A 121896-nucleotide genomic window follows, 5' to 3' on the forward strand; every position below is an offset into this window, starting at 1 on the left:
AAGAAATCTTTCCTGTGGGGGGACGGTATAGCACGGTAAAAATTTTAGTTTGATTTTTTAAGCAGAGCACTTCAAAGTCGCCTGTGACACGTGTAGTTCATATGACTTATTTCGCGCGATATGCATAGCCACTTCTCCGCCGCCCATGCATCTACGGTTTATGTGATACTGGTTGTAGCCAACAAGCAACAACTTATCGCTGTCAGTAGCGTACCATGTTTCGGAGAACATGGTCACGTCAAACTGAATGCAAAATTGACCAAAGAGGATAATAAGTTGATTCTGTTTGATTCATGGAGAGTGAACCCCAAACCTACTGGTTGTCTTCATGGAGAGAACTTCTCAAACCACGATCAAATAAGTGAAGGCACACGGCAGTTGAACTACTGCAGTGTTCAAGACGACCACCGTGGGAGCGTAGTCTTAACGGTGACAACATGCGGATATCCATTTCTTTTTAACACCATGTTATTGCACCGTTGAACGCCAAACAATTTGTAGGTGCGCCGATCGCAGAAGCAGTGCAGTCTCACATAGAGTCTCAAAGTGCTAGCTGTCGCGAAATAATTCAAGAAACTGGCCATGACGCGCGCACCAGATGTTTCAAGCAACAACTTTGACAGGAGAGAAGCTTGCGTGCGAGCCCTGTCTAATGGTCAGAGTGTTGCGCTGCACTACCGGCAGACAGAGGTTCGAACCTGCCGCCGTTGGTGCTGGTAGTGATGTTGGTCAAAACAGGTGGCTTTAGCCCCGTAGTTAAGGCAAGTAGTTGCTCCACCTGTAGCGCTTCTTTAAGGGTTCATAATTTGTCACCACGCGTCTTACAGTCCCCTATTCCAAAAGAACCACTGAAAGCACATTTTTTCGTAGCATTACATAGGTCGACTTCACCGACTCTGGAGGAACCTAAGAGAAAACTCCAGGTGTGCTGAGCGAACAGTATGCACGAAATAGCAAGAGCGATACAAGGTTTAGACACGTCAGTTTGTTCTTTGAAAGTGTGCAAGACCTCTGTGTGCAGGGATTGTGTCAAGATGTCGCAATCTGAGTATGCTACGCATGTACATGCAACTTATATATGCGTAGCATATATAAGTTGTGGCCTCGTTTTTTTTTTTTATGTCGTCAATTTTACAGTTTGCTACGGATCTTGCGAAGCCGCCACAGAAAGCCAGTGCTCTCGCATCCTCGCAATTTTCAGCGCTCGGGGTGACTCGTCTAAGCGTTGTTGTGGTTGAATCAGTTCCGATCTTGGGGCCCTGTAACGTAAAACTATTCCAATATGTTTTTATTCCAATCTCCTGACGTCAAAATTGCGCAACCACCGACGCAAGCATCGGGCGGTCACCCGCAGGGTTGTCTGAACAGACCAATCAAACGCTGTCCTCATTCATAGGAGGTCACTTTTGTTTGCTTGAAAAACGAATAATATTGCCTACACTGAGCAGCTTTTCTTATCTAATTGGCTGACAAGAGGCGACGAACCCCCTCAAGTGGAGAGGGATTCGATGGGATCGAACCACTGCACTGAAAATCGATAAGCGGTTGAAGAGCGTGGTGCCGGCGTCTCCTATTGGTCCACCTTCCCTTACTTGGCTTGAGGTGGCTGGTCGAAAATCGCGGCGGCAAGCAACGGAAGTTTAAGATTGCAGCTAAGACGGATCCTCATAAAAGAAGAGTTGGCAGAGCGAGGTCGCAAACGTGCAGAAAAGGCTCAAAAACGTTACGCGGCCACGCAAAAGGTTTTATTGTACGCAAATAGTCCCATGTTCTCCGGCAGGTGCGAGTAGCCAGTACCTGAGCGATCGGTGGCAGCCATCTTTTATTCCTTTCGGAACGGGGCAGCCTGCGGCTATTCAGAAGAAAATTCAGTTTTGTTCGGCATATTAATATATCTTTAACGCATACACGTCACTTTGACGCGGTGAGTTCTTGCGGTTTTGTGACGGTGCGTGACAGGCAGGTGAAGTGGGTGCAGCCCGAAACCTTTGTACCAATAGCCGAGGGCTAATGGCGAAAAGGCGTCGAATCAGAAATAACTATTTTTCTTTTGTTCGGTCAAATCATGCATGATAGGTGTGTATGCGTCATATCAGATGGGGAGCTATCGCGGTTTTCGTGACGTCGCGTAACAGACAGGAGAAGGGGTGCGGTCCAAAAAAGTTTTTGACCAATCGCGGAGGGCTCATTTCAGAATTGGAATAGGACAATTTGGAATAGTTTTACGTTATAGCGCCCTTGATCACGGTTAGTACACAACAAAAAACTATGGTTCGAATCCCTACTAGCCAGAGCTATAAGACATCAATTCAGTCCTGAATCGACGGCATGGTAAAGCCCTGAATTACAAAAACTGTCCCCAGCTCCGCTGAGCGAGAGCACTAGGCTATATTTTGTTCATGTCCACATAACCATGATGACTAAACTCGAAATCTTCTTGGCTCTTCTGGTTGCTGTGCTTTTGTTTACTCTTGTTCATCGCTGCTGTTGTTCTGCAAAGGATCGGTTGCACCCAGTCATGCAGCCTTCACAGAGCACACCGCAGTGGCCTAGGGTGTCGCTTCTCGTCAATGACGAAGTCTTCACACAGGTCGTTAACGTCCGAACAACCTAGAAGGAAAGGAAATGTTGTGGTACCAATGTGGTCAGTATGCTTGCGCAGTATAAACCGCACTTGTCGTGAACCTTATAGGTGTTTCTATAGCATCTGCTGGTAAATATTTACCATACCTTGATAATAGACAGATATTTGTTTACCACATACCACACGTACTTGTGTGGTACTTGCATCGCAGAATCTAAGTGTAGTCATATTGCAGAATATAGCAAATATGGTCTCCGGAATTCCGCACAGTGGAGGAAGCTTCATGAAAGAAAAAGAAAGTTCACCGACAATTACGATACTCTCTAACGCGAAATTTGGGCGCAGCTCTATAGATGCTTTAATTTCGCGATATATTGGCTGGCGCGAACAATCTGTCTCGTGCGGCACGTTCCAAGCGCAGTAAAGTGTGTCGCATCTGCCTCGCTAATCGGGAGATCGCGAGATGCAGTGGGGGTGACGCATGGGTGCGATTTACAGTAGCCGCCGCAAACAGACCTCTGCTAAGGCAGCGCTTTGTTTTCATACAGACGACGTGCGCCACTATGGCGCCATATCGTAGCCATTGTCACCACGCAGCCCGTCTTGTGCGGCACTACATTTCTCGCACTTTAGTTCCACCAACGACGAGAGCGGCCCTGCGTCGCGGGGTAGTCAGGCCACCAGTTCCAGCAGCGATAACACCCGAAGGGGTGTCACTTCGGGGCTTCACCCTCCTCCTGCTCTTTCCTTCTGCTCTCTTCGCTATGGCCTTTCTTTCATCTACCGCTGCGCTCCGCGTTCGCTTTCATTGTTCGCGGCGCTTTGGTTACGCCGACGTCGCTGACGCTCGCAGCAGGAACGATCTATTAAGAGCTGTTCTCTAAAATACCACTCACTTGAAAGTACCTCGAAGCTACACAGAAAAACCTTTAGGATTTTCCTAGACGGCTGCTCCAATATACGAAAGTTTCGAATAATGAATCGAATAGTGCGATTCAATTTTTGCATCGAATAGTCACTCATCCTACATCAAATTTGAACATCTTTAAAGTACTTTTTGGATATATCAATGTGTAAACTGCGGGCAATGAAACATTTTCTAACTCAGGCATATCCTAAGAACAAAACAAACGGATTAACGTAGTGGGACAGGCTACATCGTTCGGGTAACCAAGTTTTGCCTGTTACAGAGTGATTATTCGCACTTTCCGAATAGTGCTGTGTTTCCTAACAAACTGTTTATTTGTTTCTATTGCTCAATTTCTGCTTTTAATAAACGCGTCATGACGTGCATTGTCTGGACAAAAACTTCCTAACGTTACCATCATTAGAATGTGAACATAGTTTAACATTCTTTCTGAAAACGGCGCTTCATTATTCGGAAACTATTCGAAAAGTAACTTACATATGACTTGATTTGATTCATTTCAGGGAGCATTCGATTCGTATTGGTTTCGCTCATGGTCCGGGGATTGTTAGTGGGGCACATCCAACACCTTTCCGTGGTAGTAGGACTGCCATTTGCGTTAAACGAGAAGCTAAGGGATTATTCGCACCAGTGACTCGTGGTGTGAGCCTAGACATTGACCACCTAGACATTGAAGGCTTCTCTACGCTTTCGTGACGTCGCCGCACTACGAGGGACCTGGAGATTCAGTTCCTAGTGCGTTTCACTTTCCCACACACTCCCGTGCGCTTGTTATGGCTCTTGAAAACAAAAGCAAAATACGTTCTTAGTCATGTTTTGCTTGCGAAGCATCCACGCTTAACCGGATTTCTCTGTTTTCTAGCATTTTTGTTTTTGTTTTTTTATTTTGTATCACTCCGCTTTCGACAGACTAGTAATGATTTTATGTCAGTGCACAGATCTAAGAAGCCAAGGTCGTATTATTTTCTGTTTACATCGCGGTATGCAAGGAACTTCCACAGATGATCAAGTTTAGCTTACACTTTGCAGCTCAAATTTCGCTCTCAAGTAAACTTTTATGTTTAGAAGAGAAACAAGGGCCAGAAAAAGAGCAACAGAGATGTTACACGACTAAGTAATGGAATCGCAGAACTAGCCTGCAGTTTTTGTTCAGCGAACCGGGACGAACCGCATCATTCCCGAGACATTTCGCTGGGGCGACCGGCGGGTCACGCCTGTCGGCGCATCAATCGCCGTGAGTCGTTACTTCGTCGACAATTGCGGTTGGCTGAGCGACCTCTGTCAATCGCGGGTGTGCATACGCTCTATGAGATTGTAGAAAGAGGCGAAAGTAACCGACTAATCGTACGGCACGGACGCAGCCTGCAGCAAACACGGATTTGCTTTTTTGAAAAGCTGCAAAATAAACCAAGTTTCATGAAAGGAGCAGCTCTCAGTCACCGGAAATAAGCCCCGAACACACATCCTCCGCATGCGGCGCTCTGTCAATTCAGCTTACTGAACTGTACCACAAAGTAGAGATCATCGATTCAGCTACACCAGTGATTGTTTCGCCCCGTAGACTAACCTGAATTCCTATTCATGCAGTAGGACGTGCAGAGCCTAGCTACAGTAGTGGTAGTGTTAGCGACCGCCGCTCACAGGCATAACGGTAGACTTATGTGGATACATGGGCCCATCTGTGTGTTGTTATTCGCCATCATTTATATGCATCATGCTTTCTCTCTCTCTCTCTCTCTCTCTCTCTCTCTCTCTCTCTCTCTCTGTCGGAGCGTGTTTCATGGAGGCTCGTGCACGGATAGACTTATAAACGCTAGTTCTGCAGAACATTACAGGGAGCTGACGAGAGGAAGTGTGCGTAGTTGACGAAATGGTCCGCCACACTTACGCTGTTTCATGCGCGTGACACGCTTCTGAAGCTACGCGAGAAGTTCGGAGTTCAAAATATTGTTACACACGAGGTGTTTAATGCAGAACCAGATGAATCTGGTTGATAGGCGCGTTTTGAGAGCGGTCACGAGGCAGCTTGACTAACGTCGTCCTCTTATTTTCTTCCACCTGGTTGTCTGCGCGGCAGCCGTGTGTTATGACAGAGCCCGTGACAATATATATACCTCCGTTCGTATCTTGGTCAAGTTTCGTGGTTGCGCATGTCCGCGCGAATCCATCGCGAGCCTGCACGTAAGGCTGCCGCGACGAACTGCAAACGGACACATGAACTGGAAAATTGCGAAAAGCAAAGTGATTTAGAACAACGTATTAACAACTGCAAGACGATGTTTGTTCATTTTAAGGGCTAAAACCTTTTCATTCATTACTGCGCCCATATACGGTACAATTTTACATAACGACTGGTAAAAAAACGAAATATTTCTCGGTTCGAACGCAGCCACTGCTAGAAGTCTCGCTAGCCTCCACAGCATGGCAGGATATACGTATGAAACGGAGTATGAAGAGGCGGTAAGGCAAAACACCAACCGAGCAGTCGCATGGTGTGCTCCAGTTCATTCCTCAGTATTCGCAGGACCCTCTGGACTCCTTGTTCGCCCTGCAAGTCGAAGAGCTACTGTCAACATACACTCCAAGATTGTGTCGTGTTGCGCACTATGAAAAGGCGGCCGGCCGCGATGGCTTAGCAGCTATGGTGTTGTGCTGCTAGCACGAGGTCGTGGAATCGAATCCCGGCCGCGGCGGCAGCATTTCGACGGGGGCGAAATGCAAGAACACCCGTGTCCCGTACATTGGGGACACGTTAAACATTGGGGACATGTTAAACATAAAATTAGGCCTAAGTCCCGCACTACGGCATGCCTCATAATCAAATCGTGGTTTTGGCAGGTACAACCCCAGAATTCGACTTCACTGTACAAATAGCGACTAACCTGTCATGGCGAGTAGCTTCGAGTGTCGTCCACCAGAGATCAAGTAAGTGCGCATTGTGTTATACCGTCCAGTCATGAAACGGACATTTTTATGCTCTTTTGCGGAAATTAATGGTCGTCCCAAAGCTTTCGTCACAATAGAGTTCCGCACAAGAATCACTGCTCGTTGGATAGTTATTGTTGAAAAACATGGGCTCTGAGGTCCCAAAACGGCATGGGGAGAGGAGGGGGGAGGGGCTTAGAGGCACGCCGTATGGTAGAGGACTATGGATAATTTTTACTACCTGTGGGTTCTTTAGACTGAAGGTATACGAGAGTGTTAAGTTTGCTTGCGCCGAAAGCCAAGTGAACGTACTTCACGGGGAGCGCTTTGCAAACGCGATTGAATTGTGCAAATCCCAGTGAACGTCTATTGTGCAATCCTGCGCTACTCGGGCGTACCTCGCTATACAGAGGCTTCGTAACTTCTCTGCGGGTGACTCGTCTATACTAGATACTCTAATTGGCTTCGGATACGCCCGATCGTGTGCATAGCATGTTGTGCGAGCCTTGCGAGGCAGACGTCGTATGGATGAATCTTTGGCCTGCATTGGCAACCAGCCACTTTCTGAAAACCTTCTTTTACGTCGATTGCCAAAGTAATCAACGGTCGAGGTCATGAAGGCCATCGGGCTCTTTGACAAATAGTGAAGCGAATCTACGACTCTGTAATAAGGCTCCCCGGATAATTTTTTTCTACCGTTTTCATTCATGCCTTTTGTCTTCGTTATCATCATTCACACTTTCACGATCTCTTACACCAATGCCGAGGAGCAGGTTAGAACACAATAAATAAAACTGAGCTGTCCATTTTTTCCTCGTAATGAATATCTCTTTTATGTCTTGTCTGTGTCATTTATGCTGTCCTCATATTAATTTGGCAACGCTTGCCAGGCCCGGGGCCAGACAAATTTCTCCAGTTTTCATTAAGACACTTTTCGCTTGCACCTTCACTCCATTTATCTTTCAGTTTCTCTCTCACTCTCCCTCTCTCTCTCTCTCTCTCCCTTGGTATAAATGTAGCCCAAAACCTGAAACCACGGCTCTTGCGTGGTATACTTCTAGCTATGCAGTGACTTGATTAACATACCAGCTGTAAGACATGGATAAAAACAAAGAAGTGCACCCGCAGCATGACGACAGACCCCAGCCACCTACTTTCTAATTGTTTGAATAAAGTACTTTACAAATATTTTTTTTTAAACTGGCATAATGCGTGCAGTCAGAAGCGCTACAAGATGTACGCGACATATTTTAAATATCATTACTTTGATCAGTCATATTCCTACAGTGCACTATATATATCTTGGCATGCGCAAGTGTTAAAAAAAAACTCTGGAGGGCTTTACATACCAAAAGTACGAAATGAATATGAGGCACATCGTCGTAGAGGGCTGCGTAATAATTGTCACCATATTTTGTTTAAATATCCATCTAACTTTACCAAGTACTCGAGCGTTTCTTTGCATTTCGCGCAGACTGAGATGCAGCCACAGCGCCAAGGATCGCACCCGCTACCTCGAACGTAGCAGCTCGACGTCATAGACACTACGCTACCGCGGCGGGTCGCGCACAATTTCGCACAAACGATAGTCTGTGCTCTTTTCGGCCATGGCAATGCATGACACGCGTACGTCGTATGCGAGTCCCCAAAGCACTGGTCGTCCCACGAAGACCGCGCGAGCTCCCAGCGCGAGCGCCTTGACCACGTCGGCGCCTGTGCGCACTCCACTGTCCAGGTACACTTCCAGCTTGTCACCCACAGCAGCCACGATCTCAGCGAGGACGTCAATCTGCAGTGATGGGAAGAGCGATTTCAAATTAACCTGTCTCAGTTCGCGAACTGCCTGATTTATAATGAGCTCCTGCTAACAATTAGAACTCAAAAAAGGCTTTAGTATTGTAGTGGACACTATTCATAGGGCCCCGCGGTGGAAGAATACACTGTACTATCGCCATGAGGCATATAGGCTCGGCGATGGTAGCTGCGAAATCAACACAGTCACCTGATAAATAAATGCCAGGTCTGTATGGGCCTTCTGTTCCTACAAGTTGGTGACCTCGGATGTAGTACCACATCACAACTTTATACGTCTACCAAGTTTTTTCTCGACTCCATGGAACCGGCCGCCGAACAACGACGTCTCGAAGAAAATGGAACGTCATCACCGCTACACTCAAATTTCCCGATTTCTGGATCTCGGGCTGTTAATTCTAGTTCGTCCACATCGAGGCGCAGTTTCGCCGTCACCGAGTGGCATCTCGGGCGGCCAAGTACGACAACGTCGAGAGTCAGCTTGACCCGACCACTGCAGCTTTGGTCCGCGACATTTTGCTAGCACCTTCGCCTGATGATCAGTACGACACCCTTAAGCGGGAGTTACTACGGCGCACCACCGACTCTGAGTCGCGGCCCATACAACAGCTCCTCTCATCGGAGGAACTTGGTGGCAGAAAACCGGCTGAGCTGCTTCGCCGCATGATACAACTCCTGCGAACCAGTGCATAATCAGCAGACTCGAAAATCCCTCGGGAGCTCTTCCAGCGTATACTGAACTACGTACGCATGATTGTGTGTGCGTCACCTACTACGACATCTGTCGAGGCCTTAGCAACGATGGTAGACCAGATTATGAATTCTTTCCATCCTGTAATATCCGCTGTTCACTGCTGTAATGCAACCGTGGAGACACAACCCCAGTTACAGCAGCACTTTGACGAACCCGACAGTTCAAGCACGCACCTTGCTGCGCAAGTAGAGAAACTAACTAACCAGTTGGCTGCCTTTCACTTTCGTACGTATAAGCATCAGCAGCAGCATCCCTCGAAATGACCAAAACTTGTCACGCCCTCCTTCTCCCATTATTTGTTGGTATCACTCCAGATATTACCTTCGCGCACGTCCGTGCCGTTCGCCTTGCAACTGTCCGGGAAACGGTCGGGCCAGTCAGTGATGGCGGCTAGTACTACTGGCCCTACATCAAACCGTCTCTTCTACATCCCCGGCCGTGTTACGAAAGTTCGCTATCTTGTAGACACTGGTTCTGAAATTTGTGTCATTCCCCCTACTTTTCAAAACCGCAGGAGACATCGCCATGACATGTCTTTGCTCACTGCCGTCAATGGTTCTAACATTAAAACGTATGGCCAGAAATCGGTCACTCTTCACCTTGGTCTGCGACTCCCTTTTCGATGGCTATTCACTGTATCTGATGTCCGAGGGCCGATCCTCGGCGCTGAGTTTTTGTGGAAGTTTAACCTTCTCGTCGACCTTTGCCCTTGCCGCCTTCTTCACTCCTGAACAAGCCTGTCCGTACAAGGTATCGCCCCGTGTGCACCAGCTTTACACATGGTGCCCAAGAAGACGGGTGATTGGCTTCAGTCTGGTGATTACCGCACCTTAAACAAAGGGACGATTCCCGATAGGTACCCTATACTCTACATCCACGATTTCGCCGCATCGCTTCATGGTTGCTGCATATTTAACAAGGTGTATCTAGTAAAATCCTACCCCCAGGTTCCTGCAGAGCCTTCCGACATTCCTAAAACCGCAATCATTACCCCTGTTGGCATGTTTCAATACGTGCGCATGCCATTCGGCCTCCGTAATGCCGCTCAAACATTTCAGCGGTTCGTCGATCAAGTCTTCCGTGGCCTGACTTGTTGCTTCGTCTATTTAGACGACATTCTTGTATTTAGTCACTTTGCTGTGGAACACGGAGCTGATCTACGTAAGGTGTTTGAACGCCTCCGTCAGTATGGCCTGGTTGTAAACATCCCCAAGAGTGAGTTTGGCATTGCTGATCTCGATTTCCTGCGCCATCGAGTAGACGAGCATGCCATCGAACCCGTCCCACCCCGTGTCCAAACCATTAAAGTTTTTCCACATCCATCTTCCACCGAGCAATTACCGGCTTTTCTGGGCCTCATCGGTTACTATCGTCGTTTCATTCCTCGTTGTGCTTCAATTTTGCAGCCTCTGCACAATTTACTGCCTGGCACAACACGAGCTAGCGCACCCATATCGTGGACTAATGCTGCTGAATATGCTTTTATCTTCGCCAAGAACGCCCTTGCTACCCCTACTCTACTGGCAAACCCGCAGCTAGATGCTCCAATGTCCGTTATGGTAGACGCGTCTGACATAGCTGTTGGCACCGTGTTTCAACAGCTAGTTGGCAAGACATGGCAGATTCTATCTTTCCCTTCAAGGAAGTTCAGACCGCAAGAAACACCGTACAGCACTTTCGGTCACGAATTGCTAGGACTCTACCTCACAGTCCGCCACTTCCGTCACGACTTCGAAGGGCGTCAGTTGTTTATTCTCACCCACCGCAAACCACTCATTTATTACCTCCAACAGTTCCTCGACGCTTTTCGCAAAATTCGCCAGCTTGCATATATTTACGAATTCACTACTGATATGCGGTACATCAGTGGTGCCGATAATCCCGTTGCTGATGTTCTGTCACGGATCGACATAAATGCAAGCCACGTAAATCGTTCCGGCATTGACTTCGTATGCTTCGCTACCGCTCAACGCAGAGACCGTGAACTTCACACTCCTGGCTGCAAACGATCCTCTACGCTTCGAAGGCATCTTACTGCCTGGTTGCAACGTTACTGTGACATGCGGCATGCCTACGGGTCTTCCTCGACCGTACGTTCCACAGCCATTTCACCAGGAGGTTTCTGACGCACTACGCTCCTTATCGCGCCCTGAAGTATGCGCCACACAACGTCTCGTCCCTTCCCGCGATCTCTGGCCGCGTATGAATGCTGACGTCCGTTGCTGGGCTCGGGCATGCATACAGTGCCAGCACGCCAAGGCCAGTCGACACACTATGAGCATTTTCCACCACCAGACGTTCGTTTCGACCACGTTCACACCGATATAGTTGGTCCGTCCTCGAACCAACGATAGATACGCACTTGTATCGACCGCTTCACACAGTGGCCTGAAGCAATGCCACTCTCTCATATTACTGCAGTGTCTTTAACCCCGACAATCATAAATACCTGGATTTCTCTTTACGGTGTACCACGAACTATAACGGCAGACAGAGGAAGACAGTTTGACTCGTGTCTCTTTCAAGCTCTCTCCCGTCTTCTGGCTGTAACGCACCATACAAATGACAGCTCATCACCCATGTTACAATGGCATGGTGAAACGCTTACACCGTCAACTGAAAGCAACACTTCGTGCCCATGACTCCACAATTCTATGGGCAGAGCGCCTGCCTTTGACTCTACTATGTATTTGCACAGTTCTGAAAGCAGATGCACAGTGTTCTTTAGCAGAGCTCGTTTTCGGCACGAAACTTCGCGTATCCGGTGAATTCTTCGCCTCGGAACAGTCCTCTGCTGGCCTACAAACATGCTTTAATTTAGCTGTGCACGCACAAGATGCTATTTTGTCATTCAACCCGTTGATGTATCAGATTATTTGCTCGCAAGAAATTTAGAAGCATCAGCAAACAGTGCTCATCCCAGCCTTGGAGCGTTCGAACTGCGCCCAGCCGCGCTAGTTTCCTTTCCGACCCTGTGACCACACCTGTATTCAATTAGAACTTGTCCAGTTGGTTTCCAACTCACGCATATAGACTAATACAAGTGACTTTGCCTAAAAATGAGCTCCGCTAAATTTTGAAAAACTGTTGCAAGAAACTTGAGATGGTCCGATTGGTTGTTATTGACATCTGGTGGTTCACTAGGGTTTGGGAACTTCTACGGGCGGCGGGTGTCTGCTGCCTTCGTGAGCCCGAGCCCTACCTCGAACACTGCGTACTTCAAGCATGAACAAGCACCAGTCATCGGAGCCACATGACCTCATCCCACGTATCAGTTAAATATAAAAAGAAAGGTGTGGCCCTGACACACACGGAACTATCACTTGGTTTCATCCCAAGACACGCTGACTAGGTAACATTACAGTTTTTAGTTTCTGTGCACAATATCTGTATTTAGCTTCTCAAAGCAAGACAGGCGCTATTGCCTATACATTGTGAGAGGCTATATATGATATACTGCAACACGAATCGCAGTGTAGAGTTGCCTATGAAGGACGATAAATATCGAGTATAATACTCGTACCAGTGAAGCAACGCCATGAGCGAGTACTTGCACCTCTTTTTTTTTTTTTTTTTTAGCGTCTCTTTTTTAAACCTCCCACTCGATTGAAAGGTTCCTTGTCTGTAAAAAAAATGTGTGATGCTGCTCGCTGGGCAGGTCGGACGTTGGCACGGACAGCGTACGATTTGCCACGGTTTCGCCGCTTAAATCTTTTAAACAGTTCAAGGTAGTCTCACGAGCCTTCACAAGTACTCTTGGGGGTTTAATAAACCGCGGAGGAGCTGGCTCCTGGAAAACGCGTATTGCGGGGTTGGCTCGAGAACAGGGAAGACAAGCGCGGTCTTTTTTGTTCTTTTGGGCTCGAACCACTCTTGCCCTCGACCCACTAGCTACATGTGGCAATAGGGTAATCGGCAGAAAGGACCCTCTCGGTTTCGACGAAACATCTCCTTCCGATGCCAGGAACGACAAACCAGTGAGCACAGCACCAAGCGAAGGTGCCGCCCTGAACCTTGATGTCGTAGCAATCTTTGTTTATTTGGACAGTGCTGCCAACGCAAGTAACGGATTGCAGATTGATCAATAGCTTTTAATTATAGTTTATCAATCAACAAACATTACCGCCTCCTCCCTCTAAAACAATATATAGATGAATAAAGTTGATTCCAGGGCTCCCACTCATTAATAATCACAACACAAGCTGCTCACAAGCTCCAATAGTCGCTGTTGCATAGAAATCGTTACGAGAAAAAATTGTGCACTCGAATATGACGGACGTCGTAGCTAGTGGCGGGCTATTAGACATCTGGAGTTCCTTAACCCTCACCGAAAATATATCTGTGTAAAGTATTACACGAGAACATTATGGGACTGGCCCCCACCTAAATGCGGCGGCCGGGAGTCGAACTCGTGACCTCATGCTTACAAGCAGAACGCCATAGCCACTGTGCCGCCGTAGCGGGTATCGAAACTCAGGTCTTCCTGAGCGCGACATATTGGCTTTCTCCCGGTCATCCTCTCTCCCAGAACATTGCAAATTAGGCTAGTTGGCAGGTATTTTCGAGGGTACACAAACGAATACAAGGCCTTTTTTTTTTGTGTTGGTTATATTGTGGACGGGTCATCGCGCATTGGCTGACATAAGCTGTTCTAGTAGAGATGAATTTTCTGCTGTGTAACTGAATTGCGTGTAATGCACAAAGCGAGCAGCTGAAAGTAGGCAATTAAATAATTCGCGAGGAAACCGTCTTGACAATCACGACCAGCACGGAAAATTAAAATAAGTTTCTTTCCAATTTGTTTTCATGTGAGCTTCCCACGTGCACATGTGCCTTACTCGTTTTTTGTGCATCATATTGAACTATAGTAGTTCCGCTTCAGTGAGTTGTGTTTTTCAAGGTCTTATACAGCGAATATTTAATGTCAATTTACAGGCCGACATATGGAAACACACTATGAGACAGATTGTGTAAACAGGGATGAAGTACATTAGACAGGCTGGCCAACGTTTTGTAGGGTGGGCCTATCTGTGTCAAAGGTCCACCTATCGAAGCGTTGGTTATCATGCCACAGGCACTTTTTTATCCCTGTTTATACAACATCTATCCCACAATATTTATTGGAGACGGAAACTGAAAAAAAAAGGATAGATACGTTAGGCTTGCATTTCACTTGCTTGCATATATAATTTTGCAATTCTGACTAGCCTCCGGCTTCGAGTTTAATTTACCTTGCCTATTGCGTGCTTTGTATCGTAAATAGCACAGTAAGAACTTATGTTTAAAAATAAATTTTCTCATATGTGCGAAATTTCCGTTTCCCATGGTGTCATGGTAACGCAGTGCGCATGCTCGCGCGTCCAAGGGAAATCGCAAGAAGACGGACAAAAGTGGACATGAATGCACCACACGCATAGTTTTGTGGTCTGTACCTGTTCTTGTTTGCGATACTAAAAAAAACCACGCGACGTCATGCCAACGCGCCTACAAGCCTGCAAGAGGCGAAAGGAAGCCCACGCACTGTTGCCGGTGTTCCGTCCAGTTGGCGTCCACCGTGGTTGGACACGAGCACAGCAGCTGCACCATGCCGGTGTGCTTCGAGGGCGTCTTCGGCTGCGGCAAGAAGACAGGAATTCAATGAAAAAATATGGCACAACAAATCTCAAGGTAAGCGCAGACGTTAATGCGATTTGCATTGAACCAATTTAGCGACCCACCGTATTGCCGTCGCAGAGATCTGTTATGCTTGAAGCAAGGTTTCCCTCTCGGGCTTCGTTGATGGCGATGATGGTGTTTATTGGTATCACCTCTGAAACGGGGCGCCGACAAATAGTCTCCTAGGCTGCTTGATTTAATCAAGCTTTGATAGATCCATTCTAGCATTCTGCCTATCAGATCTCTATCTTTACTGTTGTCCTTAAAACCTTTATCTCTATGTTGTACCGCCGCTACGCTTGCAACGACTACGATTGTATCAATCTGCCCTGCATTTTCAAACCAATATTCTAAACGATTCTAGCTTATCTCGACTGCTTACCAGTTAATATTTCCATCCTTTTTTATATCCCAATGCTTCTGGAAGGTGGACGTTCCTTGTTTGCCTCGTTGATTCAATATATTGGTATTCAAGTGCGATGTGCCGAGTTGTTGCCGAGCTTTTGTTGCAGCGCATGCATGCGTCATCCTGTGGTGCATATTTTCTCCGGCATGTATTTATGCTCAGGCAGCCATTTCGGGAATCACATAGCAAGGAACTAACTACCCTTTGTGCTATCGCGTACGCATTTTCCCTTCGATTTCCTTCTTGTCTTTCTTGTAAATATCCACGGACTCTTTTGTTTCCAGCCTTTAAATTCTATTTACTGCATCTGTTTACTTATTTTCTTTTTGATGTCTCCAGATCGTGTACATGGAGTACACTTTCAATTACCCTGTACTTGGTTTCCAACTTCATTGACCTCTTTCTCCATTCCGTGTAGACGCTTTTGACGCACAGGTATTTGTGCACTTTGGCACGCGTTTTCTTTTCACCCATGATCGTTCAATTTTCTTCAAAACTAATTTAGCTCTGCGCTTCTGTGAGTTCGAAGGAAGACTAATCTAAGTCATGTTGCACAGCCCCATTGGTGGTCGTCCCACCCAACATTCAACACGAACGAGATTCCCAATTTATATTAAAGAATTGCATGTGCGAACGTTATTGTTGGCGCCTTTACATATTTGTCAATTGCTCGCACAACTTAGTTTATCGGTGGTCGGCCTTTTTCGAGTGCGTCCGTGAACAAAATTGATCATCATCAGCAATGACTCGTATCCCTCTGAGTAAGCATAAATGCAATGGTTCATCGCCCTCGTAAAGCAGAGGCTACAAGCACTCAGCAAAGTGAAGCGAACAGTGCACACAACCTTTGGAATTACGCATACAACTTACAGAACAGCGTGCATTTCAATAAAGAAGAAGCTCAAAACAAGCATCTATCATCATCAGCAATGGTTCATACCCCCGTAAGCAGCCAACAGTACAATGGCTCATACCTATTTGTGCCCAATCCTTTTTTCGCCAACTTGGGTCGCTGTGTAGGTTGTCTATCATCTAATTAGTAGCCTAACGGACTCCTGTGCTGACGGAACACAGTTCGAAATCAAACATCGGATCAACCCGGGTCACTGGGTATGTGGCATTCAGTAGTTACCGCTCTTCAATCAACCTCTTTGATGCCAACTAGGCGCACTAATTATGTGGCACTTCGTCTGTGCCACTCTTCAATGAATATTTTTGACGCTAACTTGACGCTAACTTGACGCACTGCCACATATCAGGGACCACATTTGACCCGACAATTAACCAGTGATCCAAGTTGACCAGATAACCTGGTTCCCTCATCACAGCAGCCCCGTGCTTTAAGCATTAGCAGCAGAAGCTTGATGTGGGCGAGTTGGCTTTGCATACTTGAACAAAAGAGCGCTACGAAGACGCGGACTAAAAGAGGAACATGTACGACGGACAAAGCGCCTTGTCCGTCGTACATGTTCCCGTTTAAGTCCGCGTCTTCGTAGCGCTCTTTTCTTCAAGCATTTAAGCATTAGATCATGCACAGTTCTGTGACGCAAATTGGTGGAAAGACCGTTAAAGACAGACAGACTCCGGAAAGCGCGTGAAGTACTCTGAGAACGCCTAGTGCATTACTAGGACATCACGCTCACCCGCAAGGACACCCTTGACGACCACAGGTAGCTCTGAAAGAGTGCGCAGCCATTCGATCTCCTTGAAGGTGGCGCAATGCATGGCGCTTACTTCGCGGGAGTGCTCGCTCACGGCAGTGCAATCGGGCCTGTGGTAGGAAAACGATGCATCCAAGTTGGCGGTACTGCAGAAAAAAGAGGTACGAAAAGAGAATGAGAAAACATGCCGCATTAATGACGTGGCCGAACACACACACACATAAATCCGCCCGTCCGTTAGTTTGCCCATCCCTCAACATTTACCCATCCGCACATTCATCCCTGCGGCCAGGCACGTACCCAGGATTTTTTTTCGGTGGGGGCCCACCAGCTCCATCATCATCGTCATCATCATCATCATCATCATTCATCATCCTGTTTTATGCCCACTGCAGGACGACGGCGTCTCCCTGCGATCTGTAATTACCCCTGTCCTGCGACAACCGATTCCAACTAGCACCCGCGAATTTCCTAATTTCATCGCGCTACCTAGTGTTTTGTCGTCCTCGATTGCGTTTTCCTTCTCTTGCTACCCATTCTGCAACCCTAATGGTCCAACGGTTATCTAACTGGCTCATTACATGACCTGCCCAGCTACATATTTTCCTCTTGATTTCAATTTGAATATCGTCTATACCCGTTCGCTCTCTGATCCAAACCGTTATCTTTCTCTCTCTTAACGTTGTGCCTAGCAATCTTCGTTCGATCGCTCTTTGCGCGGTCCTTAACTTGCTCTCAAGTCTCTGCTCCATATGTCAGCGCTGGCAAAATGCACTGATTGCACACCTTACTTTTCAATAATAATGGTAAGCTTCCAGTCAGGAGCTGGCAATGTCTGCCGTATGCGATCCAACCTATTTTTATTCTTCTGTGAATTTCCTTCTCATGATCAGGGATCCCTGTGATTAATTGACCTAGGTAACCGTACTCCTTCACAGTCTCTAGTGGCCGACTGGCGATCCTGATCTCTTATTCCTTTGCCCGACTATTTGTCATTATCTTCATCTTCTGCATATTAATATTCAACCCCACTCTTACACTCTCTCTTTTAAGGTCTCCAATCATTTGTTGTAAGTCGTCTGCATTGTTGTTGAATAGAACAATGTCATCGACAAACCGAAGGTTGCTGAGCTATTTGCCGTTGATCGCTACTCCTAAGCCTTTCCAGTTTAATAGCTTGAATTATTCTAAGCACTGAGTGAATAGCTTTGGAGAAATTGTGTCTCCCTGTCTGACCCCTTTCTCTGTAGGTATCTCCCTGCTTTTCTTGTGTAGAATTAAAATAGCTGTAGAACCTCTGTAGATATTCTTACGCGAAGGACGAGTCAGTAAGACGAGAAACTATTTACAGATTATATTTACAACAACGTTTGCAGCGCTGACCGCTTAGTATCACAGCGCGAGCCCAGTTCGTTCTTCCTCCTCTTTTCTGGAGTGATGGCACCCACGCGCCTCGTTCAAACAAACAAATACCACACGCATGTAGCAATAGTTTCCAAGCTTTTTACGTAAGCGTTCTGTACTCCTGGATTACGTAGTGCCTCTATGACTGCTGGTATCTCTACTGAATCAAATGCCTTTTCGTAATCTAGCTATGCCACATAGAGAGGCTTATTGTACTCTGCGGATTTCGCGATAACCTGATTGATGACATGGATGTGATCCATTGTAAAGTATCTCTTCCTGAAGCCAGCTTGTTCCCTTAGTTGACAAAATGCAGTGTTGCCCTTATTCTATTGGAGATTATTTTGCTAAATATTTTATATAATACTGGGAGCAAGCTAATGGTCCTATAATTTTTCAATTCTTTAACGTCTCCTTTTTTGTGGATTAGTATAATGTCTGCATTCTTCCAGTTTTCTGAGACCCTTGCAGTCGATAGACACTTCGTATAAAGAGCCGCCAGTTTTCCAAGCATTATGTCGCCTCCATCTTTGATTAAATCGACTTTTATTCCACCTTCTCCTCCCGCTCTTCATCGTTTCATGTCTTGCAGGGCCCCTCTGACCTCATCGCTAGTTATAGGAGAGTTTCTGTATCCTGTTCATTACTATTTCTAAGTGAGGTATCGTGACTCCTCTGGGTACTGTATACAGGTCAGCTTAGAATTTTTCCGCTGCTTTTACTATATCTTCGAGATTATGATGATATTATCCTTCTTATCTTTTAGTGCATGCATACATCAAGGTTTGTCCTATGCCAGGTTTCTTTTTTACTGATTTCAGGCTGCGTTCATTTTTTACGGCTTCTTCAGTCTTTCTCATATTATAGCTTCGAATATCAGTTAATTTCGCCTTGTTGATCAGTTTTGACAGTTCCGCGAATTGCGTAACGCTGCGCGGCCGCCAGTCCCATACAACCGCGTAGAGGGCAGGACACTGCGATTCTAGACGTACTGCGCCCACCACAAAAGGTTAGAAAAACACCCACATAAGCACAGCAGAGAAGTGGCCACGTGAGGCGGTTCGACCGATAACTGTAGAAGCGTCATTCAAAACAAGTAATTGTTCTCCACTTCCGGTGGCGTTTTCTCTACTTCCTTTTTAAACACAAAGATGTTGATCCATAAATATTCTCATAAACAACTGTTAACTTTTTTATTGTTCGCTTTTCCTTGCAATTTGGTTGTTGCCTTGGCTCTCTCCCTTAGTAGATCGCTTAATTTCTCAACTCCTTGCGATTTTTGTTTCCAGTTGCCAATTTTGCATGAAAAGTGCTATACAATTAGGGAAAAACAGACGAGGTAACGGGCGACAGTCATCTTGCTTATGGGTTTAAGGGTTATTGCAGGGTTTCATGATGGACGCTCTTTCACATTATCTTATTTCCGACCTTATCTAACCCATATCACGTGTATATGGTTCCGGGCATCTGCCAGCGTCGCGGCGAGCCGTAACTCAAGAAAATAATGAAGCAAAGAAACAAGTTAAACGCAATGGGCGTTTTCTCCGGCCGCAACTCGTTCCATGAGAGTACAGACCAGCTAAGTAACAGCCGCATCCCTCTCCTGGTCCCAGGATCAGCCTAAACAAAGAAGGTTGAACTAACAAAAGCAACAGCTATGCGCGTGATGGTTGAATAGATGGTGACAACTGAACGCATCTCGAGTTAATCGCGCGGGTGCGGAATCTATGAGAAAACATTACAAGAGATGCCGATAACTACCGCCATCTAAAAGGAGTGAAAAAGGCAGCATAATGCTGACTGATGATTAGCTACCAAGTCTCAACATTGATCTGGCGGCGCTTTAGGAATGTGTGAGAAGTGGTGGCGTGGGTGGGGAGGGGGGGGGGGGGGTATGCCACTTGATTTCGGGGGGGGGCCCGGGCCCCCCCGGGCCCCCCCCTGGGTACGTGCCTGCCTGCGGCCATCCTTCTTTCCGCACCGTTCCGCCCGCTCACTCACTCACCCACCCTCCCTGCCAGTAAGCTAGCCATACACCAACGCATCCATCCACCCACACACGCACCCATTCATCAATCGGTCGAGTGCCTCCGTCCATCCATTCATCCGTCCTTCCATTCATCCGTACATCATGTTCATTCATCTATCCGTCCATCCACACCCATCTATCCGTCCAGCCAATAATCCATTCATTCATCCATACACAACCATCCGTCCATACATAACTATCCGTTTGCCCGTCCATACATCTATCCACCACTCCCGTCCATACACGCACCCATTGATCAATCGATCCATCGATCCATCCATCCATTAATCCATCCATCCATCCATCCATCCAAATCATAAAATGCCGGTTTACTGCTTAATATAATTTGTGAAAGACTGTAGGTGTTCTGAAACGCTTGCGGACCTGAGTCCGTGGGGAAGGCTATGCGGGTACTCGTGGCGGCTGATCTTGTCTCCGTCGACGGGAGCGTCCGCGGTCACCACGATGGCCGTGCAGCCCTGCTCTGCGGCCCTCTTAACCAACGATTCGGTGAGGCACCTCTCGCTGAATAGGTACACCTGCTGCCAGAGCACGCAGTCGGGCGCGTTGGCCCTGACATCCTCCAGCGGCACGGTGCTCAAGCAGCTCAGGATCATAACAGTTCCGACCTCCTGCGCAGCTATGCCGTACAGAAATAGAAACAGAGATCTTCCGGAGCGCCCTTACCGAAATGCTTACTCAAACGCGTGAACAACTATCGGCACCTGCATTTACAATAACGTAGAAAGATAGAGGAGTTGAAAATCATGCATACTTATTAATGAGCGCGAAAACGACGAAAGACAGCGTTAGTCGGCGTTCGTCCTGTGTCCGTCTAACTCTGTGTCTCCCGTTGTTTTCGCGCTGACGAATAAGTATGCTGCGTTGACAGGGTGCAAGAGTTAAGTGGAGCAGTCGACTGAGAAGTTTTTGACACGTTAGCATTCTTAGGGCACTTCACGCACTTTCCGGGCACCAACTATCTCTCTACCTATGTTTGTTTTTATCTATATACGCATATATCTAATCGTTTTCTCGCCTATCCGGGTAACTGGGTAGTCCGCGGTAGAATGGGTCGCGCATCGGACTGCTGAGCTGGGGGAGCACCTAGGGTTAGAAACCAACCGTCGTACCAACTTGGGCCATTGTGTATGTGACGATGTGGACATATGTGGCGGTCTTCAACGAACCTCTTTCACGCCGAAATGGGTAACTGTCGATGCGCGAATGAGTAGATACCGCTGTTCAAAGAAACTCTTCGACGCCAACTTGGAGCGCTGGCTAGTCGGTCTGTGCTCAACTTCAATGAACCTCTTTGATGCCGGCTTGGGTCACTGGGTATGTTCCAGTAGGCGTGTGCCGCTCTTCAATGGGCGTCTTTGACACCAACTTCGGCAACTAGGTAATCGCCACTAGGAATGTGGCCCTCTATAATTACAAAAGAAATATCGATTAAATTTCTGCAATGCTCAGCGAAATCTAACCGGCACCGAGCGCGGTCTTTAAGGCAGTTCAGAGCAACCCGGCAGCGTTCCGACCCGCTCATCTCGCGATTGGCGATTTTGACCAGCCAAATGTAACATTATGTTACCTTTGAAATTTCTCCCTAGGCGGGTAGAACGGAAGCCAGTTTACACGGGTTGCTCAAGCAGAGCAAGCAGGCACTTTAGGGTTTAGCAAGCTGCGTCACAAGTCTAGTGGGTACATGCCACTGTTCAAGGGACGTCTTTCACGCCATGGCTTTACCGAGCTGCGCTATAAATGCACTGGGTATGTGCAGCCTATTCAGTTAACCTCTCACCAACCTGGGTCACTGTGTATGTGCCAGTGGGGTGTGCGGTCAGAGAGGGAACAACTATCACCGTTCGCTCGCACTGGCGTGCCACATGTCTCCGAGGCCACGCGGGAACTCCTCGGCAGCGCCACCAGATGCCGCGGCATGTCCAGAAAGAAGCGCGAGAGGGAAGGCCGCTGCCGCATGAGGCGTTTCTCAATGCGTGCACCGGAGCGCCATGCATTTAGGATGCCACGCACAGGTTTCGCTGTGGTGACGTTAGATGAGGAATTGGTAATTGAAATATCCAGTGTGTCGAAATATCCAGAAAAGGAAGGAAACCGTTATTATGTGCCTGTTTAGACGTTACCGCAGCGTATGACCACGCGCATCGGAACATTTATTGGGATATTCGTGTAAAGAGAAGTATTATGCAACGGTTGTATACAACTTTTGAGGAATATTTACCCATAAAGTATCGTTTGTATTGAATGCGAAGGGGTGAGGAGCAAGTACAAAATTGATATATTCTAAGTACTGAGACAAGGGTGCCTGTTATTCCCGCCGTTGTCGATGGTGTGTATAAGGATGGAAAATGCATTAGCAGGAATCAATAGCGGGTTTATTCTCATATAAACAGATGGGAAGGATTGTAAAAAAGGAGCTGCCAGGCTTATTTTATGCGGCCGACATCGTGTTGCGTGCTAACAGACAAAGCGATATGCAACGTCTGGCTAATATCTCTGCGAAGGAACGTCAGAATTCAGCCCTGAAATGTAGCGTTGTAATATCACGGCGCATGGTATTTATTGAAAACAGCGAACATACAATGTGAGTACAGTGTCAGGAAATACTTCTGGCAAACGAATACACATACCTTGGAGTAAGGATACACGGAGACGATAGATACATGAAAACACAGGAAATAAAGCAATAATGGTAGAGCGGAAGAGAAATGCGGCCGTAATTGTACGCAGAGTGCTGTGGGTAGGACATTGGGTAGGACAGTTGCAGAGATGAGAAAGATACAAAAGGCAAAGATAGGTAGGGCATTAGGCAAAAAAAGAAAAAAGCTTGATGGCACAACTCACCGCCGCATTCCAAAGGGGGCGCTCGTCCCATCCATTCATACGTCCAGCCGTAGCCTCATACATCAGTCACTTCGCCACTGGCAAAATGTTGTGTCGATATATCTTTCAATTATAAGTGCGTTATCGTCGATAATCATCGTGACATGGGTTTTGCTTATTTGTTTAAATTTTTTCTTCACAGGCGTACGAATAAAACCGACACAAGTTTTATAGGATGCACATATAATTCCTATAATTTGCATATTAAGGGTCATCGCGTGCCGTGGTCTTCAACAAAAGTTACTGCCCTGACGTACGGTGACACTGCTGCACAAGTACTGTTGAACGACCGCAACATTCTCATGTTGCGGTCGGCATTACACAGTCGGTATGCTGACTGCATGCCGACTGTGTACTGCTGTGGAGGCAATCGATTGTGCCCTCTTTGACTGCCAAGGTGCCGCGTTTCGCTGAGGCTTTTCTCTGTGTGCCACTCAAAAGTCTTTAGTCTTTCTTGTACATTTTGTCGACGTCACTCCAAGCTTCGTCAATGACGTTTCTTGGGTTGTGCCGGTGGTCAGAAGAATTGGCAGGCATTTATATTGGCACTCACTGATCGCTTCGTTGATACATGCGTATCTTTATGTTATGAGTATACACTCGAATTATCGAAGAGCAGTCACCAGAAGCGTATTGTAGATATACGACATACGAGAAAGGTTAAGCTACTTCAGAAAACTCGTTCGTAGCCTCATATTTATGCGAGTCTGTGAAATATCACAACTACACTTCAAGGCGGCGCTCATGTACGCTTATATGGAGGTGTGCTTGCGTCGGAATTTAACGCTACATTTCGTAATCTATTGTTTCCCTTTTTTTTTTGTTTCAGAACAAAAAAGAGCTGCTGGTGTATAGAGCACCATTCGACTATGAGGGCCGACGCAGCAGTTAATATAGGGCTGCATAAAGTGGTCGAAAACGTTCAATACGTCCCCCGACTTCCAATATGCGACACGTGAACCCTGAAAGTTGTCACAAATCTTGTTAAATGCATGAAAAAAGATAAGGCTGTGCTTGCTGGAAGCCAAATTATGACTGCAATATCGAAGTGAGCATTGTATGGCACGCGCAGTCGATAGGAATAAAGAATAAGGTACAGCCGCATCCTCGCTAAATAAATGCAAACGCAAAAGTAATATACATTTCGCGTTGGATAAACACACTCAGAAAGGCAGAACGAAAAACTCTGGAAACAGAATCGCTTCGCTAGTCGCGAGGAGAGGTGAGACACGACGGTCTTAAAGGTACGGTCAATTACAGCGCGCACAGGGGCAAGGGCAGGAAACGTCGAGGAAGCGACTACATATACTGTCCTCGTCCAGGTGTGCACTCTAATTCACAGTACCATTGAACACCTTCTAGCCCTGTCTCAGGTATGGACAGAAACCGAACACTATCGGTTCCAAGTGCAGTAAACGTTATCTGTTGGGAGGGGGGGGGGCAGCAGGACTAACAATCCATAGGCCTTTTTTGTTGTTGAAATGAAAATAAAAGAAAGACATCCATTAACCTTTGAAGATGGTCTAGGCTATTGCATTTGACATAATAGTAATAAATACAAAATATTGTAATGAAAGAAAGAATGTCACACATTCGGTAAATCGAGAGCAGAGTAAGCGTAAGAGAGTAAGCGAGCGAAGGCCAAATGTAGTTCCGAGCTGTCTAGAACATGCAGAAGGCACTCATTCTGTGTGCAAAGAGAACTTTTAGCCTACAACGCGAGCTTTTACGGCCTGTCATGCTCCTGTCGTGCTTGTCGTACGGCCTGTCGTGCTTTACGGCCTGTTTCGCCTGAGTCCAGCGACAGAAGGACTCAGGCGAAAGTGGATGAACAAACAACTTGCCGCAGGTGGGGAACGAGCCCGTAACCTTCACATACGAATGTTGTGGGCTCGTTCCCCACCTGCGGCTAGTTGTTTGTTCATCCACTTTCATTTCTATTAATTTATCGTTTCTGTATTTCATTTATTAAGCACAAGTAATTTACCCTATGGTGTTTTTGGTGTCAGTGTTTGTTGGCTTCTTATGATATGACTAATATATTAGTCATATCATATATAATATAATCATATCATATCATATATATATATAATATATTAGACTAATATATTAGGGCCCCTCGGTTAAGCCCCTTTCTTCTCGTTTAAACAGTATGCAAGCCATTTTTCATGCGTTAGCATTCTTAGAGTACTTCACGAACCTTCCACGGGCCATTAAACTACGCATGTATGTTTCAATGTCTGTATATATCTATGTGTCTACATGTGTTTGCGTGTGAGTATATAACCGTTTTACCGCCTACCTGGGTAATTTGGTAGTAAGTAGTGGAATAAGTAGCACATCGGGCAGCTGTGCCGACGTAAGAAAGTTCGAAAGCAAGCGTCGGACCATCTTGGGTCACTGAGTATGTGGCAAAGTCTACATTCGTGCCGCTCTTTCACGCCGACATGGGTCACTGCAGACGCGGGACTAGGTGGGTCATCATCATCAGCAGCAGCAGCCTGGCTACGCCCACTGCAGGGCAAAGGCCTCTCCCATACTCCTCGAACTATCCCGGACATGTGCTAATTGTGGCCATGTTGTCCCTGCAAACTTCTTAATTTTATTCGTCCACCTAACTTTCTCCCGCCCCCTGCTGCGCTTCCCTTCTCTTGGAATCCAGTCCGTAACCTCCTAGGTGGGTACCGCTGCCCAAAGCAACTCTTTGACGACGACTTGGAGTGCTGTGTATGTGCCACTCGGTCTGTGCCAGTCTCCAACGAACCTGTTTGATGCCAACTCTGGTTATCGGGTATATGCCAGTAGATGTGTGCCGCTCATCAGTGAACGGCTTTGATGACAACTTGGGCAAATAGGTATACGCCATGGACAATGTGCCGCTCTTCAACGACGAATACCATTCCTAGTTCCTCCGCTCCTGAGCGGAATCGAACCAATCACGAGGGATTCTCAAGGACAGCGACTGGACGCATTAGCAGGCTGCGCCATGAATGCACGAGGTATGTGCCGCTCTTCAATGAATCTCTCACCAAGTTGTGTTACTGCGTATCCGCCTCTGAGTGTGCGGCAGGCGAGGGAACAATTCTTAGCGTTCACAAGCACCGGCGTGCGACGCTCCTAGATGGCGCAGCGGGTCATTAAACCAGCGCGAGGGAGGACCCCGGTTGCTACATGACGCGTTTCTCAGGCACCACGCATCTCGGAGGCCACGCGCAGGTATCGCGGTTGCGACGCTAGATGGCGACGAGTGCTTTTAGCGAGGCGCGAACGAGAAGTCCCGCTGCTGTACACATCTCGTGCATGCCTCGTTTTGACGGTGGCAATGCACTGTGTCGCCATGCGATGCTAACGCATTACCGTCGACAGTTATCACGAGATGGCTTCTGCTGCAATACTTTATGTAATTAATACGTGGTTTTGCGGAATGTGAATGAGTGACACCAGATCTGCAACATATAAAAGTCCGAGAACCCACATAAAAACAAGCGGGTAATAAAAGATGCGCAGATCAACAGTTAGCGGGCATGTCAAGTGGCAAATAAAGTTAACACCCGCCTCCCTTTTCTCTTTCTTTCCTTATCTATCGCTCTAATGTTGGGGACCGCTTCGTAATCACGTGTAACAATTTTTTTTTTTTGCGTAAAACAACCAAAACGGGCGAAAGATGCCGTGCAGTAGCATACCGCGGGAAGACCTACCTTGCGCCGTGCCAACCTCTCCCACAGGGTTCGCGATCTTCTGAGCCGCGGACGGCGACAAACCAACGGGGAAAGGTATTGTGTGGCCGAGCACGCTGGTCGACGTCCTGATCGTTTCCACGCCAGTGAGCACCCGGGGCCTGAAGCGGAGCCTATGTCAACGCCCCGGGTTAGGATAATCAGTAATCCGAGCGAACCAGGAGACGAATCCGAAGCGGCATAAGCAAGCAAACACCCTTCGATTTGTTGATAAAGTCGTTATTTACGTAAGAGGTATATGTTTTATATTTCTCAGGAATACACCGCAATGTAAACTGTGGTGGTTGTCAGACATAACCAGCATTTGTTCGATAAATTCGAAGTGCGTATTTACTTAGACAGGGCTAAGGTCAGAGTGAGGTCACACGCAATGACGCGACGACGTTTTAATTACCTTTTATCTTCGCAAGACCTGGACCGATTCTGGAGGTAGTGCAGTCTAAAAATGTGGATACATAGTGCCAATTAAGGCGGCCCGATTAGCCATTGTGGAAACAAACACTGCATGTAATGCGAACTTAGGAATGACCCGCGGCGGCAGTTGAGGCACATGACTGCAGACGTGAGCTACAACACAGAGTATGTTGTTGCGCTAGTCGATTCACCGATTCAGCAATATTTTAAACTGCGTGAGGAAAACAAGGCAGGAACACAAGCGTAGACGCACCCACAAAACGCAGGCTTCAAATTAGCTTTATTTCATCGAGGTAGGGAATCTATAAACTTCTTCCAACTAGAACAACACGGAAAAATCGCGAAATTGTGCACAAGTCAGCGGTGAAAAATGGCAAGGCCACGTGTGCATTAAGAATCCGGGACAGTCGAAATGTCCCCACTTCTTTCCTCGATAGCGTGATAAAGAAGGCGAGTTAATGCATTTGTCACCCCTTTTAGCGATGTATGCCCCGATGAATTCTTTCTGTTTTTGATTTTGCCTTCGAAAGCAATTTAGTCTGCTTCAGATAAAAAAGCTGTTTGCATTGTCTCTGTTCCATGAAATACCGCTGTTCCCTGAAACAGCGCACTGTCAACAAACTTATACCTACATGATCCTTAAGGCTGCGAAATGGCCTATATGCCTCACGACCTTACACCCATAAGTGTGTAAGAGTAAGAGTTATAGACCAATTTTACAACCTTAGCTATAGACTGATTTATAGACAAATGTTAGGGGGAGTTTGAAACCAATCTTTGCAGCATTACACTCGTCAGGGTGTAAAGGTGTTATAGAGTTATGCAGGGTTACAGTGTTACAGAACTGTAGAGAGAAAACACGGGTTGAGGGTGAAAAAAATCGGTGTACAGTGGAAGGTAAATTATGTGCTTTAACGTAACGAAACTGGCGCAGAGCTTTATGAGGCACGCCTTATAGTGGGAAGGCTCTGTATACATTTTGACCACCTGGCGTCCTTTAACGTGCACCGAAAACACAGTACCCGAGCGTTCCGGCCCACCACTCCCATGGGAATGCGGTCGCTGGGGCCCGGGGATGAACCCACGACCTCTTTTTCAGCAGTGCTGTGCCTTAGCCATGCGTCACCACGGTGCGTAGCTTTCGCTCCCATCCCCGACGTCTATAGCCTTCTCTCTCTCCACGTTCGACGTAATGAATTGGGCGGTATTATTTACCGTCTTTGCGATTAACGTAATGTAGTTGACGTGGCAGTAGTTGACAATGTGATCCTTGCCTGCAAGTTGTTACGCTACCTTTAGCCTTCTGACTAATTTAACAAACATATCATTTCTTACAGTAGGCGACTAGTGGTAGAGGGAAAAAGGGTGAAACGTAGACATATGTTGACCCACCGGCGAAGCTATCATACTAAGCGAGAGGGCATGTCAGCTGTGCTATATACATACCTCTGGAACGCGCGCGTGTTCTCCGAGGCGGTCTGCTCTTGTCCCGCTCCAATGGCGATGTAGGTTCTCGCGCTTTCTTCGAGCTTGGCCTCGGCTAGGCGCTGAATGTCCGCCACCGTAACCGCCATCGGGGCTGTTGCCTTGCGCACCTCCAGTGGCCCTGCTACAGCAACTGGGAAAAGTGCGCCGCTTCATCCTTGCCTATATACGCATGAGGCTTTTGTTTTGCGTTATCGGCACGACTACAATGAACTAAATATGGGCAAAACGGCTCACTTCAGCGAGCGGTTCAGAACGGCTCCGCTCACTGAAATGAGCTGGCTCATTTGAACGGCTCACCGGCTCACCTAAATCTGTAACGGTGATTGAGTCGCTCAGCGAGCCGGGTCTTTTTAGCCACTCCTTTAAAGAACGAGTGAGCCATGGTTCATTCCTTTCCACTACGACCGCCCTAACTTCTTTGTTTGTAAAGCTTACACAAACGCAAGCAAGTGCAAGTCAGTATTGTCTAGTTTAGCTAGAGGCTACGTGCAGCGGCTTTAACACGTGGGTCGATAAGTAAGGTCTTGTAGTGTGTGTTCTCTGTGTGAGAACTACCTATTTATTTTAGTTAGTTAGTTCGGCCGTCTGTGTGACTGCTTCTGTAACTCAGTTTGCCTTTGTACATTTATGTAAATATATTTCCTCTCTTCATCATCTGCATTCCTCAATCGTCCCCATCTTCAAACACTGTCTGGAGAGGCCCTGTTCCCCTCTTAAGAAAAGGAAAAGAACATGCCTAAATTTACTACACGGTTATTTTACTTATGCATAAATCGTTTTTCTTTTCATGAAAGCCAAATAACTAGACTTCATAATAAAGGTTACATTGTAACCTCGGCTATGGAGTCTAGTTATTTGGCTTAAAAAAACGATATGTGCATTAGCACAATAACCGTGTTATAGGTATTTGTACTAATACCTTCGAAATATTGCACCAGGTCATGATGCACGATCGGTGGGAGTCGTGAGACATCGCTCGAACAACAGCTGTCAACGAACGGCGCCATACTTTGCCAATGATTTGCCAGAAGACACGTTCTGGGCGAAACAGCGCTCGCAGACAACGGACGACAACAAGGAAGACGCAACACCGCAGGACAACACAAAGCGAGCACAACACATACAGCGCTCTGCGAGCGCTCTTTTGCTCGGAATGTATCTCAACCAACTCGCCCAGCAATGCGCACTTTGCCAGAAGACCCGGCTCTGACTGAACGGGTCAGTACGACTCATTGAACGAGAGAGAAGCGGCTCTCCAAAAGAGCCGGCTCTTCGAACGGCTCACTGAACGAGAGAGAAGCGGCTCTCCAAAAGAGCCGGCTCACTGAACCGGCTCAGAGCCGGTTCAGTGAGCCGTGCTGGCCCGTTCACTCAACCAGCTTTCTCCCACTGCTAATAGATAGCGCGCAAGTCGCACCCGGCTCTGACGGAACGGTTCGGCACGGCTCACTGAACGAGAGAGAACCGGCTCTCAACCAGCATACTCGCACTGCTAGTAGATGGCGCGCAAATCGCAACCGACAGAACACCCGGCTCTGATGGAACGGTGCGGCACGGCTCATTACGGCTCACTGAACCGGCTCTCCAAAAGAACCGCTGCTCACTTTTACTGAGCCACCGCTCACTCGCTCTTTTAGAAAAGCGGCTCGAAAGATCCGGCTAGCTCCTGAGCGACCCATCTCTACAATGAACCACGAAGCATGAACTCTTATAGAGAGCCCATTAAGCAATGAGCTGCTGTGCCATGTCCTACGTTGGCGATAAACTACAACAAAAAAGGAAATAAGGCCGCAGCTGGGTCATAGCACGCCAAGCGTCCCAGACGTGTAGCATAACAGTCTCAGATTTCGCTTTAAAAATCGGGACTATTAAGTGCCTTGCGCAGGTATTTTCCAATACATTTTTGCTGAAAAAAATCCCCTGTCCCGTGAGATGCTCTCAAAATTTATTCAAGTACGGGAAGCCTGGTCCTGAAAAAAAATACTATAGAAGGTATTTTCGTCACCTCACAACTTTGCCATCTCAACTACAATGATTCATTTTTAATATGTAAAGGTGCTTATTGACTACTTCGTCAGACTAAATTCCTAGGCAGTCCCAAATACAGACCAATATCAACCAAATTGACCATTTCTCCGGGCAGAAATGCTGTCGATTTGTTTGTTGCAATATTTTACTAGATCGTCCCAGACTTGTAAAACAAACTAAAATTATTTAAGCATCAATACACCTAAGAAATTTTCAAAAATTACATGCCATACATACAAACATATTGTTTTTGGTCCACTTTCATTCACGATTTTGGCAATGAGGTACTCGTCCTAAAAACATGAAACAATGTTCACTAGATAAGCCTGCCTACTGGCGTTTAATTTCCGTCATTATTTCGTTTTGAATCGCAGTGGCTGTCTTGCATCAAACAGTCGGCGTGCGCAGTTTCCTATTGTATTGCAACCTTCCTCAGCACGTGAGGACTCCACTATGCTGTCCACTTCCAATGCCTATAATAAATTTTCTTTTTGTTGCGTTTTCGTCGTAACTCCCAGATAGTGCAAGGAGCCGAGAAGTCGGGCCGAGAGGTATTTTTTTCACCATAATTAAGTTGGTCCTTTTGTCGTCGACTGCCCCACTTTGCAAGGATATTCCAGGCAGAGCTATTCGCTATCGCTCTAGCTCTAGGAAAAGTTTCCATATGTATTTCTTCAGCCGTTATCATGGCCGATGCCTTGTCTGTTTGGGCTGCTATATCTGTGTCAGATTCATGTACCGTTTTGTAAGTATTTTATTCATCTAAGCCACATCACTAACGCTTCGTACATTTGATAAGGGTACCAGCGCACAGGGGACTAACTTTAAACGAGTCAGCAGACGCGCTGGCGGCGACATCTTTTAAAGGCCCAGTACTAAGGAATCTACGCACTTCGGCATACATCACAGCTTCAAGATTTAAATAAAGATCCCTTCAAGAGGCATATGTCAAATCATGTGTATTGAATAAAGCCAATTTTAAGCATCTCAGATTTCCTTGGCACAGCAGATTATGCTTCACCCGATAATTTGAACTTTCGTTTACGAGGATGCATTGCCGATTACCAATGTTTAATTTTTATTCCTACACATCTGGTTAGGCTCCTTCACCCTCAAAATTATTGATGCAATGAGCCAGAAACTATAAATGATTTCTTTAAGAATGTCATAGGTACAACATACAAAGAAAACGACTTCTGGAAGGTCAACTTTGCCAACATGGACCGTGCATTACACTTTCTGTTACACTATTTGTTGGGGGATTGGATCTAGGAAGGAAGGAAGGAAAAAGTGGAGAAGGAAAGGCAGGGAGGTTAACCAGTTTACCGTAACCGGTTTGCTACCCTACACATGGGAGAAGGATGGGGGCGATGAAAGATGGGGAAGGGGCAGAGAGAGAGAGCACATAGCACAGCACACACACATCGTCCGTTAGAGTCCATCATTCTGGCATGGTACGTGATATCACTGTCACAGCCGCTTGTCCAGTCCCGTCTCTTTCAAAAACCGAGGTAGTCCCTTCGTCGCCTTCACCTGCGATGTCTTCTGTCGGCGGCATGTGAAAATCGTGTCGAGGGACAATGGTCTAGTGTCAAGGTGCGCGAGAACGGATGCCAGGGACTGTCGCTGAACATTATATTCAGGACAGTCACACAGAACGTGTTCCAGCGTCTCCTCGCAAAGATAGGCATTGCAGAGAGCGTTGTCGGCCATTCCAATGCGGAATGAGTAAGATTTAGTGAAAGCCACCCCTAGAGTGCTGCAATAACGTACGTGGTGCCATATTAATGCGTCAGTAGTCCTAAGGTACTTCACACACTCTTTGGGGGTTATCTATCCATATATGTGTGTTTTCATCTATCTATCTACGTATGTTTGTATCTAACCGTTTTCCTGCCTACCTGGTTCACAAGGTAGTCTATGGTCGAATGGCTTAGCGCATCGGGCTATTGTGATAAGGGAACAGGGTTCGAAACAAACCACTGGACAATATTCGGTCACTTAGTATGTGACAATGTGCATATATGTGCCGCTCTTCAGCAAAACTCTTTCGCGCCGACATGGACCACTGTAGATGCGGGACTGGTTAGGCACCTACCCAGTAGGGCGCATGTTTCTTTCTGAACTGGTGAGATCCCTCATTTATCAATGCAACATTATACATCGCAGCACCAACGCCGATCACCCCCAGATCAGACGGAACGGTTCAACTGTACTCTCGGCGAAGTTGGATGGATGGATGGATGGATGGATGGATGGATGGATGGATGGATGGATGGATGGATGGATGGATGGATGGATGGATGGATGGATGGATGGATGGATGGATGGATGCAAAACTTTCATGAAAGTCCTGAGGTACACTACTCAGCGTGCTGCGGGCCGCTCCCACGTTGGGACAGTCAGGCCATGCCCGACCGCCGCATCGTGGGCCTTCTGGACAGCCTATAGTTCCGCCCCGGCATCGGGGCTCTTGATAGCGGAGAGCCACTTGTCCTCATTGATTTGTTCCGTGCCTCGCAAGGAGGGGTAACGCCAGAGCCTATGCTCTAGGCTAGCGAAGTCATTGCAGTGCCTGCAAGAACTACTGGCATAAGTGTCGGGATAAAGCTTGTGGAATAAAGCCGGGCTGGAATACGAGCCTGTTCGCAATATCCGAAGGTCAATGCCTGCACTCTAACTTCTTGTGAGGAAGGGGAAAGCCTCTCCTGCCGATGTAAAAGTGCTGCGTGATTTCGTTGTATGCGGTCGGCTGATCTCTGTTCTCCACCACTGCGGGCCGGCGGGGAGTTCTCCATGGTCACGGAAAGCGAGACCTCGCGCCTTGGATTGGGCTAGCTCGTTGAGGTTTGTGGGGCCTCCCATGATGGATACCACGTGAATGGGGAACCACGTGAGAGTTTGGGTGGCGATGCTTTTGCCGTCGAGGATGCGACAGGCTTCCTTACACACGGCGCCAACGCTGAAGGCGCGGATGCCTGCCCTGGAGTGGCGGAAGATAATGGCATGTTTGTCGTCACGGAGGGCCAAGGCAATGACCACTTGCTCGGCCGAGGTGCTGTCCATGTATATCGTCTCAAATCATTCCAACTGGGTTCTTTTTTTTTTCCTTTGTAACTTAGGCGTCCAACAACGCCATTCAAGCCACAGCTGGATTCTCTCCATTTTTCATTCTCCACGGTCGTCAGCATTCCTGTACCATCGATATAATCCTTCAATATCATCCAGATGCTTCACAGTACACTCCGATTTCTACCGCCTCTAAGCGTGCCCGAGACTGTCCGCAGCTCGCCCGCTCGCCCACTACCCCAGAACAATCCCAACAAAAGCTTCGACGTGACGACGGCCGACCTGCTCCTACCTTTCCGACTGAATACCTTGTATGGCTCTGCGTCTCACTTAGAGTCCTAGCCTCTCTTCCAAACTACTACGAAAATTTTATGGTCCTTATCGCGTAAGTGCCCCAACTTGATTCGCCCGTCAACTACATCGTCGAGCCACTAGAGAGGTTTACCTTGTACGGTATTCCGGTAAAAGGCAGGCGGACGGGGCGTTGGGGCGGAGGCGTAAACGTGAGCGGTCTGCATGGTGCTGCCACCTGGTGGCGCAGTGCTCAAACAGACAGAAACGGCTAATATTGCAGTAACCAAGTGTATTTTACTTTGTTGCGGGTGTAAGTTTTTGGCAGCAACACGGTTACGCCAGTGCCGAATACTGATACCAGCAGCGAAGAAGAATACGGAACACGGTCCGCCTGCGTTTTACCGGAATACAGGACAAGCTAAACCTCTCTGACGCTCCCGAATCACCATCGTCGCCGGGGACGTGAAATTGTTCATGTCGACAGGCTCATGCCTTATTACGAGCCCATAGTTTCGTCGTCGCCGTAGGTAACTAGGATGACTCCTTTCAGCAGGGGGGCGTGATTCTAAGGAAGAGGAATGGCGCTGGAAAGTCGCGTCACCATGGAGTCTCTCGAAGCCAGAAGAAGATCAGCACACTTGAAAGCGCAGCCGCCATCGCGTGTCGCGCCGCCAGTTCGCCGATCTAGCTGGTCGCTCGTTTCTGCCGTTGCGTTTCTGGCTGACGTCGTCCACTAAAACTACTTACAATAGAAACTCTTTGACGCCGACTTTGAGCAACTTGGTAGGTGTCACTCGGTGTGTGCTCTTATTTCAGGAATCCTTTTGATTCATAGTTGAGTCGCTGGGTATGCGCCCGTACATGTGCGCCGTCCTTCAGTGAATGCGTGGGCTACTAAGCACAATTAGAAGCTTCATAACTTTATTTCAGCGGCTGCGAGAGACCAAACTGCGGATCCACCCGCCGTGCGTTCCTCTTCCTTCTATCCTATCTTCACGCACGCTCACATGGCTGACTATGGCCTCGCCAGAACAAGAAATACGCGCCATAAACCCCTTTCATGCCAGCTAGTGTAACCAGGTACACGTCACTGGGAATGTTCCGCTGTACAATAACGCAAAGGGTCCTTTAAATTTCCACGATGCTAGGTGGAATCGAGCCCGCGTCACGATTCCTCAAGGACAGCAACACGACACTTTAGCAGGCTGCGCCGCAAGTCCACTGGGTGTTGCCGCTTTCAATGAGCGTCTTTCACGTCAGCGCTTAGCGAGCTGCACCACGAATGCGCTTGGTATGCGCCGCTCTTCAGTGAACAGCTTGCCAACTTAGGCCACTGAGCTGGTGTCACTGGGAGTGCGGCAGGCGAGGAAATAATTGTAAGCGTTTCCAGGCCCCGGTGCGCCCCGCTTCTTGTCTCGGAGGTCCCGTGTAGACTTCTCGACAGCGCCATCAGATGCCGCAGTGTGTCCACAAAGAAGCGCGTGAGAGGAGCCCGGTTTCCGCATTACACATTGGTCAGTATCGCACCGTGCACATCTCCCGTGAAGCGCTGAATGTTCGAGAGAGGTTAGCGATCAGGAACTTTAATGTTGTTTAGCGCCCGGTAATCGCTTCATGGGTGTCAGTCTCCAGTCTTCTTAGGTACCATGTAAAGTGGTGATGCCCAACTATTGAAGGAAACGACTGCCGCCGGATGGCGCTAATGCACAAAGCTTTCATGGTCAGTGTTCTATGCAACAATCAACTGGTACTGCAGCGAATATCGTTGACCAGCAAAAAAGAGGAATTCGATGCAGAACGAAACAACTGTTTACGGATGAGCCTTGTCCTTCCAAAGGATCGTGCTGTTTCTGCATTATGATAGAAGCAAAACGTCCACCTATTGACATCTTAAGCACGCAGGAAATATTAAGTATTCGTCTTCTACACATTACCCAAATTAGGAAGCATTTTCTTGGGCGCATAGCTCAAACCTGTGCGAACTGAAGCTTTGGGAAGGCCGTTCAAATTATATCTGGCTCCATTACAGCACAGGTGCAACAGCTCAGGCCTCTGATTGTATAGCCTTCGAAACCCTCTGCTATGAAAGTCGTGTTACATATTTCCGGTGTCATCACGAAGGAACACATGTCGCAAGCTGGGATTCTACAAATCGCTGTAGACGACACCACCAAAGAATACTCGGGTTCCGCTTGCAGCTTCACCGATGGGTCTTGCTCTCAACGGAATTCATCGTGCGCTTTGTGGGTATCGCCTACTGGCCAGTGCTCCTCTTACCGTCTTGAACGGTTAACATCAAGCGCACCAGCTGAATATTACGGCATAAAAGAAGCCGTTCTTCACATGATTCGGTGACCTCCTGGACGATGGGCAACGTTACACATTCAAAAGCGACGCTAAAGCTGATGCGCGATATCATCACGAATCACAACCAACGGCGAGTCATCTGAGAAATTAGTTACATTTATCATAAGGCTACTGTGGCTGGCCACACTATCGTATGCCTATGGATTCCCGGACACTGCGGCATATTAGGAAATTGGAAAGCGAGACATGCTGCCTGCAGAAGCCTCCATTTAAGTAATTTTAAGGCGAATATAATTAGCAGACTCCTATACAACAGCAATGGCAAAGAAATATGCCAACATGTAAAGGAATCCTCTGTCGAATCTATCGCTTCAGTGTTCCTGTCTTCATTCAATAGACCACGTCCTAGAATTTAGACTTCCACAACAACTTCCCGGTCATCCTGAGACCATGTAATCGTGTTCTGAACACTGCATTGACCAATAGTTACCTGCACCGCCTTAGACTGACCTCCTACCCGTATTGGGATAACTGTGGTAAATTGAAAATTGAAGAACACATTTTGCTGGAATTTACAATCTATACAGACCAGAAAACTTGTTGCATCGGCTGAACGGGCTCTGTTTCCCATGAACCACTAAATTTGAGAACGACATAATAGCTCATATGCGTTCTCCTAGAAAGCCGCAGCAAGGTTTGAAATTTCTTATATTCCTTCAAGACAGCTTAATTGACAAGCTCTAGCATGTTTACGTGAGCACCATCACATTTGCCTCACCTATTAGTCTGAAGGTGATATATTTTTCTTGTTTCTTTTTCCTTTTCCGCCCTCCTGCTCCTAGGGTATTTATTTCCCCCATCCCCTTCCCTATGCAAGCATGTAGGCGCCCACTTATAGGCCCGCAGAATCCTCAGTATTTCAACAAAGAGCTTTCTCTCTCACGTTCTCTCGCCAGGACTTCCAGAACGCGTCATTTACAGTGTTGTAACTTTTCTTATTCTTGTTAGCATTGCGCAAGAAAATGTAAATATAAATTTGAAGAGCACAAAAAAGAAAAGTAAGAGCGTCTGGAAACGCTAGAACATCTCACATTTGTACTTTTATTCTATTCAACACGTGCCCCACGTGATATTTTTTAATAAATGTGTGTTCCGTGCGGTGCTCTGCGTTTCATTTGTCTATACTTGCAGAGTAGAAAATTAGAACGCACCAGATCAGGGCGACGTCCGTGCCTTTCCTGTTAATAACATATCCATCGTTTTACGTTGCATGGTGTTAACGAGAAGCATGCATGCATGCTTGAGGAAACTAGCAATAAGAAATGCACCTTCTAGTATATAACTTTTCTTAGCAGCCAACGAGGCGTCTAAAAAGATTATACTGGCCTTAGGTAGAGCCATTAAAATATTTTCATTGCGGCATGGCAGGCATTAGAGCCACGTTTGCTTCAATGATTGGCCCTACGTTTTCACAGGTGGCCGACTTGAGACCGATGATAATCCCCACGCACACTAGGTAGTTTGCCGAGCTCAGCGCATCCTTTCGATGGTTGCCCACGACCCACTTGGCCACTGCTGAACCGGGATTCCCCATTGGGAACGGGGACGTTAATGGCCACAACTCAAACTACAGGAATGGGTTTATCGTTTTCCCTACTGTATATTTCTGGCTGTTTTTCTAAAATAATGGTATATCTGTTCGGGCTTCTCGTCTCTTCGAAGCATTCCGGTTACACAGCATGAAAATAAATAAATAAATAAATAATTGTAGCAAGCAAGCAGGTATCAAGGCACACGTTAAAACACAAGGCCACTGTGTAATAATGCCATACTTACAGCGGAAACTTGAATAGCAGCCACTGAAAGCTCCAGAAACGACAGACTCACGCGTGACTGTGCGGCGAAACGCCCACACACTGCTCTACTGTGCTGCTCTGCAGAGAAGGACGACTACGAATAATACATCAACAATGCACGGCGCCTACGGAGCATAAGATAAGCCATTCCCAGTTCAACGCTCTTTCTTGAACGGCACTGTGATGCAGCTCCGTACGCCTATGATTGAGATAACAGCGGCGGATAGCAGGCGAGTGTTACTCCCGTGTTACGCAGTGTACCGGAGGCGCTCTTTCCCGAATAAATATAAGCGCGGCTTCGCGGTTTGTATTCAGCTCAGCGGCGGCTAGCACTTCGCCGTTTCTTTCTATTTCGTGAAAATATATCCATTATAACAGAATTACTTAACGTACGCAGAGGTTTTTGTCCTTCAGCCTCCACCAAAAATTCCGCCGCCGCGTCGGGAAATCGAGCCCACAACTTCGTGCTCGTCAGCGTGACACCATAGCCACACGTCCGCTGCAGCGGACAGAAAGAGAAGTTAATGGGCAGTGTAACATGCTTAAAGAGCAATAACCAAACCAACCAACTTTTCCACGTAAAAAGATTATCTATACCTTCTAAATCACAAAAGCCGATTCATCTGAACTCGGTCCGAATGTTTTCCGAAATTCCGAGGCGTATTTGTCCACCGCCTCATCCAAAAACTAAATAAGTCGTAGGTTGTCCAGTGGCAGAAATTACAAACTAGGACATACTGTAATCCAGTAATGAGTGAGTGAGATAACTTTATTTGGAATCCGGCGATTGGGAGGCCCGGGCCTGGGGCCGCCTAGATGGACACTGGGAGCTGGTGCTCCCGTACGGCCTCCAAGGCTCGCTGGACAGGCCAAAGTTAGTCTTGGAGTTCTGAGCTAAGCAGCGTGGCCGACCAACGCGCCCGTAAATTTCCTGGACAGATTGCCATATTATGTTGATACATTTTACATGCCCAAAACATGTCTTGAAGGGTGGCTCTACCAGACATACATAGCTTGCGTATATGGCTCCCGTATATCCTTGGGCTTGAGTCTTTAGTTGCAGGGGACTCGTACAAGTTTATGTTTGTAATCGCATCTAACTAACGCACTCACCTGTGTTCAGTTTAATGGGAGGCGGTGGTTATATTCGCGTCCAATTTTTGATAGACTTTGGTAATGCCGCTAAATCTTGTCAATATGTCTTTTTCTCTCCATATCTCCTACGCGTTTTCATGACCGATGAAAGTCACTCCTTGCTCAGCTCGGCGAGTATTACCTCGAGCTTCACGGTGTGCTACCTCGTTGGGGTTGATTACGGGAATGCATAGAGTCGTATGCGCTGGAAACTAGAGCAACTGCCTGCCGTTCTTCTCTGCGTTGGAGAATTTTGTTTCGTTGACTCTGACGATGTCCTATGCCTTAGGGGAGATCCTACCATAAGCCTAATTTTTGATGACCACCTGAGAATCGATGATGATGTATCCAGCATTGAGCATTGTATTGAGACTAACATATGCAAAAAGAAAAAAGTTAGTTCTTCACGAGCGGCTTCATCTGTACCACGTGCACCATTTTGAGTAAGTGCTTGGGGCGACTGGAGCTACTGTCACTGTCAGGAACGACCTCGTAATTCACGTCGCCTGGGCGGCGGATCACAGTCTTAGCAGTTTTTTGGAATGTACACGACGGCGTATGGGTATTCAGACCCATACTTTGTCGCCAAGCCCATACTTTGTCGCCAGAAGTTTAGAAAACGGACCTGTGTCAAATATTGTATCATTCTGCGTCTTGGTCTTGCTGAAGGCAGGTACGTACGCGGGCAAGTTATCGGGCTTCTTCGGGGCCCTGAGTAAATTCCTCAACGTCGGTCGGTATGTCGTCTAATTCGTGAGGCAGTTGGCTTTCAACGTCGTCGTGGCTTCGCGACCATGGACTACGCTGAACGATGTCATTCGAGTAGTTTCTGGTCGAGCGGTATTGTAGTCGAAGGTTAAGTAAGGCAAGATCTGAACCCAGTGCTTATGTTCCACGTCACCGTACGTGCATAGCATGTCTGCGAGGGTCAACGCTTGGTTAGTCCGTTGGTGCGGGGAGGATATGCGGTTGTTTTTCTGGTGGCTTGTATGATTGAGTCTGAGAACTGAGTCGAGAAGTTCGGCAGTGAAGGCCGTTCCCGTTTCTGTGATGACTACAATTGTGGCGCCGTGCCTAAGGACGACATTGTCGATTTAAAAAATGAGCTACTTTGGCTGCTCTGTCCCGCTGTGTAGCTTTTGTATCGGCGTAGCGCGTCCGCTAATTGGCGGCAACAACGATCCATCTGTAGCCAGCTGTAGAGGTTGGAAATGGGCCCAGGAAATACAACCCAACTTGGGCAAATGGCTGGCCTGGTACCTCGAATGGATGTAAGAGACCGGCAGGCTTGTCGGGAAGTGGCTTGCATTATGGGCAGTCGGCACATGTTTGTATGTGATGTTTTGCAACAGCGGGCCTGTACATTTAGCCAGTAGTACTTGCGTTGGAGTCAGGAGAATGTACTCGCGTAGCCTAAATGACCTGCGGTGGTTTCTCGCGGCATGCTTTTAGTATTTATTTTCCACGTGATGCCGGTGCGACAAGCAGGTACGCGCTGCCGCTGGCAGAAAAGTTCTTACAAAGAACATTCCTCCGCAGACAAAACGATGGTAATAGGTAGTCGGTTCTTAGGCATCCCTAAAGCACACAGGCGTGTTAATAACCGCACCTATATTCAACGGTTTCTTTATAGAGATGTAACATACGTTGTTCCGACACAGTATATCTGCTGCACAATAATTCGGCAAACTCGCGAATCGTAACCAAAGAAGCCCTTACACGCAATGTGTGGAATGATGAAGGGCAGCAATTGCACGGTAGTAGAAGTTCGAAAGAGTCTGGGTCGTGGTAGCTCACTTTAGCGACTTGTCTTTTGATGATAGACATGGTGAATTATTGGTGATAAGCATGATGATAAGCACAGAAGGGGAATAGAGGCAAGGAAGCTGAATTATAATATTTTATATAAACGAGAAGAAAGCGGGTTAACCGAAGGGCCCGATTTTTTTTATTAGTCGTATCATAAGAAGCCAACAAACACTGACACCAAGGGCAACATAGGGGAAATTACCTGTGCTTAATAAATAAAAATAAAGAAACGACGAATTAATGGAAATGAAAGTGGCAGAAAAAACAACTTGCCGCAGGTGGGGAACGATCCCACAACCTTCGCACTTGTTTTTTCATTCACTTTCATCTCCATAATTCATCGTTTCTTTATTTTCATTTATTAAGCACAAATTTCCCCCATGTTGTCCTTGGTGTCAGTGTTTGTTGGCTCCTTATGATACGATTCAAATAAACGAGGTATCACAACGCTGTAGCAGCGTCTTCCAGGTTCACTGTATGCGCATGAGATTGTCTTGTTACTGTAGAGTCAGAGACACAGCTTCTTGCAGGCATGTGAAAAGGAGGGCGAAGCTCCGGGATCTAAATACTGCATGGGTAATTAGAGTCATTTTTGCACATTAGTGTAACTTTAGACATGCTTATTATGTCTTGTTTTGTACATATTGCTACGGCACAATATGCGCGATCACGAAAGGCCAGCAGTGTGAAGACGACGACGACGATTAGAAGCTAGCGCGGGCTGTTGCCTCTTGGCCAAGCGCAGCGTATTTTCCTTGTAAATATATTTGTACATAGCTTTTCGTCTGCGTCTTCCTACGTAACATATCTGGTGGAAGTGAACGTTCCCTGTACCTCGTCACGGAGCTTCGCAGTGGACGGTACGTCGAGCCTTCTTTCATGGCTCCCGGCGACGACAACCCGACTCCGCCGGCTCCGACACCTGCTGCCACTTCGACGACCTACATCACTCTCCCCGCTCCCCGTGATCCTGGCGTATTCTCGGGCCAAGATGGGGAAGACGTCGATGACTGGATCAGCCTGTATGAACATGTCAGCCGCAATAACCGGTGGGACCCTACTATTATGCTCGCCAACGTAGTCTTTTACCTCGGTGGCACACCTCGAGTTTGGTATCGCACGCACGAAGATGAGCTCACCAGTTGGGATTCACTTAAGACACAGCTTCGAGACTTGTTCGGCAACCCCTACGGTCAACAACTTGCCGCGCAGAAGGCGCTTTCCGGCCGTGTGCAGACGTCAACAGAGCCCTATGTCACGTACATTCAGGACGTCTTGGCTCTGTGCCGCAAAGTTGACACCCCCATGACTGAGTCAGACAAGGTTTCCCACATCCTCAAAGGCATTGCCGATGACGCCTTCAACTTGCTCGTTTGCAACAACGTAGCGACGGTGGATGCTGTTATAAGAGAGTGCCGCCGCCTGGAACTCGCCAAAAGCCGACGTATTGACCAGCAGTTTGCCCGTCTGCCCAACACCCCAGCGACATCTTCCTGTGCCGACGCTCCTCGTCCCAACAACACTGCCGATGTTACCAGGATCGTCCGGCGTGAGATCGAGGCCGCCTATCCGGCTGCCTTCGACTCCAGTCCCACCAACACATCTGCAGTCACGGTCTCACTGATCCAGGCAGTTGTCCGCCAGGCGTTTGAAAACATGGGTCTTCACACCATCTGCTCGGCCCATCGCCCTAATACCCGCCCGGCTTCTTCGATTTCGCCCCGTCCCGCATCTTCTTACCCACCACGTTTCCGCAACCCATCTGAATGGCGCACTGCTGACGACAAGCCTATTTGTTTCCACTGCCATCGAATCGGGCACATTTCTCGGCACTGTCGTAGTCGCTGGAGTTCCCCGAGCCGGCCTACTTATACTGCCTACTCTCGCCCCTCAGGTGGCCCTTCTCGTCCCTATGCCGCACGCTCCGATAATGCCGCCACTGATTCTTCTGCAACGAACCGCCCCTATTCTCGTTCGCCTTCGCCCCAACGACGACAATCTCGCTCTCCCCAGCCCCGTCGCTCCTATTCGCCGACTCCCTTCGGACGCCGCTCCCAGCCGGAAAACTAGACGATGCAGCGCCTCGAGGTGACGCTGCATTGCTCCCTACGCCGCCAAATCCTCTACTGACTTTGCCCACTCATCTGAACCTTCTTGACGTGCAAGTCGACGGTGTTTCTGTGTCTGCTCTCATAGACACTGGGGCGCATTTGTCCGTAATGAGCGCTGACCTTCGTAACCGGCTCAAGAAAATTATCACGCCCGCCACGACGCCTGTTGTCCGTGTCGCCGATGGCGGAACAGCCCCCGTAATTGGTATGTGTACCGCCCGCGTCTCCTTCGCCGATCGCTCAACAATCGTGCTATTCACAGTCATCGCCCACTGTCCCCACGACATCATCCTCGGCTTAGACTTCCTTTCCGCACATTCTGCTCTCATCGATTGTTCCGCCAGTACTCTCCGCCTTGACCTGCCTGTTCTGGATCCTGCTGAACCACACCCCAGTCGCCTCAGTTCCGCCGACTTCGTTCGCTTGCCACCTTCGGCACTGACCTACGTTGACCTAGTGTCATCCCCACCAGTCCCCGACGGTCACTACATCGCGGCTCCTATGCAAGACGTCCTCCTTACACATGGGATCACAGTACCCCATACAGTTTTATCTATTACGGCGAATTGCGTCTGCCTGCCAGTGGTCAACTTTGGCTTGACGACACAAGTGCTGCCACGTGGGATGTCTTTGGCCCAGCTTTGTTCATTCGAGGATCACTCAGTAGCATCCATTGCAGTAGACGACACTTCATCCGATACTCCTCTACCATCGCAGTCGGCAAATTGTACCATCGCTGACTTACGGAAAATGATTGCCCCCGACTTGCCCTCCGAGCACGCTCGTGAACTCTACCACGTTCTGTTTTCCTACCACGATATTTTTGACTTTAACGATCGTCCTTTAGCCCAAACTACAGCTGTCAAACATCGCATTAATACCGGCGATGCCCCTCCTATTCATCGCCGCCCGTATCGAGTGTCACCAGCTGAGCGTCAAGTTATTCACGCAGAAGTTCGCAAAATGCTTGCCAAGAACATTATTGAACCATCATATAGTCCATGGGCGTCACCTGTAGTACTGGTCAAAAAGAAGGATGGCTCATGGCGCTTTTGCGTGGATTATCGGCACCTTAACAGGGTTACCAAAAAGGACGTGTATCCCCTACCTCGGATTGATGACGCCCTTGACTGCCTCCACGGTGCTCGCTATTTCTCTTCTATTGACCTTCGCTCCGGCTACTGGCAGATTGCCGTGGACGATCTCGACCGCGAGAAGACTGCTTTTGTCACACCCGACGGTCTTTATCAATTCAAAGTGATGCCGTTCGGTCTATGTAACGCCCCTGCCACTTTTGAACGCATGATGGACTCCCTTCTTCACGGTTTCAAATGGTCCACGTGCCTGTGCTACTTGGACGACGTTATCGTATTCTCCCCAACGTTCGCTACGCACCTCGAGCGCCTCTCAGCAGTCCTGGACGTTTTTCGGCGAGCCGGTCTGCAACTCAACGCATCGAAGTGCCAATTCGGCCGCCGCCAGATTACCGTCCTTGGACATCTCGTTGACGCGAACGGAGTGCAACCGGACCCAGGCAAGATCCATGCTGTTACGCACTTCCCTGTTCCGAAGTGTGTCAAGGATGTGCGCAGCTTCATCGGCCTTTGTTCGTACTTCCGCCGTTTCGTGAGAAATTTCGCCGCCATAGCACGACCACTAACCGACCTTTTGAAAAAAGACGCTCCTTTCCAGTGGGGCGATAACGAGGCCTCTGCATTCTCTCATCTAATCGACATTCTCACAACGCCTCCCGTTTTGGCCCATTTCGATCCTTCTGCGCCTACCGAAGTCCGTACTGATGCCAGCGGTCACGGAATTGGAGCAGTACTGGCACAACGCCAGCGTGGCCACGACCGTGTTATCGCTTACGCCAGCAGGCTCCTCTCACCCGCGGAGCGCAACTATTCCATCACTGAGCGTGAGTGTCTGGCCCTAGTTTGGGCGGTTGCGAAATTCCGCCCATACTTATATGGCCGATCCTTTTCCGTTGTCACAGACCATCACGCGCTTTGCTGGTTATGCTCACTGAAAGATCCTACAGGAAGACTTGGTCGCTGGGCCTTACGCCTCCAAGAATATTCGTATACTGTCACCTATAAATCTGGCCGACCACACAAGGACGCTGACTGCCTGTCTCGCTACCCGGTCGACGAGCCTGACGACGCCGACAGTAGTAGCGCCAACGGCATTTTCTCTGTCTCTGCCTTCGGTAACATCGCCGATGAGCAGTACCGAGACCTATCGCTGCGAGCACTTATCGAGCGTCTGCGCTCTACACCTACCGACGCATCCGTTCGCCGATATGTCCTCCAGGGTGGCATTCTGTATCGAAGGAACTTCCTCCCTGACGGCTCTGACCTTCTTCTTGTCGTGCCAAAACAGCTACGACAGACTGTGCTCTTTGAGATGCATGAGGCACCCACTTCAGGACATCTTGGGGTAACCCGCACGTACGACCGCGTCCGCCGCCGCTTCTATTGGCCTGGTCTCGCTCGCTCCGTTCGACGCTATGTTGCTGCCTGTGATCCCTGCCAGCGTCGGAAGACACCTCAGGTGCTACCTGCTGGTCATCTCCAGCCGATCACCGTCCCTGTGGAACCGTTCTTTCGTGTTGGATTAGACCTGCTCGGTCCCTTTCCCACGTCATCTTCTGGGAACAAATGGGTAGCCGTCGCGACTGATTACGCCACCCGATACGCTATCACTCGGGCTCTCCCTACCAGCTGCGCCACTGACGTCGCGGACTTTCTCTTGCGTGACATTATCTTGCTTCATGGCGCCCCGCGACAGCTGCTTACTGACCGTGGTCGAAACTTCCTCTCGAAAGTTATCGCTGACATTGTGCGTTCCTGCTCCATTCAACACAAACTGACTACTTCATACCATCCTCAAACCAATGGCCTGACAGAGCGGTTAAACCGTACTCTTACCGATATGCTGGCCAAGTACGTTTCCAAGGACCACCACGACTGGGACATTGCCCTTCCTTACGTAACATTTGCGTACAATTCTTCCCGGCACGACACCGCCGGATTTTCTCCCTTTTATCTACTGTACGGTCGCGAACCTACCTTGCCCCTAGACACGGCACTTCCTCCTGCTGCGGTCTCAACAAGCGAGTATGCGCGCGACGCCATCGCCCTCGCTGACCATGCACGCCAGCTTGCCCGTGCTCGACTGACGGCCTCACAGACCACTCAGCAGTGTCAGTACAACGCCCGCCATCGTGACGTACAGTTTTCACCTGGTGCGCTCGTGCTCCTGTGGTCGCCCTCTCGTCACGTCGGACTTTCAGAGAAGCTCCTTTCGCGATACACAGGGCCCTACCGCGTGCTGCGCCAGGTGACGCCTGTGACTTACGAAATTGCTCCTGTGGCCTCAACCTCGTCCTCTCCTGTGGCATCTAGTGATGTCGTACACGTCAGTAGGCTCAAGGCCTACTACACTGCTTCCGAGTCCGATCTTTAGTCGCTCCGGGACGGCGCTTTTGCAGCCGGGGGTAGTGCTACGGCACAATATGCGCGATCACGAAAGGCCAGCAGTGTGAAGACGACGACGACGATTAGAAGCTAGCGCGGGCTGTTGCCTCTTGGCCAAGCGCAGCGTATTTTCCTTGTAAATATATTTGTACATAGCTTTTCGTCTGCGTCTTCCTACGTAACAATATTGTAATTAGATGATGGAATATATAAAGCGGAGCAATTATTAAGCTATGCCAGGCCGAGTGCCTTATTAACGGGTGTGATTATTATAATTTTTACCATTCCGCCTATCGACGCTCTCCCGAAACTGAAGGAGCTGCTAACAGATGTGAGAAGAGATGGTGTGTATAGCAATGTCGAATTCTCAGCTGCTAGTTTTACGCCACTAACGATGAACTGTCAAAACATATAATAGCCTAGGCTAAATTACGTCGGGAGTAATCGTACGTTAGTTACGCAAGCCCGTAACCTTAGGTACGCAGGGCCATATTTAATGGAATTTTGGAATAAATGAAATTGAGGAATAAAATTTGTAATGTATGCATCATACCCACTGATTTATTGCTATCAAATATCCCCCGCTCCTCGTAATTCATATCCGACATTTTTTTTTCATTTCATCTATTATAAGACCAGTCTTTATTTTTAACTATCGTCCTCCCTATCCTGCGCTTTCTTACTCTCTGCTTAGCTTTCTTTTTTTTTTCCGAAGCACTGGAAATGCATCAGTTATCTTTCTTTTTAGGCGTGTCGAGGATTTCTTTAATTTTTGCGCATGATCATAGCTTCTTCCCATTATGATGCACATCGATATAACACTAATTGTCATTGAACAGTGAACAAAATAATCCGGTTTGATGATTAGATCTTCAGCGATAATCGTCTACAAAATTTACCTTCTAAATTAAGCCGTTATAATATTTAATTACGTATTCAACTGAGCGAAAATGTTTTGTGGGACTCCAACGCGGGGTATTGAGGAAACATTTCAATAAACGAATTTATATATGTACGTGATTTCCACTACATATGCCATACATCATGAATATCCGGTTCGTCACTGGACAACATGTGGCCTATGAGCGAAGCAGAGCGGGAAGCTAGAAGCTTTAGAGAACTTACTACATTCTTAGTTAAGACATAGTAAAAGAAAAACGTAATCCGCGCAATTATCTTTGAGCAAGTATATATCAATACCTTCACAGATAACCAAACGGAAGTCGGAGTCCCTAAAAAAGTTAGGGTGGTCTCCATAGAAGCCCCCGATTGGCGCACAACTTCTGCTTTACAGCGATAGACAGCAATCAACATGGTAACTTGTCTGCCTCTTCAAGAAGACCAGCTTATGGACTAGAATTATGCTATCTCCCATAGGCAGCTTTTAAAATTTTTAAAGTGCTCGCCGAAACAACCTGTATACAACTAACTTGTCAGTATGATATTTGCAAAAGCTTTTCGATCATTGTGACAAATTCACATGTCGTAAATACATACATCAAGTTTGTCCAATATAGACGCTCTGTCGAACGCAGTTTACAGAAAATGCAAACTTTGTTTTTCGTCTTGAGTCACGGATTTGTAAATTTCATGCTTCTATTTCTTTTTTCAACTGTACTAATTTCCGGCAATTCTTGAAGGAATTTCACGGCGTAGCTATAAATTTTGTTCGTTGCAGTCACTGCTATTTAACTTTCCCTCCTAAATGAAGCACATTTCATTGAAATCGGTTAAGCCGTTTTCTAATAAAAGGAATCTTACGTTTTTAGATGTATTTGAGCAGCCGGCAATGATAGGCCCAAGTTTAAAACTTCCTCTTAATTCATCACGCCAATTCTATGAGAAACCCACGAAACATAAGTCTGGCTTTGCATAAGCCCGCGGCCACAGTGCTGTACAAATAAAGAAGAAGAGCCCTCAAGAAGAAAAAAACTTCAGCGGAAGCTTTGCGGGAGCAGTTATCTTGGCCAGACATCTAATCCGGAATGCTGAGTTGCCTGGTCGGGTGTCCAGCAAAACTGGCAGTTCATTGCCAGTCGAGCAAATAGCTAACCGTCTGCGAGATAAGGCTGATACATAAGCGCACTCGTTTGGAAGTGCTGAGGAGAAGCGAAACTCTCAGGGTGTACTTTTTAGTGTGTGCGTGTGTAAGTGCGTGCGTGCGTGCGTGCGTGTGTGTGTGTGTGTGCGTGTGTGTGTGTGTGTGTGTGTGTGTGTGTGTGTGTGTGTGTGTGTGTGTGTGTGTGTGTTTTGATGATGCGTCGTGGCATACATCACGGTCTCAATCTTGAATTTCTTGAGGTCGATACGCCACGTCGTGGCTAAAAGAAGGAAACTGAACTAAATGTCGCTGATTCCTGGAAGCTAGGAAGCTTCTGGAAGTGTTTCAAGGAAACGGGCGCTGATCCGTAGATCCCGAAATATTCCCGCGCCAGCGCGCGTACATGGCGGATGCCGTGGCCGGTCTATGATTGGTAGAAGCGCCAGAAAAAGAGTTTTCGCGTAACAAATATAATTCTGTTTTGTACATCAAACTTAGAATCCGACGCTATCATGTCTGTAGGCTGTGCGTAAATCGTACTTTACGATCTTTCTACGTATTTTACCTAGAGAAATTGAATTATTTCAGTAACTTCCTTGCGCCACATGGAGGCTCTGGGCATGGGTGGAATTATAAAATGTTTGCAGAAACGACGTCCAACGCTGGACGCCAGACGCCGAAGCGGGACGCAGACGCAGGGCGCCAGATTCTCTGCGACACGGGACCCTTAAGGCTATGGCGTAAAAAAAAGCACCTGCATGATCTGAATGGCGAGGCGCTTGCTCGCCGGCCTCGCGTCGCCGGGTCAACCATGTGGCCATGACTGATACGCGACCGGTGCTATCATTGGCTGTGGCCTCGCGACCTGCGCGGCAATCGTGCGGCCATATCCAGCAATTTGGTGGCATGCGCGGCGTACGATTCGACGCCTCAGGTGGCCGATTCTGTTGAGAACCTATTGAGTGCAGCTACTGATGCGAGTAGTCGCACGACGGATCGCACGCGAAATGACAGCATGCGTCTTGCGCTTAACGCATTTATCTGTTTGACCCACGCGGGCCCGGCCACACAACAGATACGTGCGAAAAATGTCATGTTGTGTGCAACCAACAAACTTGTTCTGTCTACTTTTTCACAACTGCCAATTGCGGGAACACATGGCCTCGGACGACTGCCAGGCGTCAATGGCACAGAGTGCACCAGTTTCACGAAGCGCATGACATTTTTTTTTTTTTTTAGTTGTGAGAAACACGGTGAATATGCGGAAGCACGGCGTATACTTTATTTTTCTCATGGCTGTCTGCCGAGCATCACGACGTTTACCACATTTTCCTCTCAAAAGGACTTCTGCTGCAGCAACCAAAACATTGGCAGGATAGCCTCCATTTACTAACCGTCTCGTTTGCGCTATCAAATAAACATGAATCAGGTGCTCAAGGCTGAGATGATCAGGTGAAAGTCAGCGCTACGTGTGTCGGTCTCTCTTTCTAATCCTCATTTTCCTTGTTCTTTTTTCCTGCACTACGTATGGGAACCTTTGTAAGCACATGAGATGCGGAAGAGCAATCCTCCGCTGATCAGTGTTTTTTGATCCGCTGCAGGTTTGTTATACTGTAACGAAGAACAGTAGCCTGCCTGCGCCACAGTACCATCTCTACCGGTATGAGCTCGTGGTTGCTGTCCTTGGCCGAACGCTTGCGACTGCTACCCATTCGCCTGCGCCCGTTGCTAATAAATCTCTTAGCAAGTGGTGGAGGTGCTGGTATTCGACCAACCTGGAACTTCGGAGTCACACTCTACCCCCCATCATGCCCGACGACGCATGCACTCCTCTAACTCCTCCAACGCACCGGCCACCTTGGTCTGTGTCGGTGCCTTGCGTCAGCGAGATCCCCCTGTCTTCTCCGGCACAGAGGGCAAAGACGTTGAAGATTGGATCTCCTCTTATGAGCGAGTGAGTGCCCATAACCAGTCGGACGATGTTACCAAGTTGAGAAACGTCGCATTCTATCTTACGGTCGTTGTGGAACTATGGTTTCTAAACCATGAAGCCGACCTCACTTCGTGGTTGGTCTTCAAGACCAGCTTTACCCAAGTTTTCGGTCGGCCAGCAGTACGAAAGCTTCGTGCAGAACAATGTTTGCGCACACGATCCCAAGAGGCCGGAGAAAACTTCACGAGCGACATTGAGGACATTGTCGACCTTTGCAAACGGGTGAACCCGTCGATGTCAGAGGAGTAGAAGATCAAACATATAATGAAGGGCATTGAGGACAACGCGTTTCAAATGTTATTATCGAAGAGTCCTCACACTGTCGCCGAAGTGATAGAATTGTGCCAGAGTTACGACGAGTTGCGCAGGCAACGGCTACCAATAAATTTTTTTCTTCGAGCACCGTATAGTAACGTTGGCTTGAATTAGAATATGCTGGAGTATTCCTCTCTCTTGAGTCATCGGCAGTATGTTTTACTCGCGCGGATATGTTTGACGCTGTCAGCGATTTTATTCACGCTATAAACACGTGCTTAGTCTTGCTTTCATTACTATTTCTACTGCAATTTTTCTAAAGTCCATGCACTCTACTTGTACGTTAAATCTGCAGTAGCCACCCTTGGACGGTGGCTGAGTATAAATCTTTTTATTTCTTTTAAATACAGTCGTATATTCATCTGGTCTCACATCTGAATTACACACTACCTATTCGTCTACAGCTTTGCTTTCTTCAGGTTCGCTTCCCTGAAGTAATTAATTATCTATGCGCCATCCACTCAGTTTTTGGTCCATCGCCAATTGGGGACACCGAACACATTTTGAAGGCATCGTCATCGTTGCTGTGGCTATGTTGGTTGTACATGGTGAGAAAGAAGAAGAAGATTGTCCACGCGAGCAACGAGCACCCCGGGCTGCGCTTCGCCCGACAAGACTTCGATTTTCGCGAAGATCCGATGTGCGGCTTCTTTATCTCGTGTTGCTCGACGAAGGGACTGCGACACCTCACCGCCGTCTCTGCCACTGTTGGAGCAGGTAGGTTTATCTATCGCTCTGCAATTAGACCTTTGGTCTACTGAACCCCGATGACCCAATATGAATGAATCTCTAGTGTAAACCAAAAATCACGCATAGTGAGCCACAATCTATTCTCATGACAGGCGTTAGAATTTCTGTCCAGAATTTCGCACGGCAGCCAATTAACCTCCTTTATATAGCGAAAAAGACAGGATTCGCAGGCGTCAAGCGTCGTGGCGTAAACCTGGCAGCAATAAAGAGAGGCGCGCAAGCTCCTCTTAGTCCGATGGCGTCATCGCAAACAATTACGTTAACGAGCGGGGCCCCGGTTTCTGCTAAATAAAGGCACGTTGCTGTTGTACCGCTAGTTGGTCGCGTGGTGTTAGCCAGTCAATACGAAGCGACCGTGATGAGAACAGAGACTCCAACGAAATAAAGTGCGGCGACCCTGTGGCTTAGCGGGCAAACTGCGATCGAAATTATCGCGTCCGCAAACGAAGAGTGAGCGTAAGTATAGCGCATTTTGACGTGTTTACGACAGCACCCACACGAGCTCATGTTATTCAGGGGTAGCCACCGCCTGCGAAAATAAAGTTAGACGCATACACCCTCGTTCAATATGAGAGAGAACATCGGAGTTATGTTCAAAGTCGGTAATTTTCTTGGTGTCCAGTTGTCATGGGGAAGAGTTCTACGTGAATGATTCTTCACCAAGAACAGCATAAGAAAAACTACAGCAGAACTCATCTAACGCCGACTGTCGACGGTAATGCGAGTAGCAATCGAGCAGTGTAGCGGCGGACCGTATTCCTGAAGTACCGTTTATTTAACACGTAATGCTAATTCCGAGACATTCGCTGATTCGGCTATATCGCACGTACTCTGATATCGTCCCACTTTGCTATGGCACTCGCTTGTCAAAGTACCCCATGAACGTGGAGCCACGACGACGATTGTATGACGCTGACGCAGTGACGATGGAATGAGAAAGGCATATAACGACGATGGCATAAGCCAACTGGATATCGGTTGCTTTTTAATTACGGCGATTGCAAGTTGCGCCAACGCAACAACAACGGCATGATGACAACCGGATTAGGAACCCAGAAAGACGACGGTCACACGATGGTATGACAACGTATGCGTGCCAGCATCTGCGTAAAGGTGAAGCCACGACAGAAACGTCATCGTCACGATAGAATAACGACAGCATGATTACGATAGAATGACGAACAAGGATTGACATCGATAGATCGGCAAAGGTGCTACGATCACGGCGACGCGATGCCAATGGGATGACGATGGCGAAACGACAGCGTGGTGACGATTGCATGACGATAACGGCACGACGATGATTGCGTGACGACAGCGCAATGAAAACGATGGCAAGACAACGGCGTGGGGAAAGTGAGATGACCACGAGTGTATTATCGCAATGGCATGACGATCACTTTATCGCGAAACCTGTATGACGACGATGGCTTAAAAATGACGGCATTGTGAGAGTCGGATGACATCGCTGGAGTGACGATGATGGCATAGCCACGATGGCATCACGGCGACGGTCCGTCAATGGAGGAATTATAGCTACGGAGGTTGACTGCAAGACAACGGCGCCGTAATCACGACTGAAAAAGGACAGTAGGACTAAACTATAATGAGGATGTAACGAACACGCCGGCATCATGACCACGAGCCCATAACTGTAGCCCAACCTATTAGACAACTTCTGCAAATGGGTCGGGGTAGAAGGCGTGCTGACGATGCCATGACGAGAGTGAGATCACGATGCCGGAATCGCGACGATAGAACAATCACGATGGCATCCCGATCAGGATCACACACCTAGCGGCCCTAGCCGGTAGGCAACTTCGACCACTGCGTTGGCGTAACAAGATAGATAGATAGATAGATAGATAGATAGATAGATAGATAGATAGATAGATAGATAGATAGATAGATAGATAGATAGATAGATAGATAGATAGATAGATAGATAGATAGATAGATAGATAGATAGATAGATAGATAGATAGATAGATAGATAGATAGATAGATAGATAGATAGATAGATAGATAGATAGATCAATCAATCAATCAATCAATCAATCAAGTTTATTCTCATTCTGTCAAAGATACAGAAAGGACTGTGACAAAAAGCTGTCAGTACAGCTTCACTAGGTCACAGCCCCATAGAAAAATTTCGGAGCGGTAACAGCACTACCATAAAATAAATCAAAAATTGAAACTTAACAGACAGCGTAGGGCACACACTAAGATATTGAAATGTAAATTAATAGAGAAATGTTAAAGCAGTTTTTACAATCGTCATAAAAATAAATACAAAACAGTTTCTTAGAAAAAGGAATAACTGAAATGCTATAAAAATACAAATATCTAGAAGAAATACATTGAAAATACAGGAAAAAGACAGTATAGAAATCAACTTGTTACGAACAGTTACATACAACCAGATGAAACAATTCGATATGAGTATGGATTTGACAAGTAAGACAAGGTTTGTAATAAAACAAGTGTTAAGTAGTAGAAATCTCAGAGCTATACATCACTGTAAATAACTTGCGGATAGCCTGATATGAACAACCAAACAAGTCAAGTTTGTTAAGGTCATTCATTAAGCAGAGAGGAAAGAGTGTAAAACAAGCGCTCTTTTCCGAAGTTTAATCGTACTGTGTCTACTTCCCAATTTTCTCCATGACGCGTTGGATAACTTGAATGCCTAATTCTTAAATTGGCCCAAACGCGCAAATATGTTATGTTCTTACGAGTTTCTCATTTGAATTTTCTGCTTAACGTATAATTGTATGTCTGGTGCACTTTAACTTCCTGAGCTACAGAATAAAACATTAGTAGATGCCGCAGAATGCGCATTGAAAATATGCCTAATACATTTTTTCTGGACCAAGTATATTTGATTAAGATTAGTGACCGTCGTTGTACCCCATACTAGTTGGCAATAATTTAAACGAGAGCGAAAGAGCGAGTGATAAAGCAGAATTAAGCTTGATTCCTCTTGGAAGTAAGTATCGAAGCCGACCAATCACACCCGTCCCCTGAGCTAATTTTTGCTCAGGACATGTGTTTTGAGGACATGTCTTGCGTGGTAATCCCAGCTCATATTCGCGGAAAAAAATATGCCCAGACATTTCAAGTGGTCAACTATTTGAATAGTGTGAGTGCTTAAATTATGGGGTTTTACTTGCCAAACCCACTTTCTGATTGAGGCACGCCGTAGTGGAGGACTCCGGAAATTTCGACCACCTGGCTGTCTTTAACGTGCACCTAAATCTAAGTACACGGGTGTTTTCGCATTTCGCCCCCATCGAAATGCGGCCACCGTGGCCGGCATTCGATCCCGCGACCTCGTGCTCAGCAGCCTAACACCATTGCCACTGAGCAACCACGGCGGCTGGTGTGAGTGCTCAGTACTATGTCTTCATGAGGTGGAATAATTTTATTTTTTGTTCGAAATATAACAGCTTTTGTTTTATTTTCGTTAATACGCATCGCATCTGCCGCTGACCATCTCTCTAGCATTTTCATTGTGTGAATAAAGTTCTTAAAAGCTCCTGAATATCATGCCCTGAAAAAGGTATGCTGGTATCATCAGCATATATTATGTATTTGGCCTCGCAAATAATATTTACAATGTCATTAAGATAGATGGTAAATAATAGTGGGCCTAGAATACTGCCCTGGGGCACTTTACACGGCAAAGGTTTCACTCCGGAAATAGAGTCGCTTATCTGAACGACCTGTTGTCTGTTTGATTAATAAGAGTCAATAAGCGTTATGGCTTCACCACAAACACCATAGCAACGTAATTTCTTTACCAATATATGAGGAGTTTTTTTTCGAAATGGGTCAAATCCACGTAAACAAAAGTTGAGAAAAAAGCAAAAATTTGTTACCGGACCTAAATGCAACGCTAGCAAAGCTATTATATGATATGCTTTACATGTCGGCTAGGGCAAGTTTACGACCACAAGTAATGAAAAATTATGCGGCAGATATGCCCAATATTAGGGTGAGAACTCTGGATTTGGCTCGTATTGAATTGAAACACTGGATTTTAGGCGGTATTGTTAGGAAAACTTTATTAAAATTGGCTTTCCAGAATGGCATCATGTAATAATGACAGAAAACCTATAATAACATTGGCAGCAGGGCTTTGCTGTGCCTCAAGAACAATAGAACTATACTTGAAGAGCAGGTGCGTCTTCTTGGCAGCATAAGCAGCTCTCTTCTAATTCTTCCGCAGGATCATTTCCTTGGGCGCGCCTGAAGACACTAACGAAGTACGCAAGCTCTTCATTGTCTTGCCAGGAATTTCCGAAATGCTTCACAAGAAGGCTGGTCACATCTCTGACTTTCATTTCGTTGACGTGGTGTGCGTACAGTGCACATCTTATGGGTGCTTGTGCAAGGAACCTTCCCCTTTTTAGCACTGACACGAAATTTGACACAGAAACTTTATAGTGAGGCTCTGCTCTAATTTGGGGACTCCTACCAGCTGCATTTCTTTGAATGTAGAAGACCTTCGTTTCGGTTATCTTGAACGGCAAGCTGGATGTCGACTTCATCACCGCCGTGCAGTAGGCCTTCCAGTCGTACGCATGCCAAAGTTTTCCAAGCTCTAACACAGTGCCGTGATTTGAAAAAATCCTTTGGTAGCTTTGTGGATTCAGGATTTCTTCGTGTCGTCTAACATCTTTTTCAATTCTGCCAAATACCCTGTCTGGGGGTAAAAAACTGTGTCCTGTGACAGGAAACACAAGGGAAACTACTGAGACACCTGCTGGAGCCTCATTCTGGAGCCACCAAAGAAGCATGCAAAGCACAGTACTGTTCTTGTTTTGTCCAGCACAGCCATCGGCTACTAACCGCACCTCTCTAATTCCTTCGAAGTTAGCGCTTCGAAGTGTATTATGTACCGCACTGGCTACTTGGTTGCTTCCTTTGGAGCTTTCATCTTCGCTCCATGTGTAGGAATGGATGGCCTCTTTGGGCATTGATCCATCTGCCTGGTTTTCAACCACGCAGAGGTGGTACTGATAGAGCTGGCGGCTGTAGTAGGCTTCCTGGTCCGGAACTTTGGGGAGCACTTGATTTTGTTGGCAATCAAATGAGAATGTTTTCAAGTCTTCCCTCTTCTCACGCAGCAGGGAATAAAAAGCCTTATACTTCAACTTGTGTACACGTTGCTCTGTTATGACACGCTGCTTCTGTGAAACATCTCCACAAGTTTTCATCTCATACGCATTTTTCAGGCACACAGAGCAAACGTCTGTCCTCGGTGTTCTGAACGAAAGATTGAACGTCGCTCGAAAAATGTGGTGAAAGAAGCCATACTTCACCCTCACATCTTCGGGTGCTTGTTGGTTATAAATCTGCCACAGGTTTCGGATGCTCTTCAGCTCACTTGGAAGGTATAACTTTTTTGTCTTCTTCCGGTTGTAGTGCGACTCTCTTGCCCGAAGTCGCTTAATGAAACCCACAACAGCTGATCGCTTTCGACCGTAGCGCTTGATCTTCTGGTCACCTCCACGACTGTCGGCTTTCACTTCACCTTTTTCATGCTTGTGCTTTATATAGCGAGTAACTGTGCTGTGACTAATATCAAGCACTGCGCAAAACATATCGCGACAAACACGAATCTCTTGGCCATTTTCTATCCGTACCTTGTAAACAACAGCAAAAACAACAGCAAGGCTCCGACGAGGTTCCGCTTCTTTTCCTCTCCTACGTTTTACGGCTGTTGGCGTGCAGTACATCAAAACGAACGCCTTTTGTTCCACGCTACACAGTTCGTAAAACTTCTCCTTGAAACGTTTAGTGGATGCTTCTGTCACAAGCGCACACCTGAGAGTCTTTTTCGCGTGTTTACATTTTGGCAACGGCGCATTCTTGCTTTTACGGTGGTGATGCGGCTTTTTTTCACTTCGCCGTCGACGTCTAGGGATAGATCTTTCGCCGATCTCTTCATTGCCATCCGAATCCATGAACAACGATATCAGAAAAGCGAAGAACTCGCGAAAACACGAACGAAACACTCTGAGCTGTCAGGCGGGAACCAACTCCTTGGCGGGAACTGACAAGGAGGCAGCGATGGCTAAATGACGTCATGCCAAAAGCGCTCTCCTATTGGGCAAATGGATTTGGCTCATTTTGATCCGTGCAACAGCTGGATCTGGCTCAATTTCGATACGAAATACGATCTGCGAACACGTTCGCCTGGCGTTATTTGACCCATTTCGTTGCAACGGTTTTTCTATGAGAAAGTTGCCTAGTTTTTCTTGTCATTACCGTTCTATCTGACCCAGTTTCGGTTTGTGGATTTGGCTCATTTCGAAAAAAAACTCCTCATATTATGATTCACTCAATCAAAGGTCTTTGAAAAATCAATAAAAATACCAGGAACGAGCGCCTATATATTTTCAAATTATCTAAGAATATACTCTTTTTGTTCAAGCAGCGCCAGTTCAACTGATTTATTTTTCCAAAAACGAAATTGATTAGGTGTAAATAAATTATATTTATCAGTAAAACTTCAAAATCGAGTGTGCAGAATTTTTTCGAAGGCCTTTGAGGACACAGGCAAGATAGACACCGGTCTATATTGCCAAAGTTATTTCGGTCGCCTTTTTTGTAGAGCACGGTCACTTTTGCTATTTGCATATTTAAAGGAAAGGCACAGTTAGTTAAACAAATGTTAACGATATCTGCTAAAATCGGCGCGATAACATCAGACCTGTCTTTGATAGGATGTATTCGAATTCTGTCAATATCACAACTGGCGCTATTTTTTAGAATTTTTATTGTTAAGACTTCGTGGGCGGTGACCAGACGCAAGTACAATGATTCAGCGTTGTGAACACTTACCTTTTCGCACGCATCAGCCGGAGTTCCGGTCGTTATCATATCAGTGAAAAAATTATTAAACGCGTCAGCCAATTCTGATCCATCCATATCTTTACCGTTTACTTCCAGTTTTGAAACAGGGGTGGTAAAGTGGTCGCGATGAAGGAATGTGTTTAATCTAGACCACAGTACGCCAGAACGATTGCCAGGAACTTCAAGATATGTGAATTGATAGTAAGTTCTCGCGGATCGCAAGCCTTTTGTAAGTTTCTTGCGATAACACTTGGAGGCCAGCCAGTCCTCCGGTAAACGAGTATGTAGGAATGCTAGGTAAAGTTTAACTCTTGTTTTCATTTGATGACGCATCTCAGGCGTTACCATGGTTTTCGTGTTTTACGATTCGATCTGCGCTCTTCTAGCAGAAAATTTAAATGATATAATTGCTTGAAGATTGCAATAAATTTATCGTAAGCATTGTGTGCGTCTACAGATTTTCTTGTATCGCTCCAATCTGCCCGCAATAGACTATTACGAAATGCACTGAGTGCCACAGCTATCTATTTATCTATCTATCTGTGTTCAATGCACAGACAGACAGACAGACTTAAAATCGCTGAAGTAGGCAACGAATACTATTCGCATCAATAGTGGTCAGCGAGGTTCTGACTTGCACGTTCGCAAGTATCGCTGTTCGAACACAGTTGGGTGTTCCCTTTCATATTGGACGAGGGGGTTGTCACGATCCACCCCGGGTCGTGAACAAGGGAGGGCTTCTCAGCGTGGTGGTGCTGAAAGATTACTGACCGGCGAGCTGCCGTGCTCGTCGGTGTTTATTGTGGTGCGGGTGACCACTGTTGCCTGCCGAGCTATAGCAGGCCGCCGAGCTTGGCGGGTGAACCAAGATTATGTCCGAGGGGGCGTCACCTACTTGCTACAACCCCTCACCCCCAGTTTGTTTGTTAAATAAAAAACAAACGTCCAAGTTCAAACAAATGTCCAAGTTCACACTATGAGGCTCTGCCTCTACCCTAGCTGGGTCGACGGTGCCTGCTACCCAGGCGAGTAACGGTCTGGTGGCCTCCGCCGTCGAGTACTCCGCCTGGGCACCGGTGTTGACGGGTCGGGTGTGGCAATGCCGGGTGCTGCCTGGGCCAGCCTCGCTCCATCCGGGGGGTCCGTAGTGGTCGGCATTGCGAGTGGTGCCGGGCTTGACACCGGTCCCACGGGTGCCGCACCACTGGCTACGGTTGCCGCCTCCGAGGTAGGTGGTACTCCACTGGAAGCGACTGGTGCTGCCGCTAGTCCTCCTGCGGGCTGGAACTCAGTGGCAGTTGAGGGTGCTGGCCAGGTCCCGAGGCGAGGTCTGACATGGTCGGCGTGTCTATGCCACATGGCCCCATCTGGCATGCGGACGAGCAGCGATGAGGCGCTGGCAGGAGACACCACCTGTCCGGCAGACCAGGGTGAGCCAGGACGGAAGTTCCTGGCGAAAACTGGAGCTCCCGACTCTGGCAAAGGCCCGGGACGGCATCCTTGGTCAGCAGCCAGCTTCTGCTTCAGCTGCTTCAAAAGCACTGTGGATCGGAGGTCCGGATGCAAGACGTGCAAGGGTTTCTTGACCATCCGACCCAGCAGGAGCTCACAGGGGGCACGGCCAGTGACATCGTGAGGTGTGGTCCGGTACTGGAATAGTATCCGAGCAATCTGCGTCCGGAAATCCCCAGTCTGGCTCTTCTTGAGCTTGTCTTTGATGGTTTGCACCACCCGCTCGGCTGCACCATTTGAAGCAGGGTGGTACGGTGGAACCATCATCCGGCGGATTCCGTTTTTCGTCAGCCAGGCCAGGTACTCTGCGCTGGCGAAAGCAGGACCATTGTCGGACACGATGACATCTGGCAACCCCTGGGCGGGGAAGACCTGTCGTAGCGCTGCAATGGTCGCGCCTGCTGATGGGGTGGTGACGGGTATAACCTCTACCCACTTTGTAAAGGCGTCCACCACCACCAGGAAGTAATGGCTCTTGAAGGGTCCCCAAAAATCCACATGTAGGCGGGACCAGGGTCTCTGTGGAAACGGCCAGGGGGTGATTTCCACACGACGCGAGGCTCGCTGATTCTCCTGGCAGATTTGGCAGCTCTGCACCAAATGCACGATGTCTTGGTCCAGGCCAGGCCACCAAACATGGGACCGGGCCACCATCTTAGTCTTTTCTATCCCTGGATGACCCGCGTGCAGCAACTGCAGAACCCTGGACCGGAGACTTTGTGGGATCACCACCCTCGAACCCCACAGTAGGCAGCGCTGCTGCAAGCTCAGCTCAGCGGCCTTGTGGCTATAGGCCTGCTGCACCAATTCCTCTCCACGGGACACCGCCTTGACCACCTGAGACAGGACTGGGTCCCGGCTGGTCGCTTGAGATACCGCAGATCTGGAGAGCACCTCCGGGTACGCGTGTTCCAGCATGAACACTTCAGCAGGTTCTGGAACAGCATCAGGCACCTCTGGCAGGGGCAGGCGGCTCAGGGCATCAGCAGGTCCCAGGTCCTTTCCCGGACGGTAAACCAGCTGGTAGCTGTAAGCTGCCAGCCTCAAGGCCCAGCGTACCACTCGAGGCGATGCCTGCACAGGAACTGCCTTGTCAGGCCCCAGCAGCCCCAACAGCGGCTTGTGGTCTGTGACCGCCTCAAACTTCCGGCCCCAAAGGTACTGGTGGAAGCGTTCGACACCGAACATGAGGGCCAAACCTTCCTTGTCCAGCTGGCTGTAACGTTGTTCTGCAGCATGAAGCCGTCGGGAAGCAAACGACACAGGGTGTTCCTGGCCATCTTTGTCCCGGTGTGCCAGGACGGCTCCCACACCGTACGGCGACGCATCTACGGTAAGGACTACAGGCTTAGCAGGATCGAAATGCACCAGCACTGGAGCCTTGGTGATTAGCTCCTTGCTGCGCTGGAAGGCCTGGTCCTGCTCCTTCTTCCAGACCCATTGCTGACCATCTCGAAGCAGAAGATGGAGCGGCTGTAGATGCTGCGACAGGTTCGGCAGAAAACTCCTGTAGAAGTTGATGAGGCCCAGGTAGCTCTGAAGCTCCTTCTTGTTCTGGGGCTTAGGTGCCTTGAGTACCGCATCAACTTTGCGGGGAGCCGGGGCTAGGCCTGCCTGGGAAATGATATGTCCCAAGTACTCAACGCTGGGGGCTAGGAAAACACACTTTTCCAGCTTGAGCTTGAGGCCGGCGTCCTGTAGTCGTGCCAAGACGTTGTGCAGGTTCTGCAGGTGGTCCCCGTCGTCGCTGCCAGTAACCAGGATGTCGTCCAAGTACACCGCCACGTGCGTCATGCCCCTGAAGAGGTTGTCCATCTCCCTCTGGAATATGGCTGGGGCTGAGGCCACGCCAAACGGTAAGCGCGTGTACTGAAAGAGTCCCAAAGTTGTCGATATAGTGACATACTTCCGGGAGGCATCCTGCAGCACCAGCTGCTGGTAAGCATCTCTGAGGTCAAGCTTGGTAAACTTCTGTCCACCGGACAATGCGGACCAGAGATCTTCAATCCGGGGCAGCGGGTACTTCTCGACGGTAGCGACGGGGTTGATGGTAACTTTGAAATCCCCGCAGATTCTGACACTGCCATCTCGCTTGAGGACTGGCACGATGGGAGCGGCCCATTCAGATGTCTTTACGGGCACCAGGATGCCCTCTCGCTGCAACCGTTGCAGCTCCTGGGTAACCCCGTCCTTCAGGGCGAACGGCAGTGGGCGAGGCTTGAAAAAGCGTGGCCGGGCTCCCTCAGGTACATAGATTCCAGCCGTCGTGCCGGCAAATGTGCCCACCCCTGGCTAGAACAGGGACTTGAACTGGGTCAGGAGGCTGGGGACGTCTTGCACCACATGCAGGCTGGCTTTCTGGTACTGTGGCAGACGAACGCCCAATGCATGAATCCAGTTTCGGCCCAGCAGCGTCGGCGACGACCCCTTCGTTAAGTAAAGGGGAAGGGTTGCCTCCCTGTCGCCAAAGCGAACGCTGACCTGTGCCTGACCCTGGACCTGGGAGAGTTGCCCGGAGTAGCTGCGCAGCATCACGCCCGAAGCCTCGACGGACACGCCGGGGAAAGTCTGCTTGAAGAGCTTCCCGGCCATTACAGACACGCTGGCCCCCGTGTCCAGCTCCATGGAAATGGGGTGCCCGCAGATTTCGACGGTCAGCATGTATGGCGGCACAGACGACGGTACAAAGCCTGTGTGCCACATGTCGAAAATCAGCGGGTCCTCGGCCCCGACGTGGAGCCTGGCCGCGGAAGAGCTTGAGCTTGCTGCCGCATGCCTCCGCCGCGTACCCTTGCGACGGCTACCCTGGCCGCGGGCTTGTGTTGTACCTGGGCTTGAATCCGGCTGCTGCTTGCTGTTCGTCCTACCACTTCGGCATACACGTGCCAGGTGCCCAGTTTTCCCGCACGTAAAGCATTGTGCTTGAGAGAACTGGCACTGTGAAGGGGAGTGGGCACCACCACAGCGACCGCAGGTACTGCCCTTTGTCGCGAATTTGTTGACCGCCGCTTCCGCCGACGGTGAGCCAGTCGCACGGGAAATCTCGCCGGCGTCCTTGGCGGCAGCTTCCATTGCCAGCGCTGCCTTCACGGCGTCGTCCAGCGACGGGTCGGGAAGCTCCAGGAGTCGCGTCTGCATGGCGGGGTTGTTGATTCCGCAGACGAAACGGTCCCGGAGCAGCGAGTCCAGTTGGTCCCCGAAGGCGCAGGCACTCGCTAACCCTCGTAGCGCAGCAACGAATTGCCCGAGGGTCTCTCCTTCCCGGCGGCTCCGGTTGTTGAAGCGGAAGCGCTCCATTAGTGTGGACGGTGCTGGGTTAAAATGCGAGCGCAGTATGGCAAGCAGCTCACCCAGCGTCTTAACGTGCGGCGTGGCTGGCTTCAGAAGGTCGAGCAAGAGGCTGAAGACGCGGGTCCCGCAGCTGGCCAGGAAAATGTCCCGCTGTTTGGCCTCGGGTGTGTCGTTTGCCCGGAAGAACACGTGGACTTGCTCCTCGTAAATTTGCCAGGCGGACCCATCTCCCTCGAACGGCTCGAGCCTTCCGTACAGCGGCATGGCGACAGCAACGGGGGGCGGTGTTTCGCCGCTCGCGGCGGCGTGCGACGCTCCGTAGGTACTCGTCGCCAGCTTCGTCGCTAGAGTCACGAGGATCCCATCCTCGTCGCCAGTGTCACGATCCACCCCGGGTCGTGAACAAGGGAGGGCTTCTCAGCGTGGTGGTGCTGAAAGATTACTGACCGGCGAGCTGCCGTGCTCGTCGGTGTTTATTGTGGTGCGGGTGACCACTGTTGCCTGCCGAGCTATAGCAGGCCGCCGAGCTTGGCGGGTGAACCAAGATTATGTCCGAGGGGGCGTCACCTACTTGCTACAGGGGTACAGCGTGGCACTGTGTATTTGGGCACGCAGAGATTACCACTTGCGCGTTGGAACCCGTTTGCAAGCTGGACAAACGACACACATGAATGTGCACTGAATGAAACAGCTGTGACGCGCTGCAGTGCGTCGCAGCTGTGCATTAACGCTGTGCAGCTGTGCGCGGTGCAGCTGTGCATTAACGAGATGCGCATGCGCATCTCGTTAATACTGGATTTTCGCATATCAGAAGCAAATAAAATTTTATTCATTTACGCAAGAAAATAAAAGCACTGCAACAAAATATACAGGAGGAGGTCCCAAAGCTCAAGGCTGTAAGGGGTGTTCCTGTTCTTATTAAAAAGAGCAAAACAAGCTTCATGCAAATGCAGCAAATGTGTAAAGTCGTCAACGAAACACAACACAGCAACAGAACTGAAACACGATATAATAATATACAGAATTACTTCTTGTACAAATTAAAAACTAAACAAATCAGGAAACAAATGGGGGATGTCACTGAATCTGAGAAAACAGTATTTATGAGCATCACCAAGAAGATGCCTCTTATGTTTAACTACACCCTTAACACTACACCTATGACTCAGGTCACAAAATACAAATATTTAGGCGTAATTATTAACAACGAGCTTACTTGGAGTGATCACATTTGCTTTATAACCATATCTGCCCTGAAAAAAAACTCGTCTTCTTAAGACACGAGTTAAGGGGGCCACCTGCCAGTGTGACGAAATTAGCTTATGAATCTATTGTTAGGCCGAAACTTGAGTATGCCGCCGTGGTGTGGGATCATCACACGAAAAAGACACTGCACTGATTCAGAAAGTTCAAAAGCGCGCTGTGCGAAGCATCTACAAAAAATTCAGGAATTCTGACTCAATCTCTCCTCATGAAAATTACTCAAATAAAACTTCTCTGTACCAGAAGAAAAATAGCGAGGATAGAATTTTTGCACTCCTTGTTGCATGGAAAGCTCGGCATCCCGGCCACATCATATGTCACGCCGGCTTTAACCCGCAAAACACGAGCTTTACTCCTCATTTCGCAAACACAAATTCCCACGAGTTCTCATTTTTCCCGAAAAACAATGACTGACTGTAGTTGACTACTTGAAGAGCTTTTCACGTGGGGAACTTAAAAAGGCCCTTAATGATATTTTGTAACCTGTAATAGAGAGATTTTTGCCACTTGCATTGTGATCCTTTTGGAGGTGGCAGATCTGTATATGTATTTGGAAGTGTTTTATTTCTACATGCATGCATTTTAACATATATCTACATTGCTGTTTGTACAATGCATTGTATTCCTTCTTTGCATTTACTCTTCCTGCTTGGACCAAAAAGGTCTGCAGTACCATGTAAAAAAAGAACTAAATGTAGATACAGCAGTGAGGTATAGAATTGTTAACATGTACTAGAGCAGGAAAACAAGTTACCTGAAAACTTGGTATAAGGCTGCACAGAAATACATATTGTACTAAATTAAAAACAAAACAAATCAGTTAAGTGAACTGTAGCAAAGAGGCAGAATTGTAACAAGTACTCATACAAAAAAAAAGTAAACTGAGATATGGTGAAACGTTGTACAGATAGTTTGGTACCAAAATGAAGCAAACAAAACATTCGAAACTACATTACAGTAGTCAGAGATTAACTAAATATGATAATAAATGCTTTTTAAAACTGCCTTTGCTAGGAAACAGATTTATGTCAGTTCGAATGCAGTTCCTGAGGGACGTCGGTACAACGCCGAAGTGAATTTACAACAACTCGTTCTAATTTTAGGCAATAAGAAGTTGTTAGCTGATGAAAGTCGACCTTTATGTTTATTAGCAAGTGGCATGGACCGGTAGGTGGCGTGGACCGTTAGGGTATCCCGCGACATCACATAGACCTGGAATCCTCCGCTACTTGCATTATGTCGGAGTTTCGCGAGCCAGCAAAACCAGCGCAGCACTACGCGATAACGAAACCCCTGAAACGCGAAAGCGCGGGCGTTGCAGAGTCGAGCGATAACGAAACCTTTCGGCCGCCCGCGTCGTTGTCAAGGATAACGTCAATGTGTTATTTTTTTAAAGATTCCATATAACGCACAAGTGGCAGTTTTTTCCGTTTCATAACGCAATGCAACTATCTTTCTTTCATAAGGAGAAATTGAGTACTGGCGACAGAAATAAAAATGAGGAGTGCCTTCATCATAGGGCTAGTACTTAAATTTAAATGGCCCTGGAATGTCCCTGATGAGTCGCAAATCGTGTACGGCATTTACCTCAATTTCTCAATTACTAAACCATTCTTCGCGATGATATTGATGCCTGGTGCGTCCTCCGCCATAGATGTATCACTTTAGCTGGACTTAAATGTGTCTTTAGTGTCCCTTTAGCGTTGCGAAAAACATATAGCGTTTTTTTTTAGGGGGGGCGGAGAGGGAGGGGGGCTGTCCTTAAGTTGTGGAGGTTCAGGCTAACGCGCCCGTACCCGGCTAGCTAAGGTTTACGGAGACACGTAGCTCGTCCCCCACTCCGCAGCGCACGCAAAGGGGCGCCGCGGCGGGTTCGCCGACTCAGCGGCAAGGCGAAGAGACGACTCCCGCCGTGGTACAAACGAATAGGGGGTTTATTCCCTCTCATGTACAAAAGCCACTAGGGTGGCAGTCGCAGACTACGGGCCAAAGCTCCCGGGAAGTCTGCTCCGCCGCATCGACTCTTCCGAGCAGGTTCGACACACGCCAAGGGAGCCGCCTTGCTCGGAAGCGTGCGGGACCAAGTGAGGTACAGCCAAGAGCACCAAAGGTCACCTCCGATGCTGAAGGAGAGAGAAGCCCACGAGAGGGGCCCGCTCCTCAGGCGCTGTTCCTACACGCGCTGTAACGTGAGGGGCGCGCGCAAGCAGCGGGCTCCGCATCGCGCCGGCGCCAGCGGCCGCGGTTGATGTACGCTATGCAATATAAGGCTCGAACTGCGTGTCCCCAGCGATCGCACTGGCGAATGGCCCAAGTCACGCGTGAAACGGAGAAGGGGGTCCAAAGGGACCCCACAAAGTTGATCTAGAGCTTCATTATTAACCTCCAGGTTATGATAGTACCTGATGTGAATGAAATTATTGTACACTTTTTTTTTCAACGACACCATTGAGCTGCGAGTCATAATTTGATAATACCCATTTTCATTCTGTAAATTTTCTTCTCATGATCAGGGTTTTCTGTAACTGACTTAGATAAACTTACCCCTGATCACACTGTAGAGACTGACTGCCGATGATCAAGCCTTGTTCGCTTGACGGGTTATTCAACTTTACCATTGTCTTATGCATAATAATACTCAACCTACTCTTACACTTTCTCAGTTAAAATTCTCTATCAACTGTTGCAATGAGTCCCCGGCGTTGCTGAACAGGACAATGTCATCGGCAACCTGAAGGTCGTTGAGATATTCGGCGGCGATCACCGGTGCTAATCCTTCCCAGTCTAACAGCTTGAATATTTCTTCTAAGCATACAGTGAGATTGTGTCTCTTTGCCACACCGCTTCCCCCATAAGTATTCTCCACTTCTCTTGCGGATATTTAAAACATGTGACGCCACAACTATCACTCACGCGGAGTCGAAGCCTGAGGATTTGCGGATACGTGCAGTGTGACTAAACGTAAATGTAAATGTTACAAATACACGAAATAATTTTTAGTTGCCTGCCGAATACTGCAAGCACCACGGCCATGATACGAAGTCCTTCTGTACAATCCATACGATATGCACTTACACCAATCACTACACACAAATGTCGTATCTTTGCCCAAACGTTCTCAATCAAGTGACCGAACTGCGCGCCACCGGCAGAGTGCACGAGGCCGCACAATTCGAGCGACGTAAATGCTGATCTTGCTGATACGACGCGTTTTAGCGACTGCGCTTAGCGTCGTGCACGCTTCACATTTTTCACTTCGCAATACCAGGCCACTGTGACCGGCGTTTTCATGCCGTCATGTTCTATCTGTATGCACATAGCGCTACATACTGGAAGCACTGCTTGATAAGGTTTCTTCAAGCATGGATGACGAAAATGCCTTGCGCTCAGCACCTACAAAGTCACGTCACTGAAAGGTATCTTCGAGCAGTACCTCAGTTTCATGTGCTTAATCGCGTTACACAGATTAATTTTCGTTCTGATTAATTGCCATTTGGTATATAGAAATAGATTTCTGTGACAGAACATGTGGGAAAGAGCTAAGTTCAGTAGTTCGGACTGGTTGCTTTTCCAATACGGTATCCAGTGTGTTAAACTCCTAAAGGGTGACGTAGGAGGCGGGTCGTGTGCATCCTCTACCCTCATGTTTTGCGATGAATACGAGAACAATTTAGGACGGGCCCGAACAATTGGTTCCATACCTTTATTTTGTCGTAGAGGTCTCCTGTCCAGAATCTTCGCAATATCTACCATATAAGTTTCGTCAAGAGACCATGATATGAAACCGACCAACCTGAGTCGCTCAACCTTTGGCACAGTTCTTTCGACCAGGTATTGGAAATTCGTGATCACTTTAATGATAAACAACATTTATAAGGCGGAGCTTTTCTGCGTTCCTATACGACTCTGTATATCTGAAACAAGTATCGCCATTTGGTTTTTATGTACTAGTTTCTGCTTGTGACATCCTCTTTTCTCCTTTCTAGCTTGCTTTTTGCGACAGTTTGCCTAGATAGTTTCTTTGCCGTCTGCTAATATCGCACATCGCGTAAAGCGAGTTCCCTGTTCTCTCGTCTCTGTTTTTACCTATCACAACCCGTGTGTTATGGCACATCTTGGATGAACAAGACAACGAACTAGCCCTATTGAATGCGCTACTCTGATCCCTCAGCACGGTCCACACAATCTTTCGCAGTAGCTGTACACTGTAACAAGCTAATAAACAGTCCCATCTTGCTGCCGTTGTACATATGTAGATGTAACATGGTTATAATGGAGCGTTTTCAGGGCAGGACACTCAAAGAATGCAGAGAGGCGAGTCGCCGACGTATTATTTCTGTGTCCTGTCCTCCAAACGCGCCGTGATGACCATGTTTCATCAAGCCAGCAACAACCTAGCCCCTCTATGTCTCCTAGTTGTTCATAACGTTTGCAACGACTCAGCTACGCCTACACATCGTCGCCTTTGGCACCTGCAGGGAATCTCTGCTCGTGTAGACGACGCAGAAGCAAGACAGGAGCAGGTCCAGCGACCATGGCCCACGGCACGGTCATCAGGTACAACATCGACTCCGACGGCGGAAACAGCAGTAGTAGCAACAGCGCAAGCCCAGTCGTAAACGAGTGAGTGCTGCGGGCAGTCACCCCGCTACAACATCTGTTGCACTTTCTTTTTGACCATCGCGCTAATTGGAACAGCGGCACACTACAGGCGCTGCAGACAGCGCCGTCGTTAAAGTCCAAGTGAACATGCACCGAGTTGCAAAATAAGCGAAGCATTCTGTCATTTGCACGTTGTCTGCAGCCACATAAAAAGGCCTGACGCTTTCACTATTGTTTTATTTAACCTTCATGAGCCAGTTTATAATTTTAGAAGGTTTATTTATTCATTCGATTGAATGTCTCAAAACAGCTTTGAAGCTGTCAGAGTCACTTTAGGAGAGAGTAAATTTCACAACATGGATTTCTTTAACTTGCATCTAAATCTAAGTACACGAGTGCTTTCGCATTTCACCCCTCATCGAAATGCGGCTGGGAATGCAACCTGCCAGCGCCTGATCGGCAGCAGAACAACGCCGTGACGACTGAGTTATTGTGGCGACTACACATCGTATAATTTTTTGAGTAACTATCTTTTTATAAATCCACGTTTCGTTACACTACATTTACACAATCTGAAATTAGTTGCACTTTTGCACAACGCATTCCGTTTCACCCTCTTTGATGGTTTAAGGAAGGTCTCGGCATGCGTGCCACAGCAGTGCTGCAGTTTATCGATTTGACAAGTGAGCCACGAATGTTAAACTCATGTCATAACAACGGCAACATGCAATACCTTTCCGAGCAAATGCGACATATGCATAGATTCTCGCGTTATTTAGCTTTTTATAGAGAAGCTGTATACCCCTACCATCCGAGGAAGTTTTGTGTCATTGTGGTAAGCAAAAAAAATTCCCCATACGTGGGCCGATCCCGAAGATAGTGCAGTGCCGTGCCGAAACGCGGCGGAGAAGCAGGCGTTAAGCACTCCCCATACGTGGACCGATCCCGAAGACAGTGCAATGCCGGGCCGAGCCGCGGCAGAGGAGAAGCAGGCGTTAAGCACTCCCCATACGTGGGCCGATCCCGAAGATAGTGCAATGCCGTGCCGAAACGCGGCGGAGGAGAAGCAGGCGTTAAGCACTCCCCATACGTGGGCCGATCTCGAAGATAGAGCAAAGCCGTGCCGAGCCGCGGTGGAGGAGAAGCAGGCGTTAAGCACTCCCCATACGTGGACCGATCCCGAAGACAGTGCAATGCCGGGCCGAGCCGCGGCGGAGAAGAAGCAGGCGTTAAGCACTCCCCATACGTGGGCCGATCCCGAAGACAGTGCAATGCCGGGTCGAGCCGCGGCGGAGGAGAAGCAGGCGTTAAGCACTCCCCATACGTGGGCCGATCCCGAAGACAGAGCAAAGCCGTGCCAAGCCGCGGTGGAGGAGAAGCAGGCGTTAAGCACTCCCCATACGTGGGCCGATCCCGAAGACAGTGCAATGCCGGGCCGAGCCGCGGCGGAGGAGAAGCAGGCGTTAAGCACTCCCCATACGTGGGCCGATCCCGAAGACAGTGCAATGCCGGGTCGAGCCGCGGCGGAGGAGAAGCAGGCGTTAAGCACTCCCCATACGTGGGCCGATCCCAAAATAGTACAATGCCGTGCCGAGCCGCGGTGGAGGAGAAGCAGGCGTTAAGCACTCCCCATACGTGGGCCGATTCCAAAGACAGTGCAATGCCGGGCCGAGCCGCGGCGGAGAAAAGCAAGCGTTAAGCACTCCCCATACGTGGACCGATCCCGAAGACAGTGCAATGCCGGGCCGAAACGCGGCGGAGGAGAAGCAGGCGTTAAGCACTCCCCATACGTGGGCCGATTCCAAAGACAGTGCAATGCCGGGCCGAGCGGCGGCGGAGAAAAGCAAGCGGTAAGCACTCCCCATACGTGGGCCGACCCTGAAGACAGTGCAATGCCGGGCCGAGCCGCGGCGGAGGAAAAGCGGGCGTTAAGCACTCCCCATACGTGAGCCGATCCTGAAGACAGTGCAATGCCGGGCCGAGCCGCGGCGGAGGAGAAGCAGGCTTAAGCACTCCCCATAAGTGGGCCGATGCCGAAGATAGTGCAATGCCGGGCCGAGCGGCGGCGGAGAAAAGCAAGCGGTAAGCACTCCCCATACGTGGGCCGACCCTGAAGACAGTGCAATGCCGGGCCGATCTGCGGCGGAGAACCAAGCGTTAAGCGCTCCCCATACGTGGGCCGATTCCGAAGACAGTGCAATGCCGGCCCGAGACGCGGCGGAGAAGCAAGCGTTAAGCACTACCCATACCTGGGCCGATCCTGAAGACAGTGCAATGCCGGGCCGAGCCGCGGCGGAGGAGAAGCAGGCTTAAGCACTCCCCATAAGTGGGCCGATGCCGAAGATAGTGCAATGCCGGGCCGAGCGGCGGCGGAGAAAAGCAAGCGGTAAGCACTCCCCATACGTGGGCCGACCCTGAAGACAGTGCAATGCCGGGCCGATCTGCGGCGGAGAACCAAGCGTTAAGCGCTCCCCATACGTGGGCCGATTCCGAAGACAGTGCAATGCCGGCCCGAGACGCGGCGGAGAAGAAAAGCGTTAAGCACTACCCATACCTGGGCCGATTCCGAAGACAGTGCAATGCCGGGCCGAGCCGCGGCGGAGAAGCAAGCGTTAAGCACTCCCCATACGTGGGCCGATCCCGAAGATATTGCAATGCCGGGCCTACCCGCGGCGGTGGTGCAGTTCGCCATTAAGGGGCAGCCACATACACAGCTTCGCCGTTCTTCCTTCTTCACAGAGTGGAAGTGTACTGAGATTTTTTGAGGGTTGTGTATTTAAGAGAGAAGGAGCGGCATCACATCGGCTGTGACAGCTAGCATAATTCTTGTGCTTGAGCTGTATTACTGGAAGAGTCAGACATGATTTACAAGAGAAATTCAGATGCATTATCGACTTAACATAATTACAACTAGGTTTTTAACTAAATACTCTACCGCATGCATTGGAATTTACGAATTGTAGCCAAGGAGTATGCAAGGCGCATCCGCTTGGAACAATTCTGAGGATGCCGCCGGTTTCGATATAAGCGCCATCAAACGTCAGTTAAAAATGCACTTTTGTGCAACTTGCTGACATCACTTTTACACAGTGAGGCCAAAATTCTTCGATTCGCCACGTATTTCGCCGCACACAATGAGAATCAATATCTCCAATCTGCCTGGTGTCATCCGGAAAACTTGTTCCAAGTCTATGCTCTCCGCGTACTCATCGACTGCCATTTGCAAATGGCATGTGCCGTAAACTGGCTAGCTAAAAAAGTTATTTGGTAAATTTTGTTAGTTAGTCGATTATGCATCTGGATTTTTCATGTATGTAATGCCCACCTCTGAGTGGTGTAGCCCAGGGAATATAATTATGCTATCTGCCACAGACGATGTTATAAAATTGCGTTTAGCGCAAAAAGAAACAGCCCATATAATTTAGGTATCTCTGATTAAAAACGGTATTATGGTGGAAGGGGCAATTTGAGATATCTATCTATTTCTAACCATAATTAGAAGCCGTTGGTGGCGACTTGGATTTTCTGCCGATGGACAATTTGGCACAACAGCGGAGCGTCAATACTTCACCTATACAAACACTTGTAAGCAACGAACACTGCGCCTTCACTACAAGACCATGTTTTTCTAAGAAATCGAGGTACCTAGAAGACATTGAGGAGACAGTCCCGCAAGCGGCGGGCTGCATGCCTGCAGCCTCGCCGCCACCCCTGGTTCAACCCCCCTTCGCTGACCGCAGGCATCTCCCTCCGCCTCGAGTCCCGCGTTTTACGACCCTGGCGGTGTACAGTAGCCTGTGTCGTAGAGAGTAAAGTGGCATTTCAAAGAGAAAGGTTGTGTGTCTGCTTGCTCCCCCAAGTTCGCGAGGCGCCCTTGTTGCGTGGGAGCCGCTTGGGGCGAGTGTACGCGTGAGCCTTACTTTGCATCGCGTTTTCTGGCCCACAGTGGCACATTCGCGGGCCGCTCTCGGCCAGAGCTAGTTTTGTAACCAAGTGCGCGGTTAGCTAGCTGATTCCGCGGTAGAGAACCCCTTTTTGTTTACACTCAGAAGTGGGATAATCCCAACAAGCCTGTCAAGATGAGCCAGGAAGGTGAACATCCGTACAACACACGTCTTGCTGCCCAGTCACGCGCTGCTGAGGAGGTGACAAGAGCCACCGAGCTCCAACGAGACAGCAGGCAACGCAATGATCGCGGCGCACCAGACCAGCTCCAAGAAAAAGTCGCCCAGCTTTCGCGACTGCAGGAGGAGATTCGGGAGCTCGGCGGCTCTACTCCTGCTTCCTCAACACCATCGTTCCAGCTGGATTCAGGCCCGGGCAACGCAAGCTTGGGACAGCTCACCGAGGCCCTCTCTGCAATGGCCCGCATGATGGAGAGGATGAATGCGCCCTCGACAGCGACGACTGTTCATGTGAGTCCGGACCCCTCTACCGCAATCCCAAGCTTTAACGGGGACAGCGCCCAAATCGGTGCTGAAGGTTGGCTGGAAACATTTTCGCGCGTTGCGGACTTAGCCAACTGGTCTGAACAACAACGCCTAACTGCAATTCACCTCAAGCTGCAGGGCCCCGCTAGGGATTGGCTAATCTCGTCAGCAACAAGGCATCAGTCATGGCAAGAGTTCGAAACTGCATTTAAATCAGCCTTCGTGATTGAAGAAAGCTTGCCGGACTTATGGAGGAGAATGGCCGAACGAGTTCAGAGTCGTGACGAGGAGGTGACGAAGTACGTCAGAGAAAAGGAACGAATGTGCACCAGGGTCAAGCTAAGTCTGCCGGACACAATTACCGAGATTGTCAGATGCCTCTGGTCGACTGAAATGAGTTTCGCGCTGCGGGACAGAAGCTACAGAAGTGTGGACGAGTTGCTTCAAGCTATCAAAGCGTATGAAAATTTTACAGAAAGCCGCGAAAAGCAATTCCCATCAGCACAAAGATTCGGCAGCAGAAGCCGACCGAGCAGTGGCCACCAGCCATTTCCTTCGTCAACAGAAGTAGACGATGCTGTACGCAGCAGCACCGTGCGAGAAGGAGTGCGACACGCGGACGGAGTACATTGTTACAACTGCCAAAAAACGGGCCACCTGTCGCGTCAGTGTTCTGAGCCACGGCGCCCACTTCACTGCACGAAGTGCAATTACGATGGGCACAGCGCGAAATTTTGTCCGAATCAGGGCCGCTCAGAGAACGTGACCAATATTGTACGCACCACGCCTTCAAAGAGGGTGTACAAAAGCGTTTGCATTGACGGCGAATGGATGCCCGCTCTTCTCGATACGGGTGCCGATGAGAGCTTGATCAAGCTGACGCCTGCCGTGCAGCTGAACAGGGAGCTTACGGCACCTCCCGGAGCGGCCATACGCGGTGTGGGTGGACAGCGGTCATCCCTCGGCGAACTAGACTTAAGGGTGCGCGTCGATGATGTTGGTCTTCCCGCCGTCCACTTTTTCATAGTCAGCGACGACGCCTTTGTTGGACCGGACGTCATCATTGGTACGAACGTGATTGACTTGCCCGATTTGCTTCTGGTCCGTAGTGGTGGGTGTGCCCATTTACTAAACCAAAGGGAAGCACAAGAGCTGGCAGGTCTTGTTGCAGAATTGGAAAGACCGAGAGAGGTCGTCAAGTGTCGCGAAAGCGTTGAGGCTGCCCCTCGGACGGTTCTGTCTGTGTGAGGAACGCCTTCCCTTGATGAACCTGATGTTTTCAGTGACCCGGGTGCGAACTACAGCGACGCCAAGTTGCCCATGAAGCAAGGTCAAATACTCAACTGTACACCCGCTCCTTGCAACATGCCAGAGCAAGTTTTACTGACTGCCAATGAGGAGGCCCATGTGCTTCAATTAATAAGCCGAAGTGACAGCAATGTTGGCTCGATCGTCTATGGAGAAGAGAAAACACAGCCCTGCGTGTTGCTTAACAAGCATAATAATTGTTGTGCAGTGCAAATCGAAGAACTGGGGTGCACCGGCATCGCTGAAATGAAAATCGTGGAGCTCCCTGGAAGCAAGCCGGTTTTCCAGCAACCATACCGCAGCTCATACTATGAAAGGCGGGTACTGAAGGACATTACCGATGAGCTGAAATCATGTGGATTAATCCGCGACAGTATTTTCCAGTACAGCAGCCCTGTTCTCCAACAGAAGAAAGGATTGAGCATACAAGATGGTGATCGACTACCGCCGCCTCCGTGGCCACAAACAGTTAAGGACACAGGACAGCCTACGAGCAAGCAACCTAAACACAGAGGCCCGTACATTGTTACAGAGGTTCTGCCTGCGGACACATACCGCTTCTCGAACCTACGAATATCGAAGGGATCGACGCGGCCAGACTACGTCGCGAGCGCCCATGCAAGCCAGATGAAACAATTTAAATCGGCGTCGGACAGCGAGTGCGAAAGCGAGTCAGACTGATGAGACTCTCTCGGGACGAGATCGTGCAGGATGGTCGAGTGTAAGCAACGAACACTGCGCCTTCACTACAAGACCATGTTTTTCTAAGAAATCGAGGTACCTAGAAGACATTGAGGAGACAGTCCCGCAAGCGGCGGGCTGCATGCCTGCAGCCTCGCCGCCACCCCTGGTTCAACCCCCCTTCGCTGACCGCAGGCATCTCCCTCCGCCTCGAGTCCCGCGTTTTACGACCCTGGCGGTGTACAGTAGCCTGTGTCGTAGAGAGTAAAGTGGCATTTCAAAGAGAAAGGTTGTGTGTCTGCTTGCTCCCCCAAGTTCGCGAGGCGCCCTTGTTGCGTGGGAGCCGCTTGGGGCGAGTGTACGCGTGAGCCTTACTTTGCATCGCGTTTTCTGGCCCACAGTGGCACATTCGCGGGCCGCTCTCGGCCAGAGCTAGTTTTGTAACCAAGTGCGCGGTTAGCTAGCTGAGTCCGCGGTAGAGAACCCCTTTTTGTTTACACACTAAGCGTCATATTTTCTCTTCTTGTTCCAGGAGGAATGCCAGTGGCGCTGATGCAGAACACGAGTAAGTGCAACAGTGCAGTGACTGTCTGAACCTCTGTGTGTTGTCGCGATTTCACTCAGTGAACTCGCATAAATCTGGGCCGGCATGTTGTAGCGATGCCTTTTCCGATTCTATGCTTTTTCAGGCTTTTCGCGCTTGGCCAGTGGTCAGAGCGACGGTCTGCCCACATTATCAATGGGATCAGGCGGCCGTGTGTGGTGGATGATAAGAATAGCATAGAATAAGGCATAAGGCATCGCTACAAAATAGCGGCCCTGTGCTCAAATAGCGGCTTGAGACAGCCGAGTCGCGAACGCTAAGCCCTCTACAATGCTACGAATTCCAGGCGACGGCCATACAGATAAATGGCTGAGATAAAATGACTTAGATAACCTTATCGATATAAATGTCGATGGTCGTAGACGCGCCTATACTTATCTTTCTCGCTGACAGTGGAGCGGGCACAATTTATGCCCACACAGAAACAGAAAAGTGGCTCGGTTGCGCGTTTTGCGCGTCATATTTTTTTCTTGTTGTCATTCATCGGGGAGAGCTTAGTCGTTCGGGCAATAAGCTCAATTCTGACACGTAAGTTTTTTTAGCAGATGATTGCATTTCTGAAACTTAGAAACGTGAGTAATCAGATAAAAAGAATGGATGTGTGGGTACGTATGTGTGAACCTCGAATGAATCATTCTGTCTTGAGTACAGACAAGTACGTCTAATTAATAACGCATGGATGACATTTAGCAGCTTTCCACATTGCTTCCTCGTCAAAGCAGAGAAAGAAAATGGGGGAGGGGGTGGGGCGAGGGCTTATTGTGCATTTAGACTTCTCTGCTCAGGACTTTTGTCATTGGCACTCCACATTTTCCAAGCCGCGGTCACGTGCGCTGAACCCAAGACAACCGCGCATCCACGGTCGCACGGGAAGTGTGCGCCTGCGTTCAACAGAAGTTCTTATTTTATCTACAGGTTGCGTTAATTATACCGGGTTCATAGGTGACTCGCAGATTTGTGCTAATCAAACTACATGAAAAGAAGCGACACGCGTCTAAATATACTTTAAGTGGTGCTAACCCTACCTCTCTGTGCATCTACGTCACAATAGAATACAGAGGACCGCGAGTATTCTCATCATCATCTGGCGAAAGATGATGACAATATTCAAAGTTCCCAACCACGCCCATCATCTTCATCATCGGTACGCCAGTGAAGATCTGTGGATGCATGGAGAGGATGAGGAAGACGAAGTGACAGAAACCATAAGATGGCGACGAATGTGCTAAATAAAGTAGCCTGTTTAAGTCAGCATGGCGTCTCCGTTACAGTATACAACGTCCGAACGGCTACTTGCAACAAACAAGGAGCCTGTCCACCCGATGCTCGAACTAAATTTGCTCACCTGCACACTTACCTGACACAGCGGACAGGCCGCCGGTGTGTCACTCTGACACACCGGACAGGCCGCCATTGGAATCTGAAGCTGGCAACGCTTAACGCCAGCACGTTAGCTAGTGAGGCGAGTCTAGCAGTGCTATTAGAGGAATTAGAAGGCAGTAAATGGGATATAATAGGGCTCAGCGAAGTTAGGAGGACAAAAGAAGCATATACAGTGCTAAGAAGCGGGCACGTCCTGTGCTACCGGGGCTTAGTGGAGAGACGAGAACTAGGAGTCGGATTCCTGAATAATAAGGATATAGCTGGTAACATACAGGAATTCTATAGCATTAACGAGAGGGTGGCTGGTCTTGTTGTGAAACTTAATAAGAGGTACAAATTGAAGGTCGTACAGGTCTACGCCCCTACATCCGGTCATGCTGACCAGGAAGTCGAAAGCTTCTATGAAGACGTGGAATCTGCGATGGGTAAAGTGAAAACAAGATACACTATACTGATGGGTGACTTCAATGCCACGGTAGGCAAGAAGCAGGCTGGAGACAAGTCAGGGGTGGGAATATGGCATACGCTCTAGGAATAGCAGGGGAGAGTTATGAGTAAAGTTTGCAGAACACAATAACATGCGGATAATGAATACCTTCTTCCGCAAGCGGGATAGCCGAAAGTGGACGGGGAGGAGCCCGAATAGCGAGACTAGAAAAGAAATAGGCTTTATACCCTGTGCTAACCCTGGCATCATACAAGATGTGGACGTGCTCGGCAAGATGCGCTGCAGTGACCACACGATGGTAAGAACTCGAATTAGCCTAGACTTTAGGAGGGAACGGAAGAAACTGGTACATAAGAAGCCGATCAATGAGTTAGCGGTAAGAGGGAAAATAGAGGAATTCCAGATCAAGCTACAGAACAGGTATTCGGCCTTAACTCAGGAAGAGGACCTTAGTGTTGAAGATATGAACGACAATCTTATGGGCATAATTAAGGAGTGTGCACTAGAAGTCGGGGGTAACTCCATTAGACAGGATGCCAGTAAGCTATCGCAGGAGACGAAAAATCTGATCAAGAAAGGCCAATGTATGAAAGCCTCTAACCTTACAGCTAGAATAGAACTGGCACAACTTTCCAAGTTAATCAACAAGCGTAAGAAAGCTGACATAAGGAAGTATAACATGCATATAATTGAGCATGCTCTCAGGAACGGAAGAAGCCCAAAATCAGTGTAGAAGAAACTAGGAATAGGCAAGAATCAGATGTATGCGTTAAGAGACAAAGCCGGCAATATCATTACTAATATGGATGAGATAGTTCAAGTGACTGAGGAGTTCTATAAAGATTTATACAGTACCAGTGGCACCCAAGATGATAATGGAAGAAAGAATAGTCTAGAGGAATTTGAAATTCCACAAGCAACTCCGCAAGAAGTAAAGAAAGCCTTGAGAACTATGCAAAGGGGGAAGGCACCTGGGGAGGATCAGGTAACCGCAGATTTGTTGAAGGATGGCGGGCAGATTGTTCTCGAAAAACTGGCCACCCTGTATACGCAATGCCTCAAGACTTCGAGCGTACCACGATCTTGGAAGAACGCTAACATAATCCTAATCCATAAGAAAGGGGACGCCAAAAACTTCAAAAAATTATAGACCAATCAGCTTACTGAGCGTTTCCTACAAAGTATCTACTAAGGTAATCGCAAATAGAATCAGGAACACCTTAGACTTCTGTTAAACAAAGGACCAGGCAGGATTCCGTAAAGGCTACTCAACAATAGACCATATTCACACTATCAATCAGGTGATAGAGAAATGTGCCGAATATAACCAACCCTTATGTATAGTTTCCTTGATTACGAGAAAGCGTTTGATTCAGTCGAAACCTCAGCAGTCATGGATGCATCACGGAATCAGGGTGTAGACGAGCCGTATGTAAAAACGCTGAAAGATATCTATAGCAGCTCCACAGCAACCGTAGTCATCCATAAAGAAAGGAACAAAATCCCAATAAAGGAAGGCGTCAGGCAGGGAGATACGATCTCTCCAATGCTATTCAGAGCGTGTTTACAGGAGGTACTAAGAGACCTGAATTGGGAAGAATTGTGGATAAGAGTTAATGGAGAATACATTAGTAACTTGCGATTCGTTGATGATATTGCCTTGCTTAGCAACTCAGGGGACCAATTAAAAAAATTAAATTTTGGGGTTTTACGTGCCAAAACCACTTTCTGATTATGAGGCACACCGTAGTGGAGGACTCCGGAAATTTCGACCACCTGGGGTTCTTTAACGTGCACCTAAACCTAAGTACACGGGTGTTTTCGCATTTCGCCCCCATCGAAATGCGGCCGCCGTGGCCGGGATTCGATCCCGCGACCTTGTGCTCAGCAGCCTAACACCATAGCCACTGAGCAACCACGACGGGTGGGGGACCAATTTCAATGCATGCTCACTGACCTGGAGAGGCAAAGCAGAAAAGTGGGTCTAAAATTAATCTGCAGAAAACTAAAGTAATTTTAAACAGTCTCAGAAGACAACAGCAGTTTACGATAGGTGGCGAGGCACTGGAAGTAGTAAGGGAATATATTTACTTAGGACGGGTAGTGACCGCGGACCCGGATCATGAGACTGAAATAATCACAAGAATAAGAATGGGCTGGGGTGCGTTTGGCAGGCATTCTCAGATCATGAACATAATGTTTCCATTATCCCTCAAGAGAAAAGTGTATAACAGCTGTGTCTTACCAGTACTGACGTACGGAGCAGAAACCTGGAGGCTTACGGAAAGGGTTCTACTTAAATTGAGGACGACGCAACGAGGTATGGAAAGAAGAATGATGGGTGTAACGTTAAGGGATAAGAAAAGAGCAGATTGGGTGAGGGAACAAACGCGAGTTAATGACATCTTGGTTGAAATCAAGAAAAATAAGTGGGCGTGGGCATGACATATAATGAGTAGGGAAGATAACCGATGGTCATTAAGGGTTACGGACTTGATTCCAAGGGAAGGGAAGCGTAGCAGGGGGCGGCAGTTAGGTAGGTAGTTAGTTAGTTTGCAGGGACAACATGGCCACAATTAGTACATGACCGGGGTAGTTGGAGAAGTATGGGAGAGGCCTTTGCCCTGCAGTGGGCGTAAGCATGTTGATTATTATTATTATTATTATTATTATTATTATTATTATTATTATTATTATTATTATGACACTTACCTGACCATGCCAGGCTGGTGTGCAATATTTTATGCTCGAAATGATGCGGAAACGCGAGTTTGTACCTCGACAGTATCCGAGTTGTGTGGGAAAAAAAGATACAAGGGACAAACGGCGCGAGGGACGCCACGAGTGTTGTCGCGTCGCTGGTTGAACGGAATTTCCGTGGCCCACGTTACGACCGAGAGTACAATTACGTAAACGAGTATTTGTGCCACAGTATAAGGAAGTGCTCGTCCTCGGTGACGGGCCTATTTTAGAGAACTGCAAGAATTTTCCACAGAAAAGACCGAAGTTCGCAGCTGACCCTCCGCTTTCGCCCGTGGATAATGCCGTGTACTTAAGGCAAGTTTCCGTAAAGGCGACAAAAACGATGCCCCCAAAATTCGTGGTCAAATGTGCTAACCCTGTCGCAGGTACTTCTGGTTCGAAGCTTAAGTTGGAGAATGTGCCTTTGGTCGTCAATTTCCTAGTAGAGAAGCGCCTCGAACTTGTTACAACAGACAAGGAAGGTTGCTTTTGTGGTACTTCTCGATGTGATGTACAAGGCCTTACAAGAGAACTTTGAACGGGCCCCAGAAATAGGGTATAAAAGTTAAAAAGGAACGCCTTTAAGCTGCTGAACTATATGAAACTAGACCGATGCTGCAGTGGTTAGGAAGGCGGGAAAGAATTTTTAGGGCGTCTTTTTTGGCTCCAAGACGCATAAACCTGATATCCATTTTAGGGTCATCGTAATTCGAGAGGAGCACCCTCCTGGCGACGTGTCGTTTCACAGTTACTCCAGAGGCAACTATAAATTTAGAAGTTAAAGTACTCCTATCGGGTGTCTAGTTCTTTGGTTGTGACACATCTTTTTTTTTAGGTATGAAAATCCTGGCAAATGCCGAGCCATCAATATTGACGTGGAAATGTTTTTCCATTCGCACCGCCCTGCTGATGACTTGCGTTAGTACGTACATTTGTACTTTCAGCTATGAACGCGCTGTGAAAGCTCTATGTAGTCATTTTTAGAACTTTGGTTATTTTACTTTAAGTGCGCTTTCTTGTAAATGAAGAATGCCAAACCCGTATTTCATTTCTTGCATTTAGTGCCACGACAAGGCATTTGCTGCATATCCCCCTCCCCCCTTACCGACTCTTCTGGGGGACTGTAAAATATCAGAAATGAAAAGTAAAATCAAAATATGACTTGCTGAAACGTCACAGGCTAAGCAACACCTGACGCCGCAAACACGGCATTGAGGAAATGGCGAGTTAGAAGTGGGTATATATTTTAAAGATAGGCTGTCGCGTCTTCATCACATTTATCAGGGGAAGTCAGGGCTATTATTAATCTCGTTTGCAGATCGGTGCACAGCCGGGAGCGGTATGTGGTGATGGCGATGATGCTGCTGCTCTTGATCATCGGTTGCACGCTGTTCGGCATGCTCTTCTGGATGCTTTCAGAGGACCGTGAGTGCCGATCATCATCTCTGACATACACACGCACACACACACGCACAGTATACGGTAAGATCTGGTTTCACCGCCTATGCGAGTCTCTCGAAGGGCACTTTGACGCCGTGAGAATTCCGACGTTTCGGCCTTCGATGGCGACTCCTGAGAGCATCATGGACACTACGAATATGCAGAGCTTCGGTAAAATTTGCTCGGGTCACCGAAATACATCATGCAACGTTGTTTGCCCACACATTGAATGGTGTATAAGTAGTAGCGCCAGATATACGTGACTCTTCCTGTTAAACTGCCAATTGGCTTCCCCTCAAGTTTTTGCGCTGTGGTAGCACTTTGTAGTGAGTTGAGTTTCATACGACGTTTGCAAACATTACTTTCCTGGATCATTTACAACTCAGCACAATTGTAGTTTATCTGCTGCAATGCCACTAAGAAAAAAAATGTACATTTATTGCAACGGAACGATTTCGGCATATGTCATATGTCACGCCATATGTCATGTGATCATATGCCACTGCTACAGCGAACCAGCGCTCCTAAACCCTCTTAGTAACGTGTCAGTGTACATGGCCTCCTAATCTCGTAAGTCATGGGATGAAAGACGTTCCACAGTAGCAGGAACAGATAACTCCATTGTTCCATTGCAGTAAAATTAGCATCTATAATTAGTGTCGTTCTGAGGACGCATACTTCAGCTCTATTGTGAACATAAAGTGCGCAGGAGTTAAAAGTAAATTTCGGTGATTTAGCGCTGTCCACTCACCTTAACAAAATTATGAATATACTTTTTTTGCACTCTCATTATCGGTGCCAAATTATATCACTGCAATTCACTCAGTATATTTTTAATATGAATTTTAAAGACTGGTTGCGCGTTCCTGACTCATTCCCACCGATGTATGATCTGAATACGTGATTAGAATAAGGCAATGGTCGCTTATATCTGAGCATATCGTACTAACACTGTGGACACAAACACGAATTTACAATGAAGTTATCAAGTCCAGATTGGCTATATTCTGTTATGCATGTAGGTGCGGTAACGACGCGCTGAAAACCGCTTGCTTGGTATCTACTAATCAGTTCACAAGAGTGCAAATTCGCTCGAAGGAAGTTTATATTTAAGTCACCTTTCAAGAAGCATGGCTGAGCGTGCCCCGTATTCTAATATTCGTCTAAAAAAATTAAGAAACCACCTATCATTCCTGTGAGGGGACGGTATACCACAGTAAATATTTCAGCTTGATTTTTTTTTATGCAGAGCACTACAAAGTCGCCTGTGAGACGTGTAAACTCACTTACCAGTTCACATGACCCATATCGTGCGATATGCATAGCCACTCCTCCGCCGCGCATGCCTCTACGGTTTATGTGATAGTGGTTGTAGCCAACAAGCCACAACTTATCCCTGTCAGTAGCGTACCATGTTTCGGAGAACATGGTCACGTCAAACTGAAAGCAAAGTTGACCTAATAGTATACTAATTTGATCCTGTTTCGAACTTTGGGAGGGAGCATTACCATGAATGGCGTAAATGGTGTTAGTCACTCGAGGTGGCTGTGCAAATTCTGGAGGTTGACAAAATTCGTAGTACGCCTTGGTGCGAGCTGTCGAAAGCCTTGCGTGTTGTTAACAGCTTAGTCAATTGTGCTGAGATCCCTGTCACAGTCAGTGCGTATCGTTGCTTCTTTCTGTTTTCCGTGCAAAGATTTGGCCATTGCGTGTCCACACGAAACAAAAATGCTGCTTACGGTTTTCTGCTGGTTGCCAGGGGGAGAAGCCTTTTCAGAGCAGGAGACAAATGTTCGTTCACAAAGACTGGCGATTCATCAGTGACACCGACTTCCTGGTTTGTAATTCTTGCGAGCCTTTTCGAGAACGTTGCCTCTTTTCTGCTTGTTATTGAACTACGCGGTGACACATATCTATTTCTTCTGGCACTATGACCACGCCCACAGCGTCACCTATTTTGATGACAAGACCGGTCACATCTTTATTTTATCTTCCCACCACACCCTTCACTTCTAAATTATACCTTCGCGAGTACTGTTCGCTCTGAGTAGCCCTCTTTTGAAGCTTTCGATAGCAATTTCGTTTCTTTTGCATGTTTCGCGAAGTCATGCATTTTCTTTCATTAAGGTCTCTAACTACAGATGAGACACCAAGTTTCTTCTTTATTTCTTCAAATTCCGAGTTCATGAACTTCACGCTTTCCTTAATTTCTCGCAATTCCCGCGCGAAGCTCACGAATTTCAGTGCGGCAATCTCTGTCTGTGGAGTTGCCATCGGTATTCCCACAACAGGTGGCAAAGCAATAGATAACCATTAAATATTGGTGGTTAAGTATTCGTACTCTCCGAACGGGAGGGGATGGGGCGACGACAAACCCACCCCGGCATGCATTTACGGATGGTTCGACTGCTGACCGGCGATAAGGTCCACGCCTGATCGACCGTGGACCAGAGGCATGAGACGGGAGGCGACGTACAAACAAACACTCAATATAATAAAATAAAATCATTCCAGCGACATGATCAAAAAAAGAATAAGCAAACTGCAAGCAGATGGTGCCAAGCTTCGCGGAAGGCGTGCGAGTCACACACAACACCAACTCTAACGCGACGCGCGACACAAAGCCTGCTACATGGGAATATTTTAACACACGCGAAATAAAAAACAATCAAGCGACACAAATGAAAAATACACGCTACAATAAATGCCGCAAACACTACACTAACAGAATATACAAAAATCAATACGCGATGAATTATTAAATGAAAGATGAAACGCGATTAAAAAAAAGAGTCCGGCGTAAAGTTCTGAGAGCAGGTTGCAACACGAGTCTTATCTGTGGCGTGCTCGACGAGGTCCCTATCTGAAGAAGCGTCGGGCAGCTGGTACCTCGCTGCCATTGATCTCGACGGATTCGCACCGTCTGTCGATCTACAGGCGAAGACTTCGGCCTTGGGGTTTCAACCGGCCGACCTCATCTTCAGCTGTATCTTGGTGCACGACCACGCCGCTCCATCTCCCAAACCACTTTCCCCGCTCGCCGAGGCTACCTCGTCCCTCGTCACGCACTGACGACCCACGTGACCAACCGGTCCGTCGACGTCAGGAACAATGGGGAGCTTTCCTCCCTATCGCCGTGTAAGCGGCGCTGTGGCTGCGGCTGCGACGGCGGCCATATCGAGATAGACGCGGGCAGGCACTTTGCGACAATAAGACAACAAAGCACTTGTGAAGAAGTTGCAGCAGTGACAGTTGTAGGAATTATAGGAGAGTTTGAGCACTAATGCATGTTAAACCAACCTGTAGAACAAAGCTGACGGCGAATAGAAATACTGGCCAGCTGTCTCTGCTGTCAAGTTGTCGACTCTGCTTTACCCCTCTGTTGATATCAGCTCCGCCAAGATGACGTCACTCGTCCAACGGTGCTTACGTCGGAGCTGCGCTCCTCTGTCCGTCCATCTGGTGCTGATGCACTCCATCCGCACGCACAGTACATTCGACGGTCTTGAGGGCCGTAGAACAAAACTGACGGCAAATAGGAATGCTGGCCAACTGTCTCTGCTGCCAAGCTGTCGACTCGGCTTTGCCCCTCTGTTGATATCAGCTCCGGCAAGATGACGTCACTCGTCCAACGATGCTTACGGCGTGGCTGCGCTCTTCTGTCCGTCCGTCTGGTGCTGATACACTCCGTCCGCACGCGTAGCACTTTCTACGGTCTTGAGGGCCGTAGAACAAAAGTGACGGCGAATAGGAATGCTGGCCAGCTGTCTCCGCTGCCAAGCTGTCGACTCGGCTTTGCCCCTCTGTTGATATCAGCTCCGGCAAGATGACGTCACTCGTCCAACGATGCTTACGGCGTGGCTGCGCTCTTCTGTCTGTCCGTCTGGTGCTGATACACTCCGTCCGCACGCGTAGCACTTTCGACGGTCTTGAGGGCCGTAGAACAAAAGTGACGGCGAATAGAAATGCTGGCCAGCTGTCTCTGCTGGCATGTGGTGGACTCGGCTTTGCCCCTCTGTTGATATCAGCTCCGGCAAGATGACGTCACTCGTCCAACGATGCTTACGGCGTGGCTGCGCTCTTCTGTCTGTCCGTCTGGTGCTGATACACTCCGTCCGCACGCGTAGCACTTTCGACGGTCTTGAGGGCCGTAGAACAAAACTGAAGGCAAATAGGAATGCTGGCCAGCGGTCTTTGCTGCCAAGTTGTCGACTCGGCTTTGTCCCTCTGTTGATATCGTCACCGCCAAGATGGCGTCACTCGTCCAATCGTGCTTACGGCGGCGCCGCGCTCCTCTGACCATCAGTTTGGTGTTGATGCACCCCGTCCACACGCGCAGTACGTTCGACGATCTTGGGGGCTGTAGAACAAAATTGACGCTTAATAGGAATGATGGCGAGCTGTCTCTGCCGCGAAACAACGATGCGGGTTACCGCCCGATGCTTGCGTTGGTGGTTACTTAAGTTTGACGTCAGGAGATTAGAATAAAAACAGTTTGGAATAGTTTTACGTTATACGGTCCCTTAACTGCTATTCGGTAAGCCAAATCAAAACGCGCCAAGCTTCTCAACTTGCTCGCTTGCCCACGATCAATTCATTACTCGAAGGAGCGCTCAGCAGCGTTCAATTGGACACTAATGCTTTCGCAGTCAAAACTCACAAGAAGTGCTTAGATGTCTTCGGATTTTTCTTACCCGTTTGGGATAAGAGGCAAAGAGCTCATCGCGGAAGTCAAACAGTGAGTCAGCAAAGCAATGCGTACGAACACACCCATGTACACTGTCACATTTAATATACGAGAGCGCCCGTGACGGTGAGTGGCAGCCTTGAAAAACGGTAACGTATAGTGACATTAACAGTGCATCGTGTCGCCGCTTTTATGTGTGCGAGCTCTGTACGAGAGAAGAATGGTCAATTTGAAATTTCTATGTTACGAAGTGAACTGTAAAAGAAGTCTTCTTCGTCCTAATAACTGAAGGGTCAAGTAAGGTTCGCCGGTAGCGGACGCACGAGCTCAGTGACTGGGCTAGGCCTAAGCTCGCCTGAACGCGATGGACATGAGCTCAAACTTTGTGTGCGGCTGGCGAAGGCTGAAGTTCGAGAAGCCAACAAAGCAACGCCACTTGGGAACTTCTCGCGACAGTAACATCTCGCGTCAAACATTATTAGCTCATGGTCGTCTACTCCTGGACGCTGTCGTCTGCCATTAGGTACTAGCGTGCTCTGCGTATGCCATTGTTTACGGCATAAGACAATGTGGCCAGTACCTGAGAAAGAGGCAAGGGATATGGCTCGAGCAATTAACAAAATTTATTTGTAAACAACCTGCGCACCTCTCAAGCCTGCCGTTTTCAAGAATGACAGAAGTGTGCCTGTACCAAACGAATCTCATTGACATCCGTGGACCTAGAAAAACCGCCTTAGTTGCTTTTTAAACGACTAAGATTAAAATAATGACCCCCCCCCAGCCCTCAACTTTCTAAAAAAAAAATTAAAGCCCTAATGTGACCGTCCAAGCAAGGACTTAAAGAACTGCATCTGTTTATCCAGAGGGCGTCACCACTGGGTAGTGAATTTGGATGCCGCCTTTCCTCGAAGCTGTGTCAACGTTTTCGCTGTTCATAGAGGACGAGAAGACAGTGGTGGCGATGAAGTTTCGGTACCTGCGCATGTGACCGCACGACCGTGGGATCAAGCAGACGAAGCGGAAATACATCTCTCTTGCTTCGGTGCGAAGTAAAACAAAAAACACGCAAGCATACAGTTTGGTTATTTATTATTTCCCTAAGTTTCAACTCGTCAATTCAACAAACAGATCGCACAGATAACAGATGTTGTCTTGAATAATTCTCGAAGTCACCTGTCACCAGAAGCGACGTCGCACTGCCCTTTAACGGAGAAACAGCGATGTCCCCTGTCTTCGTCTTTGAATGGAGCAAATTTCCTCGCTCATCCATGGGGGCAATTGTTTCTTCCTCTTCAAAACCAACATGGCCGTCTCCAGGCAAACGAAGCGATGGATACGACTAGGCCTACGAACTGTACTACTTCGCAGCTGGAAAACAACGCACGCGTCATAAGCATAATGTACGTCACAGATATTTGCACACAAAAAAACAGTCTTCCTAACCTTTCTTCAGCGCATCAAGGTACCAAGTGCAAGTACGACACGATATTGTAGCGATGCCTTCCGCTCCACTGCCACGCTTATAACCTACCGTCGGTGGCCAGCTCATCATGTTAAAAACGCGGGTGGCACGTCGCTCTAACCACGGTCGAAGCGCGAAAAAGAATGGTATCGCTGAAACATCGCGGCGTTGAACTAACGTAAACATAGGGATATCCATACATCAATCCGTTGCACACACATACAAACGCTTATGTGGATGGATGTTATGAGCGTGCCCTTTGGAACGCACCAAGGGGCGCAACCCACCAAGAGCTTGGTGGGTTGCGCCATCAAGCTCTTGCTATTATACTGCCTAATGTCCTACCTAGGTTAAACAATGAAAAAAGAAAAAAAAAACACTAGGAACTACCCCGCCCAAATTTTCTGATCCCCTATTTGGGACTGTGCTTCTGTACGTCTCCGTTTTTTGTCGTTTCCTTACTATTCTTCCACCAATCCTCCAATCGCCTCTTACTAATGCCTATTGCGGACATGTTTACTTTTCCACTGCCCTCGCTGAACCCAAGTGCTTCAAGGAGGCCAGTGGCGCGTAAATCGACCGCTGGGTAGACGTCTTCACATTTTAATAAAACATGCTCCTTAGTCTCCCTAGCTTTACCGCAGCAAGCACATGCTTCTTCTTCCTTCTTATATCTCGCTTTATAGGTGCGTGTTCTAAGGCATCCCGATCTCATTTCGAAAAGTAATGAGCTTCCCTTTGAGTTATCACAAAGTGTTTCTTTCCTGATTTCGTTTTTTTCTCTTAAGTAGTTACTCATGGCAGGTTTCTTTTCCATTGCCGCCACCCATGAGATTACTTCAGCCTATATGACTTTCCGCTTGACCTTCTTTGTTGCTATATTGCCCACCCTACAAGCCGTATACTTGCTGGTAAGCTTCCTAGTTCTCTTCCTCCACTGTGAATCAATGTTTTTCCTGTACAGATACCTGAACACTCTCCCAGCCCATTCACTTTCTTCCATATTCCTCAGCCGTTCTTCATACTCAATTTTACTTCCAGCTTCCCTCACTTCAAAACTAGTCCAGCACATATCATGCAGCACTGCTTCATTTGTAGTCTTCGCGTGAGCGCCCAATGCGAGGCGACCCATTGACCTTTCGTTCCCGTAGAGTGCTTATTGTACCCCTTATTTAAAGCAAACAACCGCATTTCCAAAAGTAAGTCCTGGAACCATTACACCTTTCCACATACCTCGCAGGACCTCGTACCTATCGTATCCCCATAGCGCTCCGTGCTTTATTATGGCTGCGTTTCACTTCCCCTTCACTCTTATTGTTTTTTCCTGTGTTCCCATATATATATTGCCTTCGTTTATCCATATACCAAGATATTTATATTCTGTTACCCGAGGTATTTCCTGGCCCTGTATCTTCCACTGTCTGTTCACTGTTTTCATTGAATACCATAACACCTGATTTTCTAACGCTAAATTTCAAACCTAAATTGTTGCCTTCCTCTTACAGATATTAGCCAGACGTTGCAAATCATTTTGCTTGTTAGCTAGCAACACAATGCCATCCACACAGAATAAACCTGGGAATTGCTGCTCTATTACTGTACCCACCTGTTTGTATGAGGGATTAAACCCGATATTACTTCCTCCTAGCGCCCTCTCCATCCTCACCATGTACATCATAAACACCAGCGGGGATAAAGGGCACCCCTGCCTCAGTCCCTTGTTGATATGAACTTTCTCTTCGCTCCTCATCCCTTCCCATTCAACGCAAACGGTACTTTTTGGGTAAATCTCTCTCAAAAGCTGTAGACAATCTTCAGCTAAGCCTTCCCCTTCCAGAATTTCCCACAATATGTTGCGGTGTACAGTGTCATAGGCTCCTGTAATGTCTAGAAAGGCCACATATAACGATCTGCTTTTTACTTTTGATATTTCAATACACTGAGTAAGAACAAATAAGTTATCATCTAAACGCCTACCTATTCTGAAGCCATTCTGAACTTCTCCCAAAATGCCATTATTCGCTGCCCATGCTTGAAGCTTTAATTTGATTGCCTGCACTACTACCCTCTATATTACCGATGTAATGGTCAACGGTCTATACGAGTGAATTCTATCTTCCTCCCCCTTACCTTTATAAATTAAATCCATTCTACTTTGTCGCCAACTGTCTGGTATTCGTATATCTTTTAAAGTTTTTTCCACTGCTTTCACCAGAGATTCCTTACTTTTTGGTCCTAGTTCATTAATCAGCCTAACGGGAACTTCATCTAGCCCCGTGGTTGTGCGCTTAGGAATTTTCTCTTCCGCTTTCTTCCAGTTGAAATTTGTCAGCACCAGCTCCCTTTCCACTTCTTTCATGCTCTTTTTCTCTTCAAATACAACCTCGTCATTGGCTTGGAAAGATTCGGCTGTTATTTTTCGGATGTAATTTATTGCCGCTTCTCCTTCCAGTCTGTTTTAATCTTCGTCTAGGATATGTTGTATAGTTGTTGACTTCCTGCCTAGTAGGTTTATGTGGTTTCAAAATGTTCTAGGTGCGGCTTTTTTTTTCTCACGTATTTTTTCAACCAACGTTCACTTTCACCTTTTAATTTTGCTTGCACCAGTATTTCAACCACACACTTTTTCTGCCGGTATATTTCCCATTTACTGGTTACTTCATCCTGCGGCAACTGCGCCTTCTTTGCCTACCTGTGCTCTCGAGATGCTTTCTGTCGTTCGGCGATCGCTTCTTGTATCTCCCTGTTCCTGTTTCTTTCTTTCTTTCCAACGAACATGTTGTTTCTTTTCCGTATTTCTGTCGCTATTACACTTCGAAGCTCACCATATTCCCACTCTTTACTTGGCCATTCCCCAAGTTCTTCCTCGACTCTAGTGACTATTTGATCAGCGTTCAAATTTGGACTGGCCATTTTACGCTCCTTGCTCTCTTTCCCAACTACATATCCCATTTTCAAAATGATGCGTTTATGGTCAGTCTCTATGCTGATATAGCCTTCCTCATCAATGACCATTTCTCTCAACTTATCATGAATTCCTTCTGTCATCAGACAGTAATCAAAGGTCGATTGCCGGTTTCCCACTTCGCACGTGATCTGCCTTTCACACTTAGGCCCTGTGTTCACGATAACGAGGTTATGTTGTTCACGAAGGTCTAACATTGACTTCTCGTTGTTGTCGGTATAGCCATCTAAATCCTGTATGTGGGCATTCAGGTCACCTAATAGGATCATTTTAGCACCATTCCCGAAACCCTTAATATCAGCCCTTATGCATTCCACTAACTCTTTATTCTTCTCTGTGCAATTAATTCCGGTCTACAAATACGTAACGCCCAGTCAAGCTTTTTTCCCACTCATTGTACCTGATAACCAAAGATGCTCTTGACATTTTGAATTTACTCTTTTTCGTTAGGCTCCCTGATGGATGTGCATTCCGACTCCCCCTCCCTTTCTTTCCGACTTAGTTCTTTTGCAACCTTCCCAAACATAATTCTCAATAACTGGCGGCTCTTCTGAGTCTCTAAGGTACGTTTCTGTAACCGCATACACCCCTAATTGTTCTCTAGGTAACTGCTCCTCAATCTCTGCCCACTTTTCCTTTCTTCTGCCGCCCTGCATGTTTATAAAGCCTATTGCATGGCGAGCTCTCTTTCTTGCTTTCCTCCTTTTTTTGTTATCGACGGCGATGCTCTTCTGAGGTTCCCCTAGGGGACCTTCTTTATTACTATCTACTCTCGCCTCCTGAGCACCCGCGGGCCCCCTAAAAAAGCAATAGCGCGACCACCAAGTCGCCAGCCCACTTCTCGTGCCAGCCTGTAATTGAAGCGGATCCCATCTCGTTTAAAACCACCACAACTTCTCACTTCCCTGTTTACTTCGACAACCTCGAAGCCTTTCGCTCGGCTTATTTTCCAATTGCCTCATTAGCAGCCACTACAGCTCTCTGTATGTGACTGTCACGTACAGGCATCTCCGGCACCGTGCACACCACGATGTGCACCTAGGGGGATAGCTCGCGCAAGTCGTCCACCCCCTTCGCCAAGCTCTGGGCTAGTCCAGTCCATTTCCTGTTTAGGACGTCATTTAGCCCACCGGTTACTATGACAAGGTTGCGCACGTGGGCATTTTCCGCGAGCTTTTCTTTTGCTCGCTCCATGACAGAACCCAGTGTCCGCCCTGGAAATGTCCCTACCGCCACTCTTTTCTCGCCTTTCACCCTCTCCACAATTGCTTTTGAGCACCCAGCCAGGTTTGAGTCGCCGGCGATAATCACCCTTTCACTCTCTCCTACCTCGCCCTGCTTGCCTTTGTCCTTTTCCGCGTGATTCGGACTCGTCAAGGGGCATTGTCCCCTGGGCTCCTGCTTTTTCCGCGTGGCGGCCTCAAGGTAGGTGCCGCTCTTTACAGCTAACCCTTCATCACGCTCCATGCATTCCACGTACTTCGCTGAGACTCCCTCGCCTGTCGCGTAGGGGGTCTGCGTTGCATTGTCACGCACATTCTCGTTCACAATGGCGGCCCTGTTCAGCTTTTCCTCGACTGCTTCAAGTCAACTACCTTCCGTGCATAACGCTCCCTGTTTAGCTCATTTTTGAACCCTTGCACCTGTTTGAGAAGCTCTTCCTGGAAAGCCTCCATTTTCTGCAGCCTAGCATCGACATCGCATTGTGTGCCGGTTCATTCGATGCCCTCTCCATTCTCATCCGTCTCCTCATCTGCCTTGACGGACACCCCGCTCACTACTTGCTTTCCCGTCTTTCTCGCCATGTATTTCACGGCTTCTTGCAAATACTCCAATACTATAATAATGCGACTACTGATGCAAATAATATCATACTGTAATACTATATTAATGCAGAGCGCGTGCCTTTTAGCAAAAACCGATACGCACAGGATCCAAATCCTCAAAATGTCGCAAAGCAACACTCACCACTGTTCCAAAAGCAATCAATGCTGCGGAGACCGAAGGTATGACATGCTCTCGCACGCGCTCAACCACGCGGCTACGGTCTCACTTTCGTACCAAAACACGCACAGTAAAACCACTAATAGCTATTTGTCTTGCCAATTCCAAGCAACCATTTAAAGACTACAAACGCTCAACGTCCCACCCGGCGGCACGTGTTGGAGCACGTGGCGCGAAAGGACGCTCTAACTATCCTGCAAAACCAAATGTGCACGAAGAACACCCGCGCACCCGAAATACTAGAGACAAAAAAAGAAAGAAAAGGAAAACCACCCAAATACTATCTAAAGGCAAAAAATCAGCAAATAAAAAACAGAAGCAAGCTCAAAGCATGCACAAAAACTTATGATTTCGTCGCCGCCACGGACTCGGGCACCGAAAAGGACGTCCATTCACCACAAAATATACAACATTATACACAATATACGAACGGCCCTCTATTGAATGCTTTTGACTAGCGACTTTCAATTATTAACACGGTGGCGAGGCGATCTAATCCTTTCACTTTGAAGCCGTAGCGGATGGCGCTTCAAGAACCGCCGACGTTTACAAAACACATTCTGTTGAGATCGCTTCAACGTTTTCTCGCCTACTTTCGCACAGAAATGGCAAACAATGTGCTATCCGCGGCGTCCGTACGCCGCTGCAAATCGGGTACGTGCGAGCCGGCGCACTGTGTGATGGCGCATGCCGGCGGCTGGACTTGAGGCCAGGCGTATTGTGTAGGGATGAATCTGACCGGAACGCTGACGCCACCGTTTTCGAGGACGCCTTCGAAATCATGTTTTGCCTTCCGGTCTACAGACTAAATGTATTCGGCTATGTCGAGGACGTCGTTCGATGCTACACGCTGAGCACCTGCGTGCAATTTGAAAGGATATTAGATGAGAGCGGACCGAAATACTAGCATAACAACCAAGGAGGCTATGATACAAGTTACTCGAGGATATCACTACATACGAGAACCAAAGATTACTCAACACGGTTGGCGTGACGATATCCACTGACGGTATCAGAAGGTGTCTGTTGTGTTATATCCATCTCCAAGAGAGTCGTGGCAACGAAGATTTCTGCAGTAGTCTAGTAGGCTACAACTAGAATAACTATAGCGTAAATACAGTGGCTGAAGCGTAACCGTGGCGACATGTGACCTGTAAGGATAGCTCCGAGCGCCTCTACTGCAAAGCTGTGTCGGCGCCATGCTAGCGGTTCTTTCTGCTAGAGAGAGGGTGGTTTCGTTTCTTACCGACGTTCGAGTTCGCCAGTGCCCTGCAGCTTTCTTTAATCCCGGCACTCGACACTGCACAACGCTTCCGTACCCATGCGTGTCCCATTAGCTTGGTCTCCCGTTCACGTCTCGGCATAGCCATTTGCCCCGTACTCTTGTGCCTTTCATTAGGGTTTTCATACTTCGTAGTTTAAATTGTCCCTCTACATGTTATCTTCGAGAGCGTCGCCTTTTCTTCATAGATGCCGCCAGCCGTATGTGCAAAACTGCAACGCAGAAGCAAGCAATCTGTATAAGCTTTTTTTTTTTTTTTTTTCAAATGTGTCCTCCGGATACTTTTGCTTTGTACGTTTGCTCGTACCACGCCTTTTAGGAAATACATCTTCTATTGTTGGTCGGTGCTTCCGGTCTCTGTAGTGTCGTGTGCGCTCAACGATGCATCGCGGAGAAGCCGCCGCTCGCGGGCGGAGACCGAGACGAAGCGGCACGCAAGTGGCGCTGGATATACAGCTGTATATCTGGTTTCCTGGTGCATTCGAGCCCCTCCTTGCTCTGGCGGCGGGGTTTCTGTTCCGTCTGTGGATATGACGGCGTCGCTTGCGGGGGCGATGCGCTCACACCGCCCAGCTACGTGCCGACGGCGCCAGCAAACGTATTTTGCTTTCGCTTCGAAGCTGTCACGGATGGCGCTTCAAACCGGCCACAAATGCATACATTTGAGATAGCCTAACCTTCTCCTCATTCTAATTTCACGCATCCAAACGAGAAAGACTGGCTGATATATGCGTTGTCTGGGCCGAGATGCCTGAATACGGGCTTGTCTCGCTGTGCGTCAGCAGCCGGGCGCTGCTTTGCGTTTAACTATTCTCGTATCGCAGCTCCCGTTCGAGCTAGAGATTTGACGCTGGGGGTCGCTTGACATGAAATGTTTAGACCTCAGGTTACGCTAATTAGCATTACTTTCCGTCGAAAAAAAGTTATTGTAGCCGATGTTCTTGTCACCGGCGGCGGCCACGCAAGATACGCACGCAATGGGGAAACGTTCTTCCTCTTTTGACTGCCACAAGAGGGCGTGACATGTGAAATGCGTGTGAAGGAGGAACTCACGGGCCTGAAGGACGAAAACATCTAGTTAGAGTGTATAGTCGAAGATGAACTTTACGTGCGCACTGTTCTGCACACTTCAAGCGCTGCGTTGTATCGCAATTGATAGGGGAGTGAATGGCCCCTTTTATACCGGACACTGAGAAGGAGGTATTTATTAATCATACTGAAGTACAAGACAGACATATTTTTTTGCTGTCCACATGCATATAATTGATTAAGGGTTTTAATTCCGTTGAATGAAAGCGAAATGTGTCTCGTTTTAATTTTTAAAATCCGCCTGCATTCCAGCCTGTCAACGTGCATGCACAGCGAACCTGTTGCCGACGTTAGGCAATCACAGCTGACATTAGACAAGTGCCACCACCCAAACTGACGTTACACGACGTTATACAAGCTCCATCACTATGCAAGCGACGTACGTCACGCACGCACGCACGTGAACGGAAGTGTAGCGTACTTCCGCATTCTTCTAGTCCTTCCGCGAAACGCAAGTACCTTATTGAAGTAATTAAACTTTCGAAAGTAAATTGCGTCAGAAAATTCGTAAAGTTCGACTTAGACACAAGCTGCAGACATGACAACTTCGGATTGTAATTCTAATATACGAGAAAACATAGCTCTGTTACGCGGAAACTCAACGACAAAGCCCTCTTCCACCTGCCTTTTGAGGTCCGTTTGAGTGGCATCGGATGCTAGGTGGTGGTACTATTTTGGGGTGAGCACGAGCCTACGAAAATCCTGACCGACTAGACGCTCATAGTTTCACTGTAAAGCTGTTTTTTTTTTATTTCTGAATGTTTGTTCCCTCGTCACATTAGTTCTGTACAACTTTTCGCCATAAGCTTCGCAAGCACTTTCGATTGAGCTTGGTCTGGTTTTCCGCAAATTCATTGAAACGCCCTCTAGATACAAGGCTTCTTTGTAATTTCCACAAGCCAATTAACGTACGACTACCTTATAAAACAACCATCTATATGTTTTCGTATGATGCAATGTTTCCTGAAATCAGCAAACTTATGAACGGTCTTACGTGAATCAATGTAGCGGAGAAAAATATTTCGCTGGAAATGCTCTCCACGGGTGTATGATAACAGCATGATTTTCTAAAGAAATCAGATATGGTTGTGTCACATGTCTGGTACACAGCATGACATGTTTAATGACGCGTCGTCGTATCCGGCCTATCTAGGACTTATCCGCGACAGTTCCGCCTCGTTAACACCGTTCTTAATTCATTAAATTCTGGTGCTTAACTTGCCGAAAGAAGACCATTATGAGGCCCACTGTAGTCGGGGACTAGAATTAATTTTGTCCTACTGAAGTTTAACGTGCACCCATTGCACGGTACGCTGGAGGTTTTTTTCTTCTTCATCTTTTTTTTTTCCTTTCGTTCCCATTGAAATGCAGCAGCCGTTGCTGGGAATTGATTACGCGCCCTTGGGCTTAGCAGTGCAACGCCAAAGCCACTACGCTACTACGGCGGGTTCCGCAGACACCGCTAGTGACACCGCTTTCCTTTTCCAACGCTTTTTGAAGAAAAAAAAACGCCGCTTTTTTGACACCGCGGTACGCCCGCCAAGCTTCTGCAGTGTCACACACGTTCAGTTTGGTTGAACTATGATTCTCGCAGGAAAAAAAAAAGTAACTGGCATTCCTTTCAGTAACCAAACTGATTTTTTTTTTCTCGGATGGACCTCATGTCAGTAATGTACGTCAACAGTGTGCCAGCTTGGGCCGCTACGTACTCGAGCGAAGTCACAGCGCTCTTGAACGGCAGAGAGGCGGAGACGAAAGACACGAGTGCTGATGTCAGTGTGTTCGTTTTTATTTGCCTCATGGCTTGTGCTAGCTGTTGCAGTTGTACCCGTGAATAGGTATTTGTCACCCAATAAATATAGTCTTTCATCGGTTCCCACCCTCTGCTCCCTTCCAGGATTGTCTCGTTGTGCCAGAAATGGTCCATCACGCGAGCATTTTTTTGCAGGCGTGCCCATATTCCTTTAGAAGACGTCGTAATTTGCGAAAAGGTTGTCGGTACACGTTATTCTACTTTTAATAGTTTCAACCAGCTATTAGCAATGGCGCTCTGTAACGCCTCCTTCACCATTTTATATGTTCCAGTCCTTCAAGTCATGCATGGAATGACTTCCGCGTTGTGTTTAGGAATTACATAGAAGAACTAGTTCAGGAGCTTCATCCTAACGCAAGCGAACGGTGAAATTGTATTTTTGACAACCACTATACAACTCTGAAAACGTACGTCGCATTAAACAATGTAAAATCTAATAGCTACAAGAAGTGCATTTTCACATTGCACCATCAATGCTTTTAAATAAATATTGCAATATTCAATAAATACTCAAGCGTCAAGCTACAAATCTAATCAGCAATAATATATCGCAGTTTCGTAAACTGCACCTAATAATACATCTAAGGCTGACAAATGTTTTGTAATACACACTGATTTGAAATACACTGCTAATTTATGAGTAGGACTGTCGCGAAATCTTCGTAAATATTCAAATATTTTTTTTTTTAACCAAATTCATATGTCATATTTTGTTGGCTTGAGATGTTCCAACAGGCGCAGTTTATAGAACTGCGACATCTGTATTTGGTGCAGAGTTACAAGTGCATTATCTTCGTTCTTGTATTTTTTTAATTGTCAATTTTCGGTCATTTTCCCAAAAAATATAGACGTTCTGCATCAAAGTTTTGGTCCCATGAGTCACTGGATTTTCACTTATTCCCGTAAATGCAACAAATTGCATGCAGATTGCTCTAGCGATTATCTCATGAGATCATTTTTACGTCTTACGTGTATTTGAACAGGAAAATCAGAGTTGGCGCGGAGCTAACGCTTCTTCTTAACAAGAGAATCGAAGACTAAGAACATTTCATGAAGGTAACATGGCTGGAAGTGAAACAGCAAAGGCTTCCAAGTGGCTGGAAAGGGGTCACGGACCATGGCGAAAGTCGACATTGCACCGATGAAAGGATTGCTCATAGACGAGCGTATAGGACCCATGGAAAGCAAGTAAACAATTCGCCATTTAGACTTATCAACGGATACATGGAAACAGGCAGCCTATTCTAGAGATGATTACTCACCTACCACAGTTGAACAGAATTGCAATTCGATGTTGAAAGTTCTCGAAGTATACGAATGCTAATATTTCCGCGTCTTTTCTCCTAACAGTGACTGTAATGAGTAAGCAAACATCTATTTTTTTCTTTGTTCAGCATTCACGAGAATGGCTTGTTTTTGCACTGCGCTTGCTAGTCTATTGAGTGCAACATCCGCTCGCTTCTTTTTAGCTGCGAGAACAGCAGCAGGGACTCCGGGAGGAGTGCTTGCCGTGTTCTCGCTGTTGCAGTTGCTGAATGAATTCAGCATACGTCCATAACGTCTTTTCGATTTGGGCGTCACTACGTGGCGGGCTCGTTTTTCAGAAACCCGCCTGTGCACACTCCGTTTAAGGGACGCTTTCTGCTTATCTGCTGTCTTCTAACCGTGCATGTCTATTCTCGTTCTAGGTCCTGCTGCCTGTATTTGTTTCCGAGGTCGTGGGTGGCGGCTGCTGTTGCAGAATAGTTTCGCAATATCATGGCAAAACGGTCCACTTGAAATAAATGGCGGAAGAATGCGTTCTCCTTTGTGTGCTTTGGGGTGGTATCTAGATTTACACAGTCCTTTGATGCAGCGCGCTGGTCACGTTGCACCCTTGACCTTCACATACTAAGGATGTGGTGTTTTGTAGCACAAAAGCCAGATGTCGCCAAAGAAGGCAATGGAAGTGGTGGTGGGTTGTCGACGGACCAATGAATCACGTAGAGTAGATGTAATACGACTGTAAAGAGGCCTAAATACAGCCGTTGCCAAATGCGCAAAATGTGTATTAAAATGCGATAATAGCTATTTAGGTGTGTACTATGAACATTGAAAGGACGTTACGAAGGCATGATACACTAACATGTGAGAGTGGTTGCAGTATGCACGTAGCACAATTGCCGAACCAGCGCTCTTGAACGCAAGGCCCAGAGGCACATTCCAAACGGCTGAAATAAAGAAAATAAAACTAATCCAATAACTCCTCAGATTTCATTCACTAATTTAATAACAGATCGGTGTGCTTTAGAGAGACCTGTGAGCAGGCATATAATGTTCAAGTCTTGCGTAATAATCGCAATGGAACACGCTCATTCTCTAGTACTGGTCAAAAATGGGAACACAGACTGTGGAACATACTGAGCGGCTAAATTGAAGAAATGAAATAATACACCATTCTGATAACAGATCGGTGTGTTTCAGAGATGTCTGTGAGCCGACATTGTCACGTCGTATTGACGGTCAAGAACACAGTAGCAAAACTGTGAACGACGACACTAACTCTTCATTGAGCGAACTTGTGTCCCTAAAAGCTAGTGACATTCAAAGCATGACGATACCGCAGAACACAGTCGGCGATCGTCGAAAAATCGGATCAGCGGGTCAAACGCACCGGCTTTTATTACATGAGCCGTCGAAGGTTCCAGAGTAATCGCTGGTGCCCTCGTGTCTTCGAGAAAGTACCACACAATCCGCGTCGAGCATACAACCAGATTACACAAGGTTTCGGTGACAACAGAAGTTCGACGACCTTAGATTGCCTCTTATTTACATGTAGACAAGCTTTGGTGTGAAGGTCGGCGACCTTCGCTGGTATCTTTTATTGATTTACATGTAGACGAGCATAAGGAGACCTCGCAGCAATGTGTGTCAGGAAGCGCGCACGCTATCGGCTAGCAGTATAGGTCCTTTGGAGGAGGTGCGGGCGTCGCCGTACCGATGGCCACACGTGCAGGACGTCCCGTGCGGGCAAACGCGACAAACTGGTGCCGATAAGCGCATGCCGGTCGTCACTGTTGTCGCCCCCGCGGTGTCGGGGATAGAGTCACTGGAAAAAATTTCAGAGTACCGCAAAGGTCGGGATTTGACTGGCAACACTGAGCGGCCACCGCCATATACATTCCAAGCCGACTGCGTCGCGTGGAGGCCGCCGTGTTGGAAGAGCTTGATATTCAGTGACACATCTGGTTGAGTGTTTAACGAAGTACAAATACTTTGTGCCCGGAGATAATGGTTGCTAAGAACGAAAAGAAAACGTTATTTTGTGCGAAGTAATGCAGCCGGCGGTTGTTTTGCACTCCGATCGTGTTTACTGCTGGAACTGTGCTACGACTGTGGGCAGCAGCTTAGCGCTGCTATCGGGAGCTTATGCACGCGTTTTTTTTCCCCTTCCACGGAGCGAGCTACGTAGGAAACATTTCGTCACTTCGAGCCGGAATGAGGCAAGCTTGTGCTTTTGGGCATGAACATGGTGGACCGCCGTCGGCTTCTATTGAATGTTTCCAAGCAGGACGAAACTAACACCTGACAGTGTCATCGGCACGTACGATCATTGTATAATTTCACAAGCTAAATCGGATACATTTATTTAGCTGGTAATCGGATACCGCGCGTTCTCGACTCTGCCCGGCGACTTCGTCCGCCGTATACGCACGACACGCTGCGACTGCCGTGTGCGCACCGGTGTTTGGCCGTGATCATAAGACTATCTGTGCGCAGCAGGCGTAAAAACCAACTTCGATTACCATTTTGCGCACTAAATCTTGTGGAAGGCCAATATGAACCATTTGCATTATTACAGCAACGTATATGTACTTCTTTACACTGATAATGCGCGAGAGGTTGCTACATTGCAATTTATGAACGCGGCTGTCTAGTGCGTCCATGAGCGGCTACTCTTAACTTATTTATGACTCTTTTCTTAGACTGCCAAGATATGCTGCCTGTGTAAAAAAAAAAGCAGGAACGCCGGCTGGTGACGCAGCACTTTTTTTTCTAAATTACATAGGCGATGTATAAAATTCTTGTTCTTTCAGAGCGGTTTATGTAGCATGCATAGTGACAGAGTGAAACTAAAGCTACTGGGTGTTCTGTTGTTTTGTATTTCTTGTTATGCATCAAGCACAACAGTATATGGGTATGTACCGTAGCATTTCAACATAAAACATAATATGTATGCTGACTTCAGTTATTGCATGTGCTCGGCTTACAAGCTCAAAATTTGAAGCATGTGCTGTGAATACCACCTGGCCATTGGTCTCAAGCTCGAAATGCGTATGTATAAATGAGCAAAGGATAAGTGGAATAAAGGAAGTATCATGGGCCTCGTATTGACCAGGTTTTTATTGACTGCATGCGATCGTCACGATCTGCGAAAAACAAGGGCGATATGGGTCGAGTGACTCGAGGCGAGAGCGCGCGGAGAAATCATGCGAGTACCTGGTGCACGTGAGGACGTGGAATTCTCGCGCGACAAGTGTGCCTTCGCGTGCCACGAGCACGGAATAACCGCGTGTGTTGAGCAACAAACGCGTACACGTGTACCCGCGTCAAGCGTGCAATACGCGAACGATCCCTACAATGAACTCTTATTTTCGTAGCATCGCTAACACCGCGTGCACTTCGCTTAAGTATCTTCTAAAACAGTGCCGAAAAGCACAAGCAAGGTATACTTATACCTCGCACACGCGGGTGTTTGTTGTAGGCTTGAAATTCTCCCGGCCGGTTCTGTGTCACCACGCAGAACGACGCTCTCGGTCATTTTTCCCGGCCGGAATCTAAAAAAAAAAGTCTTTCCAGACTCAGTTCGGTTGCTGCATCCGAAGGCGTAGCAGCCAGGCACGATTTCCTTGCAACCAAATGCGAGCGCGACAATCGGAACAGAAAAAAACGTAGGGAACCTGCGCTGCCTGCGCTCTAACTCAGCCGGCCCGCCCGGCGCTTGGAAGGTGTATGGCGCCCCAGAGGTCACGTGGCACGGTTGGGCCAATGAACGCGCCGGCGGCGCGGGGAAAACGAATGCGGTACTCTGAAATTTTTTCCAGTGACTCTAGTCGGGGAGCTCGACAAAAAAAAATAACAAGGTGCGCGCCGGCGACGCTCCTTGTGAGGCTATTCGACACAAGGGAGCCGCGGGTCCCAGGCGGTCTTCACCACACAGCGTACGCCAGAGCCTGTCTTCAAAGCAATCACACGTCGCGTTCTCCAGTGTGCAGCTTGGTCGAGTGCACGGGCCGGGTAAAACGAGCGGATCCAAAAGATGGAAGGGAAAGGCTTTTCCTTGCTTTTCGTGGCGTAATTTATTGTTTTTTATGTTTGCCGGTTTGTTTTTGTTTGCGTTAAAGTGACGCCACGATGTAAGTGGTGGCCACAGAAAAACGCGAAACAGCGAAGGGAACCAATAGGAATGCCCGAAAGAATACATTTCGGCTGAATTGAGCCAACCATCGGCTAGGGACAGTTGTGTGCGTGTAAGACCGCGCGTGATTGGTGGAGTTCCCCGGCCCTACACTGACGAGGGGCGAAGTGGTAATCTTGTGGTAATAGAATTGATTAAAACGGGGAATTCGTGCCTTTTTGGGCGGCCGTGATGAGAGAGCTGGAGTCGATGGCTCCGCAAGCTGTTCGCGAAATGTACCTATGTAAATAAACCTGTACACACGGAGCACTTGTTGCGAGCTTGGTTTGCAACATGTGGCCTGAGAACGAACGGAAAATTCAAGGTCAGTAGCACACATCAAGAACGGAAGGTTGCCATCCGGAGCGACGGACAACCGACGGCCTGAACTTGGCTGAACCAAACAACGGACAGAACCGTCGATAACATTCGAGAAACTTCCAATACATGCAGGCGCGTCCTGCCCGGAGCAATAACGTTTAAAGTTTCTTAGCCAGGGAAAGGCGGTCACCCGAGAAAGGTAAACAAGTACACGCATCAATACGTTCAGGTTTCATGAACGAAGGCATTTTGATTTTTCTTACGCAGACCAGAGGTGCGCATACTTTGTCAGCATACAAACATGGTATAGGCCACTTCGGTGGCGCCTTTATTTAATCATTGCATATATATATATATATATATATATGCTGCGATAGGGGCAGGTTCAGCAGCAGCGATGGAAACCGCACAAATCTAAGCAGACCAGAGACATCGCGTTCCACTCTTAAAGGTGAAGCTTAAGCGTCCTACATTTTTTTTTCTGTTTTGCGCTGTCGAAATACCACTTGCAACCACATCTGGTCAAAGATGTTGCGTTTTGGGAGGCACGAACGGATAGTCGTATACATGACTGAAGCTGGTCAGGCGATTCATTTCAATCGTTTTTCATCGCAGCGTCACGTTTTCCAGGGCGAAAAACTGGATACGCGCGGCCAGTACGTCGAGGTGAGGCGTAAACCCGTAAGGTTCACGGGACGCGTTCTATGCTCGGCGCTTGGGGTTCAACAGATGATGGTTTCGGCGCACGATTGTCCGTTCGCGGGGCCGGTCGCACTTGCTCTCCCTGCACCTTCATAGCAAGACATCGCGCACTCTGCTCATTTTTAGAGCCTGTGGTCGTCGCGTCGAAATTGCAAGCTGTCAGACCAAGGGATTCGTAGCATACCCTGTTCTTCGAGGTTGCGGCTGCGACACTACTTTTGCAGAGCACTTGCCCCCCCCCCCCCCAGCCCTTGCGTTCAAGCGCATTGTTAAAGCACTATAGCTAGCGTCATCGACCCGTTTTACTACATCATTCCCTCATAATACATACTTTATGATCATAGCAGCTAGACATCTCTAAATCGTCGTCATTTTCTAAATACTTTATTTTACGCTTTTTTACAGCGACTGATTTTTAAACCTCCTTAAAGCCATGTCGCACCCACCATTCAAATTCATTACTCCATTTCAATCGCAAGTCATCACCGCGTGCATGGTGCTCTTTCGCCATATCTGGCCATTGAACCAATAAACATTACTCACAATCATCAGTTCGTGTGTGTGACGAAAGCAGCAGTACGGCGACGGCAGTAACGACGAATGCCTGTGAACGGGTGGCATGGACGTGCGATATGGGTAAGAAATGCAGAAATTAAATGCTCACGGAAGGCAGCACGAGGTACCGATTCGAGTACTCACGTGCGTGGCCTGACAGCGAAACAAGAACAACCTGAATCCCGTGTCCTTTTATTAACTATTTGGACGAGTAGCGTGGTGCACTCGTCCCCCCTGGCGAATTTGTGTTGTCGCTGCCATAGTAGAATTCGGTGCAGCGTTATCATGCTCGGACACTATGTGCACCAGGAAAGAGCAGGCCTTAAAATAAGAAAGAGAAATGTAGACGTAAAAGGGTGGTGGGGGAGCGAAACGCACGCCGCCTACTGCTTCTGTTCTCTGAAGGATTCCTGACCTCTCCTTCCTTCACAGCCCTCCCATGTACCTTTTCCGTTTCTTTTTTTCTGCCGCCTTCCCACTCTCCCGCTCTTTGTACCCTCGTCTTAGAAACCACGTGTAGAGGCGTCAAGCGAGAGCTCTCGTTTTCTTTTCAGTCGCTCCCTTTGCAGCCAGCCGTCACCGACAACGACCGTACGTGACGTCACTTTACTAACCTGATGACAAGGCCACCTTTGCCGAAGATAGGTCCTCCTATGTAAACGTTGACCAGCCTTTCTGAGGCACTATATGCCTGTTTATAACCTTTATAGCTCAGGTAAATAAGATTATGCTGACCCTAGGCACGGTGGGAATCAATGTAACTGAATATTCCTGACGATATTGTAATCTCGTTTTTTTAATATATTGACGATATTTGGCGCTGAAGTCGACGGCCTACGACAATCATGATGTGATGTTAAATTTGCATTTGTTTTCATGTGTGTGTAAATGTAACTAATGTTCGCACGACACTACTCATAATTCCATGCAATAAAGAAAAAGAAAAAAAGCCGCCGTGCCATCGGAGGAAGCGTGCTCGACCCGCAGCCCGGAGACCCATGTTCGATGCCGAAGACATTAAGTTATTTTGTTTAGAGGAACCTGAGACACTTAAGGTTCATCCGAGCATTCTTTCACATGTTTTTGCTCCCTGCGCTATCGACTATTTTGGTACCATCTTCCGGTCACGCCACCGACTACAACGTATTTATTGCGTAATGCGGCACTGAATGCTTTCGCCTTAAAAAAGAAAATAAATCACGCACGCTGCTATAAGATATACAAATACAAATACCTTTATTCAACATCAGGAATGTTGCGGGTGCACCCAAAAGCATATGACTGGCTTGACAGAGGGGCGCACCCCCTCTATATCGCATCAGTTGCGCACGAACCGTAATCATATTATTGCGATAGCAGTTATATGAACACTCCAGGCACATTTCTGCCATAGGCGTTAACCGGAGGCTGTGACAAGATCGTCGCCGCGCGCCTGAGCTGTCTGTGCGAGTGAAAGCGTGCGAGGGTGAACCGGCGGTCGCGGCCTAATCTTCCGCACACAAGCGATGGAAGCGGGGAGGAAGCGCGCCGTCTTCTGTTGCGCGCAAGGATCCGGGGGAGGGTAGGCAAGGGGGGGGGCGCATTCTACTCCGGGCGATCACGCGCGCCCGCCCGAGCCGCCATACCTCGAAAGCCATCTACGACGAGGACAGAATCCGGCCGCGCGTAATGTTTTCGCGGCTTAGTTCATGTCGATGCGAGGCACAGCACGAAGGTCAATTCGCTTGCTTCTTCGCTCCAGCGTTTTAACAGCGAGTTTCCGCGGTCATCGAGTCAGAGCTGTTAATGTTTGCTTGTGCGCCCGTGACACCATGCTTGTTAGTTTAGTTAGTATGCCTATGTTTACAAGCTTATACGGCGAAAAAAGTTACTATCATTACTTCGTACAGCTAGCTGTCCACTATATTGCTATCGCATTCGATGCTTCGCCTTGCGGGCGAAACTGTGGCATTTTATTCAAGGTATGGTAAGGCACGTTTGACCAATTTCTGGAAAATAAGTGCCGTACAGAGTTTGGCTACGTGGATAATTGACGATGGGCGCGCAGACGCTAAGCTGCAACAAAGCACCGCAGAGTCAGACGACAATACGCAAGCGGCCGTCCAGCAAATCAACACTTCAGTTACGATGGAGCTTCACGCAATATTAAAGCCGTCCAGAAGGCATCGTGCTGGCTTACGGAGTTATTGGTGCAAAGATTTCATAAACACCTTCCCGCACCCCGGCCGTGTTATTTGCACACTTTCTCAACCTCCACCAGACGGGGCAAGACAGCAACCGCAGCAGGAGTCGATGGAGGCAAAGAGAGCTTATTCAAAAAATCTATATTCTTGTGAACTTGAATGCTTGATTGATATTTTGTATGGTGGGCACCCAACCTGATGCTATGAAATGTCAAATTTGCTTGTGTTCTACTATTTTTCCCTCTCTGTAACAATCCTCAAGCGAGGGTTAACAGTACCAGTAAAGAAATAAAGAACTCGAACGTGAGCTCAAATAACAACCCGGAGCGTAAATTTAAGGATAATATAAATGGCACAGAAGGTAAATGAGCACTCACGTCTGACCAAGTCTTAGCAATCGGTAGCTGCTTCAACAGTGCTAACGCGCCAGTCGTGGCTTAGAGTGAGCCACGTTTAGCGGCCCTTGGCTGAGATGTAGCGCGTTCTATCGCAGACCTTGTCAAGCTTTTCTTGAATATTTACTGCCGCAGTTTGACAGCTCTAAAAGCCTCGTGGCACATGCGAGCTTAAGACGACAGTTTAATCTTAATAGGAAGCATAGCGGCTTATATCCGAACGATAGCGCAGACTCGAGAACAGCAATTTAAACAGCCTTTAATCAGGAAGCCGCCGGGATGGTGTTGACTTCTCCTATGAAGAGCACGTCTCCTTCCTTGTTCCAGATGATGAAGACGAAAGGGTGATCAGCTACAAAATCAGCTGGTGGCGTTGCATCGTGAAGCGTCAGCAGACCTGCACGACGGCTGCCAGCAGTCACGCCAGTCTCGTCAATTTCGAGGACAGACTTCACCACTACGTCGTCGACGTACATCCTTTTGTCCTTGGTGATTCCCGACAAATCAGGGAACCCACTGTATTTGTATGACTTATCTTTCGGCTCGAATAATTCATTCAACCATGAGCCCGATGCGCTCCAAGACAGTTCTTTCATTGAGCGATTGGACACCAGTTCCAGCCTGAAAAACGAACCAAAGAGAAAAAGAATACAGAGACTCCACTGCAGTTGTCGGAGTTGTCTAAGTATGCGTAAGCATACCCCCAAAGTTCAGGTGGTCTAACCCCAAATTTTTAGTTGGCCCACCCCCAAATTTACGTTGGCACGGTCCCAACTTTCTCTCCTCCTTTCTCTCCATTAAAATCTACTCCTCCTCCTCCCAACTTTACGTTGGCCCACCCCTATGTTTCAGTTCGCCCACCCACATTGAGGTTGGCCAACCCCAAACATTAGGTTGGGGCACCTCAAAATTTAAGGTCGGTCAACCCCGAAATTTCAGTTAGCTACCTCCAAATTTCATGTTGTCCAATCCCAGAATTACAAATTGGCCCACCTCAGATGTTCAGTTGGCCAACCCCTTGCTGCAGGCTACTCAATGCATTTTCTATGGAGCGTTATGGGCATTCTCTCTAATCAATTTTTTTTTTTTGCTTCAATTGTTGCTTATCGCTTTTCGAGCAACCAATCATCGACATTTAACAATATTTATTTCTATATTTCTATATTTCGTGTTTCTATATGTTCGGAATTAGAAGGTTTTAGTCAACAATACACGGAATGCGCTTGAGATCGCTCTGTGGACGAGAATTGGGCATTGTTCAAAAATAAGATTAACTCACTAATAGATTGCTGTATTCCCGTGCGAACTGTTCGAGCGGCGTTCCGCTCTTCGTGGTTTACATAATCATTCCTCCGCTAACGTAATAAAAAAAGCGATTGTATGGCTGCAGCGCTATATCATCTGGTACCACGGATAGATGGACGGCTTACCACAGCGCAACCTTAGATTACAAACAAGCATATGCAATTGCCAAACATGCTTTCTTTTTGGCGATACACTTCCTTCTCTTTTACAGTCTAACCCTCGTAAGCTCTGGAGCATTGTTAATGGTCTGAAAAATAAAAACATTGAACATTGTAATGAACTTGGTTCACCGATTGCAAGCCACAGGTGCTGTGAAGCCTTGCAGGACACATTTAGTAACGCATTTTTTACTGACAACTCTTATAATTAACCACTTCTAGCCGATCCTGGACATTCTTGTATGGAACCTAACATTATTGATCAATTAGGGCTTTTTAACCTCATACTTAAAATGAAAACATCAGCACCTGACATAGATGGAATCGGTTCTCAATTCCTGAAGCAGACTGCCATTTATTGTTCCCTCATTTTTTTTTTTTTTTTGCAGCTTTTCTCACAATCATTACATGTTTCAATGCCCAGCGATTGGAAGACGGGGAAGGTGATGCCTGTGCATAAACCAGGTGACTCATCTAGTCCTTCTAATTACAGACCCATCACTTTGACTAGTATCCCGTGTAAGCTTCTTGATAACATTATCTATTCTAATCTAATCGCATTTCTCGAACAAAATAACTTATTTCACAACAGTCAGTATGGACTTAGGAAACACTACTCGTGCCAAACTCAACTACTTCTCTATACTAACGATCCATTTTCGGCGTCTGACAATGGTTCTATTATCGACTGTATGACGTAAAAAATGCCATAGCACTCGCAAAATCAGTTTACTCTGATTCTTTTCCAAGTAAAATTAAGCAACATCCTAAGTACATATGGAAATACGCTAAAAGGAACCAAAAGGACACAGTGTAAATACCTGCTCTTGTTGTAGAAAATTCTACCGTTATGATGATAACAAAAAGGCCGAGTGCTTTAATTTCTATTTTAAATCGCTGTTTTCGCCGTTACAAACAAGGAGAGACCGAGGGGAGTGGCCTTTAGTAGGGGAAGGGCCTGGCATGGAAGATATTATTTTTAATTGGAATGGAATAGAGGCCTTACTACAGGGCCTAAGCCCTTCGAAAGCTGCTGGACCGGACTGTTTGCCGAATGCTTTGTTCAAATCTTGCGTGCATATATTATCCAGGTATTTAAAAGTTCTTTTCGAAAAATCGCTCCAACAATGTTTCCTGCCTGAGGATTGGAAAATAGCATCTGTAGTACCAATTCACAAATCAGGGCCCCGAAGCGTCGTCTCAAATTATCGACCTGTTTCGTTGACGAGTGTCCGCTGTAAAATACTTGAGCACGTCCTATACAGAGCCTTAATAAAACATATAAATGGTCATTTCCAGTTAAACCCGCACCGACATGGGTTCCGCAGGGGCTTCTCAACTGTAACACAGTTAACAGTGTTTTCTCACGATGTTGCTAAGGCACTGGATAATCGCACAGCTGTTGACTGTATTTTCCTGGATTTTAAAAAAGTCTTCGATTTGGTCCCTCACGATTTATTTTTACAAAAACTGTCACTTATAACATTAATGTTCAGATCACAAACTGCGTTTCCGAGTACTTAAGGTCAAGACGGTAGTATGTTCTTGTGAATGGTAAAGAGTCGAGCATTGTTGAGCAGACGTCGAGGGTAACTCAAGGATCCGCATTGGGGCCGTTACTTTTTTTGCTTTATATAAATGATATCAATGAAGGTTTGGCCTCGTGTACAAGAATGTTTGCAGCTGATTGTATACTATATAGTAAGATAACCTGTTAAAATTATTGTCTTGCAATTCAGTGTTTTAAGCAAAATACAAACATGGTGCGAAAATGGGAAATTTATTTATTTATTTATTTATTTATTTATTTATTTATTTATTTATTTATCGATACGGCAATCCCCACTGGGGATTTTAGCAGGGCGGGAGACACTACATACGTAAAGAAGACTATAGCATAGGCAACGAACACAATACAAATCAGGTCAACAGAGCTTGAACAGAGCAGTGGCCCAACAAGATAAGAAATTTTTACTCAATACTTGAAACAAACGCCGAAAGTGATAATTTTAGAACTTGGTCATCGGTTAGATGATTCCATTCAACCACTGTTCGTGGAAGAAGGAATACTTAAAACAATTATTACGCGTACTAAATGGAGTTATTGTTCGGCTATGTCGTTGGTTAGTAGCATAACCAGATGAAAAAGTAATTATTCCCGTGAGATCTGTCTTATACTGACCGTTGATAGGTTGAGAAATGAGTTTTAGTCATGATACACCGTTTCCTTGCATTAATGGTGGCAGTTTGCTTTTGTTAAGAGCTCTGTCACTGAAGTGCGATAAAACAGTGTGTATGACGCTTAATAGCAAAAAACAAAAACTAAACATTTATCTTACGCTATAAAGGGTATTACTCTCTCACCTGTTACATAGTACAGGTACTTAAGAGTGTACTTCATACCATCGTTATGTTGGCATCGACAGGTGGACTACACTGTTGCTAACGCTAGCCGATCTCTAGAGTTCCTGCGTCGGAATACTCGCAACTTTCCTCAGGCTGTAAAAGAACTGTTGTACAAATCAAATGTGCGTTCTGTATTAGAATATGCATGCATGGTGTGGGACCCGCGGACTTTGATTGACAAGGGAAAACTAGAAAGAGTGCATAATCTGGCTGCTCGACATGTATAAGGGAAACATGTCAGAAATAGAGAATTCAGCACGACACTTTCAATACAAACATTAAAAAGGAATTATTAGGACATCGCCGAAGTAAGCTTCGCCTGAAATCGTTCCACAATATATACTTTTCCAAAAGTGGTATACCACGTAAACATTACGTTGCATCATCAAATTACGTATCGACCCGCGTGGACCCTACTTACAAAGTACGTGAATACAAATGCAACACTGCAGCGTTTGCAAGTTCTTTTTTTTCCAAAAGTGTCAGACAGTGGAATCGGTTTGTTACCATCGGCAACGGTGTCACGCATTAGAAGTGACTCTTTTTACGATGCTTTGTCTGAAACTGCGCCATGAACTTATAATGAATGTGACACGTTTTTCTTGTTTGCGGCGGCAGCCTGTATGTTGTGCTATGTATTTTTGTCCTTTGGTTTGTGACCCCCCCCCCCCCCCCCCCCCCCCCACTGCAATGCCTTTCTGGCGCTGTGCGTATCAAATAAATAAATTTACCTTGATTTCCAAAAAAGGCTTTAACACCGTTTCTCACCATTTGCTTTTGCTGAAACCAAGTATGCTAAATATGACTCGAATTTATTTCAGTGGATTAAAGGCCTCTTATCTAACAGAACCCAGCGTGTAGCTGCTAATGGCGATAATTCGCGCACTTGTTCTGTCACATCCGGCGTACCGAAAAGCTCCGTCGTCGGACCCCTGCTGTTTTTAATTTACACTAACGACCTTCCCCCCTGCAATAAATCAACAATCAGGCTATTTGCCGATGGTCGTGTCCTCTACCGCGTAATCCCTCTACCCTTATGATTCTTCTCAACTTCAATCTGATCTTGACAGCATTACTTCTTGGTGTTCACTCTGCTCCAAGGAATTGAGTGTTTAGAAATTCAGAATAATTAGGATTTCCCGAAGAATTGCTGACTGTACTATCCCTGTTTATTCCATCACTAATTTTCAGTTGCCATCTTTCGATACCTATATATACCTAAGTGTCCACATAGACAACAATTTAGCATGGAATATTCATATTAACTACGTCACTATCAATGCGAATCCCACTCTTGATTTTTTCCGGCGTAACTTTGCTTTGGGTCCTGTTTCCTTAAAACTTCTTTGTAAAACATTAGTCAGATCGAAACTCGAGTACGCTTCTTCAATCTGGGATACTCACTCCTCTACACTTCTAAGCACACTAGAAGCCATCCAAAATTGTTCAGCTCGGTTCATTGTTGCTAATTCTTCTCGCACCGCCAGTATTACTCGCGGTGCGAGCGCCGTGCTGGACGGGCGGACGGACGGATGGATGGATGGAGGGATGGATGGACGGACATATGGATGGATCGATAAGGATGAACCCTTTAAATCGAGCGGCGGCAAACGCCACGCAGCCATGGGCGCTATAACCTAAAACTATTCCAAACTTTTTCTATTCCATTTCTGCAATCGACCTTCCGCGATTGGTTAAAAACACTGTGGACCACCCCGACTTCACCTGTCTTTCACGCGGCGTCACGAAATCCACGATAGCTCCCCATCTGGTATGACGTGTACACGCTGATTATGCATGATTTGACCGAACAAAACAAAAATAGTTACTTCTGATTCGACGCCTTTTCGCCATTAGCCCTCGGCTATTGGTCAAAAGTTTGCGGGCTGCACCCACTTCACCTGCCTGTCACGCGACGTCACAAAACCACAGAACCTGCGTCAAAGTGACGTGTACGCGTTAAAGATGCATTCATATGCCGAACAAAACTGAATTTTCTTCTGAATAGCCGCAGGTTGCCCCGTTCCGAAAGGAATAAAAGATGGCTACCGCCGATCGTTCAGGCTCTGGCTACTCTCACCTGCCGGAGAGCATGCGTTTATTTTCGTACAATAAATCTTTTCGCGTGGCCGTGTAACGTTTTCGAGCACTTTCGGCATGTTTACGATCTCGCTCCGCCAACTCTTCTTCGCTGAGGATCTGTTTTAGCGACATTTTTAACCTTCCGTTGCATGCCGCCGCGATTTTTGACCAGCCACCTCAAGCTAAGTAAGGGAAAACGGGGACCAATCGCAGACGCCGGCACCACCCTCTTCATCTGGTTATCGATTTTCACTGCAGTGGCTCGGCCCCCTCGAATCTCTCTCCACTTGAGCGTGATCCTCGCCTCTTGTGAGTCAATTAGATAAGGCAAGCCGCTTAGCGTAGGCAATGTTATTCGTTTTTCAAGCAAACAAAAGTGACCTCCTATAAACGAGGACCGCGTTTGATTGGTCTGTTCAGACAACCCTGCGGATGACCACGCCCGATGCTTGCGTCGGCGGTTACGCAAATTTGACGTCCGAAGATTGGAATAAAAAAATATTGGAATAGGTTTACGTTATAGGGCCCCATGATTAGTAATATATTTTGCCCTTAGTGGAGGGTGAAATTTCACTCTTGGCTTGATTTTAGCCATCAAATAACCCCCGTTTGGGTATTTATACCCGCTTAAGGTATATTTTTCCTCCACTGTCCCTAAACACCGATGCTTTGGAAAAATATGCTTTGAAGTGTAGGTTTGAGCCCATTAGAGAAAATTATCAGGTGTTCCGCTGTTTCCCCTTCCTCTCCACGCGCAGCGCATAACGTGTCTGTCCTTGGGTACTTGACTGGGTACGTACGTCTTAGTCCGCCACACTCTTCTCCTGGCTTCCAAAGAGCTTCCGTTATAATAACAGTGGACATTTTCTTGGGGCAATTTCCTGCTTGAAAGTTCTGTATATTCTCAGGGCTAATTCCGTCTGCATCCCTGTTTTCCAGAGACCCTTCTTTGTTTCTTTAACCTTTTTCTTAACCGATGTTTCTTGGCTTGCTTCCCTGCTGTTGTGCAAAAGAATTATGCGTGGCTCTGCTATCGCAAACACCAGATTAAGTGTTTTAGTGCCAAACCGCACACAAGACACACGAGCGCAGGCAACGCGTCCCTACGGCGTCCGCCAAAGGCGTCTACTACGGCGTCTGCGATTCCCCTGGCCAACGCCGTAGTACACACCGCTGTTGTCTTCACTCCGCAAGGCTTTTTCGCATGACGAGATTGGGGCGAAAAGAATCGCTCTGCCGCGCACGTCGCAGAGCGATTTTCGCTGACAGCTTTCGCATATGTTTGCGGCAGCTCGATTTCCGTCGCAGCGATGCGCAAGGCTGCTGCCTGCATCGTTAAATAAAAACAACATGGAAACTAGTCAAATATTCGAATTTTCCTATTATTATTCGATAATAGAATATGTACACCATTTTTTAACGTTTAAAAACGTGGATACTTTACGACAGCTCGCAGATGCGGTGAGTGAGATGCTGCACTACACCGCAAGTACGAGCGTGCGGCGTCGGTGCGGTGCTTCCGTTCAGTACACTATAGTTTCGTTGTTACTATGGAAGCCACAATTTTTTTTCTGGATGAGTATTTGCTTTTGCAGAAGAAGAAGCTACTGTTTAGTGTGCGTATATAAGCAGCTGGCACAATTTGTAGCGACGAAGAGGTTGACGACGGTGGCGATCGAGTGGGTAAGTGCCTTATGTTGAAGCAGCGTCCTTCTCCCGACCTAGATAGCCTGCAGCTTCTCCTTTTAAACGCATTATGTCAGCGGAAGAAATGAAAAATGTTTATGAAGCTCCTGAGCCGCTGGCGGGTAGGCCCTATTAAAACATAGCTAAAATTGGCGCAACGTTGCTCCACACAGCTACCAACGCACGGTAAAACAGGAAAGCACCAATTTGACGGCGCTTTGTTTCGTCACACATTGCCCCTTCCACATCGCGCCAATCGCTGCGACTCAGCGACGGCGCGACCAACTCGTGGGAATCCAACTCGTCGCTGACTGAAAATCGCGCCATGTGAAACAGCCTGTACGCAACGGCGGGCGAGGACACCGTGGCGCTCTAGTAGCCGCCGGTGAAGAAAGCCCCTCCTGCCTTACTTTCCTGCCTCGCGCGCCACGGGAGAGGGCGCGCATCCGGGCCACGTTACTCGCTCGCGTGCGCGCTGTTCCTTCTCCCCTGCCAGGCTCCACCCACCCTGGCCGCGTCGCTATGCTGCGCAATGCTATGAAGGCGATAGCGTTAAGGAGCCCGTGTCGCAGACAATCCGGGGCCGGCGTCGGCTGCGCGCGTCTGCATTGAACGTCGCTACGGCAAAAAAAAAATCTGAACCACGCATACCCTACCACTACTCTACTGCTAAAGTTGCTCATGCCTTTTCTTTCATTCTTTACAAGCTTATTCCTAGGAATTGGTTTATTGTGGTATCAATTACACGGACACCCCAGGTGCATCTCTGCCGTCGCCGTCGCCGTGAGGTTCCGTATGAGTGAAAGCTTGGGAGGGTAAGCCGGCGAACGCGGTTCGATCGTGCGTGCGCGAGCGAAGAACACGGCCTGGATGTGTGCCCTCTCCTGTGATTCGCGAGGCAGTGGGGCGAGGGAGGAGGGGCGTTCTTCACTGGCGGCTGCGACCTTGCATCAATGGCCTTTTCGCCCGCCGCTCCGTACAGAGTGGAGACAACCGAGGCGTCTCCTGCGGCGTTGGCAACGCGAATCGTGGACGCCGTAGTAGACGCTTTGGCGGATGCCGTAGGGACGCGTTGACGGCGCTCGTGTGTCTTGAAAGCTGTCTGCGACGTGGCTAGAGTGCGCGCCCGCGTGGGCCTCATCTTTAAAGTGATCTGCAATGTTTCCAGATTGCGTGGAGTGCCGGTAGCTTCGTATTCGCCGTGCTTTCGACGTTTCGTTCGCGCTGAAGCGAGACATGAATGAAGGTTAATTCCCTTTCCGCTGCCGCGATTCCTCACTCCAGAATTTTCACAGCGAGTTTCCGCGCTCATCTAGCGACATGTGTTCATGTTTACCTGCGCGCGCGTGACACCGTGCTGGTTAATTTAGTTAAAACACGTTGGCGGGCTAGTTGGTTTAAATCCACGATAGAATGTGTAAGCGCGACTGAACAAGAGCGTAGAAAGAAGCAGACACACAAAGACAGTGCTGTCTCTGTGTGTCTGCTTCTTTCTACGCTCTTGTTCAGTCGCGCTTACACATTCTGTCATTGTTAATTGTATACTCTGTTTTCACCCTCTCTCAGCTCTCTTTCCCCCAGCTCCACGAAGCTGCGGACGCAATTAGAAACCCAGCGAGGTTCCAACAGCTCCACTATAATACCGGCGGGACAACTTTCTGGTTCGCTTCCTCCATTTTGTGGCAGATTACTCATATAGTAATTGAAAACTTTCCTTGCCCGCCGCTTTCCCGCCATCTTACTGCTAACTACCCTACCCTCAAATGATGTCCATCCCATGCCACCCTGCACCTCCTGATGTGTTGTATTTCCGTGTGCTGCCAAAGCAAGCCTACATACCCCTCGATGCTTAATTTCCAACCTTGCTCGAACCTCTAATCTCATGCACAGGATCGCATTGCCGAAAGTCCCACTAGGGACCATCACCCCATCTCACAAGGTACATCAACGCCATAGCCACTATAGCTACCACGGCTGGTGCAATTATTCTTATTTCGAATAAGTTGGGCTCACCTGGGGATGCAGACCTTGACGATTTGTTCAGGAGCGTTGTTTATGAAACGCCAAATAAAGGAACTCGACAGATGGCGGCGCGCTCTCGCAGTCCCGTTTCTGGAGATCGGCAAACTGATGGTTATCGTGTAGTCTCCTACATTAAGTGGCAGATCCAACAACTGACTGTCATAATATTCGTTATTTTTGTCGTAGCGTGCTTTCACGCTTCCGCAGACGGCTTTCACTGGCACAGGCTGGATGCCATTGTTGTAAAATTGCATCAGTTTACTCTCGGAAGTGTCGGACTGAGTCTTCCACTGAGCCTTGAAGGCTGCCGCACCGATTAACAGCAGTTTTGTCGAGGTTGCCAACGGCTTATCGAACAACATCTTGATGCGACCTTTCATGTGATGGTCTACCCATTCATTTATGTTGTTCATGGCCATCGATCCGTTGTTATTGAAGTTGACGCGCAATATTTCGGTGGCGAAAATCTCCTTCACCATCAGTGCGTACTCTGGAAGAATATTAACACTTTGGTCAATGGCCAGTGTGTTCGCAATGGATATGCTATAGTTAGACAATGCTTGCAGCTTCAGCACATGATCCCGCACTTTCGTGACGACTGCATCCTGTTCCATATGGGCACCCTTGTAACCAAGGGAATTATACAGAACGTTTCTGGTGCGGTTCCTTGCTCCCACATATATCATGTTCATCGCAGCCGACAGGCTGTAGGGACAGAAAAATTCCAACGGCATATGAGCTTCGTTCATAAGGTAAACAAGGATAAATGCGAAGTCATCGTTGGCTTCTGAAACTCCTGTCGGCATTGGTTGCGAAGAGGCAGCCGCTATACATAGAATTAGCACCACCGTATTCAGGTCCATGTATCTGGAAAGATTAAAAAGTAGGAAGACAATGTTTCCAATCAGACTACATTAAGAAAATGTGAAATTACACACTTAAGCGTGGTCTAATTGCACAGAAGATGTATGAAGAAATAGCGCAGTTCTCGCTCGGGCGATAACATTCTTCATGACACCGCCAGCGGTTAAGAAGTATTTCTGCTCTGCATTGATGCCGCGTTTTAGTGTTGCTGAGGTGACCAGCGACACGTACATACGCTGCTATATGCAACTTGCGAAATGCACAGAAATGGCCGATCCGCGTCCAACATTCGATTCGAACATGAGGCAGTACATTCTGCGTGGATAATGCAAGTCGCCTAAAGACGAGCCTGCAAGCAACAACCCGTGAGCCGCCCCTGAAACAATCTACAATTAGCCTGATCTGCCAACTGTAACGCGACAAGGGAATGTGTACGATGTATACCTGTTCCGTTTAGCATTTGTACTCGTGAAACACTTGTACTCGGCTTGTCGATGTTGATAAGACACGTCGTCATGATTGCAAGTTTTGATGTCTCAGCTCACGTTGGGCTCAAGCGCACAAGAGTTGTTCCCCTATGTGAACAGCTCTTCACGTATGTGAACGTGTTTTCACGCGTGCGATCCATACCCACGCATCCTAAAACTCTGAAGAGTAACGTCAGCAGTTGTATTGACAGCAGATACATACTTATATCTATTGTGTCCTTAAAACGGAGTACAAAGTGCTGTTGTGAGTCGTTAACATCAACCTATTATTAGCCCAATTGAAAATATGGACGATGTTGTTGGTAAATTGAAATAACTTTGTCGCAATATTGCGCTTGGAAGAGAGGACTACACGTAAAGTTGCTGTTTTCAGTGAAGCGCTGCTCCAATAAAGGGCATGGAATCTCGCATCGTAAGCGTACTTCATAAAAAAAAACGAGAAAAAATTAACACCCAAGGTAACCTTTTTAAGGTGAAAAGTTCAGAAATAAACACGGCTGACCATTTTATTGTATAATAAGATGATACTCAAAACACAGTGTACTTTCTTTATCAAGAGATAAACATTTCAGGCTGAGAGATCATAGTGTCAGCTAAGGAGCATTCCCTACACGCCCCTGGGAACTGCGCACAGGATATTCCATAGAAGAATAAGCAGCACGTATCAACTAATACGTTGAAAATTATCGCGCATATATGCTCTTACGTCACGTGGAATATGTATGATATAGGACTTTTTTTTGGGGGGGGGAAGGGGGGGGCGGTGCGCTGTCATATTACGCAGGCGGTGGCGTCATCCGTGACCAGTCACCACGCTGGTTTGGGCGAGCGCTCCGTGTTGTGTGCCAGGTATACGTTCGGCGGCAGTTTCTGGTGCTTGTTCTCGCGCTGTCGCGGTCTGTTTAGTACGACGCGGCGCCTGCTAAATGAGAGACGGTTTTGTGATACGTACTGAAGCGATTTAAGAGAGCAAGGCTGGAGTTTCTGCTGACGTTGAGGTGGACGGAGCACCCGGCGCGATGTGCGCGCACGCGTTTTGAGCCAGCCTCACAGACCCGTCTTGTGTTTGCGAAAATTCGTTCCCCAGATGTGACCTCAACGCAGCATTCTCGCTATAATTCTAAGCGTTGGTGTGGCAGGAATAAGTAGTTACGTAATATAAGACGATCCCAACACCGTGCGTGCCATACTGCTACGCAATAAGTTGTGCCGTTTACGTTGACAATAGTTGAAATTAGTGCAGCAACATCAAACTGGTTTTGCGGAAAAACCGGTCATTCGTTTCACTGGTTATTCGAATTCGAAAACCGGATAACCACATTAATTGGCTATTCGGTTGGCTATTCGGTTAATAGTATCCGGATATTTGTTCTGTACTTGTACTGAAATTACCTCTCTTCCTCTCTTGTGTTCTTATATTTGTACTTAGTTTTGCAACCACTCGTGCAAACCGGATATCGGCTCTGCTTAGCCTCCTTGCCATTTCTTTTTAGAACTTTATCTTCCGGAATTGTTCTGCTCTGGGAAATTTTACTATAAACTGACACTGTACCAGATTTGTGCATGTTACAAAAAAGAAAGTTTGCCAGTTGCAATCACTTCCTTCAAAAATGTAAGTATTGCAGGCGCCAATAACAACCCCCATGAATGTTTTTTTACACATTTCTGAAAGTTAATAGATTATTTCCACGTTACTTTCGGCACAGTTTTTTATTAACATTACCCGAGAACAGTGCATACACGAAGCTCAGCTGGCTATTTCGCAGCGTTCTCTGTAGCCCTTCACACCTTGTGCATCGTCGCTGCGCACTTCAAAATTTACCTCTGTCACTGTCTCCTTCCATTTTTTTTTTTAAAACATCCGCACCAACACTGAAAACTCTCTCGATGTGCACGCCGCAGGGAAGGGTGGTTTTTAACTTATACCAGCACCTTGGGCAGAGGAGCTTGGCTGCATGGTCGCGATGCTTTTGTCTGGATCCTATATAAAGCGCCGCACTTTATAGATGTCAGAACTCGGACTCCTTCGGAGCAGGTGCTCTCGGTAGGGCTAGTGAAAAGGTGATGCAGTCACCGCTATGCAGTCACAGCACCGCCGGATCAATTCGTCGTCCTATACATGTGGCGAAGGAGCGTTAAGATGAGGAAACGAATACAGAACACGCCCTTGTGTTTGCGCCTTTCCAAAAATGTGCGTTCAGAAGGCTGCCGGTGGCACCACCGCAGGCGTTCTAGTTAAGTTCAAGTTATGTGCTCCGCCATGCATTGCCTGTAGTATCTCCTCTACAATAATGTAACTGATTACTTGTAATGAATTACTAAATTGTGTGTGAATTACAGCGAGCGTTATCGAGTAAAAGTTAGTCAACCAGTTACAAAAGCTATAAAAAATATAATTGATTACAAGCGATTAATTAGCTAGAACTTCCGCAATAGCTTTTCTCTGCGAAATATCGCGTGCCGCACGTGCGTGCTTTAACCTCTTCAAACTCGACGACCATCCACGACACATCTACTCTTCAAGTCAGTTCTTGTTACCAAAAAATCACGCTAAGAGCACGAAAAACAAATTTTTGTTTAAATCACAGTTACATGCTAAATGCAGTAAAACCAGTTTTTATTGGCCAAACCAGATAGGTGAACTTGCAAAATGTCGTTATAGGCTCATGTGTTGGAGCTGCATACTATACAATGTGCAGTGTTAAAAACGCACTTCCACGGCGCTTCTCGTCGTCTGTAACGTTGCAGTGGTACAGACAAGATTGATGTCAATTTTGACTGAAGCATACAGTATGCCGTGACCATTCCACCTTCCCACTCTTGGTATGCTTCACAGCGCAGGAATTATGTGTTGAAGCAAAGCTAACTTTCGGGAACCGGCATTATGCAATGCGTTGTGCTTTCCCAATATCGAAGCCACTGGTGAGGCTTACAACAGCGGAGTCGGCGCCATTGATAAGAACAGCGAATTGTTTTAATGAAAAACTCGTCACCGAACAGCAAGAAAGTTCGTAGCGAACGTCGAGGTAGCTCTAGACCTAGCGCTACCGCTGTGGTGGGTGCGGTTGCCACTTGATCTGCGTCCGAGAGTGCCGGTTCGAAGCGACGAGATAATAAAAACGGCGAAAGTGGTGACTACAATCAATGCCGTTTCGGACCTGCGGTCATGGCAAAAAGCCCGGAAAATTGGACGGCGAAGGGTTTTTGCGCCCGAAATTTCAGACGTTCTTATACATTTCACTCTATGTGGTACCGTGGCGGTGTCGCGAAGGCGTCCGAATTGTCTACATGTCCTTAAAATCGGGCGTCCACTGTAGTAGCACAACCATACTGAAAACATTGCGTTGAAATCAAGAAAATACCGCACTTTTGCGCAGTTGGCGCAAATGGCACTTGAGTGGACGCAGCCAGGAGCAGGCAAGTTGAACTGCAGCAAAATGGAACAAATGGCGCAGCTGGACCACCACTGCTGACTTGAAAGATCGGTGACCTTCCATACGTGATCTTCAATAGCGCGAAGTAAAGCAAGTCACGC

The 121896-nt window shown here is 47.7% G+C and overlaps 2 protein-coding genes and 1 long non-coding RNA gene across 3 annotated transcripts; 1 reads left to right on the top strand and 2 right to left on the bottom strand.

Annotated features, from left to right (window-relative positions):
• Positions 1-1728: 1728 nt before the first annotated feature.
• On the bottom strand, positions 1729-28825 carry LOC126535589 (2-Hydroxyacid oxidase 1-like). Its single transcript, XM_050182411.3, has 8 exons — positions 28660-28825; positions 26761-26912; positions 20543-20798; positions 16708-16871; positions 14525-14616; positions 8068-8226; positions 5991-6060; positions 1729-2610 (listed from the first exon to the last, which is right to left on the bottom strand). The coding sequence occupies exons 1-8, from the start codon at positions 28785-28787 to the stop codon at positions 2528-2530; spliced, it is 1104 nt and encodes a 367-aa protein (XP_050038368.3). The 5' UTR covers positions 28788-28825; the 3' UTR covers positions 1729-2527.
• A 40475-nt stretch (positions 28826-69300) lies between these two features.
• Positions 69301-99204, top strand: LOC140216503 (uncharacterized). The gene is made up of 4 exons (XM_072286836.1): positions 69301-69440; positions 76371-76403; positions 82334-82440; positions 99108-99204. The coding sequence occupies exons 1-4, from the start codon at positions 69352-69354 to the stop codon at positions 99197-99199; spliced, it is 321 nt and encodes a 106-aa protein (XP_072142937.1). The 5' UTR covers positions 69301-69351; the 3' UTR covers positions 99200-99204.
• Positions 99205-107592: 8388 nt separating this feature from the next.
• Positions 107593-117859, bottom strand: LOC140216504 (uncharacterized). The gene is made up of 2 exons (XR_011893185.1): positions 117001-117859; positions 107593-107971 (listed from the first exon to the last, which is right to left on the bottom strand). It is a non-coding gene; the product is annotated as an uncharacterized lncRNA (long non-coding RNA).
• Between the last annotated feature and the right edge of the window lie 4037 nt (positions 117860-121896).

The sequence above is a fragment of the Dermacentor andersoni genome, chromosome 3, assembly GCF_023375885.2.
Source record: "Dermacentor andersoni chromosome 3, qqDerAnde1_hic_scaffold, whole genome shotgun sequence".
Classification (NCBI taxonomy): Eukaryota; Metazoa; Arthropoda; class Arachnida; order Ixodida; family Ixodidae; genus Dermacentor; species Dermacentor andersoni.

What these genes read in the sequence shown, in the direction of transcription:
- LOC140216503 (XM_072286836.1), top strand. Translation starts at nt 69,352, where the DNA reads ATGGCCCACGGCACGGTCATCAGGTACAACATCGACTCCGACGGCGGA. An exon ending in GCAAGCCCAGTCGTAAACGA is followed by an intron (nt 69,441 to 76,370) that starts GTGAGTGCTGCG and finishes TTCTTGTTCCAG; the next exon opens with GAGGAATGCCAGTGGCGCTG. An exon ending in GGCGCTGATGCAGAACACGA is followed by an intron (nt 76,404 to 82,333) that starts GTAAGTGCAACA and finishes TCTCGTTTGCAG; the next exon opens with ATCGGTGCACAGCCGGGAGC.
- LOC126535589 (XM_050182411.3), bottom strand. Translation starts at nt 28,787, where the DNA reads ATGGCGGTTACGGTGGCGGACATTCAGCGCCTAGCCGAGGCCAAGCTC. An exon ending in AACACGCGCGCGTTCCAGAG is followed by an intron (nt 26,913 to 28,659) that starts GTATGTATATAG and finishes GCGTTGACATAG; the next exon opens with GCTCCGCTTCAGGCCCCGGG. An exon ending in CGTCAAGGGTGTCCTTGCGG is followed by an intron (nt 14,617 to 16,707) that starts GTGAGCGTGATG and finishes TTCTTGCCGCAG; the next exon opens with CCGAAGACGCCCTCGAAGCA.